The sequence below is a fragment of the Juglans microcarpa x Juglans regia genome, chromosome 3S (assembly GCF_004785595.1).
Source record: "Juglans microcarpa x Juglans regia isolate MS1-56 chromosome 3S, Jm3101_v1.0, whole genome shotgun sequence".
NCBI lineage: Eukaryota > Viridiplantae > Streptophyta > Magnoliopsida > Fagales > Juglandaceae > Juglans > Juglans microcarpa x Juglans regia.
Window position 1 is genome coordinate 25,042,118 of NC_054599.1, and position 121,896 is coordinate 25,164,013.

The following is a 121,896-nucleotide window of genomic DNA, read 5'->3' on the forward strand; positions in this document are numbered from 1 at the left end:
GGAGCCAAATTTGATTTCGTATAATGTGATTATCAATGGGCTGTGTCGAGAGGGGAGGATGAAGGAGACCAGTCAGGTTCTGCAGGACATGAGCAGAAAGGGTTTTGTTTGTGATGAAGTGACGTATAATACGCTCGTGAATGGGTATTGTAAGTTGGGCGATTTTCACCAAGCACTTGTTTTGCATGCGGAGATGGTTATGAATGGATTGTCTCCTAATGTTGTTACTTACACAGCGTTAATTAATAGCATGTGTAAGGCTAAGAATTTAAATCGGGCGATGGAGTTTTTTGATCAGATGCGTGTTCGAGGACTTAGACCAAATGAGAGGACGTATACGACATTGATCGATGGGTTCTCGCAAAAAGGATTCTTGGGTGAAGCGTACAGGGTTCTGAATGAAATGACTGAGAGAGGATTCTCACCTTCCATTGTGACATACAATGCCCTGATTAATGGGCACTGCATTTTGGGGAAGATGGAAGAGGCCCAAGGAGTGATAAGAGAGATGATAGACAAAGGGTTGGCTCCAGATGTGGTAAGTTATAGTACAATTATATCTGGGTTTTGCCGTAATGGGGAGGTAGAAAAGGCATTTGAAACGAAGTTGGAGATGGTTGAGAAGGGCCTTCGACCTGATGCCATTACCTACTCAACACTTATTCATGGTCTCTGCCAGCAAAGAAAACTGATAAAAGCCTGCGATCTATATCAAGAGATGTTGAATATAGGTCTGCGCCCTGATGAATTTACTTATACAACTCTGATAAATGCCTATTGTGTAGAAGGGGACTTAAATAAGGCACTTAATTTGCACAGCGAGATGATAGAAAAGGGCTTTCTACCTGATGTTGTGACCTACAGTGTGCTTATTAACGGACTTAACAAACAGGCTCAGACAAGGGAAGCAAAAAGGATTATGCTCAAGTTGTTCTACGATGAGTCCATCCCAAATGATGTCACATACAATACTCTGATAGAAAACTGTAGTAACATTGAATTTAAAAGTGTGGTAGCTCTTGTCAAGGGATTTTGTATGAAGGGTTTGATGAATGAAGCAGATGAAGTTTTTCAGTCAATGCTTCAGAGAAACCACAAGCCTGATGAAGCAGCTTATAATGTTATCATCCACGGGCATTGTAGAGGTGGAAATGTTCAGAAGGCATATAGTCTGTACAAGGACATGTTGAATTCCGGTTTTGTTCCTCATACTGTGACTATCATTGCTCTAGTTAAAGCGCTTTTCATTGGAGGGATGAATGAGGAGTTGAGTGAGGTCATAGGGAACGTATTGAGAAGTTGTAGGCTCACTGACGCTGAACTTGCAAAAGTACTTATTGAAATTAACCAAAAAGAAGGGAACATGGATGCAGTATTTAATGTGCTTACCGAGATGGCTAAGGATGGCCTCCTTCCGAATAGTGGCAGAACCAGTTATGCTGGGTGTTAAAATGCTTGATTGGATATTTGAATATGTTGTCCATGTAGACGATGGAGCACACTTTTTCAAGTTAAGTAGACAACATGATAAAAGCAGGCTGAAGCGCACAGGTTCCTAACTTAAAGTTTAATCTTCAACGAGATAGGAAGAGCTACGTGAAGGGAACGTTATCTCTTTCATCTCATTCTTCCTTGGTATGCTGCCAGTTTTGCTTCAAGTGCGATTCACATTACTAATTTGTGACTGCACTTCCATTTTCCTGCCAGATACCGACACCTAAAAGTAAGTGATCATATGAACTTGCTTTAGCAGTACAGTACAAAACTTTATATGGGGCTAACTGGCTTTAGCGAAATTTATTTTTTGCTCCTACCTAGCGATTATCTCAGTATGTATTCGATTATTGGTGCTTGGATGCGTGCACTCTATTCTTGAACTGTGCTATTTGTGTTGGTCACTCGGTTTGTATCTACTTATTTCCTCTTCTATATTTGATCTTCTAATTCCTCTATTCTTAGAAACTGACCTCCTGGAGCCGTAATCTATTCTTGGTGGTTTTATTTTATTATGTTTTTGGTGGAAATAGAATATAGATACAATGAAGAATGATCCTTGGAGTAGGAGCACTCCTTGGTACAAATTGCACTTCACCAGAAGGACCAAAATCATCAATTCTTATCCTTCCCTTAAAAATCTACTACAAGATGGCTGATAGAGTTCTAGGATGGATGACCTCCCCGAAAGTCCTCCTATTACACCCCTCCTATAAAAAAAATAAAAGTCTCCAGCAATGGGGGCACACCTCAAGTATTATGACCTCGGCAAAACTGTTTTTTTTTTACTTTTTTTCTTTTTTGTTTTCCTAGCTATTTATCTTTTTTATTTCCTCTCCCTCTTTGCTGCTTGTATAATTATACTTTATTGTTTTCTCATCGGTTTGTTGATTATGTCTGATGCAAAACTAATAATCTTTGTAGGTATCACTGTTCAGCAATTCACATGTCTTCATTGTTCTACTTGAGTTGGAGATTGACTTTTTTTTTCTTTTTATGACGGGGAACCACCCCACGGTAGAGCCCTTAGGACTCACCCATGGAAGTTGGAGATTGACTTTACTAGACGGATTGATAATCGGGTAGCTTATTTGAGACTCGAGAACTCTCTTCCAGTTGCTTTGGTGTAGGTAGTCAACTGACTCCTGAAATATTGTTCTTGCTCAGCTCATAGGGTCTCAGAAAATGGCAAAAGGGATATTATCAAGTGTTCTGCAAGCTCTGCATGCGGAAGCCAAAACCGAAGTTCTCTAATTCATAATATCCTTCCTCACTTGCTCTACTTGGAAGCTGTTGTATTGTAAGTAGATAGGATGACATATAGGGCTGGCTACCCATAGAGCTGCTCTTGTGCCCATTAACTTGCATACGAGGAACAGATGGAGAGCAAGGGAAAGAGTTTAAGAGGCGTCACACTACTGATATATGAGTTATGGTGTATAACATCTCGAAAAGAAAAATGATTTAACTTGTAATTCTGTATTAAAGAAAGGGCAGTCTTGTAAAATTAAATTTTATTTTTAATTTAGTGATATGCTTTCATTAGTTGATTTTGAAATAAGTTGTAAATTTTTTTATTGGAAATAAATAAAATAATACCTCAAAACAATAAATTGAAAATTACTTCATTATCTCTAAATAAATACTTGCACCAAATCCAAATTTTCCATATTAATTAAAGAAAAGAAAACCCAATTATTGATATTTAAAATCAGATAAGGAAATTTTAATTTTTGGAGCAGCATGTAAATATTTGGACCTTCCATACATGCATCCATCATCCGGTGGGCACAAGGTTTGATTGCGGGCTGCCATGACTCTGGGAAATTGCTCGCGTGCATCTTCCGGTTCAATTTACTTTAATTATGTGGTCAAGAATCTCGGCCGACCCTCGTATTTAATCATGAGAATGACGTGATCTATGGTCTCCCGGCCTGCGGTTGACCACGCGGTCCACGGCCATAGGGCAATTTATTACGTAACAAAATCCAGTGACAGATATATTTATCTAATATTAATTTATTTAATTCTTTAGTCGTCTCGCAGTCGCAACGAGTAATATCCAGACAAAAACTTGCCAACCCATTGGACAAAGAGATAGAGATGCTCTTGATTGCCAATTTCCATGAAGCTAAAGCTTGAAGACTAAAACCAATTACAATTGCCGACCCATTGGACAAGAGATAGAGAGAGACGCTTATGTCTTCACCTTTTTCTTTGTGTTGTTTCTTGTATGACCACTTTTGACTTGTCTTATTACTTTCAAAATCATGTCCTTTGTAACAAAATACTTTACTCTGAAGCACATCAATCCATTATTATCTGAAGAAAGCCTCCAAAGCAAGCAGTCAAAGGCCTGCATTCCAAGCTAATCAAGGAAATTGAGTAGAAATGATTGGGTAAAGTTGTTGGTAAAGTATAAGCTATAGTATCGTGGCTTTCTTTTTCAAGCATCAAGGTGGCATGGTTCCTTTATTTTTCGTCAAATACTTCTTTTTGTTGATAAGAATTGAAGATCACTCTGTCTCTATGAAAAAAAAAATGAGTGGTTCAAATGGTGGGGGGAGAATCCATAAATGGTGCATGCAGTATGTGGGATCAATCAAACATCAATGGCTTCTTCTATCAAACTTAGACATGCACTCATGAAGAACTACCCTCATTAATTATCACCGAAAACCACGCAAGACTACTTCGTAATAGCATGTCACTATAGCATCATGCATCATGATCATCATTTTCGACATGATCATTATCATCTATCGTCATAAATGAGAACCTATTTTGTGTTGGTTAAAAATCATCATCATCATCATGGCCATGGTTAGATCATGCATGCATGGTTATCTTCTTCTCATACATCCTTTACCTTTCCCCTCTTTAACAAATATAACAACTCCAAAGAGTAAAGGGCAAAGGTGCTGCCTGAGATGAAATAATTACTAGCTTCACGTGGGTCTCCTCTATCATGGACGTGTGTAATCTTCCCCTTTACATAAAGCTAGTTTTCCATGCATGCATGGCTTCTCGATCGTCCCTTCCCTTTTCCTTACATAATATTAACCCATGAGATTAATGTATTTTCTACTTGTTTATTATTATTATTTTTTGGTTGTAATTGTAACCCCATTTTTGGAATTCAGACCTTCATCAAGGTAATTTATTTTAGCTTTTGAATGGATTTATAGCTAGTAAACACCAAGATAATTACTAAAATGAGTATAAAGGGTCTCAGCGATTTAACATTTAAATTTTATATCATATTTTCTTTTATAATAATAAATTATAAGATATATGTACAATTTTTTTTATAACCGTATTTTAAAATGAAAGTATTTATATAATGTTATGTTATTTTTAGAAATTTCTTTATAAAAATATCTTTCATTTAAAATATAATTAATTATATAAAATATTATAAAAAGAGTTGGATGTCTACCATTTTCATTTCTTTCGTATTAACTATTAGGGGCATTCACTTATAAAAAAAAACTATTAGGGCATTCAACTTTAGTCTTATTTTAGAATGATTTTTATTTGAACTTTTGTTACCCACTTTTACACTTTTCTTTTTCTTTTTGAGTTTTATTTGGTATGAAATTTTAAAAAATTATAGTTGTAATCGTGAGTACATAAATATTACATAATTATTTTAAAAAAATTAAATAAACAAGAGATCCACATAAAATAAAAAGAAGTTTTTAAATAATAGATATTGCTATTTTTCAAATCAATTATATAATTTTTATACATTTTACAACTATATATAATATTACTTTACAACTTCAATAAATACAGTACCATGTTAAATTCCAGATGCTTTGGCCTTAAAACATTTGAAATTAGAGCTGTTGTTGTACTACTGTTACTCATTGCGATTTGTAGTGTCAGTGATACGGAGGAATCATGGCTACAAATGAAGGAAAAAGGTATATTTTGTTTGATCTTTCTTTAAATTTTAAATTCACTCCGTCCGTCCGCCTTCACTGGCTGGCTGTTCAACTTTACACTGTACAGCATCATTATCATTATTATTCCACAATCTAATGATTACTCTTATAGAGAATATCTTTTGGTACCAAGGATGCTAATTTTATTTTATTTTTTTATTTTTTTTCTCTTTTTCTCTCCTAAGCCAACTAGTGTGTATCATTTCCCAACATCTCAATGATGTTCAGGAGAACTACCTGGAGATGAACAAGAGAGTTTTTTTATAAGATTGGAGCAATGTCGAATACAAATTTCCCTATTTGAACAAATAAGCCTGCATTAAAAGTAAGGAAAATGCTGGTCATTCTGCTGTAGCTCTCAACGTTTTTTTATTTTTTTAATGATTAAATAAGAATTTTTTAATAATATTATAAACTTTTTAAAAAATATATATTTAACAATGAAAAAACAAAATCAACTGACGAGCCGTGGGAGTAGAACCACTCTTAAAAGTTTATGAAAAAGTTTATTATGCCGTCCTACTTTAATTATCTATTTGATTGTTGGTCAAAATTTTTTTTTATTTAATAATTAAAAAAGTGATTTTAAATATATTAATATATTTTTTTATTTTTTAAAAATATTTAAATACATTAAAAAAATATTAAAAAATAAAACCACTGAGCGGCATGTAAAAATGAGGCAGCATAATAACCCCACTCAAAGTTTGTACAATCCCAAATGCATATATATAGGCAAAGAGATTCACTTAGATTTAGAATTGAATTGAGTTAATTGAAATTAAAATTAAAAATAAAATAAAATATTATTAAAATATTATTTTGTTAATATTATTATTATTTTAAAATTTAAATTATTTATTATATTTTAGATTAAAATTTAAAAAAATTATAATAATTAAATAAAATTATTAAAGATAGGATACAAACGTCCCCGAGCCGGTTTGGATTGAGAAATGAGGGTGTTATAATTTGTGGAGAGGGAGGAAAATGCGCCTTCCATATCAACTTGCATATATCAGAACTCTTGTATACGTAAAAAGTAAAACTTCATTCCATTTGAAATCTTCTATACCTTGAATCCAACCAAAAACAACCAATTGCTAGATCTCTTGTAAGTCCTTTTATAATCGAAACAAACAATTTCGATACGATTTCAGTCCCTTATATCGATAGAGACGCGAATCAAAGAACAAATATAAGAAGCTACCCATATAACGAGAATATATGTATATATATAAATAGGACCCAGAAGAGAGATCTGGATCATCATCAACGTCTAAGATCCAAAACCCCTGTTGAACTCATGCACACCAGGGTTGAACCCCAAGCATCCCAGCAGCCCCTGCTTGTAAGGCAAGAATGTCTTCTTCCTCATCTCCTCTGAAACTGCCCGGTTCACCGTGTAATGCAACTCGTGGGCAGAAAGCCGTTCTCTTCTCCTCGAGCTTGACACCGATCCAGCACTGTCCGTTGACCGGAAGCTCAAGTTTTTCACGTCTTCAGTCAGCTTGGTCTTGGACAGAGCCTCGTACTTTTTCAATAATGGAGCTTTCCCCGCTGCCCGACCCTCCGACGCGCTCCGAAACAACAGAAAATCTTTCAGCCTCCATTTTCGGTATCCTTTGGAGAAGGAAAAGGATGACAAAAATGAATAATGTGCTGCAGAATGAGAGGAAGTAGAAGGTTTGGGGTTGCTTTCTGTTGAAGAAAAGATTTCTTCTGGTAAGTTCTCTTCGCCTTCAAAAACAGTGTCGTCAGAGACTCTCAGAGGAGACAGAGATCTCGTTCCTCTACGTAAAGAACTTGGTGAAGATGACCCTCCAGAGAATCTCTCTCTCCCTCGTTTTTGTTCATGTTCTCGTCCCTGTCGCTTGTTAGGCTCTCCTTTTTTTCGGGGTTCCTCTGTCGCCGCAGCGAATGGATCAAAATCGTTCTTTTGACTCGGTGATTGTGCTTCTTGGACCATCCTCTTTCCCTGTGAAATTCTTGATCTTGGAGACCTTGGAGATAAAACATTGGACACCGAATCATTCGATTCAGTGCCGACTTGTAATCGAGCCGGCAGTGGCTTTAGAGGCTTAATCTTACCGCCAACGAAGAGCTCGTCCGCCGACAAAGAAGTTCGCTCTAACTGCCCACTAAAATTGAACTCAAAATCTTCACCACCATCGTTGCCGTTATTGATTTCGCCATTGTCGGTAGCTTTGGATTTGAGAATTCCGGGCCTTTCTTCCGAGTTGAAGGGGACTGAAGAGGCCGAGTTTCGGGGGATCATGTCTTGGAGAGAGATGCTATTAAGGTCGCCGTAAAAGGCGGAGGCGGCACTGGAAGGACTGGTGGGGGCGCTGAAGAAGAAGTTACCGAAGCGTTGAGGGCTGGAGGGAGCTGTCATATATGGAGAGGAGCAGCCGCTGTCGAAGTTGAAGTCTGCAGGAGGGAGTGGCACCACCACTTCCATCTCCATTATTGGATTGACTTCGATCGCGTGCTTGAGGTTGAGGTCTAATGAGAAGGTGGGGAACGGTTGGACGGTGAGGATTACTAATACTGTGCGAGAGAGAGAGAGAGAGAGAGAGAGAGAGAGAGAGAGAGAAGGGAGGTCGGGTTGGGAGGAAGGAATGAAAGAAGAAGAAGGGGCGGAGTATTTTGACTCGAAAGAGAGATGGTAATACTTATATGTATAAAGTATTACTGACTCGTACATCATATATTATTATTATTTTTCTTCGATGGGTTCGGCTTTTCATTTTTTGTTGGGCAGTGCTATAAAATACGTATAATATTATAAAATATTGAATGATAATTTTATTTTTAAATTTTTATCATTTTTAAAAATTTATATATGATTATACAAACAAAATTTAAAATATAGATAGTATTTTATTTTTTTGGGAGTTGGTGGTTTGGTTTTGAACAAGTCTGATTTTTTATTTTGTATATTTTTTTAATGACATAAATTTGTTTACCGAAATATATACTATATTTTTAGGCTTCTTTTATTTATACAGATAATATGAAATGAGATAAAAAATCTGTTAATAATATTAAGATAATTTATAAATAATAATAAAATAATTTGAATTAAAAATCTTAGAAAATTTAAAAAATTAAATTATTTATTATATTTTATATTAAAATTTAAAAAAATTATAATAATAAATTGAGTTGAATTTAATTTACCAACGCACCGTGTTTCTATTCTTCAGTCCCATACTACATATTTATTAAAATAAAAAAATAAAAAGTAAATATGCAGTAGAATGGCAGCCAGCCGGCGCACACGATGTTTCCGCAACCTTCCTTGGAAAATATAAAAACGTGGTAAGCGGCGAAACATCAAATAAATTTGGTGTTTTGTGTTGTGAACAGACAAAATCTGCTGTACAGCCAAACTGAAGATTCGCACTGTCAATTCGCCCTTCTCTGTCTTTCACCGTCATGTCCCTGCCCATCAAATCTCCCAGCCTCCCTACCGCTCGCTTTTCTTTTTGGGTTTTGTTTTTTTAATTTTGTAATTAAATAAGTATTTTTTAATAATATTCTAATTTTTTTAAAAAAAATTTAAAAGTATTAAAAATATATATTTTAAAAAAATAAAAATAAAACTAAAATAACTAGTGATAGCTTTTAAGAAATTATCAGCGGTGGCTGTAGTGTCTATTTTTTTTTATAAGATTTTAAGAAAAATAACACTCACATCACTCATTTTACCGTTAGGTGTTATTGTTAGAATATTTTTTTTATTTTTTTTATTTTTCTTTTATTTAATAATTAAAGAAATATTTTTAAATAATATTATAATTTTTTTATTTTTTAAAAAATATTAAAAAATACATTAAAAGAAGAGACTAATTATTCCCAACGTTAGCTCCCAGCTCGTTGAGTTACATTTTTTACTGTTTATGTATTATTATTTTTATTTAATAATTAAGAAAATAACTTTTAATATATTGATATATTTTTTTAAAAAAATATATTTAAAAATATTAAAAATATATGGAAATAAAAAAATAAAAATAAAAATTTATTCTTGGTGGCACATCCAGGAGTGATAACTTTCTATTTGAATTTAGAGATGAGTTGAGATAGTTTTATATAAGTTGAATAAAATATTTTTAGAATATTATTTTTAATATTATTCTTATTTTGAGATTTTAAAGAAATGAATTATTTATTATATTTTATATGAAAATTTTAAAAAATTATAATTATGAGATAAAATAAGTAGATTTTGAATCCAAACAGGACCATATTTTGCCAAAGAAAAATGCTAATGTATTTAAAAAAAAGAATTATAAAAAATTTATGATTGGTTTGATTACACAAAATTAAATTATTACATCTCATATCATATAATTATTATAATTTTTTTAAACTCTCATATAAAATATAATAAATAATTTAATTTTTTAAAATTTTAAAATAAAAATAATATTAAAAAATAATAGTTTAATAATATATTATTTAATTTTAATAAAATTATCTTATTTTACCTCCTCTGAACTGTGTAATAGAACGGGACCTTAATTTCACGTGTAAATTAATGATAAGTATGAAAATTATAAAATTTAAAAATTACATTGGGATAAAAAGTACTCATTCATATCGTGGCATTTATTCTTCACAAATGATATATTTTCTGTTTTTCGTAAACATAAAAACTGTCTTTATTCTTAAAAAAGGCACTCCGATGGGTCCAGCCTGGGAGCCGACAAATTATAAAAATATTTTGTCGGATATTAAACAACGTAAAGCATTACATGTGAAAAAAGGATTTTGCTTCAACTTTCCACATGATTCATCCTAGGAAATATATTGACTTCGGGTGTAATATCTATAATTTTAAATTTGAAATTCTCTCTACTTTTTATTATTGAATAATAGAATGAACAACATTATACGACCAATATCCCTCTCTAGATTTAAAAAACTGAATTTGATACTAACACAGGTAGCTGTCTTCCACCTTAACTCTATTTTTGGTAGCTATCTATTTTAGCACCAACAGATAATGCAATTATCATGTCGGTCTTAGCGCTAGATGTGATCACACATCAAAAAGTGCTTATAATTGTTTTCACAACTATACCATGTCTTATTTCATTCGATTATTACAATTTTTTAAAATTATTATATAAAATAAAATAAATAATTTAATCTTTTTAAATTTTAAAATAAAAATAATATTAAAAAATATATTTTAATAATATCTTATTTTATTTTTAACTTTTATCTTAATTTACCGATCTATTTACGAAAACAATATATATTGGGAGAGTTGCCGTTTGAGATTGAACAATACTTATCAAAGTCAATTATGCTTGTTCACTATATGTATACTTTAGAAAGAGAAATTGTCGCGAATTCGCTCTCGTTTGAAGCGGGCATTTTCAGTGAAGTGAGAGAGTTAACTTCTACTCTCTTGAGGTAGGAAGGTGGTGGTTTTTTTGCTACTCTGGTTTTTTCGAGATGTCAAGCTTCAAAGCCATACTGCCCACTTTCCCTCTCAACCTCGAATTCATCGAATGCAATGTCTCATATGCATCTATAATTTTATCTGAAATCAGTCTACCCGGAATAAAGGCACTTTGGTTCTTAAAAATAATATCTTGCAATACCTTCTTCAACCTATTTACCAAGGTCTTAGAAATCAGCTTATACGTCACATTACATAGACTTATTGGCCGAAAATCTCCTACCTTCTTTGGGTCAGCAACCTTTGGAATTAAGGCCACATAAGTGAAATTCACAGATTTTTCTAAAACGCCCCCATTTAAGAAGCTGAGGGCTGCGTTACTGACATCATCTCCAATAATACTTCAGAAATTTTGGTAGAAACAAGCATTATATTCATCTGGTCCAGGAGATTTATAAGGCCCCATTTGTTTTAAAGCTACCTCCACTTCATCCCTTGTAAATCTTCTCTCCAATTCCTCATTCATCCTACTAGTGACCCGCCCCTCCAAAGCTTGCACACACTCCTCCATAACCTCCCTAGAAGGAGTTTCAGATCTGTATACTTCAGAGAAATAATGTCTAAATGCCTTAACTATCTCCTCATCACCTTCTTTTAATTCTGATTGAGAATCAACCACTGATAAGATTTGATTTTTCCTCTTTCTTTGATTAGCACATGCATGAAAAAATTTAATATTTTTATCCCTCATACTATACCAATTTCTCTTTGCTCTTTGCCTCCACCTTATATCTTCTTGTTCCAACAGCTTCCCCACTTCTTATTGCAACTCATGAATTTCCACTGTATTTTCTGGCCCTTCCACTTCTTGCAACTCTTTTATTCTTGCTGAAATCTGATCTATACTGCTGTTTCTTTTCCTGTCTTTCTTCCTGAAACCTCTCACCAAAGTTTCACTGCACACCTTTAATAAATTCTGAATTTGCTTCATAGGTTCATGAGATTGCTTTCTACCAGTCCACACTCCCTTAATTAACTTCTCACATTCCTCCTCCTTTAACCAACATGTCTCAACTCTAAACAAATACTGTCTCCTCCTCCTTTTAGTCCATTCTCCCATGACAGTGAGTATAATTGGCTTATGATCTGAGCATCTAGCCACAGTCCCTTCCACTATTACTTCTTTGAAAAGAATTTTCCAGCCATTATTCATTACAAATCTGTCAAGTCTCTCCTTTGTAAAAGTCTCATCCGTGTGACCATTACTCCAAGTAAAAGGATTCCATATAAATCCTGCATCAAACAATCCATTCCTCTCCAAAACTTCCCAAAACTGTACCATCTGGCTTTCAGCTCTCAACCTCTCTCCCACCTTCTCATGCTGAGTCAAAATTTCATTAAAATCTCCTGCTACACACCAAGCTGAATCATCAACTGGTCTTAGCCTTGACAGGAGCTCCCATGATTTATTTCTTTTTGTGGTATCTGGATGCCCATAAAAACCGGTAAACACCCAGCTTTTCTCATCTTTTTCGTAGACTCTGGCACTCACATGCCACTGTGAGTAAGTCAGAACCTCAACCACTTCCTTTTCTTTCCAGAACAATCCCAATCCCCCTCTCCTCCCTATTGGGTCAACAGCAAAACACCCCTCCATTCTCAATCTATATTTCATACTCTCCAATCTACTACTCTTTATCATGGTCTTAATTAGAAACACAATATTGGGAGAATTTTCCTTAACCAAATTGCTAAGGTCCTGAATTGTCTGAGGGTTCCCAAGCCTTCGGTAGTTTCAACTTAGTAGTTTCATAATGACTGGTGGAGCTGCTTCACAGCCTCTGCCATTAACTCAACTACCATTAATTCATCAACAACAGATTCCATCCTAGGCCTTTTTTCCCTTCCCTCACCTTCCTCCTCACCCCCATCAACTACATCCACTAAACCTCTTTTTAAAGAAGCCACAGAGTTTTGAGATTCACCTGAAACCCGCCTCCCTCGAGCTCTTTGTTTCTATACACTTCCCTTCTGTTTTTCTATTTGCATTTGGATCTTCAGATTTACTTCATCAGCATTCTTTGGATTTTTACAAATTGTGTCCTTCATTATGTCCACCTCTACAAATCTGATTTTCGAGGAGGCTTGATCAACAGGTATTGCTATCAACGCCCCTTCAATATTGCCCTGTCCCTCACATTCCCTTCCTTCTTCCCTAACACCTCCCTTCTCTTCCTTCCTCCCCTCTCACATTTTCTTGAACTTTTTCATTTTTTTCATCCACCCTTGCAGCCATTTCCACACCAGATTCTTCTCTAGATAGATTACTACGATCATATTCCTCATCTTGCTTATTAACATCCCTCATTCTCTCAGTCTTTCTCCGATTATCAATAGGAGCTCTCAACCAAGCCCCAAATTGAGCTGACCCTCCAGATGTATCTCCCCCATTACAACCTTGTTTGTTATGTAGAATACAATCACATCTGAAACAAATTTTTGGTAACTTCTCGTATTTAAAAGGGATCCACATTCTCTGACTTTCAAACATGATTGTTCTTCCTCTTGCCAACGTTTTCGTTAAATCACATTCAACCTTGACTCTAAGACATCGGCCCCAAGCCATTTGGTCATCTCGCACATCCACTTCCTATACTCTGCCAATCGATTTCCCAATCAACTCTCCCATGCTACGATTCATCCCTCTAAGTGGCAAATTGTACATCTGAATCCAGAAATTTTCTCTGGAGAAATCAAACAAATGTGGATGAGTACTTCCATCAAACACCTTAAGTGTAAAAAGACAGTTATCAAAAAGCCAAGGGCAGCCGTTCAAAACTCTATTTCTATCTCCCTGCTTCCCGAACGTGATGACAAAACAATTTGCGCCAATCTCATGAAACTCCAGTTTCTCTCTTACACGCCAGATCCTTTCCATCATTGATCTTAGAGTGTCTCTTCCAATAGTTCTGTCCACGCATACTTTCCCCACCAAGCTCCTATCCCCCTTCTTCTTCAACTCCTCTAAATCACATAGGTTCGTCTCAATCGGATTTGATTCTTCCTCGTTGAGATTCAGTCGGTCACAAATCTCCTTAATGTCATCCATCCTCCTCCACACTCGCCACCAGAGTAGCGAAAAAACCACCACCTTCCTACCCCAAGGGAGTAGAAGTTAACTCTCTTACTTCATCGAAAACGCCCGCTTCAGACGAGAGCGAGAAGACTTTGATCGACAATTTCAGCGAGAAGTTGGGTTTTGGTGAAAGGTGGGTCAAGCTGATTATGGAGTGTGTTACTTCAGTTTCATATGTAGTGTTAGTTAATAGGGAGCCAAGGAAAGTGATCAATCCAACAAGAAGACTAAGGCAGTGGGATCCATTATCTCCATATCTTTTCCTTCTATGTGCTGAAGGCCTAAGTTTGTTAATAAATGGGGCAGCAAATAAAGGTGATTTAAAATGGGTGGTTATGGCAAGAGGAGGTGTAAAACTTACACATCTCATTTTTGCTAATGACTGCATAATTTTTGGGAGAGCATGTTGGGGAGAATGGCAGAAAATAAATGACATTTTGAAGTTGTATGAATAGGCATCAGGCCAATGCCTAAATAAACAGAAAACTTCCATCATGTTTAGCTCAAATGGAAGTAAGGAGGACAGGGACAAAATTGTGAAAGATTTAGGAGTTAGGGTGTAGAATAATTGTGAGAAATATCTTGGACTACCTATTATGGTGGGTAAATCTAAGTATAATTCCTTTAGAGGTATTAAAGATAAAGTTTGGCTCAAGATTAGTAATTGGAAAAATCAATTCTTGTCAGCTGCGGGTAAGGAGATCTTGTTAAAGGCAGTTATCGAGTCAATTCTCACTTACTACATGAGTATTTTTTGTTTACCAAAGAGATTGTGTAAGGAACTTGCGGGCTTAATGTCAAAATTTTGGTGGGGCCATAAAGAAAATGATAAGAAGATAAAATGGATGAGTTGGGGGAAGATGGGGGCTTCAAAACATAATGGGGGTTTGGGGTTTAGAGAGCTTGAAAATTTCAACAAAACCTTATTAACAAAATAATGTTGGAGGGTTCTTATTAATCCTAATTCTATTACTGCAAGAGTCTTAAAAGACAAGTATTTTAGGCAGACCAGTGTGCTTGAAACAAAAATGGGAAACAATCCTTCTCTAATTTGGAGGAGTTTATGGGGGTTCATGGAGCTCTTGAAGGAAGGGTTAGTTTGGAGGGTGGGAAACGGGAAGAGTATCAAGATATGGAAAGATAGGTGGATTCCGAGATTGTCTTCTTTCAAAGTTCAATCTCCAATGAAGTTGCTAGGGGAAGATGCAAGAGTGGAGCAACTAATAGATGAAGGGTCGAGAAGGTGGAGGGTTGATTTAGTGAAGGAAATCTTTAATGCAGCTGAGGCTGAGTTAATATGCAGTATCCCTATAAGCCTTCTGAATATGGCTGACAAGCAAATCTGGGTGCCTTAAAAAAAAAAGGTCAATTTAGTGCAAAAACTGCTTATCATTTTCAATTGAGTAGGAAGAGAAGAGTTGATGGGGAGTCTTCTTATAGTGATAATTCAATTGAGGGGTGGAAAAGGCTCTGGAGGATGAATGTGGCGGGGGTGATTAAAATGTTTGTTTGGAAAGCTATTAACAATTGCCTACTAACAAAAGGGAACTTGTTTAAGAGGAAAGTTATTGAGAATCCGTTATGTCCTATATGTGAGAGAGCTGAGGAAACATGTGCCCATGTTTTGTGGAGCTGTCCTACAGCGAGGGATGTTTGGGCAGAAAGGGGCAGTCCAGTACATAAATGGCCTTCGGGGGATGAGGAAGTGGGGTTGGTATGGAGGAAGCTGGTTGAGAGACTAAATGAGGATGAAGTTGTTTTAACAGCTACTGTTATGAGAAATATTTGGATAAGGAGGAATAAATTTATTTTTGAGAAGGTTTTCTCGAGTCCAGATACTATATTTACCCAAGCTAGACTCAACATTAAAGAATATCAGCAAGCTCAATGCAATAAAGGTAGAAATGTGAAACAAACTCGAGTATGCCGAGAAAGGGTTAAATGGATAACCCCGATGGAAGGCGCGGTAAAAATCAACTGGGATGTGGCTTATGACAGGAAAACAAGGAAAATGGGTGCAGGGTGGTCATGCGTGATTCAGAGGGGGAAGTGCAGGAACCACTGCTCTTTGAAGAGCTTTAATGCTTTGTGTGGAGCTCAATATAGGTGAAGCAATTTTTGAAGGGGATGCTTTGGGGATTATTAAAGAAGTCTGCAGTGAAGATGATCATTGTGAATGGAATGGCCAATTGATTGATGATATTAGGAGGGAGTTAGCAAATAGACCCTTGTGGACAGTTAAACACACGTATAGAGAAGGAAATAATGTAACTAACTTTTTAGCAAAATTTGCTTATACTGTAAATGGAGAGAAAGTGTGGATAGAAGATGGCCCTATGGGCTATGATAGTTATATTTTACAGGACAAGTCATGTATTGAAAACAGATTATGAATATGAATACTGAAGGTTTTGATTTCAAAGAAAAAAAGAAAGAGAAATTGTCAGTCATGTTATTGCAGTCGCCACGCACTAATTTGACAATACCAATAAATCTGATATCTTTTACGTACTTGGATTCTCCTTTTATATAGAGTTTATGAACCATTCTATTGCTTAAGTAATAGTAGACATATCTATTATTCAAAATCAAACTTGGGGATGAGAGTTCTAACTCTAATAGATTGTTATAATAACTGTCATTCTTTTATTGCCGCTGGGTAGTTACTTAGTTGGCAATGAGAAGTGAGTTGGGCCATTCTCGACTTTAATTGACCTTTGTGATATTGAGACTTAAATCATGAGTAGGTAAAGGCCCAGGCCCGCACTATATGTGTGAGAGGAATGTACTCTCCATAAACTCTATGAGAATCGAGATATGTCTTTGGGAAGCATACTGCTTCTTCTTCTTCTTGTTTTTTGTGCTTTTTTTTTTTTTTTTTACTAAAGCTGACGGCGCCGCGCCACATTAGATTAGTGCGCCTTGCCTCCCCAAACTCGATTGTACGTAGTGGAACTCATTTAAAAGTAATAACAACCTTAAATTTGATACTATGTCTAGAGAAGTGGAGAGAATAATGATAAAAAAAAATTATAAATAAAAGTTGTCCTGTTTATTGTTTATAGCAGCTAGAGTTAACTAGTAAGAATAATGAAACATGCATAACTTTTTCAACAACCACATTAATTTTATAATTTATTTTATAAAAATATACCAAACTTAATATGAAAGATTATTTATTTATGATACTCCTAAAATCTACCGTAATTACGAACAGGAAGGTTGGTTAGCTGCACAGATACTTCCGGTGGGAAGTAGTTGCAAAGAATTTAGCTGTATGCTGAATCATCATTTACGTCTGATTTGGGAAAAAAATATTGAGCCTGATTGTAAATGAAAATGATTATATATTATAGTTATTTGTTTTATTTACTTTAGGAATATTTAACTTGAAACCATCATAGCTCGTGGGGAAAGGCACAGAAATCGAATACCAAAAAAACAGGGGCATCAAAGAAGAGTGAAAGCACTGCTACACTGCTAAAGGCCCAACAATCGAATGTATCATCGTAACCAAAAATGCTTCAGGCACGACGTTGTGCATGAATTGACATGGCTTGGTCAACATGTCATTGTTGACTGCTTATGTGGCATGCCATGGCATATCATTTACTATTACAGTTTAGATAGTTAAATAAAATGATATAATTTTAAATAAAAATTAAAAATTAAATAAAATATTATTTTTATTTTAAAATTTGTAAAAATTAAATTATTTATTATATTTTATATAAAAATTTATAAAAATTATAATAATAATATGAAAATTATCCAAACATAACCTAAATCACTAATATTTAGTTTACCACCTTGTGTGCTCTCTCAAGCTGATATCTTAAAAGAATGATCAATATAAACTTTACGATTTTTTTTATACATTTATTTTTGGGGGGGGGGGGGGGGGACACATTTTGGAGACGTAGGTCTTGTGCCATCAGGTCGGTCTTTGGCTATAAACTTTACGATTTTAAGAGCATTCTCATTGGCTTGGCCAAATAAGAAAGTTGACTAAAATTTATATAATTAATGTAAAAAACATCTCACATTGAATTGAGAAAATCTAAAATAATTTATATTTTTGCAATAGTGGTTGGTCAAAGACGGAGAATTGCAATTGATTCACCAAACATTAAAATACTAATTTCTTACTTCAAGCAAATGTTAAAATATTAGTTTCTCACTCTAAGTAAAAATACTATTTGACTTGTAATTAAGAAATTTAGATGAGTTTAATCAAATATTTTTTGTTATTAACATTAAATGACTTTTGAAAATATGATTTTTTTAATATTAATTTAATTAGAATATAATTATTATTATTTAATTGGTAGAGCTACAAAATGTGATAAAAATAAATTAAATAAATTAGATAAAAAATTATAAAATTAATAATATTGTATTATTATATAGAGAGTGAATGGATAATCTAATGTGTGGATTAAATTTAAATGAAGTAAGCAAATTTAAAAAAGTGTGAAATTGACTAAATTTTGAAGCCAATGTCCATTGGCATTGGCTTGGCCAAATGTCTTTTCATATTCAAATTAAGCTAATATTATATACATTTGGCTCACATTAAATTATTCAAACTGATTTCATCTAAAATATGAACTACATTAATTCTATCATTATTTTCAAATGTGAAATATACTGTGGCAAGTTTAAGTATATTTTTTTAATATATTTTGTTATATTTTGAGATTATTATATTATAGATATTGGATTTTTATGGATTGTACATATGAGATTTTTATTTACATGAGATTTTACCATCTATGTACATATGAGATTATTATATTATAGATTGTTGGATTGTGAAAATAAAAATGAATATGATTGTTGGAAGTTATTGAAGATTATGAAAAATAAAATAAAAGCCATTTAAAAATAAAAAGTAATTAAAGAAACATAAATAATAAAAAATAATAATATTTTTTTATTATAGAGAATGTGATGGCTAATCTAATATAGAATTTAAGTGTTAAGCGATTAGTTAAAAGTTAAAAAATTACATATTCTTCAAATTTTGAAGATTGGGATAACCAATCCAATGCCAATGCTAGTGAGTTTAATTTTGAAATAACCCCCCGCCAAAATAATAATAATAATAATAATAATCACCCAACGACATAACCTTCCACCACGATCGAAGTTGTAAATGAAGTATTAATACAATCTTAAAAGATAAAAAAAAAACATGGCCAAGATATCAAAATTTAATCCAGCTACAGGAGGTGCAGCTACCTAAAGCCATCCTACTTCAATCATGTCCTTGGTAACTAAATTAATACAGCAAACTCTCATAAATTCAGAATACTTGCGATTTTGTGATAGCTTCACCCTCATTAGGACTAGGAGGCTCCATGAATTGCAGCTGTAGCATATATCCCCAGACCCTGAGTCTGTGGCGCAACATATCCATAGCCACCATAGCCTTGCCCTCTGCTGTGACCCCCATTCCACTGGTTACTGGGATCTGCTCTCCACTGCCAGTTCCATTTAAATAATAAATCAGATGTGCAAGATAAACTGGTCAGAGGAGAGATATTGTGGAGGGGGAGGAGGGGGTCAGGGGTTTACGCTTACTGTTAACTGTTAACCATCTGCTAATTACGATCTTACCTGCTTGCTTGCTGGACTGCGGCCCCAAGAAAGACGAACCGTTTGCTTGCCAATGACTGTTCCACTCAAACTTTGCATGGCATCCTCAGCATTCTTTCTACGGCCACAGACAACAGAAGGGGGTAAGTACACAGTAACTTCAATGAAAACTCAAATATAACGACTCTGTTGTCATCCAGAAGCAAGGACCTTCATGACCTTTAGCATCTCCTTTGCTCTAGTGCTTGTGAATATGTTAAACCTTACCATTCCCAAAAGAACATAACGCACTATAATCAATTCAGATAATTTATTTGATACTTTAATGCTAGTTATTTATAATTTATGTCCAAAGACAAAAAAACTCTCAAGACAATAGAGTACCTATTGGAAAACTGCACAAATCCACATCCCTTTCCAACTGGTATTTTCACAGAGACAATCTCGCCAAACTGGGAAAATGGCTGCCGAAGATCTTCGTCACTGACATCAGAGTCTAGCCCTCCAACAAAGATCTACAAGAACACTTAATTATACACATATGGTATATAAAGTTTGAGATAGGTCACATAAAAGGGTTTCAAATGGACTTACAGTTGTGTTATTTGACTCGCCATCAGATTGAGAACCTTGTGTGACACCATTTGATGCTTGCCCACCAGCTAACACCAAGGCTATATATGGAAAATCAGAATACGATTTTCAAATCAAAGCCCAATTTCAGAGAGTAAGACATAAAGTACACTGCATTTAGAAGATAATCTCTATAAAGTACACAGCATGTAGATAATAATCTTTTTGTTGATACGTTGTAGATAATAATCTTGAGAAAGTTATAGTTAAATAAATCAGCACCTAGTGTCAACAAGCAAAAAATGCAAATAACACAGTTTCATCCGGTGAATGATCCATTGACATATAACACAAAAATACTACATATATATAGAGAGAGAGAGAGAGAGAGAGAGAAGGGGGGGGGCAGCTGCAATATATTCCAATAAACATGAAGATAATATTATTTAGGATTCCAGGTAAGAAACATGAAATGAATTTTATTGACCACCTTTGCAAGATCAATTTGAACATTATTCATCTCCTCGGGCCAAACAATAACATGTGGCAATCAACATGTTTCATAGAGCAGGAGTTCCCAATAGACATTGTACCAGTAGTAGATACTAGAATGGCCATACCACCATAGCTAATTTGTTCAAGAATGAGTAATTGTTAGCATATGTTAGCATAAAGGAATTAATTCCCAAAGAATAGGTCAACTAAACAGAAAACAAGGAGATGATGGCTTAAAAAGTTAAAGTACAAGCAAACGAGCTCTAACTCAAACGCTACCTTCTTCCTCATAGAAATAGAGCCGAGGAAGGTTGATAGGTTCAAAACTCATCGGATGCCTAAGTTACCTATCAGAAATAGAATATTAAATCTATAGAAGAAATGATGGCAGCTGAATCAATTGAGTAGAGGCAATTTCTGGAAAGGAACTAACTTCTTGTACAAAATGGAGAACACTAGAGCTGCATTTTTCACCATAAAGTAACAGAGCAAGTGGTAGTATTTGCTGTTGTTGTTGCAATGGATGAATGAGGAAGGGAAGAGAAGAGAAGAGAAGAGAAGATATAGCTCATTAAGGATGTTATGAGTACCAAAAGATGAACTAGCAACATTTCGAGACTTATCACCGGTGATATCAACAGGATTTCAAAGAAAACAATCAGCGACGCACAAATGACATTAATAAAACTTCCAACCATTTGGGATGAGGCCCACTTCCATTAGTTTGGGAGAAGGATTTGTGTAGCTGAGGCTAATCAGGTATCAAAGCTCAGTTGAGTGAGGGCGTTGAGTTTTAGAGGGGAAACGAAGCTAAGTTGGCAGCCACCAATTCTACATAAGATATTCTAATGATTGTTATGATGATAACACTTCCAATCCTTGTGCTCACCACAAGTAACAGAGAAACAGCAAACATTTATTGAACAGAGGACTGACTAGCATGTAATTTCCTCAAGAAAATTCAAAAACAGATAGTAATGAAGAGTATATATGTCATTTCTCTCCTTTTTTTTTTTTTTTTTTGTTACTGCTTTAACTGTTTCCTTTTTGGGTAGAGGGTTACAATGATGCAACAATATGTTGACGGTGAGATGTTGACAGTAAGATGACTAGGTCAAGCAGAAATGACTATATTAAGAAACACTGAAGCCACAGTCCTACATAGAAGATTAACACCGTATATCTTACAAGCGTTAAAAAGAAGAAGATGAAAGGTCTAAAAGATACCTTGTGAGGAGTACTGTTGTTGATGTCCAGCTGATTTTTTGGGGGTTGCAACACCTAAGCGCATGGGCCTACTTGAACAATACATGCCGTTCATTTCAGTAATAGCCCTTGACCTCTCATTTTCATCACCAAACCTAACAAATCCATAACCTTTTGAACGACCAGTATTTGAATCAATTACCACCTTCGCTCCTTTAACAGATGGATATCTAGTAGCAAAGGTTTCCTGCAACATGGCATCTGTTACATCTGCTGCCAAATCCCCAACAAATAGGGAAAGATCAGAACCAGCATCTGATCGTTTATCTCCTGCACTAAAGGTCGCCCAATTTAGACGGAATGGCTGCTCTGTATTTGGCATCATTGCACCATTATAGGTCTGCAAAAATTTCTCGGCAGTAGCATGAGAATAGAACTCAACAAAGCCATACCCCTCTGATTGACCAGTCTGCTTATTGCGTATGACCTTTACTGAGAATACCTGCAAATTTTGTGGCATCGAAAGTCAGAAAGCAGGGGCATGAAAGGTGGTATAAAGTCATTCATAGAAGTTAGATATAGAAGTCAAAAGGTGCAGTCCTCAGCGTACAATTACTACAACTGCAAGCCAGAAGCGGCATTAGAGGCAATTAAATCAATAGTACCCACATCTATAGAATGGGTCAAGGAATTTGATAAAGAAGCCAATTCAGTTGTGAAATATTTTCAGCATAATAAAACCTGAACTAGTGCCAATTCGTATAATTAAGGACACTGCTACATTTCCCCCTCTCTCTACATTCGTAAAATTAGCAGTGCCAGTACTATTGTTGTAATTCCAAATATCCATAGTGCAACATGCTGTACATAGCAGAATAATAATGGGTATGGGATATCCCGACTTATAATTTGTGTACACATCGGCACATCGCAATCTTCCGCATTAGATTTGACTATCATATGACTTGTAACGACAGGTTATGATACGATTTGATCTTATGTAATTTCAAATATTCATTGTCAATTTCCACATAAACCCATAAGAGGCTCATTGTAACACACCTCTTCCCCAACTTATTATCATTAAACACACTAGAACTTCCCCTTCACTTTAGATTAAAAAGGGTCAATTACCATCATCGTGCCAAATACTTAAAATTTTTCAATTTTCCAGTAAGCCTGTAAAATTCCCAACATGTATCAGAACCCAAAGACTTGACTACAACTCAATTGGATTCAATCACTATCCACAGATTCTTCAAACGTTCATACAAAACACAGTTGCATACGTTTGAGTGCGTATATATATATATATATATATAATAAATATATAAACAGAGAGAGAGAGAAAGAGATGCAGACCTCGCCAGTGTGACCAAAGCAGTTGTGGACGTAAGCTTCGTCCATCCAATGGTGGAGGTCACCGATCCAAATTGTCTTGACCTCGTCCGGGGAACCCAGATGCTTCTGATGTTGATGCTGCATCTGAGCTTGCTGCTGCTGATAATGATGAGGAGGAGGAGAGGCATAAGGCAAGTAATTGTACATCATCATCTGCTGCTGCTGCTGCTGCTGCATAAGCGCCATGGCCGCCGCCGGGTATTGCATGGCCATCCACTGCTGCTGCTGTTGCTGCTGCGATTGCATCCATTGCTGCTGTTGCTGCTGCGTGTTCAAATCACCGCCGTTCGTTGACTGCGCCATGCTCTCTTGTCTTGCTTCTCTCTCCTTCTTTTTCTCTGTCCTGAGGTTTATGATGCGCGTGTAAGAGAGAGAGAGATGGTTTGAGAACGAGCAAGACCAGGGGAGAAGCTAGAGAGAGAGGGTTGAAAACGGTTTAAGGAAGGTTTAAAAGGAGGCGGCGGATCTGGGTCCTCCCTAGTGCTGAGTGGTAGACAGTAGAGGAATTGAGAACCCTCCCCACCCCCTCGTTTACACCGTCAGCAACACGGCTGACGCGCGGGACCCCTTATCGGCGAGGCCCACCATAATATTTGACGGTGCAGATTCAATCATCCTGCCTCTACCGTCCACTTCAAGACTTCTATATTCAACATTTTAGAGCATTAGCATTAGCTTTTTCAAAAGTTTAATCAAATACAAAATTTGATAAATTTCATCAAAATAGAGATATATTAGATTAGTCAAAAAGATAAATGTGAAACTTTGAGCTACAGTAAATGAATAGGTTTCTTCAAATTTGAAGGGCTACTATTCACTCATCAAATTTATTTTTTATTTATTTTTAATCTTCAAATGTCTTTTTTATTCACGTTTAATCTCTAATTGTCTTATAATAATAATGTAAAAATCATTAAATTAGTAATTAACATATAATTAGTGTAATTGTAAAATATAAAAAAAATAAAAATATTTTTATTGAAAAAATAATATTATATTATTATTTTGATGAATTTAATGGCTAATTCAATGTGGAGTTATGGCTAAGAAATTTTTAGATTTATAAAAATTATGTACTTGTTATCAAATTTTAAAAATAATTTTGATGAAATCAATATCAATGCTCTTATAGCTAGTAAAACTGGTTATCCTCTATTTTTTTTCGAAAATTAATAATAAGAATGTTTGATGTTAAAGTCGTAATTTTCCTTTTTTATTTTAAATACATTTTATTTTTTACGTATGAACTAGTAAGTGATATTGCTAATTTATTCAATACATGATACATAAACCTCGTAAGGATATCTCTTTTAATTAATAAAATTTTATTTATAAATAAGAATGGATACCACATCTAACAAGACGTATATATGATATAGTTTAATTTAAAATAAAATTTTTTAAATTTAAATGTTACAAATCAAAATTTATCATATCAATAACGTGAATAATATGTTTTACACACTGGCTTAATTTATAAATAAAATAACTTAAGATTATGTAACTCAAGATTAATAATTGAATTAAAGAAGGAATCAGTCAACTAAAAATGTTTCTATCAGGTAGTTTATATAATTCATTGACGAAGGAGATACAATTTGGTAATTTTATAATATAGCGCCGGAGATATAGAGACAGTCAGAGGCGTCCTCCAAAGAATTAGAAACTCTTTGGCCGTTTGACAAGCTCATGGATTCATCTTCATCTCCACCAACAAAAAGTTGTTTTTTTGTTTTTTTTTTTGAAAACGGCTCGTGGTTTGGTCAAAAAATGGCTGTTTAGACCCTACATGTCGCGTTTACCAGTCAAACGTGGCCATCTGGAACAACCTTTGAACGCATGTTGACTGTTCATGTAACCAAATGATCACGTGTCAAACTTCTTAGCTTGGTAGATGTTATGGAATTCAAATTACATTGCTTTGCCTTCAAGGATGCTCTTATCTGTTTTTAATTTGCAACCAACTCACTCCACTGCAAATAACAATTATGGCCTGCATTACTTCCAACAAAAAAAAAAAAACATTAGTTATAGAGTAGAACTTCTATTCTAATATCATGTTAACTCACGGTCTGATTTCAAAATTTAAGCCGATAAAAAGACATAGCTTTAACTATTTTAATTACATTCTAATAACACGACCAAATTACATACAACTTTCCCTCGAAATCAGATTCTCCTATATTACACAACATTCAAATCCTTAGGGACACAAAATTTCCTCAGTGAACTAGCACTTCTCTTTCTTGATCAGCTCATATACCAACCCAGTTCATCCAGAACGAGAGAGGGAAGAAAAAAAGAATCAATAGAATATTATTAGCTGGGATCACAAAGAACAAAGAAGCTGAAAGCAAAATGCAAGTGAGGTGTCCTGTTGGAAAAAATTCCCAAGGATAAAAAGAAAATGGTTAGAGATGGGTGCATGGTATATACATCACCCGCACAACCGCAAATACTTTACTTTCGATAATCTGCATGCAGGAAACTCTCGTAATGAGTCCCCTTGAGCGTCTTTTGGACATCATCCCAATTCGTAATCTGACTAGATATGGATCCTTTGTGTATCTTCACCTGACGACTCTTTAATTGCCTACGTGGAACCTTCAGGAAATCTTGAATATCTATCAACTTCTGCAAACATGTAAACCTTTAGAGGGTATTTTCGAATCTTCATTTTCACTTTTGAGTGCAAATGTTGAACCTCAATTTAGAGGTATAAATAGATTGATAATGCGTACACTATCTATCATAAACAGTTAAGTTAAAGCAGCTATGTGCTGATTAGTTAGACTTACAGTATCGTTTTTTACTACGTCCTCATAGTATACAATGATGTGCCGGGTGCTCTTGAAGTACTCCAAAGCTTTGGCAGTTGTTTCTTCTACTTGCTTCAGATTGGGTATCAGCAACGTTGCATTGATCATAGGCTTGTAGTTTGCAAGTATCTCTGCCTGAAATCATTTCTCTTAATAGGTTGAAAATATTATATATGAAACCACAATAAAAAAATTCCAAAAAAAGGAAGTTGAAAGCCTTGCGCGTGTGAGAGTGAGAGAGAGCGAGAGAGAGACCTCATGGGGTGAATGCACATGAGATTTGTGAGTTCCATTTAAAAGCTTAGCATCACGATCATACAAATTTGCCAAAACTGAAATCATTCTACGCAAAAGATTCCTTCGAAAGAGAAATATAACGGAAACTCCCCATGCATTGAAGTACTCTACTATTTCTGCATGATGCTGCATCAAACCCTACAATAATACACCAATATAAAGTAAATCTATCATAAAACAGACCAGTATAACATGCATACCGTTTTGTGTGTCTAACTACAAAATGCTACCAGACCAAATGTAAGTAGCAAAGTACACAGAAACTCATCTGCACAACATGTCTTATACAAACACATAATTTAACACCCCCAAAAGAAAAGCTCACACATTGGGAACTTTATTCTCGGTAATAATTCGGAATTAGTTCCCAACTACTGAGACCCCACAAGATCTGGAGGATTGCCTACTTGTTGCCAAGGTTTTCATTCACCAACACCAGTCAGAAGCTAGTCCAATCATGAAAACTTATTTCTTTCTTCCTGGTACGCTACAAAATGAACTCAAATGTATTTTGAACCCATAACCTTACTCTCCATCCTTTACTCACAAGGAATGAAATATCATTTGAACTAAAGCTCGTTGGCTCAGATTTTCTAAATTTCACCCCGTTGTCTTCTGCCTACCAGGAGTAAGGAAAGAAGGAATATTCAAAAGCAAAGCAAAGGCCTTTTCATTTGGTATTTATAAGAAAGTCACAAAAAGGATAAGTCCATAACTTGCCAGATAAAGCGAGAAAATGTAATAGAACACATTCTTTGACTTTTTCAGGAAAAAAGTTATCCCATTTCCAAAGAAAAACCGGGTAAGTTTGAATTTAAATCTCTTTGGCAGCATTAACACTAACCAGCTCTGTTGTGTTAGTATTACTTCATGATGCACAGATACTGCACCACTATGACAGATCCAAGTGTACATCTTTTTTATCCAAGAAACAAACAAAAAAGGGATCAGAATGTCATCATCATATTGAATTGTTTGTCCATAAAAACAACTTCTAACTACGAGGATTTAGAATGGACAATGAAGCATTATATTTATGTACATACATACATAGATACATATATATATATATATATATATAATTTAGCATATCTTAAGTAGAACAGTATGGATTAGGCTCTTGAGTTTAACCAGAAAACTGAGCTTGTTTTGTAGTTTACAACCATAGCAAATGCATTGAACAAGAGAAATCTGAAAATTCAGCTACCCTGAAAACATTGTATTTGAAGACCTATTGGGTTGAGAATGAATTTGATTGCCAATACAGAGAAGAGGGGAGGGGAGGGAGCCTGACCTTTGGTTGACTTGGGTAGGATGCAGGATCATGGACTTTTGGTTTGAAGAAACAGAAATGTCCATGGTTAAAGTGGGTGGATAGAGTTCACTTTCTTGTTACCATAATCATGCACATAAAAAATAAAACTATATTCTAGGGACATTAGAACCTATATGGAAATTTCAATAGCTGTTATATACGTGTAAGCATAAAGGGGGATGAATCCATTTTGTTGTGATTATTCGGCTACTAAGTTAATAACTTAATATTAATCCAAAAACTTAAGACATCATGAAAGAGAAGAAGATGAGTATCTAAGGAGACATAAAGCATCTGCTCCACACAAGGAAATGTACATCAATAGATGCACGCTATGTCCCCTCAGCCAAAAAAATAACATATCTAATTTGCAGAGAGTATAGATTGAATAATAGAGAGACGTCACTCACCTGATTAAGCATCCACTTTAGGCCAACTGCAGCTGTGCACTCGTTCTTTGAGGCACTACTGAGCCAGTCAAGATTATAAATTTTATCCAAAGTTTCAACGATAGTTGAAATATTACTTCTCCTAACTTTAACAGAGAAAATCTCCCCATTGGAGCTTATGTTAGTATGATTGTTTAACAATGTCTCAAACCATCCACTTCCGGATCTCTGAATTGATAAAATGGCGAAATATCGAACAGGATTACGTGCACATTCAGCCCTAATTAGGCACCAAAAAAGTAAGTTCATATCAGTGAAATGTAACTAGTACCCGAAGACAAGATTAAACAGGTAGCAATTACCTGCTATAGGTTTTAGGTATAGGGTAGTGAACATAAGGAATTTCCCATGGTTCGATTTGAGGTTCTGGACATGGCTTTTGAATCACTGGGACATCAAGAAATCCGGCCCTGCCGTGAGTACTAATTTGCTTTAGACAAATTGAGCATATATACACGCCACACACCATTGCAAAGACGAAGACGATCATCCTAAGCACCAATGTAGATTTCTTGGGGGTCTTTATTGCAATAATATCCTGTAATTTACGAACTGACTGATGTTAAAAAGCTTATCCACGTAGCAAGAGAGAAAGTACGAGAATCGACCAAATTTGATCAACAAAAGCCTGAAATTGACAACCCCGCCTGACTGAGTACCCAGACGTTAAATCATCACAGGAATATATGATATGGGTCTAAATGCCTTGCTTCTAGGAACAACAATTCAAACAAGATTGAGCTAAAAATAGGGCAAATTGATTCCGTACAAATAAGAAAACAAAATACCTATGAAGGCTTAGTTTGTTGCAGAAGAGAAGAAAATATATCATAAAAATTCAGCTTGCTTCAGCTTGAAATTCATTGATAAAAGCAAAAGCCAAAAACATAGGGAAAAAAAAGTTTGACTACCCAACACATGGATCGGACAGTTCACATGTTTCCCATTAAAAAACAACCAGAACACAAGGAATCTTATGCCGAGTATTCTATTATCACCAAATTAAGCAAAACAAAGAGACATGCAATTCACTACAAAAATATAAATGTAAAAGACAATATTACCATAATGAAAATACTGACCTTGATGAAGGAAAATGGATTGCCAGCCATTGTATTAAAGCTCAAAAAGGAAGCAGAAGAAAAGGCATTTGGCAGCTCCTTTCTTAGTTTCTCAACTTTGTTATTCTACGGCTTTATCTCTCATTTTTGCCCATAAAATGAAAGCCTGAAAAAACAAGAAAAAGAAAATACGAGAGAGAGAGAGAGAGAGAAAGGGGGGTTTGATATGAGTATCTTCTCGTGAGCAAAACAAAATGATTAGATGCTTCGACCGTTGCACGTCCTCTCTCCCCCTCTCTCTCATCTATTCTCTCAGAATTCACACCGACTGCGCGCAATCTAAGCATCGGTAATTGTTTTTTACCCTAAGCGTCGGTAATTTGGCATGAGAAATGATAAACACTCCGATGAATACGTATTTTTATAAACAAAATTTCTACTCAATATCCTCACACTAACTAACTGTCACACATTATATTTATTTTACAAAATAAATACATTTTTATAAAATAAATAATAAAACTCTTTTATAAAATAACTTATTATTTTATAAAAATATTCTCATTTTACAATACAATATATATGCGTTAAGAAATTAGAAATGTGCAGTGAAGTATATTGTGCGCCTGTCGTTAGTAATTTGGTATACGGTTCGAACCAACACGCACGGAGAGGAAAGAGAAAAGGAAATGAGATCATTGAACGGCGTCGTTCTGAATGGGCTGCCCTACATTTCCCCACTGAAACGGTACGGCGTTGACTGATTATTTTGAAGTTAATCGCTTCGGGCATAAAGCTCTTTAATCATTGTTTAGTTACAACCCCAACCCTATGTTCCCTTGACCTTTTGGTTTTGCTTCCTATACAATTTTCCCATCATCCCTATGTTTCTTTCAATAATTGAATCCTTCGTCGTTTCAAAAAAAAAAAATTGAATCCTTCGTATGGGCCATGGGTCAACGGCCCATTATCCATTCTAGAGTTTCTTTAGATTCCTAAGGTTGTTTTTTCTTCATCCATTACTCTATTTATGGTTCACTTTTTTGAATATTGTACTCGGGCTGACTCTCTTATCCATTTGATATGGGCCCTTTCCGGGCCATTGGCCCAAACAAAATTTTAAAGGCATTTGACAAAACTCGATGCATCTTTTAAGGCTGCATTTGGTTGCAAGACTCAGCTAAATTCAGTTTAATTTTAAGCTAAATCTAACATTTAAACATCAAACTCTCAAATTATTAAACTCATCTCAATTTAATACTTCCTTACACGTGAAATTCATAATTTTTTCAACTTAACACATCTTTATACGTGAGACTCACAACTTTTTTTAATTTTCTATAAAAAGTACTAAACTCATTTTAACATCTAAACACACTTTAAACTCAGTTTAAATAACCTTTACATAACTTCCTTAACTACTATTCATAAAAAATTGAGCTCAATTGAAGTCAGCTAAACATCTAAATGCAGCTTAAGAGTGGCTAAAACATAAACCGTTTACGTCACAATTTATAAGGACTTCCTAAATTTTATTACTTTTTTGAGTCACGTGATGATTGCTCATGTTTTTTTCTTAGATCTCAAGCGAAGTTCAACTTTAGATCAACTACTTATGGTTATATTCTATTTATCAAGGATGTTGGTTATTGATAAAAGACTTGCTTCTGTATAATTTGACAGATAAGAAGTCGTGAATTTAAATTTTAATAATTACAATTATGAAAATATGATGTTCGCCCTTAGAGCTAAAATTTTTCTTTAGTTGGGCGTACGACTCCCCGTATATATATAAAAGAAGAAGAAGAAGAACTTTCTTGGGATGAATTTCCCTATTTTTTAGAGGCGGCATAAAACTTGTGTACTCTAAGCTTATTATTTAGCATTATCAAGAGAAATAATAGAAACACGTGTCTTTAGTGTTTTGTCTTATCAATGAGCAACCCTTTCCATCTCTCACTCTGCTCCTGCCAAATGTATTAAATATTAAAAAAATGTTATATATACTTGAAAAAAAAATGCGATGTGAAATACGTGCCGACGTGGCATGGTTAAACAACAGAAAATTAGAAATTTATTTCGTTTGAATTTTACACAAGTCCCTTCTGCTTGTGTAGTGTGTACTCTTCGTCCCCGACCATGTTCTCTTTGTTATTCCCATCTTCAAACTGTCCTATGAAAATGCTAGTGTCCCAAAAGCTGTATCTTCTTCCTACGAAAGACCCAAACCCGAGTTCCGACTTCCACCATTCCAATGTTAGATCTTGAAATTCCTGCTTTGCAATCTCATCTTTGACTTCGTATCTACACGAGTTCCTTCAATTTTTGGCTTTTTTTCATTCCATCCATGTCCATCTAAAGCACCAGACATATATGAAATCCACCATTAATATTTAGGTGATTAAACTCTATACCCAAGTCACTTATTTAGAACACCTACTTCTTTTTGGCTTGAACTGTCCATTTTCAGAAATTGAATCGAGTTGTGCAGTTTTATGGTTTCAAACCAGAAGTGGAGCTCTAAAACGGAAGATAAATGGAAAATTTTATTTTATTTTATTCTATTTTTGTAATTTGTAGGTTACCACCTTACCCAGTGTAGACTGCTTCTCACATGTACAGTAAGACTTCAAACCAAAATGAACTCAAAATTAGAGCTTGAATGGATCTGTTAGCTGAATTTAGACGCAGAACGAAAAATGCAGTAACCAAAATGGCGGTTTGGAGGTTTTAGGGGAAAATGAAAGATTTTTCCTTCCCTAACCATGGAGATTAAACAAGAGTCACTCTCTTCAAAACACTTGAAGAAATAAATAGGTGTAGGGTGAATCAAGAATTTCTATAATGTTTCGGACCATACCCTGTCCTTCCTCTTTTACGCTGTTGGATTTGTGGTGTTCTGAACACTACATCATCTTCGCTTTCCACCCTGTATAATGGGGAAAAGAAACAGGGACAGCAAAAACAGAGACGACAAAATGGCAGAAAGTTATTGCTATTACGAATAACACCAAACAGTTTCTAACAAATTTTCATTGCAACAAGAGATTACACCAAACAATAAATTTACTTGATCGTTGGCCATGCGGATCGACCCCTTAAAATCATTTTTATTGACTTGGTCAAAGTTTAAAATAGTTAAAATTTAGATAATTTATCTAAAAAGACTCCGCATTAGATTGTTTATTTTTAAAACAATTTGAATTTAAGCTATCATGCTTCATCAAATATAGCTAACTACAATTACTTCATCAAATATTAAAATACTAGTTTCTCACTTCAAGCAAATAAACTAAATTAATTAGAATATAATTAATATTTATCATTTAATTGGTAGAATTACAAAATGTGATAAAAATAAAATAAATTATTAAATTATTATTATATAGAGAGTAATAGAATAATCTAATATAAAAATTAAATTTAAATATAATAACTAAATATAAATTTACGTGATTGTTGATGTCGTTTTTTGCGGGTCTGGGCAAATCCACATCCCCGGTGCAGCGATGTGAATTATTTGGAGCTCCCGGCAGTGTTCCCATGCAGCTATACAGTAGTGTTTCGTACGTCCATGACGGTGAATGAAAAATAAATGTAGTGAAAGTAAAAAGAGATGACACAAGATTTACGTGGTTCGGCAATATACCTACGTCCACGGGGTTTTTTGGAAGGGAAGTCTCCAATATAATATATATATCTGTTTACAATCACTCATGGATCCTCACATCTCATTGTATGGAGAATATCTGTTGATTGTATTCTTGATCTCTCAATCTGTTTTTTCGCCTCGATGTCCCTCTTTCATTAGTCTTCGATTTTACTAAAAATCTCCCTCTTTATGTTGTCTGGGTCTCTCCTCTTATAGGCTTGCCTGACCTCCCTACTGTACATGACAGCTTGTCATGAGTTGGCAGATCTTCTTTGCATGAACACTCTTCTTTCTTCTTTTGAGCCTCTGCCTTCTCCCCCTAATCCTCTGACACTATACAGCCCTAATGTCTCTCTCATGTCCTTTCTTATCTCTTCATGGTTCTCCTTTTTGTCCTTAGTAATATCTTGATGGACTGGACCCAATTTATGGGCTAGTGTATTTTTTCCCTCCACAGTGATATTAGCTAAAATTTAAATATGCATTTGGCGAATGATAATGCTCTTATAAGGGCATTAGCATTGGTTTATGTATATGCATATGTAAAGTCATATTTGCGTAATAACCCTAAAATCCTCCATATTGGCTTAAACATATCCAAATATTTAGCTACCTATGAACAATGCTTATCCAATTTTGGATAACTACTATTCACTATACAAATCATATTTTAATTATTATTTCTCTCTCCTCTCACTCTCTTTCTCACAATCCTTTTATTTTTTCCATCCTTCAACAACACAACAAATCTTTACTTGCACATTCATTTTATTATTATAATATATTATATATATATTTTTTCATTTTATTATATTTTTAATATAATATATAAAAAAATTATATTTTTTATTATTGCATTTGTATTATTAATGTCAAATGTATGTAGTAGATGCTAATTACAAAAAATATATAAAAAAATTGATTTTAGCAAAAAATTAATAATAATATTTTATTATTATTTTGTCTCAAATATGCATAAGCCAATATGAAAATTTTGCTTGAACGGCAAAGTGGATATGCAAAAGAGGTGATTTTACATATGCATATGCATAGATCAATGCTAATGCTTGAGCATCCTCATTGGCTTGGCCAAACTCCCATGATAGCTAAATTTTAGCCAATATGTGCCAAAAAACCACTATATTGGATTGTGCATCTCTATAAAATTTTAGACTTCTATTGCAGTGATTCTCTAAATTTGTAGATGAACATTAGATTATCTAAATATTAGAATATTTAATTCTCACTTCTCTCACAAAATATGTAGGTATTTTTTGTAATTAAGAAATTTGGTTCGATTTATTATTATTAAATATAAAATGTGATAAAAATAAATTAATTAGTTAATATTTATTAGTTAATATTAATTATTAAGTTAATTATAATGATAAGTTAATTATAATATAATTATTATTAATATTAAAATTTAATAAATTTGATAAATATTAATATTAATTTAATTAGAATATAATAATAATGATTAATAATATTTAATGTTAATTTAATATTTAATAAATTTGAATATTAAATTTAAATTGACAGATCTACAATCTTACTGCTATTACAATCTTACTGCTATTTTCACAGAATGGCAAAATATATTGACAGATCTACCAATCTTATCTAGCCCTCCCATTTTGCAATGCAGACTGACGGGTATGAAGTGTAGTTAGGCGTCGATGCGATTCCACGTCAAAAGAAAACGGCAAAAAAATGGAAGTAGCTCAAACACGACCATATTATATATGTACCTAATCCCATTGCTAACTTCTTATTGGAAACCCAAAATATCGTCGAGTTTGTTGTTCCGATCAACACCTCGTACCAACTACATACTTACACGAATGGAATCATCAAGAAACGATGAGATAACCCACGAGTTCTTCCCCTTCTTCAAAGTTTTCAAAGATGGTCGTGTGGAAAGATTCATGCATTCTGATACCCAGAAAGTCCCCCCTTCTGATGACCCACGCACTGGCGTTCGATCCAAAGATGTAGTCATCTCGTCCGAACCCCCAGTCTCTGCGCGTATTTTCTTGCCCCAGATACCCGAACCGAACAAGAAGCTACCTCTCCTTGTTTACATCCATGGAGGAGGGTTTTCCATTGAATCTGCTTTCAATCCTGGTTACCACAAGTTTGTCAGCGCTCTCGCGGCCAAAGCCTCAGCCATAGCCGTCTCGGTGGAGTATAGGCTAGCCCCCGAGCACCCGATACCGGCATGTTACGAGGATTCGTGGGCCGCGCTTCAGTGGGTGGCATCCCATGCAAATGGAGATGGCCCCGATCCGTGGTTGAATAACCATGCGGACTTCCGGCGGGTTTTTTTGGCGGGCGACAGTGCCGGGGCAAACATTTCGCATCACCTGGTTGTTCGTCTCGGGTCATGCGGTTTGCCCGGTGTAAAACTGTCTGGGCTGGCTTTGGTGCACCCGTATTTTGGAGGTACGGGGATGATAAGATGTGGCTGTACATGTGTCCGGAGAATAGAGGTCTGGAGGATCCTAGGCTGAAACCAGCCGCAGAGGATCTGACCGGGCTAGGATGTGAGAGGGTGCTGATTTTTGTGGCTGCAGAGGACCATTTAAGAGAGAGGGGGACCGCTTACTATGAAGACTTGAAGAAAAGTGGGTGGAAAGGAACGGTGGAGATTGTGGAACATGAGGAGGAGGACCACGTGTTCCATCTGAGAAAGCCCAAATGCGAGAAAGCTTTAGATCTCGTGGACAGGTTGGCTTCCTTCGTCAAGCAAGGCTAAGAGCATGTAAAATCTTCTTGGAAAAAAACTTGATGGATTTTATGAGATTTGTAAAATTGTGGGACTTATTATAAGTATCTATAAATCAGAAGTATGTCTATATTTAGAGAGTTTGTTAGAGGTGTTTTTATTGAAGGAGAGTATAAAATCTTACTATTGCTTTGGCCTCTTGTAATTTTTTACAAGGACTTTGTTGTGTTTTTTTCATTTTAGGATGTCTTAAGTCATCTTGATATCTGGGTTTGGCCTTTTTTATTTATTATATTACTGTAGCCTCTAGGTGTCTTGATGTAACTACGGTTTTTCTCTGTCACAAGTGAGGGTTTATCAATAAAATTGTAGTACCGTCATCTTTTTTTAAAAAAAAAAAAAAGAGTATGAATTCTCTTTTTGTTAATTATAGACTGTCGGCTAAAAATCTAGTGGTTTTGATGGATGATTGTAATGGCTGAATGTATGCTTTGTTTTGAGAGGGGGTTGGGTATGTATTAAGAAAAAATATATAAATTCTTCTGCTTGAATTTAAGAGTCTCAAAGTGTGAGAAAAATAGATATATATGATCTATATAAAACAAGCAATACTTATAGTTTCTCATGTCAATTTTTCGATCCCAATATTTATCTCTCACCTAAAGATATTAAGATTGTGTTTTGAGCATAATATATCAATTACTAACTTCAACTTATACGAGCACTCACAATAGATTTTGTAAAACTCATTTTTATGTAAAATTTGAAGAAAAGTAACTTGAAACTGCCTCCAACGGATTCTTTATTTTTAAATGTATTTTACATTTTACTACAGTGTTCAGCTAAATGTAGAGTGAATTATTCACAATGTAAAATATTTTATTTATTTATTGTCTTTTCATGTATTTTATCTCTCACAATAATTTCTCTCTCTTTGTACTTTTTTTCCAACAAACTATTAAATAATATAATATAAAGAAAAAATAGATAAATTGATGTATGGTATATTATAAAAGTTATTATGTAAAATAAAAAAATTGAATTTTAATAATATATTTTAAAGGATAAAATACATAAACTATTGAGAGTGCTCTTTGACATCTCATTGAATGGATCGGATATATTAATTATAATTTATATCACTAAACAGAGAGTTGAAACACCTTTTGAACTTGAAAAATGTGAGAATTGGTGGCTTTTATTTATTGCATGTGATCAAGCTACTATTATTTTTCATCTCATTTTATTTGGAACCAAAAGAGACCTTAAACAGGCTGTAATGTCGAGACACACGTTCTATTCAATGTCCAATGTTATAAACGTGTAAATATATATAATTCCTCACCAAACGTGAAAGTCCGCTAGCATCCAAAGGAAGGCACTTTAATGATTTAATCTATTTATTTGTCGGAAAATGCTAGGTACAGGCGCTTTAGCGCACCCATCCCGCGGACTAAGCACACATGACGTCAGTTTTAATATTTTTATATTAAAAATAAATACAAAAGAAGATCAAGAAGAATCACTGGTTGTGCTTTACTGGCAATCGGTGAAGTCAAATTTACAGTTTTAAAAAATAAAAAATAAAAAAGTCAAAAGAACATATGGGTTTTGGGATAAAAAAATTGAATCGGTACATAATGGAGAAGGTGAAGCTGAATCTCCTGTTTTGGAAAAAAATTAAAATAGGGTGTAAGTTAATCCTATAAGTTCTCAGCTTGAAATCTCAGGTATATAGTTCACGTTTTGTTTTGTTCGCTTTCAAGGATTAGTAAGTTATTACTGTAAAGATCATTTCAATTTCTATAATTTTTACAAGTGTGAGCATCTTGTTGTCTGAACTTAATATTTAAAGAATATTTTTATAAAAGCATTCGTGATTCTAAAATCTAAATTTTGTTGTCACTAGAGACTCAAATCGAACAACCAATGAATTAACACTTAAAAAATTCTCTAACATTTGGTCATTTTCTTTTGTTTTTATGGGAGAGATTTTGTAGGAGTTTCGTCTTCCTCTTTAATGGAGAGATTTTGCTGGAGAAATTTGTGGTTTTGGCAAGAGCTTCATCTTCCTCTTTAATGGGGAAGAAAATGACTTTCTAGTTTACAACATCTACGGGGAGGGGTAAATGAGGAAGAATAAAAATGGTGAACATGAACTCTCATTAATTATTAAATCCAGCCCCATTCCACGTCATCGTCGGTGCGCATGGGTGCGCCATTTTGCCTTCAACGAGAGTTTTCCTTATTTGCCTATCATCTCAGAAGTCTTGTTAGAAGAAAATTCGAAGGGTGGAAAATGAATCAGCCCCTCTCTTTATCTCTCTCTTCCTCCCTCTCTCTGTCTCTGATTCCCTCCAAGTTTTGTATACCCCGGAGGAGACCCGGCGTTCTCCACTCGAATGCGCATGCTTCGTCTGCTCTATCTGATCTATCCAACCCTGTCCTTTTCAGATCTTCCATAAACCAGAGAAAAGCAAGTCTCATCGTAGTTTCTTCTCCTTCTTCTCCTCCTCCTCGTTCTTCTTCCCTTGATATCGATGCAAGCAGCAGTGACATTGCAGTTGACTACTCTCCCTTTATTAAAATCTACAAAGATGGTCGAGTAGAGCGAATGGTAGGCACGGAGGTCGTTCCTCCATCCCTTGATCGCCAAACAGGGGTTGAATCCAAAGACGTCGTTATCTCCCCAGAAACAGGCGTGTCTGCCAGGCTTTACAGACCCAATACCACCAGCCAGACCCTGGAAAAACTTCCTCTCCTTGTTTATTTTCATGGTGGAGGCTTTTGCGTCGACACTGCTTTCTCTCCCCGATACCATCGGTACCTTAACTCCCTCGTTGCCGAAGCCAAAGTTGTTGCTGTCTCTGTCGACTATAGGAGGGCCCCAGAACACCCTGTTCCTGTTGCTTATGACGATTCATGGGATGTGCTTAAATGGGTTGCGTCCCATGTTGGTGGTAAGGGTCCAGATGAATGGCTAAAAAACCAGCTTGTAGATTTTGGAAGAGTGGTTTTTGCTGGGGACAGCGCTGGGGCTACTATTGCGCACCACATGGGCTTGAGAGTAGGCGCAGAAGGATTGAGTGGTGTCAAGCTCCAAGGGATTGTGTTAGTTCATCCATATTTCTGGGGCAAAGAACCAATTGGTGGCGAAGTGGCCGAGGCTGAGAAGAAAGCAAAAATCGATGCTTTGTGGCGTTTTACTTTCCCAGCGACAAGTGGGTGCGATGACCCGAACATAAACCCAGCTACGGATCCGAAACTGGGGAGCTTGGGGTGTGGGAAAGTGCTGGTTTGTGTTGCAGAGGAGGATTTGTTGAGGGATAGAGGGTTGTATTACCGTGATTTACTGGAGAATAGTGGGTGGGGAGGGGTTGTTGAGGTCATGGAGACATCGGGGGAGGGCCATGTGTTCCATTTGGACAACCCAGATGGTGAAAATGCTGTGGCTATGCTCGACCGGATTGTTTCTTTCATCAATTGGCGCGAGCCCTGAGAGACACGCAAACAATTGGTTGCAACTCAATCCGTATTCTGCAGTGCTAGAAAATTGGGTCCATTTGGGTTTGGGCCACGTGCACCCATATGCATGCAAGGGTCGTTGTTTGGTATTTGATTGATATTGAAAGTATATGGTATCTATTCAGCCTGATTGAATGTATGGTTCCTACAAGTCATTCTCCTATAAAGAAATTATCACGCGGTCCTAATAGCATGCTATTTCAACCACTCATTGATAAATTTATGTAGTTTAATGTGATACATTAAATTTAGTTACAATAATAATAATTTTAAAATTAACATATCATTTATGATATTATTTTTATAAAATATATTTAGGATTAAAGTATTTCTTTATTCACATTGAGATGAGCATGCATTGGCTAAGTACCCAATATAATGTCACAAAACTACAAAACCCTTTTCGCATTTAATATTATATTAGATTAATTGAATGGACCAAGGGACGTAATTACGTTGAATCCTTTTATTCGCTCGAATCTTTTTTGTTCGATCTCAAGCTAGTTTGCGCACTCTTTTGCTTGATCTCTTCTCCTCCCATTTTGATTTTTTTTTTTAAATTTTATAAACTATGTGGCACAATATGATGATGCCACGTCAAGGAGGTCATGTATATAGGGATATCAAATCGTGTTAATGGGTCGTGTTCATATTGTGTCAATACATGTATATTATACTATATGGATCAATCCTAACCTGACCTGTTAATCTTATCGTGTCAAAATCTCAAATCTTAATACGACCTATTAATATAATGGGTTATGTTGTATCAGCCCATTTTGACTAATTTATATAAATAGGTTAAAAAAATTTGAAATTAATCTGTTTGACCTAGTTAGTTTAGTATAATTTTATATAAATGTTAAAATCACAATATCTATAATAAAAATAAAAAACTAACTACAAATTCAAAATTATAATTCAAACAATAAAAATATCAAAAATAAAATCTCAACAATTTTATTTTTAGATATAAGGGTATAATTGTAACTTTAACTTTTTTAACGGGTCAACTCGTTTTGACTCGAATCTGTTAAAGCTAAATCCTAATCTACTTTTATCGTGTGTCGTGTTCGTATTGAGTTAACGGGTCGTGTCACATTTTGCCACTCCTACGTGCATATAAGCGATAAATTTCATATGGCTCAATAGTAGTCCTCTTTTCCTTATCCTCTGCCCCTATCTTTTCTCAGCGATGAACAAAAGTATTCCTATCTTTTTTCAACGATCAACAAAAGTATTGTATTAGACCTTAATTCTCGGAATCTCAACCCAAAAAGAGATAGTACTCATAACAGATCACAAAATTTATATTCATGTAAATTCATTTATTGATACATCAAATAGAACATTAATTGATTCGAAATTCGGAAGTAATAGCACTGAATGCATGGTTGGTTAAGTAGCCTTGTCCTGGTTTATGAAAGAAGCCAAGCTCTTCAACAAGGCAAGAGCTTTCTCGCAATTTGGATTGAACAAATGAAACACGTGCTTCTCTCCTTCCGTCTCTACAATCTCTATCTCACCTTCCCACCCACTCCTCTTCAACGTCTCATAATAGAGCAAACCCCTCTCTCTCATATCGTCGTTCTCCGCAAGAAAAATTAGCACCATAGAGCATCCTAGCCTCGACACCCTCGAATCCTCGGCCGGGTTCACCCTCGGATCATCGAACCCGCTTGTTGTTGGACACGAAAAAAGCCACGATCTGTCCTCCACGCCAGTACCGGCGCTTTCTTTCATTGCGAAATAGGGCTGAACCAGACAAGCTCCTGCAATTCTTACACCTGCGGCCAAACCTTCAACCCCAGCCCGCGCAGCCATGTTGTGCACAATATTGCCACCTATGCTGTCCCCAACAAGAAAAACTCTCTGAAAATCTGCATATTCTCTCAGCCAGGCTTCAGGACCATCACCATTAAAATGGGAAATCACCCACTGAAGTGCAACCCAAGAGTCTTCATAAGCAAGCGGCACCGGGTGTTCTGGGGCCAATCTGTAATCAACAGATACCGCAACGATGGATGCCTCGGCTACGAGAGAGGCAACGTGGTTGTGATACGTTGCGCAGAATGGTGAGCCCATGAAGAAGCCTCCGCCATGATAATACACCATAACTGGAAGCTGCTTCTGGCCTGGGCTGATGGTGCTTGGGATGTAAACGCGTGCTGTGAGGCCTGCAACTTGAAAAATTTGAACATCTTTGGTGGAAATCCCATTGTGGGAATTGAGTGATGGAGGGACTATATCGGTACCGAAGTGCCTCTCTACTCGTCCATCTTTGTATGCGCGGAAATATGGGAGGAATTCGTGTGCAACTTCAGAAGTACTACTTCTCACGGAATCCATTGTTGAAGTTGTAAGGAGGAGTACACAATTTACTAGTCTTAATATAGGAGGGGTTACCCATTAATTAATCGTGTACGCTTTGTTTGCAGAATATTTTTCACGTGAATCACAACCAGTCTATGATCATATGAGGGATGGAGGGCGGTGGGATAAGTAAGAGGAAATTAATAACATTTTTTAGGGACTAGATAAGCAATGAAGAATAGGCTCCAAGAAAAACAATGTGATTTGTGGCAACTTTTCAACTTTCAAGTGACCTTTTGAATGAAAGATGATATGATCGTAGGTCCATGGATGAATTCGTGTCTAAATTTGGTCTCATTATTACAATTTTTTTAAATTTTCACACAAAATATAATAAACAATTTAATTTTTTTAAATCTTAAAATAATAATAATATTAAAAAATAATATTATAATAATATTTTATTTCACTAATCTAAAATCATCTCATCTTATCTCACTAATCAATAACATATATTTTTAAAATATGACCCAACTTGCACAAATTTTAATAACGGAGGAATACCTTTTTACATGCTGTCCTTATCTGGGAGTAACAGTACTGTACTGTAACATACCCTCTAATCTCCTCAGGAAGCTGAAATCGATCTCTATAGTGTAAAGGATTTTTTATTCGTTGAGATGCAGAGATTAAACGTTTTTTGGGTGTATCGTTAATGTTTTTCATGCGGAGGCCTGCCTGCCTGCGCACTTCCAAAACTACATACGATTGTTTTTTAGCCGATGCTTTCGCTTTTTCTGATTGAAACGTTTCCTTTTGACAAAAGTACTCTTTCGTGAGATATGTAGAACTTGTTTAATTGTTGATCTTATCTAACAAGTAGGACACGAAGCTAAATTTATCAGAAGCTGAGTGCAACTTTTTCTTTGGATCTAATGTCTTTGGGTTTTGATACTAAAAAGAGAAATATTGTTCTTTGTTTTAAGAGTAATTCTAGATGTATTTTTATTTTTATTTGTAATTTATTTATTAGACTCATTTTGTTAGTTTTTTTTTTTAATTTAAATTTTAAATTTTAAATAACTGATACGTTGAGAATTAAATTTTTTATAAGTTTTTCTTAAATATATTTAACATTTTCCTTGTTTTAAATTTTATCTTTTCAATCATGTTAGCCTATCTATAGCACTTTAATTAGATTTCTTTTGAGTGCGATTGACTGACTTGTAAAACTACTTAAAAATGCCGAAATGGTAAAATTTGAGATGAAAATTACCATCCTTGGTCCTAACTACGTGCATGTTGATGAGTAGATACAGAGACTGGAAACTGTGGTAAAGCAATGTATTGAACTTGATCCAGAGAGGCCTATACGTTTGAGGCCCGTAGAACGGAAGAAGGCCCCTCGTGCTCTGCCCTTCTGGGCTCGGCCTCAGCCTCGCAAGAGAAACGGCCCATCTTGTTCGGTTAACAAACCTCAAAACAAACAACTCAATTGGATCTATTAGTGCTAGCCCAGCTTCAGCACTGATGAATACCGGATAAAGATAAAAACATGAGAGAGGTCTTGCAAGAACACAACGATACAATCAACATTTTTTTTAAAAAAAGTAATGCTACGGAATGAATAAGTGTTATACAGTTATTTTGAAAAAAAATTAAACTTATTATTTTTTTTTGTAGATCTCGTATTTATTTATTTTTTTTAAAATAATTGTGCAATACTTGCATACTCACAATTACAACTATCAATTCTCTTCAAAAAATTAGAAAATTTGAAATTCTGAGTTGCCATTTCTTTAGGCCAAAATGACTACTTTGGGCTTGGCATGTGACGAGCGACGTATTTTAGTCGAAAAGTGCAATATCTTATTAAAAATCAGCTACCATTACATGTATTAATCCACAATAGGACATATGAGTACCAACATATGTACTCATATCTTATTATAAGATGTCACTTATTTAAATCAATACTCATATTATAAGAATATGAGTATCACATCTTTCGTATTTTGAGAGTACTTCATATTTTCCCTCAAAATTTTGTTTGAACTCAAGAGTTATACTCTTTAGTAAAAAACCGATAAGCATATGAAATGGGTCCTATGTCATTTATTGTTATACTTATTGTTACACGTATAAATATTCTTATATAGTATTAAATTATCAGTAAATATTATAGAGTCTACTTCATATATCTTTCTCTTTTCCACTTTAGACTCTCAAAAGTTATTTTTGAACACGAGGGATTTTTTTTCAAAGGCATAGCATGTGAACACTATTAGATTGAATAATAAAATCTACATTACTCATAGGCAAAACATAATACAATGCTTGGTTGCAAATTGCAATTCTAGAAATTTATCATTGAGATATAATCAGTATATTATTACTTAAGTATTTTTATCACTATATTTTTTCATGTGTATGGTGCTATACATAATACACAAAATATATGATAAAAACATATATACAGTAATATATTTATCGAGTTAAGAAGAGGTTTGATGTACAATAAATATCGTATATTAACACATCACTTACAGTGAGATTTATATAATTTTTTAGCATAATTGATGTGAAAAGATTTTGTATCAACAATATGTTGAGTGTTAAAAAAAAAAAAAAAAAGACTTATAAATAGATTTTATCTATTAAGAATATAGACATATATTTATCTGATAACAAAAAAATAGGCAAAATTTTATAGACTCAAAAAAGAAGAAGAAGACGAGGGGGAAATTAGAAAATTTTTAAAAAAATTAACCAAGAATAAATAAAGGTTACACCTTATTATGTATTAATTGCTTCCATTAAATTCAGTATTTATTTAATTTTTTAGAAAATTATTTTTTATAAGATCTGAAATGTTGCTATAATAATATATATATATATATATATATATATGTATGTATGTATATATAGGGTGTGAATTCATGGGATCCCTTAACCGCCCAGATCGGTCGGTGACAGCAGCACTACTATTCGCGCCGTCTTGTCACCGTTTACGGAGTCAGACTCTGGACCACACCCCCACCCGAAGATACAGTAACAGATTCCTATTTTTCTTATATGAAATTTTACAGTAACAGAATAGCAAACCGCAAAACCTCACTTTTTGCATCGAATCTCAACCGTCCATCTAATTCAATCGCCACTCCCTCCTCTCGGATCTCCCACCTTCACACACACACACACACGCATTCTCTTTCCCATCAAAGCCAAAGGAAAACATGCATTTACAACAGAAAGCAAGGAAAAAGAACAGTTGTAGTGAAGGAGAGTGAGAGAAATGGGGGACCGTACGAGGAATTGCAAGCGAAATGCACCATTGGAGGGCTCAAGCACCAGCGCCACGGCTGTGTTGAAGAGGAGGAGAATCGTTGGTTTGCCTGACGATAATGTTGAGCTCGAGAGCTACCCAGCTCGTTCCAGCTTCGTGGACTTGCCTGAGAATGCGGCTGCTCCAGCTAATTCAGAAGACTCCGGAGCGGCAAACGCCGGTGTTTTATGCTCGAGCTTTTGTACGGACCAGCTCACGGCGTCTTGTTGCTCTAGCAATGATCAGTCGAACGAGGTCGTGAGAGACAACTTGAGGCTCATGGATCTGGAGGTGAATTTCAAATTTGAATTTCTCAATTTAGTGCACGCGGTCACGTAGGTCAATTTGGTTTCCACTTTCTCGGCTAGTTCCCGTAAGGTTGATGAGAAAGCGGTGGAAAAATCTGTGAAAACAAAGTTTTGAGCTCTGATCTTGTTTTTTTGTTGCTTTTTCTGTCCCAAGAATTTTGAAAAATCTCCACACAAGCAATGGAAACGTTATATTTAGGCTTACTTGAGCTGAAGTTCTTGTTTACATTCTTTTTGCTTTTTCCTCTCAGTAACCAAACGAAGTTTCACCGGCCTGCGTTTGATTTTTCGGTTCCCCGACTTTAATTTCTTGTATTAATTGGTTATATATTTGTATTATATATTTACTCATGCTTCTTGAATGTGCAATTGCAGGCCAAGATCAGTTTCGAAACCGTAGACTCTACGTACATCAACAACAAACTCAGGTTTATTTAAATGCCTCTCTCTCACGCACACAAATTGTTCGAATTTGAAACGAAATCTTTCGTGACGGTTCGTTTCTTTCAATAATATTGTTCTATTCAGCCGAGAGACGACGCCGTCGAGCGACCTCTGCGGAGACTCGGACGAAATGGACTCGCTGGCGAGGAAGCCTTCGGCAGAGAATCATCGGCCGAGCATCCTGGTGGCGAAGACTCCACCGAAGGAGGAGATCGAGGAGTTCTTTGCAACGGCCGACAAGTACGAGCAAAAGCGGTTCGCGGAGAAGTGAGTGGTTTCTCCTCTGTGTGCGCCTGAGAGAAGTGAGACCGAGAGTGCGAACGGAATATGCGGTTGCACACTAGAAGCGCATTTTAGCAGAGGGAGAATCGATTATCGAACCCTAACTAACTAACAACTTTCCCCACTTTTTCTTTTCTTGCAGGTACAACTATGACATTGTGAAGGATGTGCCCTTGGAGGGTCGGTACCAGTGGGTTCGTTTGAAGCCATGAAAAAAGGAGAAAGACTAGCTAAACTGACACTGGGTAGCATAGAAGGGTTGCATGCGACTTCATTTCTCTGATTTGGGCTGGCTGAGCCTGAGGAGGAGGTAGAACTAGAAGGCGGTTTTTTGGTTTATTATTGTACAGCATTCTGTCATCTACCTACTAGTAGTAGTACTATTACTATTTAAGAAGGAACGAAGCTCTGCCTTCCTTTGTACTACAACTTCTAAAAGAAGCTTCAGTTTCTGCAAACATCCCTTTCTGAATGAAGCATAATTTCAAAAACAAATATTAAAAAAAAAAAAAAAAAAACCTCTTTCTCTGAGTTTCACCGATACCGTACAGTGACATTCATCCTTTTTTTCTTTTTTTGTTTTTTTTTTTTTTGAATTTTTGTCTTCTGTTTTTGAAAGAGTGTCATTGATGAATTGTGTATAATTGGGATGTGGAAAGTGTACGTTTTTTCGTCTTGGCATTTGTTGTGGCTGTTTTTCTTTACATTAAAATTTGTTTAAGCTACTTTTTTTTTTTTAAAAAAAAGGAGAAATATTCTTTGCCTTGTTGATTGAATTAATTAAGGATAAGAGGAAGAATGGCATTATTTTTAATTTTTTTTTCGGTTTGGTGTGAGAATAATTTGAGCCAATTTATGGAATATTCTCTTGGGTTGAGGATGATAGATGGGACCAGGCCACTGTGGAGTGGAGTCCGCGCGTAGTACCATTCGGGCTCCAAATAAAACAAGATGTGCATAGAGCTATCGATTTCTTTTTTCTTTTTTTTTTTGAGCTTAAGCTATCGATTTCTTGAGTCTGCAAATAATGCCGACACTGCATGCACTCTACTACTGAAGTTTCAAGCATTACAACCAAAATGGAAGGGCATTGGGCGGAGGGATTTCCAAATTCATGATGTAACTTATCTTATAAAAACGGTTTAATAAGAAATAATTATTTATTTTTAATAAATATGTCTAAGACATTATCTACAGATAATGTAAAATTATTCCTCAACACTCTCATTTACGTGCAAGTTAGTATTTTTTTCTATTATTTATCACGAGATAAATAGTGTGGATCTCCATTCGTCCTATGACATGCTCTAATATCGTGAAAAAATTTATAAATTTAATTTATCTCATAAAATCGATTCAACAAGAAAAAATTATTATTTTTTATAAATATGTTCAAAATTTTATCTATAGGCAATATAAAATTATTTCAAATGAAGCAGGTAAAGAGAAAGCAGTCTTGTCCCATGTGGTGGGGGGTTTTTTCCATATTCAGCTTTTAGTTTCTACCCTTCAAAGTACAAAAAATAAAGTTTTACAAAGGCGAAAAAAGCTTCATAAACAGAGATATACATGAGGGAAATTTGGGAAAAAGGAGATAGAAAATACATGGAAAAGGGGTAGCCAGCACGTGCAGTGGTGGAGTTGTGGTCTGTTGGTCTCCTGTACTTGGCTTGCTTTGGATCTGACGCCCCTTATATTAATTGCACGGAGATAGAGAGTGAGAGTGATAGATAGATATATAGTTAGGGAATAGAATGTTGCGCAGATTTATTAACCAAAGCATATTGGTTTCGATATTGCCGTCTCTCACCCATTTCTCTCTTTACGAGACTGATATTAATTGTGCTTACTTAGGAGCGTTTCTACGGGAAAAATAATAATTAAGGGCTCGTTAATTTTCAGAAAAGAGATAAAGATGAAATATGATGAATTGAGATTAAAATTAAAAAATTAAATAAAATATTATTAGAATATATTTTTTAATATTATTTTTGTTTTAAAATTTAAAATTTTTGAATTATTTATTTTATTTTATGTGAAGATTTAAAAAAGTTATAATGATGAAGTGAGATGAGATAAGATGAGATATTTTCTGAAAACAAACGAGGCCAATTGTTGGGAAAGGAAAAGTGTACTTCTACATTGTTGACAGGTGAGATTAATGTGCCTACTCCACGTAAACTTTTAGGTATAGAAATTTCTATTAACAATGTGTTTTGTTGCTCCAAGATTGTTGATTTCCATTCAGATTAACTTGGATCGAGAGAGTCACAAGTGAAACCAAACTAATAAGTGTTTCTTTGTTAAAACTAGGTCTTTTAGGAGATGTTTGGACGCAAATATGAGATATGAAATTAACACAATTTTTCATAATTTCATATCTAAATATCACAAAAATTAAAGTTAAAAAAACCCCGAGGACCACTTAATAAGAGTAGCCCGCCACCATAGCGCTGGGGTTGTGACATCCACCTCCTTTTTTTAATAAGAGTAGCCTGCCGAGAAGTTGTACCGATAGTGTAATTTTTTTCCTTTTTTAAATCATTTTTGTTATGTATTAAAAAAATACAAAAAAATAAAAACACAAATCCTAAAAATTAAACCTAATCAGTACAAATGATAGGTTCAATTTGTAATACATTTTCCTAAATATAATACCTATCATGCACTTTATAGCTAGGTACGCTTATAACTATAATATAAATGATAGGTACACTTTATAGGTACAAATGATCGGTGTATCATTTTCTTAAATAGAATACATTAAACTCTCTTCATGATAAAATGATGTATCATAAGACCTAATATTATTTTATAAAGTTACATTTATTAAATTTATTTTACAGCACCTTATGATTATCCTATCCAACTTGAAAGGATTTGGGAAAATGATCTCAGATTTTTCACAAAAATTGTTGAGACGGCAAAGTTGAAAATGAGCCTACAAGATAGAGATGGAAGAGAGTAATGCTAAATATAATCTTAGAATATACAAATTTTGCATATTTTTATTGAAAAAGTGAGGTTCACTATTAAAAAAATATAGATTTCAAGTTGAGTAATGTTAGATGGATGATGTTACATCCATCGAGGATCGATACCTAAAAGGGTACAGAACAATGTTATATATATTTTTCTTTGTTTTTTTAAAAAACATTTTTGTGTATATTTAAAAAAAATACTAAAAAATAAACACATACAAATGCTTTAAGAAAATAATAATAATAATTGGACTTAGTTTGTAGGAGTATCATTTTTCATGTTAGATATCGTCCTAAGATGTGTGAACCCCATGCAACTTATTTAAAAAAGAGAAATGTGATAAAAAAAATTTACACCATACACTTCTACCTAATCAATAATCAATATGTTGATTAGGTGATTAGGTAAATCATATGTTGATTTATGATTTACCTAATCAACATAGAAGAACAAAAATGACAAATCATATATTGATTAGGTAGATGTGTGTGGTGTAAAACTTACATGTAGAATTTCTCTTTAAAAAGAATTGAGTCTATTATTAAAAAATAAAATTTTCATATAAATTTTAAATTTTTTTTTTTTTCAAAAGAAATGGAAGATACTTAAAAACTCAATCAAATATATTCAATTTCTTAAAAAATATACGTGCTTGCCCACCCTAAATACAAAGAAAAAGTATTGCCATCAGTCCACTGTTTGGGATCATTCAAAACACACCATAGTAAAATGACCAAAAACACCGACAACAAAACCCACTTTCCTCTTATTTCAAATTTCATTTTTACTTCCTCTCCCCACCACCCGTGTCACCCAAGGCCTCCCCCCCTCGCCCAAGGCCTTCCACCCCTTACCCATCCTCTGGCATCGACTGTCGAGGTAGCAGTAGGCAGTCGGTGGTCCGGTGGTGGATTTGGCCGTGAGGGAGAGAGGACCCGTAAGAGAGAGGGCATGTGAGGGAGAGAGAAATGGTTGGTGTGGGCTGGGGAAGGAAGGTATAGCCGAGGGGTGGACGTCCAGCGTGCTTGTGGGCGGCGACACGCGGCTGTAGGTGGCGGAATGTGAGCCGCGATGTGGGTGAGTGGGATTGGGCTACAAGCATGCGTGTGGAGAAGCTATGGGCCTCGGGCTGGGGGAGGAGGACGTGCTCCGTGGTGGTGGTCGGTGGCTGCGGTGGGAGGCCGAATCGGAGGCGACAGATCTGGGTTGTGACGGGAACACAAGTGAGAAGAGAGAAACGGGAAGGAGAGGGGGAAACGGGTGAGAAGAGAGAAATGGGTTTTCAAGGAAAAAAAAATCCGTAACACGTAAGGTATGTTACGGATCAGCAGTGAACAGGGATTGATTTGTAGCATTACTCAAATACAAATTACTTTCCGATAGAAGAATTAGAGCACTCACAATAGATTTTTTATTTTATCCTTTAAAATACATAATCAAAACTCAATTTTTTTATTTTACATACTGACTTTTACAATATGTCATCCATCAGCTTATCTATTTTTTCTCTATATCATTTAAATATTCTTTTTTATTCTTTTTAAATATTTCATTTCTACCAATAAATTTACAATATCCATATATTTTTTTATATTTGCAATTTATTTTTATATACAATGTAAAATAATTCAGTCCTATACACGTAAAATAAAAATATATAAGTCAAATAAAAATTAAAAATAAAATCAAATATGAAAAAATTGGTTTAAAAATAATTTCAAGATATTTTTTAGAAGAAAATGAAATATGTGTTTTAAATGATGAACAGTAAAAAGAATTTGCTTATATGATAAAAATCAAAGTAAATAAAAATAAAGGAGTAAATGAAATATCAATAATAAAAAATTTTTTATAGGATAAACAGTACCTACTACATATAGCGAGGTACTGTAACTAAATATATTTGACAATTCATTTTACATAATCCGATAAAACTTATTTTTAGAACAATTTTTTAAATTATTTATATTTTTTATATAATAGAAAAATCGTTGAGAGTGCTCTTAGGAGCTAACCTTATCCTAAAAGGCGCGTGGTGAGTAAGATCCGACGTGGCTCCCCTTCGGGATTCCATTCGGCCAAACTCAACTCACGACCACCGCGACCACCACGACCATCAAATCACCCTCTAGTGGCTCAAACCAGCCCCACCTCCATCCATCCCAAAACCCTAATTCCCCCAATACTTGAATATTTTCACAGCTGAATTTTTTTACCTGTAATCCTTTTCATTTTCCACTTTGTTCTTGATTTTTTATTTTCGTGTTCTTTCTTTCTTTTAATATTCTAAAACTACCATGTGGGGTGGACCGGCTGGTGGTGGAGTTGGGGGTGATATCTATTGGGGAAGAAAGGATGAAACTGAGTCTAGAGGAATCACCGTGATCTTCGCTTGGGCTTCGATTCAAGAGCGGCACTTGAAGAGCTACATCGATTTGTACGCATCCCTCGGATGGAATTGCCTCATCTGTCATGCCGATTTTCTCAACGCGTAACTTCTCCATTTCCTTTTCCTTTTTGTTTTGTGGTTTAATTTGGTGTTGGGATACTTGTTGCATTACTTCGGAGTTCTATTGAATTGGTAATCTCAGGATGTGTGTTTGGCGCATTTTGAATGAGAATGCCTCTTCTTTTCCTAATGGTTGATATTTTTGCAGATTTTATCCTGAGAGGGCCATGTCGTTGGCATTTCTTGTTATCAATGAGCTTGTTGAGGTCAGTTTAACTAATATTTTACCGAATTCAGATGCATTTACATATCTCAGTTGAAATTTCAACGAAAGATAGTAGATCGTTAATCTAATGCAGAATTTATGATTTGGGGTGAATTCCCTTTTTGGTTTTGGGCGTGTAGGAGCTAAGGATTAGGCCATGTCCTATAGTCTTCGTAGCGCTTTCTGGTAGTCCTAAAGCTTGCATGTACAAGATTTTTCAGGTAAATTTCAGTTGACATGATTGATATTAAATTTTGGAAGTTGGTTCATGCAAGTGTAAGTCAAGCATTTATTATACGAGCTTAAATTGTAAATTACCTTTTGAGTTCCGCAGTCGTAATATATCTGCCTCTCATCATCCACAGGTTATTGATGGAACATGTGGAGAAAGGTATCCGGTAGGATTGTTTCTTTGCTGTGGATATCATTCTCTGAGCATATACATCGCGTTTTGTGTGGACAATGACTACTTAATCAAATTAACTTTATTCCTTAAAATCTTTTTGTTTCTCCTTTTTTTCTTTTTTGGTCGTTGAAGGGAGAATATCAGTTGATCAGAAATTGCGTTTCTGGCCACATCTATGATTCTAGTCCAGTAGATCTTACAAGTGATTTGGGTGCACGATTCACACTACACCCCTCTCTTAGGAGAATGCCTGGATCATCGAAAATATTTTCTTGGTTGGCGAAGGGCATTGCTTCTGGTTTGGATGCATTATATCTTACTAGATTTGAATCCCAATGCATTGAGTATTGGCGGGCTTTGTACTCCTCTGTTGTAAGTTTTTATCATACCTTTTGCCACTAAACTTGTCGTTTCTTCATTTTCATCAGTTAATATAACATTTCCTTCTCTTTTCTGTAGAACTTTAGCGCTCCTTTTCTCATTATATGCTCAGAAAAGGATGACCTTGCACCTTACCAAATGATCTGCAATTTTGCTCAACATTTACAAGATCTTGGGGGTGATGTTAAGCTTGTTAAATTGAATGGCTCCCCTCACATGGGTTTGTCTCAACAATTCTTTCTTTTTCAGTACCTTCATGGAGTAGTTTTGGGTATTATTATTGGAACCTACATCACAAGGGCTTGTGAATATTTGTCTTTGCTTATAAGATCTTGAATCCAAGCACCATAACTTTAGACACCCAAAAAATATTTGAATAAAAAGGGTGGGTGGCAGGTGCAATCTAAGCAATGTACATGGTAGAAATTAGGATGAATTTAGTTTTGACCTTTTGGATATACCTTCTTACTCTGAACGAACAGCAGCAATTTTTTACATGAAATGTTTTAGAATTTCAGATTTAATGGTCCTAATCTTCAAAAGTTCATCAACTCTTTTTCTTGTTTATTTTTCTTGAGCTCAAAAGCTCATTTGATCAATAAAATTCTAATCCTCTCACTCATAATAGATGGTGGGATGTCGGAAAGTGCATGAAAGTTTTACAAATGAAAGTAATTATCTATTTAACTCCCCTTATCACCCTTAAGTTTGAATCTACCCAAAGCAGATATCATTAAGTTTACTGGTTGTTTTTTACTTACAAAAAAATAGGTTTACTGGTTATTTTTGTGCTCTTTCTATGTGCTAAAAACTCAGGATTTTCCTATATTGGATTTGTAATAAAGAATGGCTTTTTATCTTTACATTGTTTTAGGTCATTACAAGCATAATCCAATCCAGTATAGGGCTGCTGTGTCCAGTATGCTTGACCAGGCAGCTTCGGTTTATTCCCAAAAGATTCGACTACTGGGAGAAAGAACTAGCATGGAAGGTATGCATGATGAGATATCTGAGCTAATCTGTGACCTTCAGAATGCAGCTGTTACCTCAAACCAGAGCCTCACAAGAGTTGCACTAGGGCCGAGTGACCACTTCTTTTTGCCAAGTTCAGCAGAACATCACTATGGTAGAGATTCTCCATCTCTACAAGATGAACAAAAAGAAAGATCAATTTCTTTGCCTAACCCGTCAAGCATCAATGCACATAGTGTGCTTGGCCAAATCCTCTTTGATGTTTGTGTTCCCAAGAACGTTGAAGGTTGGGATATAAAATTTGGTGGCTCTCTGAACGGGCAGCCATTTGCTTCTGTTCGTAGACCGTCCCCTTTCCAGGGTATTAAATGCATTCGTCGGTCAAGACTCTAATATCTCCTACATCATGTGAAACTCTGGTACATGTTTGTATGAATTGACTCTTGTGAATAGAAGTAGGGTTCCTTTGGACATCTTGGGGAAAGACTGGAATAGTTTCTGCACTTAGGCAAATTCACAAAGTTCACGGCCAAATTAGGATAAGAACATATGTACATCATAGGTACATGGAGTTGTGTGCTTGAATGTGATCTCCTGCCCACCTGTTCGGTAAGCTATGCAAGTTTACAGAAAAATGGAAAAGATCCCACGTACAGAGTTAGGTGTATGCTTTCATGGCTCAGAGGTGAGGGCTCCTATGGTTAGTGAGGGCTCGTATGTTTGCAGATTCAGAAGTGACTCAGATAGTGTATGTTATTCTCTTCAAATATTCCGCTTGTCGTTCAAGCATCAATACTTAGTGCACGAGCTTCAAATGATCAAGCATGAGGCTGGAGACCTGTACTATGTAAATAAGAGGAAAATTTAGTGGTAAGGTCCTTTTTTTTCTTGCTCCCTTTTTTAATATGGAAAAGAACGTTACTTCAGATTGTATAGTGGAATGTTAGATGTAGTTTTGTGCCTCCATTTTTGTAAACAGAAGTTAGAAATTTAGACATTTATCTGAAAAATAAGTGGGCCATGGTTCTTAATAATTATAATGATATTTTATTACTTATCTGTAGTTCGACATGAGAAAATCCGTCCAAGGTTGGAATTTGTGAAGCTTGAAGATGCATTGTGCTGTAGGGGTGATTGGATGCGTCCATGGGAATTACTAATTAGTGTTGATTCACATGAGCTCCGAGATTTCCACGTCAAAGACCTTCAAATTACCATGGGAGCTGAAGCTTTGACCTTCAAATTCCCATGGGAGCTCCTTAAGCTGGTCATGTGTAAATCCAGAGAGTGGTTCATTATTTCAACATGTCTGCACGAAAATAGAGAAACATTTCATCCACAGAAAGTTTAATAAAACGAATTTATATTCTGACATACCTTGAAAGACGTGATTATAAAGTTTTATACCATAAATAAATCTTAAATATCGTTTATTGTACTGTGTTATGAGATTTATTATAATTTTATAAAATGATGGTTGTCAATTTCCCAACTTATAAATATGGTTTTTTTTTTTCTTTTTCTAATTCTCTCTGCCAAATCCCAATTTGGAAGGCCTAATCCAATTTGGCTGGCTGGCTTTAGCGTTAAAGGTTTAAATGAATATTTTAAATAAATTAATATTCAGCCGTTTTAGAACTTTTGAATTAATGGTTAGGTATTTAATAATTGATATCAAAGCAAGGATTACCTCACGATTTCAAATCGTGGAGTGAGAGATCTATGTGCTGGATTAAAGTACATTGGTATTATATATGAGCATAATATTAAGTCATTGAATGCTGATAGATGAGTGAAGCAGCCAAAAAGGAAATGACTACCACGGCGTTAGTGTCGATAAAGGAAAACTCTTCTTTTAGGCGTTTTTGCGCATCGAAGCTGACATGGAATGTGATTTAATGAAACGGTGAGCACGAGTGAGACAGACGAGACGAAATTTGAAGTGCTTTGTAGGAAGAGGCCGAAACGGCGCGTTTTGATTTTTTTACGATGGCTCTTTGCCGTGCTTTATCCAGCTCCTTCAACAAGCTCAACCTCCATCTCAATCTTGTCCATCCTACAATCAGCCACTCTCTCTACAACAATGTTGCACGTCGAAGTCTCTCCTCCGGTACTTTTCTTTTTCACAACTTTCGCATTGTTCTTTCTTTGACCACTCACTAATTGGTTCCGAGGATACCACTGATATTGACGGATTTTTTATAAAAAAAGGTGTTTGATTGCTGAGAAAACAGTATAGAAATCGAAAGCTTTGATCTTTCTCGTAAAAATGATTTAAGTTTTGATTAGGCAGCTTCTTATAAAAAGAACGAAGTTTGGTTTTACGAGGCAAAATTGTTGTATTAATCTCACTTTGGAGCTTGAAATCCGAATTGCTGCTACTTTTATTTAAGAAAGTTGCTTGATTAGGCGCATCTTTCTGAGCCTACCGCTAATGAGTGCATTCATGCATATACGTACTCAAAGTCAACTGCTTAATTGAATCAATGCTTTTAGTTTGCTTTACTTGTTTTGGAAGCATGGATTGTGATACCAACTATGTACCAAGACCCCATCCATGACCCAAACTCTAGGGTCAGTCAATGCCCTGTCCATTTTCACGCCCATTAATTAGAAGCCCCTTTCTGAATTAATCCACCAAGTTATAAAATAAAATATAAGCACTCATTTGGTTTTTTGTCATATATACCTTCAATAAGCACTCATTTGTGAAGCGACTTGAAAATAAAATATACATGCATCTAGTTGCACGTTGAAGTTTCAGCTTGATAGTTATTTAATTGTTATCTTCACTAATAAATGCATTATTTTGATGTTGATTAGAATCTCTGAACGGTCAATTCATATATACTTGTTTGGAGCTGCAAAAAGGAATCTTTTCTTTAATTTTCTATATGCTGAAGGCAGTAGCTCAATGTCTCAATGTTGCAGTTATGATGAGGATGCGCATCATAGATCAATGGATGCACCAATAATAAGTGATTTGATTCAATTTTGAAGCACTATATGGACAAGGGAAGGTAAATCAAAAGCCTATGATAAAACGCAAGCTGAGCTCATAGCAGTAAAAGAAAGTCTAACCAAAATCTTGACATCAAAGGATTAAAAGCAACTGTATGTGTGACTTTTTTGCTCTTCAAGCCTCTTGGTTTGTTACAATTTTTTTTTATCATATATTGCTTAAATGGGTTAACTTTTACTATGCAGTTATTGGAGATGGTTGAGCGGAATGAACTCAATAGATCCTTACTGGCCCTTCTTGATGAAAATATAGCAAATGCACACAAGGGTAACCAGGTAATAGCCATTAGGGAACCCCCGGGCAGTCTAGTTTAAGTAGAATTTTTTGTTGAGTTGTTTTGAAATGTATAGAATGGGGAGGAGAACCCAGGATCCTTCACAAGTATACACATTACTTTTCTATGACAATAAGTTGCACCAAGTTCATGCAATTAAGAAATTTGTAGTAAAGTCTCTTGTGAAGTTACAGCCGCAAGCCAAAATGGGAGATGATGTATGAGACCACTCTCTCTCATTGAACTGTTTGAAATAAATTACAATGGCCCTCAATTCTTTGTTCTCTTGTCACACCTCAGCATTTGGTCAGAGTTTGCTCAAGCTGAAAGAGCCTGTTGTTTTGCTTCGTTGCCGTGAAGATGATCTTCACTTGGTGCAGTCTATGTTGGATTCAGCCGCATAGGAATATTCTGAGAAAGCAAATATTCATCCACCTCAGATCATAGTCGACAAAATTGTCTATCTCAAGTGTATGGAGTAGATCATTTTTGAATGTATCAACTGTAATGGTACTTCTCAAGTGTTTTGGTTATAATGTACAAAAGGGGTATTTGTAGGTTCATTAAATTAACATTTGTAATGAAAAGTTGTGTAATGAAAATAGCTTGTGCACATGGTTTTGGAGAGATTCCATTGAAATGAGAAACAATAGTTCTTGAATTGAGTTCATAACTGGCAAATATTATAGCAAATGAAACACAAAGTAAACAAATATTACAACAAATATTACAGGTCTCAAAAAGCCTAGTATAACTTTTTCTCTAAGAAAAAAAAAAAAAAAAAAAAAAAAAAGCTTCCTTCCTTCTGACCCCAAGATTGTGGATTTGGGTGACTGTTGACGAGGTTGAACTTACTCAAAAATAAAATGTCCAATACGCATCATGTTCAACCTTGTCTAAGGAAAAGCCAGCCGTACCAATAACTGCATGCAATGGGGCACTATAATTGTTGTGATAATATGTATCACTCCCATTTCTATCCCTTTTTGGCATGGCCATGCATTTATTTTAGTAAACTGAGTAGGTTCTCTCGTAATTATGAACATGGCAAAAGAGAACCAGATCAACCTATTTAAAAGCAACCAAAAGTGGCCAAGTTCATACTTTTGTAAAGCTAGAGAAGAATATATTTCATATCAAAGATGGGATAACCAGTTAGTTCAAAAGCAACTTACTTTGTTTTGTAACAGTAATGGTTCTACCTTTTTGATAAATTCTGGATCGACGCTAAGTATAAAGTTTGAGGAGTATAAAGTTTGAGGAAAAATACATGGGTCTATGCCTGCAATTTACAGATCTTACAATTTATTGTAATTTAAAAAATTTGGAGCATATGCATATAAACACAGATATTATGTACATACATATTAACAAGATCCGAAAACATATTAATGGTATATACATATTTCAAGTAAAGAATGCAACAACTAGAGTATAAACTACATATATTAAACAAGCACATGCCTGAACAAAACATGCAGACAACCATAATCTATTAATCTGAAGGAACTCAGAACTCTTATATGTAAGATTCAGTACTTTCATCATTTATTCACAAAGTTTAGTTTCTCGTAATATATGAAGTTATGCTATATACTATACAATAAGCCAACTTCCGCTTGAAAATCATCTCTCTTGTACCATATCATGTACTTCTTTTAGGGCTTCTTCTTCGCATTCGTATTTCAGACTGAAAAGGTTTTTTTGGTTCCTATGGTTAGTTTCTCTCTCTCTCTGGAGCCAATCTCAGCTCTTAAATCATTAGCTCCTTTCCTTCTGGCTCATAGCAATTTGAATCTTTCTGATTGTCTCAAATCTCAAACTATAAATGGCAGGGCGTGGATTACTACTGGTTGCAGGCTCACTCCCAAACGTAGCCAATTCGATTTACCTTAATTCATCATAATTAAGTGTAGCTTTAATATCCCCACCCCCACGCGACACAATAAAATTGAAAGGCCATGAAAATAACTAAACCAGAAAAGTGAAACGTTGAAGATACATGTGTTTAACTTACCGTTGGCGGATCCATTAGAGAGGCAGAGAGGTGCAGAGCGATGACTATGAGATAGAGGCTTATCCGGTTGGAGAGGGAGACGCCGTGAAGGGGGTGGTGTGAATATGAGAGACTGAAATCTAGAGAACGATAGACAACTGGTTGACACAGGCTTGCGAGAAAGGGGGACCGACGGAAACGACCATGTGAGGCTTGCTTAGGAGGTGGGTCGTGGAGAAGATCGGCCAATCTGCAGCGGAGATGAAAATGGCGAAAATAGGGTGGAATTTGGGGAAGGGGAGACGGAGGGAAGGCAGCTGAGTTCTTTCTTCTTCATCTTATGTTCGTATTTCATTTTTTCTTTTTCTTTTGAAAATTACACAAATGCCCCTGCCATGCCACTTTCGGTGCGCAATCAGTATGCATAATTGCCTATACCTAGAAGAACTGGTCGATAAAAGTGCCATATACGACAGATTTAAAAGTATGGTGGAATGTTATAATCTTAAGGATTAAATATTTAACTAAATTAGTTAGGACTTTTAGATCAATAGTTGAGTTTTTGATATCAATCATTGAGAAACAATATTTGTAATCCTAAGATGTGCATATCCCCTTCACATTTTTTAAAAAAGGTAGATAAATTTGAGATCCATATAAAAAAATTATTTTTTAATGTTGGACCTTAGGACTAGGTGGTGGGGCACTGCCCCCCGCCACTTGATCCTAGCCTCAATGACTCGATCTTGCCTGGGCTACCTCGCCCGCACCATGCAGGGGAGGGCCTCGCTTGCAGCATTTGAAGCAGTGGGGCCGGGGGCCCAACCACCCTGCCCTGGCTCAACCTAATTAATATATATATATATATATAAACTAATTCTTAAATATAAAATGACGTCGTTTTGGGCCAAACACCAAAACAACATTATTTTATACTTTAGAACTAGTGTATGTATGTATGTATGTATATATATATATATATTTATATATATGTAAACCATAGCTCACAGCCCATTTCTCCTCTCTCCAGTTTTTACTCATCTCCAGTCTCCTCTCCTCTCTTTTTTCTCTCCCTTTGCAAGTCTGTCGTTTTCTCTCTCTCTCCTCCTCCTATTCATCTTCTCCCCCTCCTTTTGCTCTCCATCCCAAAAAATCAATGATTCATGCCCTATTTTCAGTGTTCCTGAAGCGTGGTCGTAGTTCCTTTGCTCAAACTGTGGTCTTGTCATGTGTCGTGGAGGTGATTTTATTTTTCCGTGTGTCACTATTTGTACTTTGTTGTTAGATGTTAGATTTGTGGATTTAAGGGATGGATATGTAGATTTGTTATTTCTTAGTTGTTTTAATTTTTAATTTTTGGTGTCTTTTTTCTAGTTATTTTTCGCCGTGGGTGGGCGTTGAATAGCAGGGGACATACAGACGAACTACGGGGCCAATCTACCCCCGGCATGCGGATGGGGCACCCCCCATGGGGTGCAAGGGATGCGGGTAAGAGTATAACCGATTTGATTTTGGACAAAATTCAGAACCGAACCAGTATGCACCGGGTTTGTATTTTTAAAAACTGATTACGCAACGATTACCCTCCTAAACCAGTACCTCCGGTTTTACCCGTTCTGGTCCGATTTTTTGATTTTAATAATATTAGTATTAGGACATAAAATGTAATTAATATACTAATATATATTAGTATACTAATGTATACTAATTAATTAAAGTGAAATGTAATTAATATACTAATGTATATTAGTATTACTAATATATTATGTAATTATTAAAATAAATATGTTGAGAATTTATTAGATCATAAAATGTTATTAATATAGATATTTTATGTTTAAAGCATATGATCAAATTTTCATGTTTAAGATTAAAATTTTATGTTATAAATTATAATAACATTATCTTATATATAATTATAATTTATATTATTATACATATTATATAATATAAAAAATATTATATATAATATTAAAAAAATTAATTTAAATATATAATATAATGAACCGGCCTGATCCTAAAAAGTATCGAATCAGAACCAGTTGGTTTTGGAATTACATAAATTGGTTTCGAACCGGTTCCAGCGATTGAGGGCGGGCCGGTTTGATTTTTCGATTAAATTTTACACCCTTAGGTGCGGGTAGGGGCACCCCCACCCCGAGAGTGTGGCTAACACCCTTAATAGACCTCACTTTCTAAAAAAAACAAAATGTACAAAATTTAAATACCCTAGAATCACATCTAGCATTACTAAGCTCAATATCTATCAACTAGAAAAACTCTAGACTCAGTCGACCTAGGTAAATGCCACGTAAGCGACTGCTGACATGGTAAAATGAAAACGAACCTTTATTCCAGTTGCTGTTTTTTCTTGTGTATGTTTCAGTCATTTCCATGATTCAAAAGTTGCTACTTTCTATGTACTGGCAAAGAGGTTGGAGGAGTTTTTGCTGGAGAGAGTTTTTTGTGTAGTTAGTTGCGGAATTTGTTTTTATTCTAAAGAGTTTATTTTTATTTTGTTTTCCTTTCGATCGAAGATAGTGTAAGAGAACGGCAATTGTGGGCGTGTGTATGCAAGTGCTGGGGCAGATCTTGCTCATTTGAAGCTACAAAACAAAGACTGTGGACGATTATTTGCTTCGAGACTCGGTGAATTGGAAGTAGAGTGTGAGAAAAAAAAAATCACTCAGTTTATTTGTCTTCGAGTGCACAACGTTAATTTCTAGCCGATTGAGAGAGCAACAACATAGGGGTTTCGATTTCTGCAAAGCTAGATTTTCGAAGCTCATCAAGTTTGCTGACAAAAACAATAAAAGGGGAGTGAAGCTACTCACAACTGAATTCATGGAAAAGAAAGCTTCTGCAATGTTGGGATTCCGTGGAATTGCAGCGTTTGGTTTCGTATTCCGTTAGAATCCTCGCTTTGCTTCTTAGGGGGTTTTGGAAAGGAGATTCTGGAACTCCTATCTGGGTTCATTGTTTTCAAGTAGCACCAGTTGATACCAAATTTTCAGTTTTTCGATTTGATCATATATTTTCTAGAAGGTAACAGAGTGAATATTTCGGGGGTTAAATCTCTAGCAAGATCAGGAGTGGAAATTCTCGAGAGACATTCGAGGGCGAGGCTTACCTCGAACTCGTAGGTGCTGGCGAGATCCTTACGGAGATGGTTGGTGATGAGGAGGAGGACGGGGGTGTCATCGTGGAAGGATAGAGAGGCGGCATGGTAGTCGATCCTCTTGTGGGAGAAGCGGGAGGAAGACATGACCTCTACTACATGGAAGGCGGCCTAGGACATGTCGTGGAAGTGAAGGGAGGCGAGGTAGGAGGGCTTTTGGAAGGCGGTGGACTTGGTGTGGGGATCGGTGGACTTGACCTCGCAGTGGATCTCATCGATGGCCTCGGAGACGAAGGCCGACTCGCCGATGAGTTGGAGGCGGAGGCTTTTGATCAGGTCCTCCAGAGTGCGTTGGAAGAGAGTCTCCATGATGGAATAAGAAGAATAATAAGAAGAAAAAACTCCCCACACCATTTTCTTCGGTCAACCAAAGAAACCCTCTTACTCTCTTTGTGCACTGAATCGATTTTGATCTATAAATTCACCCTTTATTCTTGCCTTTTGAGTTTATCCCAATACAAAAGGAAAAAGAACGAAGATTGGAGTATTAGAAATTCTGCACTCTTATCGTTTTTTTCTTTTTCAATTAATAGCATCTGTCACGTCAGCAGTCTACATCAACCTGTTGGGCGATGACTTTAGCTGGCGACTGTTTATAGCAGAATTGTATAATCGAAGTTGGACACTTGACGTGGCAACATTTTTGAATTTGAAGTTTCAAACCTGGACCGGTAGGCCCATGCATATTTGTTGCTCCCAACACGGTCGTATTGTCAAGAATGGTATAGATCATCGAACTACGGACATTCCAACGGTCATCTTGCTGTTTTCGTTTCGTACTCCCCCCTTAACTTGTAAGAACGAGAGAGCATCGTTATGGTGGTCGACGCGAAGCGAAGCTATGAGGAATGCCGCCGACAGAGGCTGGAAGAGAACAGGAAGCGAATGGAAGAGCTCAATCTGGGCAGGCTCGCCCAAGCTCTCAAGGCCTCCGGCCCTAAACCCTCTCCGGTGGGTTTGGATAACTCCTTATCTCTCTTATTTACTCCCTCTGCATTTTGGATTCTGGAGTTTGATGGTTTTGGTGGATTCTTTTCCTCCTACGGGCAGATGAAGCAGGCGAAGCGACCTACGCAGCCTGTGGACCCCTCTTCTGTGCGGGTGAGAAGATCGAGCCGCGTCGCTAGCAAGACCCCTCCCAACTACAAGGAAGTCAGCTCCCTCTCGCTCTCTCTTCATTTTACAAGCTGCATCGCTAGTTAGCCCCCTCCTTTTTTGTTCCTTTTGTGCTGAACATATACAATTACTCTGTACGTGATAAATCGATCGCGTTGTTTTAGAAGATTTAAGGTGCTCACTAGGTTGATGTAGAAGATTTAAGGCGTTTACTATGTTGATTCCTGATAATTCTTTTTTATTTTTGACAATTTGTCTTCAAGTCCCAAGTATCAAGTATTAATTTGATGCATTTTGTAGTTTAAACTTGTTCTATAATTAAATTTATATAGAAGAACTTTTGCTGCTGTCTACATATAGCGCTAGGTTTGAGTTTGATTATATCTTGCATTTAATAAAGCTGTTATTCCCTGCCTTTTCGTTTTCTGAAGTCCATGTTGCCTTATTTATATGACGGAGGGCCATTAAGATCATAGGACTAGATTATGGTGTCCATCTTAAATGATGTCGGTTTAACTTGGAGTTTTAGATACATTAAAATTATTATTCTTTTTTATTGCACTGGGTGTCGAGGAACAACATCTAGTCCAATTTGGGGGAGCACAAGCCCTTGGCAAGGAGTTTTTGACAAGTGCACCTTGGATCATTTAAGGGAAAAATCTCCAGTCCGATGGCCTCTAGAGATTGTTTGCACCCAATGAGATTCGAACCTTGTACCTTTAAGGGAGCATACCATCAAGACCAAGGCCTTTACCACTTGAGCCAACCCCTAGGGGTTGATACGTTACAATTATAAACTACATTATTTTCTTGAATAGTTTGGTAACGTTTGGAGTAGTTATGGATACCTAAATAGTTTTATGCTGTTGAAATGATTAATTGATGCTTTATTGGTTCACCAACTTCTTGATTCTTGGCAGGTCCCAATTGAACCTTTGGGAGGCCCAGAAGGTTAGTATAGCTCAGTGTTGAAAAATTGTTCCTGTACTCAACAAAAGACTTGAGTATTCCATAGGTTGCTTATCCTATACTAATGTGGGGTTGACTTGTAGGAGCTACCAACGAAGAGATCTGTTGAATAGATTTTATGCTTCAGATGAAGCACGGCAAAATGCAATTGAGAGAGCAGAACAAATTGAATCGGGCTTGGGATCTGACTTCCCCACTTTTCTGAAACCCATGCTCCAGTCACATGTCACTGGTGGATTTTGGCTGGTAAGTCTATGATCTGTACAAATAGTACAGATGATACTATGGGTGCATTTGGAGGGAAAGGAATGAACAGAATTTTGAAGATAGAGAATGCTCCCCGGAAGAAACGTAGAAGTCTCTTCTTTGATACTATGTTTCTATGGGCGATTGGAGTGGGTTAAGTTTCTCTTAACTTGTTTTTCTTGTATACTTGGGCTTTGCCTATTTTTCTTAACATGATTTTCTTGTATCTCTCAACTTGTTTTTTTATGTGTATCTCTTGTATACTTGGGCTTTGCCTATTTTTCTTAGCATGGATAAAATCTCTTCTTATAGAAAAGAAAAGAAAAGAAAAGATGATTCTATGAACAAAGACTGTTCTTTCTGTAATATATGTTAGCAAGTGTTGTTGAATCACTGGTTGTTCTTAAATTCTCGTAGACTGATATTGTTTATGAATATGGGACAATAAATATTGCTTGAACTCACGCCCAAAAACTGAAACTTGGACATTTGTTTGACAGTTCTGTGGTTGCTTTTCCTTTTAAATTGTTGGACATGATTTCTTGTTCTTTATGTTGAATGAAATAACAACATCAATCCTAGGTAAAATTTTGATTTCTCATATAGAGTATAGAATTGGTGTAACTTCTAATTTTATCCCCATTTTTTGCTATAAAATAGGGCCTGCCTGTCCAGTTCTGCAAGATGCATCTTCCCCACAAGGATGAAATGATTACTTTAGTAGATGAGGATGGCAATGAGTTCCCAACAAAATATCTTGCTAAAAAAACTGGTCTTAGCGGTGGTTGGAGAGGTTTTGCTATTGATCATCAGCTAGTTGATGGGGATGCATTGGTATTCCAGTTAATTAAGCCTACCACGTTCAAGGTGAGAAGCTGAACTCAGACGGATGCCTATTTGGTACACTCAGCTTTAAACATCTATGTATGTTGTTAATATACGAGTGTGTTTCAAGAGAAATGCTGTGAAGTTTATTTCTGAGGTAACAGAGGTATTTATGAGTTGAAAGGCAGGCCATGATTAGACAGCATTAATTTTGTTGGTGTTTTCCCATTTCTCGTGTCTGCTTGAATTACATGCGTTATGTTTTTTCCAGTGTGTTTCAAGTTTATTTTTCATTTCAGAGATGGTTTTGTTCTATAGAATTCTCGTTTTTAAAGTAAAAAATTTCGATCATATAGGTGGTCTGTTTAATGGTACTTTCCTGTTTTATTCTTCCTAGGTGTTCATTATTAGGGTATCTGAGTTGACAGATAATGAAGAAAATGACACGAATTCAGATGTCTCACCCTTGGAGAGGAGTACCAAAAGAATCAAACCCAGTAATTGCTTTCCACTCTGAAACTCGGTTTTTGTATAGCAACTGATATAACATGGTTCACAGTTCTCACTTTCATCTATTGCTATTTTCTTGGCAGGCAGAAAGTAGTATTTACACTTGATGTCTTACTGGATTCTTCCTTATTTTGCTCAAAGAAAAAGCTGCGGTACGATTAGGATTCACCACTTCTTCTAATGTAACTAACGTAGGGTTCATCATTGTCGAGGTTTTTCTCTAACTCTGTTTAGAGTATAGTTGTTGTCCTCTGAAAAATATTCTCTTGTGGTTAGCCTGGCTTGTTAATGGAATGTAATGAACCATAATAACGACATTGATGGCCGTGGGATTGAAGCTTACTACGTTATTTCTTATGAACTTGTAGTTTAAATCTGTGTTGTATTTCTTTCTTTTTAGATAAAATCTGCTTGCTTATTCAAGACATCATTTATGTTTTTGTCTGGCACTTGTGGGAAGACTGCTTGCATTATGCAACAAATTTCCTGAATGTTTATAAAGAACTTGTACAGTAGTCTGGGGACAACGTTTGAATTGTAGTTAATTGCAAAAGTTATATAGATGACTTCTTTGCAACATCTGGTTCGTTCTACATATTACACTAGTCATTTACCAGAAGAAGAAAATGATGCAACACCTTTAGTTTACAAGACTGACGATCTACCACTGAGCTTAGCAAGAAGGTGACACCTTCTGAAGAATGATGAATAAGAAAAATGATATTTGTAGTCGTGGAGTGTGTAAGTACCGAACAATCTCTTTGTAAATATGATACCCACATGAAAAAAAACTAAAACCCTAAACCCTAAACCCTTGACCCTAAAAATGAAACCCCAAAACCCTAAACTGAAACCCTAAAACCTAAAACACCCTCAACTCTAAAACCCTAAACCATAAACCATAAACCCTAAACTATAAACCCTAAAACCCTAAACCTCCAAACCTAAACCTCAAACCCTAAACCCTCAAAACCTAAACCTCAAACCCTAAACCCTAAAACACTAAACCCAATACCCTACCTCGGTTCGTTGCATTATTTCTATCGCATCTTGAAAAAAAAAGCTTGGCCTCTTTACTAACTCGATGTGTAAGAATGCATTTATAGTAGTGATCTTTAGAAAAAAAGGGTGGCTCTACCTCCTGGTTTCACTTGTGAAGGAAAATGGCATGTAATCCATGAATCCTTCCTGGTGTTTCCCAGATTCTACTCCCTTGTTGTCGATTGGACCAGGTAAAAGCTAAACTTTGTAATTCCAATTATATTATATTGAGCAGAAGAAGAGATGCCAAAGGGGCTTGTAATTCCAATTCTTTGTAGATGCACAGATGCCAAAGAGGCTTCTTACTTCCCAAACAGATCTTCCTACATCTATATAAAAATGATGGTTTTTCAAGAATATGCAAGAAAAGCACTTCTTCAAATTGTTGATTTATCACTAGAGATGGCTTAGAACCAATAGTTTATTATCTAATGGATTTTTCCGTTCTAATACTCACTCTGAGAGTTATCAATATTTATCAAATATGTTTCTATCTAAAGGAATACTATTGGATCAAATGACAAAGATATTGTTGAAAAAAATGGCTTTTATTGGATGAAACGAAAACTGGATTCATGTAACAAGATAAACGTTTCCCATTCCTTAGTCGAAATATATGTGGCCATGAAATAGGGATTAAGTGGAACAGAATTGACTGGGTGGTAAAGTTGTGGAAGCACCTCTTTCTTCCATATTTGGTACCTTAGCTCCGTAGAATAATATGCTACTACTAAAACACAGAATAATTGAATTCTTAGATCAAAACATTATGTATGGATGATATGAACTACCTAAACATGAAGTCCTGAACAACAAATAACAAGAGATATTACTCACTACATCAAAAGATTTCCATTAATAAAAAATGTAAATCCATTGAAAAATAAGAAAATATGAATGTTGAATGAAGTGGTTGTTGCTATCTGTTACAATAACAAATCATTGGTTTAACTGAATAATTAAATAAAATAGATAGACATTTCTCTTTGTCTCTTAGGTCGACGAATCTTCTCAATTGAAAGATTCCCTATATGGATAATATGCATTCCATATGGATAATACACATTCCAGTTGATCCCGAGCCTAATTCTAATTGTTTATGCTGAGCAAGCTAGATAAAATCCATGTTGTCCTTAAGCCCTTCTGTGATCCGATGAAGCAGATCTTAACTCGCTTCTCAAATAGGAATAGTGTTTCTATAGTAACCGTAGTAGCCATGTCAAAGTGCTCCCCTCACTATAAAAAGAGTAAAAAGAATTTATTCCTCTCTCTCAATGGAGGTTAGGCCGATTCAAATAGGAGGTAGGCTTTGAAGCAACCATCATTTGAAGAAAGTGTAATAGCTCACAAGTCTAGCTCCATGGCATTGAAAATGTATCAGGGCTAAAGTGAATCACCAAAGCGACGAGACCTTAAAAGCTGCTTTTTTAAGTATCAGTAATAGGACGTTCTGTCAATTGGTGAAGGATTTTGGTGACAACACCTAAAGATATCATAAGCGATAATACTAACATGAGTAACGAGAAATCATGTGAAAAACACGTTGATGTACAGTTTCCTCTTTTTCTTACATTTATGTTGATTTTTCTATTGTCACTTTCTAGTATTGTGACTTCTGGAAGCCCTCCTTCAGATGAAGCGGCTAAAGCATAAGGCTCTACTGCTCCGAAAACTAAGGATCCAGAGAGGTAGACAGGAAATTGGGTCTCACAAAGTCCTCTAGTTCTGATCCAACTTCCTACTTAGTGCCTACGAACATTGGAAACATTGACAATCTTTCTTCCTTTCATGACTACTACTTATCTATGCTTGAATAGTCCTCGCATGACTATTCTTCACACTGATTTCAATCCGATTTGTCGACTCTATTTGCCTGATATCATGGAAGCTAGTGTGACCAATGCATTAACAAATTGATTCTTCGTCCTTGAAAGATAATTGAAGGTAATCTATCTGAACTTTAGGCTAATATTTACAGATACTGATGGTAGGGAGTGAGCTTCTGATCTTTGGTTTTTCCAATCACCAGTGGTCTAAAAGATGATAAGTGATTAATGTCCATATACATCAATCTTCTTTATTCTCAAGTCAAGGGCACTTCTTTGATGCACCTGTGATACACGTAGAATATTTTGCGATATTGTTTGTGCAAAAGAACCTCAACTTAACAGCTATGAGAATATGGGCTCCTTTTGGCGAGCTTTAAGATAGCATGTAGAAAGGCAACTCAATTTTCGTTCTGATATACTGTACCGTCAAAGAACATTTGTCAATCATGAGGAGTTACGTCTTCTTCTTCGCCTACTACAAATAGAATAGCTTCGTCCAAGAAATTCATCCCCTTAAAAAAAAAAATTAAAGCTCATAGTCAGGCATAGGATGATCCGTAGGTGGTCTGCTATTGCCTGCCCTTTGCCTTACTCATTTAGGGCTTCTGGGTGACATACACAATATCAAACTCTGAGAGTCACATCTGTCACCTTGTTGTACTACTTGTAAGGGTTGGCTTTCCAAAAAGAGACTTTTGTAGGTCCATCCTCGCAATAAACATGGTAATATAGTTCAACATGGAGTAGCGCAGGCGTTACGAGTAAAGTTTTGAATTCCATTATGGTGAGCATTCCGGTTGAGATACAAAAAAGAAATATTTCGGTGCCAGTCTGTTTCGGTATACTGTTTTACGATTGTTATATAGTTAAATTATATGCGTGCGCGTACACACATATATATATATATATATATATATATATAAGCAATTGTATTCCAAAACAATTATATAAACAATTATATATAAAATATAATAAATAATTCAATCTTTTTAAATCTCAAAACAATAATAATATTAAAAAATAATATTATAACAATATTTTATTTAACTCATCTAAAATTATCCCATTTCACTATACAAACAAACTCTTAATAATATTTCTCAATACAAGTATTAAAAAAAATACATATTAAAAAACTCAATTAACTTTTAATTCATCTAGTGACTTATAAAAAAAAAATCATCTAATCGGTGAAGGCAGTGATATTTTATATATGATTGGACTTGAAAGAAGTTTCATGCATCACGTGAATGCTTACTTTTCTTAGTTTATTATTATTATTATTATGGGAGTTTTCTTACTTTCTGGTTTGAGTTATAGTGCAACTACGAATCCTAAACAGGTATTAAATTTCATCTATAAAGAGAGGTAAAATAAATAAATAAATAAATAAAAGATTAGATGAGTACCCTATCTCTTGTCATGTCAAAACCATACTCTCTTTAAGGACAAGTAAATTGACAATTTATCATTCCAAAAATAAAAACTCGTACGAAAGTGAACTAAAAATAAAAACAAAAATTATACAAGAACCCAAAACAGTAGAACAGAAATTGTCGGTGGGTATTATTAAACTTTGAATTTAATGGAGAAGGTGATGGAGGCCTGCTTGGGAGTTGGTCCAGGTGAAACACAGAGAGGGAGATGCTTGTCTTTCCCCAATATGTTTTGGTTCATTTCGGTATTTCGTTGAGCTTCTTATTGATCACGACATATCTACCATTCTTTGACGAAATACTTCCTATGAGTAACGAGTTTATCAGTTTTATTTTTGCTTCTTTTGCTGTTATAATTTTTATTATTATCTTGTAACGTGTAACCATCTTCATTTTCAAGCCATCAGAGAGAGAGAGAGAGAGAGAGATGTGGCAGGGTTGAAGAAAAAGAGATGTCATTTTTACAAATTTGTCCCCTTTTTCTGATTATTTACCAAATCGAAATATGTGTTCCAGCCGAAACACCGGAATCCAGCCAAAACAGATCGGAACGGCCGAAATTTGATTCGAAACAGATCTCCCCATCAAACCGTGCAGAATATTGTTCCAACACGAAAAATTTTGGCCATTCCAACCGAAAGGGAACGAAATTAAAAACTGGTTGCGAGGCCTATGTAAGAGCACAACAGGTCTTTTCTAAAACCTTACACCTTGTCTCATAATCAGTGAACTTCTTGCTAAGATAGTATATGGCTCTTTCCTTTCTACCCGTTTCATCGTGTTAACCATGGACACAACTCATGGATGCTTACATTACTGACAGATAAATCGGGAGAGGTCAACCAGGCATTAGGGGCACCAGGATGGGAGGATCGAGTAGATATTTTTTCACTTTGTCAAACGCCTTTTGGCAATTCTCGTTCCTTCTATCTATCTTTTCTAAAAAAGAAGGCGGGCTTTTCTTTCTGAGCAGTTTAAAGATCGGCTCATAGATGGGTGTAAGTTGGGCGATGAACTTGTTGATGTATTGTAGCTTGCTCAAAAAGCCTTGATTTCTTTCTCTGTCCTTTATACCGACATGTCAATAATTGCTTTAACTTTTTCGGGTCGACTTCAATTTTTATTTATCTAAGAGCATCAGTTATTGGCTCAATAAAACTAAACTATAGCTAAATTATAGCTAAAGTATAAGATAATGTGTTACAATTAGCTCAATAAATTAATAATGATTTTAACTTCAAGTTAAATTATTAGCCAAATTTGTTGAGTCAAATGAGCTAACTAAATAATTTTTTTAGATGAAAATATTCACTTGAATTGAAGTGAATAAAATTGTTGAGAAAATATTATGTTTTATAGTGAAATAATATAACCGTTAGAGAAATATATCTATTGGAAAAATATATCCGTTGAAGAAATATAACTATTGGAATAATATGAATGTTAGAAAATTAATAAGTAATTTTTTAATAACGAATAAATATTTAAATTATAATTATAACTAAAATAAATAAAAAGTTCAAAATCAATATTTTATTAAAATAATGAAAGATTTGTTGAACTTGTTATTTGATAATGTTAAAAAATGACTAGCTAAATTTGTAAAATTAAATTTCTTAATCAAATTTTGACTAAAATTTATTGAGCCCATAACTAGTGCTCTAACAAAGTAGCAAACCTCCTCCCAGCTTTATATGCTTACGCGTCAGAGAGAGAGGTAGCCCTCATCGGGAGAGGGAGCTAATAAGAAAACCAATATAAGAAAACTCTTTACTAAAGCAAGCAATTAAAGTCAAAATCAAATATTGCAATCAAGAACTCCAGGAAGATGCAGTTAATTATTCCTATACTAATTAAGGAAAGGATTAAACACGGAACTCATAGATTCATTGAATTACAGGCTTTACTTGAACTCTTAGATTACAGTTTAAACAGAGATTACAAATTAGATAGGATTGTTTCCCCCTCTTCGCTATGCTCGTCTCACCTCAAAGAAAATACAACAACAAACAACTACTACTTTCAGTTTCGGTTGCATGTGTTGCAAACCTGCCTTTTTTTTTTTTTTTTTTCTATGAGAACGTCGGTATCTCTGACACCGGAGACAACTCCCAGATTTATATCCATCTGCTGCATATACCATTTTGGTATATCAGAAATTCTGGATGTGGAACATTTTGCTACCACTTATTAAATCTTTTTAATGTTTTTGCTTCTTTTTCCTTTGAAGGCGAAACAAACCTGGAAACTGTTTGCTTCATAAAAGAATTTTCAATCGTTTACGGCTTTCTACATCATGCCGTGCGTGTGATTAATAGCCCTAAATGAACAACGTACATGCCACCTTTTATTCCTGTATCATTTCGTGAGAGAAGATAACATAACAATTGAGTCGCCCCCACAGGATTATACGGACAAAACCTTTTCTTACTATTGTCTTACTTTCCATTTGATTCGGGTAAAAAAAAAAAAAAAAAAAAAAGGACACTTTCAAGTTCTTGTTCGAATTTAAAAGTTTTAAGTGAGAGAAAAACACAGTGTACTCTACAATATTTATATCTATTTCTCTCTTACTTGAATCCCTCAAATTCTAACTCAAGTTCTTGTCCCAATTTAAAAGTTTTAAGTGAAAGAAAAACACATAAATAGACTCTATAATATTTATATATATATTTCTCTCTTACTTGAATCCCTCAAATTCTAACAAGAACTTGAGATTGCATAAAATGAAATCAATAAAAGCTAAGACCGGGGGGGGGGGGGGGGGGGGGGGGGGGGGGGGGGGGGGTGGGGGGGTGTTATCGGCAGTGCTTCCTTACATCCTCCCTTTGGGTAACAGCTGTATGAACTGTTGGCCAGCGATATTATTTTCTTTTATTCAGACTGACATTTATTTTGTTAAAAAAATGAAACAAAGATAGGGACATAATTTGACATTTGCTCATAGTTTTGCCGTCGGTTGACTGAAGGATGGATCGATGCAAACGACAACCTGTAAAAGTATTCTGGTGTAAGATACAAACGTTTCGGGGCAAGTTGGGCCGTAAAGAAACATCTCATTTTTGCAGAAGTTCATACCTTGCCAACACTTTTACCGGAATGTAGATATTCAACAGCATCTGCAACAGCATTGAGGCCCAAAAATCTTTTTGGGTCTATGACAACCTAATATACGATGGAATCAGGAAAAATTAGAAATTCCGAACACCCTGAAAGAGAAAGCTAAAACAATGACATGGCTTTTAGAGAATGATTGGATGGCTTAGAATGCAAGAAAGAAACACTTCATGATAAACATCTATGTTTAGGGAGGGACTTCCAATTTAACTTTCTTTTCTAATATTTCTACGTAGCATTATTCGAAACAAAATGATAGATTACGTGTAATTTAGCCTTTTAATTTCAACTTACTGGCTAACATAACGAGCAATGACATTAAAATAATGCTACTCTATATTCTTCATCGACCTTGGCATAAGCATCCAGATAAAAAAGAACGAGTACGCACTAAGGTTGTATTCTCTCTCTACGTACCCTTTCTCTCTTCTGAAAACCTAAACACACCACCACCCTCATCTACCCTAGAACGGAGAGTGACTTCTCACCGCCAGCACAAAGAGTTTCGATAGGCTCCGGCGACTTCGCCGAGGGCTGTCCGGCGTAGACTCTCTCCGGCAACCTGGTTTCTTCGCAAAATTTGTTTTTGTCGTGTTTAAAGAGGCAAACTCGACCGGCGTTCCTGGGCTCCTGCCACAGAAAGCTTCGACGGGCTCCTGGAGCCCATTCAGGGACCTCTAACATCGGTCCCCCTCTGGTGACCCTTTTTTTGGCTGCCTTCAGACATCTTCAATTTTCTCTACGTACATCCTTAGTTTTCTCCGTACATTTCCATTCAACGATGGTAAACACCCTCTTGGGTGGTACGTGACGGGTTTTCACAACTGTTTTTGGGGCTTTGTGCTCAGTATGGGTTCTTCTATGGAGTTGGTCATATAATCCTTTACACTGGTGAAAGAGGGGAGCATGTTGGCCATTACTAAAAGGAGTTGAAGGCTGATATCTAAGTTGGTTTTGGGTTCAACAATGGTACAGTGGCTGGCTAAGGCCATGGATGCGTGCACAAAGGATGAGAAACAAGATTTTTTCTCCACTGTCCGGGAAGGTAGTAGCAATTTCACGGCGCATCGCTGCTCGAATGCTCAAGGACGTTATATGGAGGTGGAGTATGGTAGTGGTGGTGGGAGGAGGAATTTTATTTTTATTCCTGAGGAGGGGGCAATGGCTGGAGAAAGATGGGGGAGTTGCTGCGTGATTTTTCCTTCGGCAAGAGAATAGCTCACAGGGAGGCATTGCTAGTGGATCAGTCCAGTGGGTGTCGTTTTGGGAGTGAGAACTTGGAGGTAAATCATAAAGACCTAAGTTCATCCTCGGTGGTGGGGCGTTCTTATGCGACAGCTACGAAGAGGGGTCATGCTTCGGGGGTTCAAAGTGAGGGGGTCTGCAAATCACACCTCAGAATCAGCTTGTTTCTTACAACCCTGAAAGCAGGGCTATTTTTGTAGACAAGAAAGCTATCCCTGCCTTCAACTTGTCGAGATGGAGGCAACAGGGTTGTAAGAAACAAGATAGGCCGAATCCTTTAAACTCTAATAAAGGAAAACGGAAAATTGGATTTGGCTCTGTCCCTATAACCAGATCCAAAAGAGTATGGTGGGTCAAAAGGAAATCTGGGTTATTTGAAGCGGGGTTTACATCGGGTATCGGCGTAGAGACATTAGTAATGGAATGTCATTCAACTCGTGTAACACAGGATAAACCGATAGTCGGTATTACACCCTTGGACCCCGAAGAAACTATGGCTCCCTCGTTGGAGTTGAAGGAAAATGGTGTACTGCTGAGGTCTGAAGGAGATGTAGGATCCGCTATCACCCTAGAGGTGAAGGGACTTGCTGTTACCCCAGAATCTTCAATGGGAACCCTGATACTATTGGAGAGAACCAATGGAGTTGCTGGAGAACTAATGGGTTTGGCGGTGGTGCCTTGTGTAGAGGAATGTCTAGAATCAGGAGTGCAGTCAAATACTATATCTGGGGATAATGTTGCTCCTCTGGTCTCTCTTCCTCCAATAGTGGATTGGATTTTGTCTAAAGTTAACGAGATTCAGCAGTTCGTGAGAATTTCATATGGCGGATGCGAAGACCAATTTAAACTAATCACTGCGATTGATGCAAGCCACGCGCTTGAAACCAAATCAAGTTTCAAGAAAAGCAGGGAGTTACAGCGTCTTTCTTAGGCAATCAACTATGACGCTAAGGGTGGTAGCTCAACTAGAGAGAAGTCTAAAGAGAGGGCATTGTGAAGACGGGAAACAAGGGGTTGGAGTTGGGTTTTCAGGTAGAGTTTTAGTTCTACAGGAAACAAGGGGTTGGGGTCGGGCTTGTTGTATTTTAGGTTGTTTTTTCACGGGCTTTTTGGGTCATTAGGGGCTTCTAATATGGGTAACGTGTTTTCTTGTATACATTTAGTGTACTTGGTTATTCTTTTTGATATATATAATATTTTTACTTATCAAAAAAAAAAAAAAAAAAGCTAGTACTTGCAAAGAAAAAAAAAAAAGGCTAATTCAAGTAACAGATAAAACATATTCTAGGGTACATGCATTACCTTCAGCTTTCCCTCAGAAAAAATATTAAACAGCCTGTCCAAATGCTGTTGCCATGAGTGACTATGTTGTACCAAGAAAAAGCCAGACTGAAAAAAAACAAAAACAAAAACAAAAATTGGGATGGTTAGACTACAAAATATTTAGGAAACAAGAAAATAAAATATTTAACTGATCATCATAAGAAAACTTGACAGGCTTATTTTCATAGTGTTTGCTTAATGGCCAAATAATAAAAAATGCAACAGTCGAAATTTTTTCATTTTTCCTTTTCAAGCAAGATTTATGGAACTGTCGCTTCTCTTTGATGGTATGCACATTACTTTAGTGCATAATACTGAGACATGGTGTTAGAATCTCAAAATGGTGACAGGCATAAGCCAAATATGGAATAATCAATCTTCATTGATTTTAATGCCTTAATTTTTTTTTGATAAGTTTAAGACATTGATTACTGATGATATCATTGATAAGACCTCAGGAAAAGTTATATTCTCTGAACTAGACACACTAAGCAAGAACAAAAATTTATGTCCTGCGTAGCACTTGTCTGCATTAGATCTGATGGGGGTCAAGGATAGGAATTTCTACCAACAATCGGATATTAGTATTTAAAAAGTTAAATGAGAGAACATCTGGACGAAATATACTAATGAAAATATAGTAATAGATCCAACTAATTCACTTGAATTTTTAATATCTATCTGTTTCGTATGAATTTATCTGACTAAAATAAAAATAAATGTCGTCGTTATTAATGACAATATACCACAATAGCAGTTTTAGCCTTCAGCAGCTACATACCACAGTTTGGCTTTTAGCCAAAATCTTTTCACATAGGCCAGTATAATTTGATGGCTTCCATCCGTGCTCCCCTTGATACTGACACCAGAATAAATCAGTTTATCAAGTATAAATCTAATCGATGATCCATGCCAAAGAACAGTCATCAAACATAGACAAAAGGCTAACAGGAGATAGTGCTAAATCTACTTTGCTATAATTGTTAACTCAATGAAATAATGAAATTAGTGTTTATGGGGTAGTTTATAAGGATAGCTACATTCCATACATGAGAGCTCTCCAAAGCTGCAGGTCAATCATTAGATATGTGGAACAAGACTTTGTCATCAAGAACTTGAAAAGGAGCACCAGAGGTAACTTATTGTTAGATATTGAAGTAGGAATATAAAGACATTGATACATATTGCTAACAGGAATCTGTGTTTTTTTTTTTTTTAAATGATGAGGATCCTGGAGATAGAGTAGATGCAACATGTCTTTTATCCGGTTAAACTCCGGGCCTGTGTAATGCATCCCCATCACATATATCAGGTGAATCATCGGCTTTTCGCAAATGGGACGTGACCCCTAGATATTGTTTGCACCTAAGGTTTGAACCTTAGACTTGGAGGGAGCATGCCATCAAGACCAAGGCCCTTACCACTTAACCCAAACTCTAGAGGTTGCCGACAGGAATCCATGTAATATTGTTCATCCATCATACCCTAAAGTTAAGTAAGCTTACAATTCAACATCCTGATCTATGATTAATTTTACAGGATACAAAATGCGATTATAAACACATCTATTCACAATTAAGTGAAGTGGTAAGGCTTTATTGACTTCTTAAGATCTGTATGCTAACGGGTAAATTCAATATGCTAAAAAATTTCAACAATGAGCATGACACTTTGGAGTCTAAAGCTTATTTCCTTCATATTTCCAACTTCATTGGGCAATAACCAGTGATATGCCTTAAAAAATTATAAACCATTAGTGCTATAGCTTTGTTTTATAATGCTGCTAAAGTTTCACTGAAGCAATTGTTATACAGAATCCTTACTACTTAAAACCAATTATCTATGAACCTTTCCTTCTCAGAAAAATAAAAGGAAACATCCACAGAAAAACACTTATCACAATAAAATACTTTCAGTGAAATATTACTTTTTTATATACGTAAATAAGGTATATTACTCCAAGAATAGGCCTAGCCCAGTATATACAAAAAACAACCCCGACTAGGAGGGTGCAAGGGAAAAAGAAAATCATGAAGGGCCATGCCATTGAAATCAACAGCATAGGACCAAGTATGTAAAGTAGTATAAAATAAAGCTATAAGTTCCTCTAGCAATCTCTCCTTGTCCTCAAACATCCGCGCATTACGTTCCTGCCATAGACACCACATGACACACATAGGAATCATTTTCCAGACTGCTGAAATCTGATGTACCCCTCCCATACTTGGCCAACTAGCCAAGGCTGCCACCACCGTCTCTGGCATAACCCAACCCTACTCTACTCTACCCAGCACCCCATCCCATAAAGCCCGTGCTATGTCACAGTGTAACAAGAGATGATCCACCGACTCGCCCCCTCCCCTACACATACAACACCAATCTGCTATAATACTTCTCCACTTCCTCAAATTATCAGTTGCGAGAATCTTGTCCAAAGATGTTGTCCACACGAAAAAAGCTACTTTGGGAGGCGCCATATTATATGAACTATGTGAAATATTACTTCTCACCCATATTAAGAGAACTATATGAACTAGACTCGTATCAAATCCAGTTATGTTTAGATTTAATAAGAAATTATCCATGCATATATGTGTCTCTGTGTAAAATTGTTTTCAAGAATATCATGGAAAACTAAGATTCATATAGAATTCACTAACAGATCTCCATATCTAAACATGGAAATATTTAAGATGAAGTTCAAATCATACTCCAATGAACTGACAAGCCCGACTAATAGACAGTTTCTAACAGCATTTAAGTAATAAATTAAGCAGAATCAATGTCAATGAAACACCAGCCATCTGAGAAGCTTGATAAAAAACGATGACTAGATAAATAATGAAAATAAAGAAAAAGAATAAAAAGAACCTGTGATATCATTCCAATCACAATAAGTCGTCCATGGATTGCCAAAGCATTCAAGCACAGGTTAAACATGCCACCGCCCACAGACTCATAGACGATATCAACACCTTTGGGAAACTCTTTCTTAAGAACCTGGAAAAGTCAGATGATGTCAACATCAACCAAAAACTCAGATGTAAATATTCCCTGCATATGAACTTAGATGACCAAACATAGCAATACTCCATGGTTTGGGATGAGCAAGATGGAAAGCATATATAACACAGGCAACTAACGTCCAAGTGCATGTCACAAAGCTTCTGAACCCACCAAGTACAACTACAAACAAAAGATAAAAAGGGAAAACAGAAAGAAAACTGAGTAAAGAGACGTACAGTTTTTATGTCTTCAGCTCTGTAGTCTATGACCCGATCAACTCCCAACTTTTTCAAGAGCACGGCCTTTTCCTCACCTCCACAAGTTGCAACCACTGTATTTCCGGCTAATTTTGCAAGCTGCAGACACATGAATTCCTAATCACCTTTCAATATAAGAAATATAATCTTAATAATAGAAAAATGAGTAAAAATAAGAACCAATAACATTGAAAACTGATGCTATTATTCCCAGCATTCATTGCTTCTGTCAAATAAATAATTGTATTATGAATATCATAACATATGAAAAGCAGATTTCAATAGGACAATCAGAGCAAAATGGAGTACAGGTACCAGTTGTCTACTTTTCCATATTGATCTTTTTTTTCCTTATGTTCCATATTGCACATTTAAACTTTCTATGTCACTATCTGGTATGTGGACAAGAATTCATTATTGCACAAACAATGAAATCTTCAACAACAAAATAGCAAAGATATGTCATAGAGAAGTATCACAATAGTCAAAAGAAAACCTGGACAGCAAATTGGCCCGTCCCTCCCGCAGCTGCAGTAACAAGAACTACTTTTCCAGATTCCATTTGTCCAACCTAAAAGTTCCGCATGAGAAAAATATTGTTAAATGAAGGTAAAGGTGGGGTCCCTGAATAAACCATATTGAAAACAATGGGGAATTCAGAACAAATAATATTGTGAATAAACGGTAAAGATATGCAAGGAATTGAACAGGAAGCTATAATGGCCGATATGATGATAAGGGTCCATCTAAAAGGATAAAAAAATAAAGTTTGTGTGTAGAGTAACCTTTTCTAGTGCAATGGATGCTGTCAATCCTGAAGTAAGCATGGCAACCACTTCTGGATCTGGTCTTGCCACAGGGAGGGCGTGTTTCGAAGGAACCTAACCCAGGTACAATATACAACATTAAGTGGAATTTCTCAATTATATCTGAAATAGATATGAACACAAATTTTACTAAACATCAAAACAGTTTCTTCTGAGATAGTTTACCATTATGAATTCAGCATAACTTCCAAAAGTCATGACTGCAGCAGGGGTGCCAATTGTCAAGTCAGTCACAGAGTCCCCAACTGCTGCAATTATTCCCACAGCCTGCGAAATCAAAGTGAAATGAATATCAACTAGCCACCCTAGGTAGGCGTGCTAGCACTAAAGAATAACTATTCAACCACATGATGGAGTATCGACAAATAGCATCATTTATTCCTAACCTCAAAACCAGCATCAAATGGAAGACTGGAGCCTTGGTCTTTATTTTGGCCACTGAAATAACGCCCTGAGCTGAAATTTACCTATCAAACAAATAACGCCCTGATCAGAACAGAGAGGACAGCCTGCTGTGGCTGCAAACAAATAACTCCAGATTTACTGTAAAATCTTTTTATAAGGAATTAATTAGTCAGGGAGTTAAAGACTATCCCTGGAAATGTATTTGGAGGGCAAAGGTGCCTAGTAAGGTTGCTTTTCTCTGTTGGTTGGTGTCCTTGGGAAAATATTAACCACGGAAAATTTGAGGAAGAGGTTTTTTTGTGGTTGATTGGTCTTTTATGTGTAAGAAGGAAGGTGAATCTGTTAACCATCTTTTTCTTCACTGTGAGGTGGCGTCAATTTTGTGGAATGATATTTTAGCAAGGGTAGGCATTGCTTGGGTGATGCCTATGCATGTGGCAGATTTTTTTGGCTTGCTGGCAAGGTTCAGTGGGATGTAGAGGCAGTGCAGCAGTGTGGAGGATGATTCCCTTATGTTTGTTTTGGTGCTTATGGCTTGAAAGAAATGGGAGGGTTTTGAAGATTGTGAACATTCTATGGGGAGTTTCAGGACTTTTTCTTTAGAACTTCAAGTTTTTGGGTGAAGAATCTTGTAAGGGATGGGAACATTTGTCATGTTTTATTTTAGTACTGTTTTCGCTTTAGCTTGTATTTAGGTGTACTCACTTGTATACATCCTGTGTACTTGGGCTATTCGTATTTACTTGGAATAAAATCTCTTATTAACTATAAAAAAAAAAATAGTCTTCGGCAGAATACATTAACAAACAACAGATTGTGCACACATGAGAGAGAAAGAGAGACTAATGTTATTGTACAAAATGGGGACATAAGAACTCAACATCATGATACTTGGTAACAAACACTTCACGATACTTCTGTTTCAGAGATTCCCATCGCCAGTGGGGATCATAATCCTTCTCTCACCACAGCAAAGAAGACAGACTAATGCTTTTACTTACCTACCAAGGTCTCTCGGTGAAATAACTAGATGATGAGAAAGGGTCGCCAAATCATATGAACTTTACATTACAACAAGAAAACTGGTATAAACTCTAACAAGCTTTATGCTTAATTCGATATCTCAGCAAGTCCTCAAAACCATGCATTAGTCCGATGACTACACATGTACTAAATAGAAAAAAACTACCAGAGACAAAAATAATGTCTTTCATGTAGTCAAGGTACCATACCAAAAAAAAAACAATAAAATACGCCTTCTCCCACCAAGTATCACCTAGTGTGCCTAAGATCACTGCATGAGAAACAATGTTTTGACAACTCACATTATTAACTATGTTTTGCAGTCAAATATTAACATTAACAGCAATATCCACATTCCACAGTGATACTACAAAAGACAGCTGCTAATTTAGTTGAATCACCAGAACCAGAAAAACAGAATGGAGGATGGAGTTTAGACATATCCAGAGAGATGGAGAGAAAGTCGTATGCATAAAAGTAATTTTGATAACAGAAAAATCATAAACTCAAAATGATCCTTTCAAGGAAAGTACTACTTACATCACTAGCATTTACACCAGCATAAATGATTTTCACAAGAACATGATTTCGCTTGATGGGCAATCTCAATGGCGTGCTCACAATGCGGGTAGCATTACGAAAATTGTGACTTAAGGTGTGAACAACTCTGAAGAGCAAGAATAAAAAAAAATCAGTAACTTACAGAATGCAACAACCAAACCCCTTTTTTGTAACAAAAGAAATGAACGAACAAACCACTTGCCTATCAAGAAATTCAAGAGTAAATAAACAATAAGCACTTGAATTTAATTATATGAAGTTATGAAGTGCCAACAAAATCAATAAAAATATATGAAGATATGAAGTGGCAACAAAATGTGAAGATATAAGAAGATTAAAACAACCCCGCCTCATGAGAGTTTTACAGCTTGTTGCAACAAACAAAGTGTATGAGCACTGTAAATGTGCTAGCATAGGTGCCACTATTACTTATAAAAATAAAAATAAAGCATAGGTGCCACTATTAATAGCTGCTTTTTATTTTTTCAAACTTCTCCATTCAATTTTGCTAGAGTTCATCTAATGTGGTCTCTAACCCTACCTGATCACCCCTTATTTTTTCCCCAAAATTTTTTTTGTTCATTTATTTTCTTTACATGTTCCTCTACTTAAAAGAGGAAAAGTTCTTCACAAAACAGATAGGAGCAATCACAAGAATATCTCGGGTATACTGAAGGAGTTTATTAGTTGAACTGAATGGCTGTCCTTGGCATATAAGAGGACTGTGGTACACAGAGTTTCCTAAATGGAAGGTCAGGTTGGCCATCTGATTGAAGGGGGAGTTTCAAGTTCAAATCACACCAATAAAAGTAGTCAAGTTGGACCTGAAATCTAACAAATAAATGCTGTAGCAACTATTACATAATAAATAAAAAATTGCTTGTACATATGCTCGCTGGAGCTCAATAGGTTCACATAAAGCAACAATATAACACAAAAGGGATGAGCCAAGAATTATACTTCATTTCTTTTACAGCTTAAAAGATAAAAGTTTGGCAAACTAACATTTTCTCAAAACTCTTGGGAAGTTGAAAATTTGATGAGACCTTGAGCGGAAACCTTTTCTTGGAACTTGAAGAACGCACCAAGTACTTTTTTTCCTCCACAGGAGTGGGCCAATATTCCATGCCTCTACGATTGGTAATCCAGAGGCATGAACCAGCTTTACTCTCATCGGTGATAAGTTCAAAAGCACCTAAAAGGCATAATATCTTGAAACATCATAAATTGCTTTTAGAGAAGTTAGGTTAAAAAATCACTGGCCTTAAAAATTGGGTAAGATTTTTATTCAGCATGGATATTATTAACTTCAAGAGTAAACACATGGTGGCATTAATAATATACCTAAAGTACCAACCTAGCACATTCGAAGATATATATACACAAGATATTTGAAGCAGGTGGCAAAGCCTACCCACTGGCCTTTCTCAAAGTTTTCAAATTCTTAACTTAGAACAATGTAAGGTTGACATTATGCAAAACACTAAGTTTCCTAGCCACTGCTGCTAGACATATATACTCTCTGATTTTGGCTTTTACATTTAACAAATATCATGGGGCCCAAGCATTTGAAAAGTTAGCATACCATATATCCAAAACAAATGTATTCTAACCTCCCCCCCGAAAAAAAATGCAGATCCATCCCGCCCCAACCCCCACATATACCACCAAAAAGAGGTGAGACTAGGTAATATAGACATTTCAGTGCGTCAGTATCAAAATGCTACAAAAAATAAAACCTTGCATCTTATAAGAAAAGAAAATATACGAGGGGCTTGAAAAAGTTTCCAACCACTAGAAATACAAAAGAGCAACTTGTTAGTAGAAATCTACTTGACAAATAAGCACTGGAATAAAATTTCATTGAAGGAAAGATTATACGTTGGGCTTACCTTTTACCACCATTTCCATAGGCACAAAGCCCCCATTAAATCAACAAATTTAGTATCAATTTTTAAGCCCATCTCTGTTTGAACAAACTGCAAGCAAAATCCATAGGTCCATTACCGCTATTTGCAATATAAAATTTACCAGACAAATCCTGATGTTATCAAATCAGACAGAGAGAAACAAAATTACTCTCCTTGTCATCCCATAACGAAATAATAATAGTAATAACCAAAAAAAAAAAAAAATTCTATGGAAATTCTTGAGTTCCATAGTTCAACCAGTTCTTTTTCTAGTCCTTTAATTAGACTTTAGGGGTGCTACCCGCATGGTGAAACCGCACCCCGCCCCACGTTCAACCCATTGTCTAAAAATTTTTTTTAGACCCAAATTATAATATAATTTAAAGTATAAATTAAAATTTATACATTAAAAAAAATATAAACTCATTAGAGTTATATTTACATTGCTTAACTATCACTATTGTATTGCCTTGGCCTCCTATATAATGGTTGGCCTAGGAGGGCAAGGCAATCCATTAATTTGAAATTGAATTTAAGTTTTTAACAAATTGTATATATCTATATACAATATATTTATATAAATTATTTATATAAATATTAAAAATTATAATTTTTTATGCTAAAAATGGGAGGAGTGCAGAGCGGGAGCAGGGGCCCTGTAACACCCCGACCCCAAAAGTGTGATTTTATTATTATTATTATTATTATTACTACTATTTTATTGTTATCTTTATTGTTATTATTTTATTAGATATGTTGGGGATAGTAATTTGTTTTGAATAGAATTTCTCTACTATACGCCTTTTTTATCTTTCTGTTTGGTCTGAGAGTTTCCTGATTTGAAATTATCCCTAACTCAAACACTTCAAAACTCTAATATCCTCTCAAGTGTTCCTTTCCTTGTGGGAGTAGTTTTCTAAAGTTTAGTCAAACTCAAACCCCTCCTCGATCACTCACGATAGCTTCCTACCCCTCATCTATAAAACCCACGAGACCCTTAGCAAAAACCATGAAACTTGCACACACTAGCCACCATAGCAGCCTCGGCAGACAGAGAAAACCACTTCCCAACAGCCACCCTAGCACTACTCTTCATACCAAGTCAGCCACCTCGCCGGAAACTACCACAGAGCACGCCGACGGTAAGCTCTCCTTCCTCCATGACGTGCGTAACCCATAAGTCCTCTGGGTCTTTGTTTTCTCCCCACCGAGAATAAAAAACAGCCCCTGCATTTGTTCCCAGCCACCGTCAACCAACAGCCACCTCGTCGGACCACCTCCCACACCACCACAGAAATCGCCGACCAGCCCAACCCCGTTGAGCCCACTCCCTTCCAATAAGCCCATTGCCGTCGGCTACCATTTTCCTCCCTAGTGCTTATCGGCTAAACAAAACCTCTCTCTAACTCTCTCACCCCTTTTTCTCTCTTGTGTCGCACCACTGCCTAGAGACACCAACCGCGTTGCCGGTCACTCCCAGCCACCCAGAGCCGCCTTTGCACTCAGCCCCCTCTCGGTGAGTTATCGCACAACCTCCTCTCCCGTAAGCAAGTCTCCTTCCTTTTATTATTTTGTTTCAGCGTCCCTAAAATACCCATGCATTACTATAAGTTTTACACAAATACCCCTCAACCTAGTCTTACCGTAAGATGTGTCCCCTTTCATGTGTTTTTTTTTCAGCCTTTCCCAAAAAGCCCCTCCACTAATTCTGTAATTACCTAGATGCCCTTTTAACCCTTGTTGTGTAACCTCCTGAGCCTCTATTTTCCTTGGGCCTTAAGCCCAATTGGCTAGTGTTTCTTTAAAAGGTCACCAATTACGACATGAGATAGTGGAAGCAACGCTAAGAGGTAAATAGTATGATCATATAAATGCATGTGTATTGTGAATATTATTGTTATGAATGAAAGTATGATGTGCTTATGATGGTTAACTACGCTGTGCTAAGAGGCAAGTCAAGGTTAGATTCCTTTTACGATCTTTAATGAAATATGAGATTATGCTTGAATGAATGAATTTGTTATTCGATTGATTAAATGTTTACTATAATCATATGAAAGCCATGAGATGCCGACGTAGTAATTCAAGTCAAGTATGCCATATAATGGAGTAGCCATGTCCATGTAATACTTAGATTATGTATGCCATATTCATGTAGTACTTAGATCATGTATGCCATGGAATGTCATAAAACGTTCAGAGCATGTTATGTCATGTCATGTCATGTTATGTCATGTTATGCCATGTTATGCTATGTCATGCTATACCATGTACAAGAATATGTCATGCTATGCTATGTCATGTACAAGAATATGCCATATTATGTCATGTTATGCTATGCCACGTACAAGAATATGCCATGTTAGAAATGTTCATGAAGCCCAATAAATTCTCATGCATTAAGAAACATAAAAAATGTTACGATGCCACGGACTCAAATGTGGTTAACTACAAGTTAAGGGAAACATGGACCCAAGCGTGTTTCACTCCATGTTATGCAAGTTAAGTGAAACACGGACCCAAGCCTGTTTCCCTCCATGTTATGCAAGTTAAGCGTGGTTAACTACAAGTTAAGTGAAACACGGACCCAAGCGTGTTTCACTCCATGTTATGCAAGTTAGGTGAAATACGGACTCAAGCGTGTTTCACTCTATGTTAAGACAAGATAAACAAGATATTATGCATTCACGTTACATGTTTGCCATGATTATATATGCTTCCGCTCATGTTAATGATAAATACGTATGCTATATGAATCTGTGACGATATATGTATGTAAAGTCTTTCAGAAAGTCATGTTACGTGTATGATTGTAAATCTATGTTGTTATAAAGAGTCTTCAGAAATTAAGTCCATGTTAGGCCAAATTATATTTTACTGTGTGATGTGCTACTTACTGAGTATTCGACTCATTTTTGTTTGTCTTCTTGTTTTCTTCCATGTTTAATTCTTATAGATGGTGATTATGATGACGCAAAGCTAGATGGCCAGGAATAGATCTAGTACAAAGACTTAGGAAGGAATAAGTGATATGCACACCAAAATTAGATTTCTTTTATATCATTCATAGGATTAGTTTATGTTCTTTTATTTTACGTTCATTTTTCGAAACAATCATGTTCAATTCAGTTTTAATATTTTGATGCTTTTCAATAAATGAGGTATTTCAGGATATGAATCTCTTTATAGGGCATTATGTTATGAATGTTCGTAACATCTCTATCCTACGAGAACGGGGTGTTACAGCCCCGTTGGGTCAATCAGCCCCTACCCTGCATGGGGTGTTCCATGCGGGGTGGGGCGAACGAGGGCGGGGTAGTGAGGGCATGGCCCCGCTGCCCACCCCTAAGACTTTATTGATAACTCTGTCTTCAGCTATCTTTAAACAGTTAAGTGGCCACAGGTCCAAAGGGAAATGTGGTATGTTTAGATATGTTTGACTCATTTGAAATTGCTCAAAGATTTTCTGAAGGCATTCTCTGGGCAGAACAAACAAGTGACTACTTCCAGTTAGAAGGACAAGCTTATATTGCAAGGCAGTTGTTATGACTATACCGGATCAAATTTGCATTATTTTAAAAATCAGAAGGAAAATATGATAGGGAAAAGAGCTTCACTACAAGAAATATGACTCAAGAGGTACATTGGTGTCATCGAAAGGAACATATCAATTGGTGTTACCCCTAAAAAAAAACATTTAAGATTAATTACAGGTCAGCTAGGGTCCAAATGCATTGTGGGTTTAAAGTGTATGTGTTGAACACGTGTCACAATTTCCATCATACATACTGAGTGATTTAAAAGGTGGGGCGGGGGCACATTGCTGCAATCCTTAAACATGACAATTTAGGGAGATCTATTATGCAAATCAATAGTTTAAAAGATGCATTACAAAAGGGGTGTTAATTTACAGAGATCTGCCCAAAAACACTGTAGTTGTTTATCACATGCCTATTCAATTTACAGGTCAACCAGGATCAGCCATAATCAATAAAATGGTGATCATATCTCATAAGACTGAAATTTCCAAAAAATTGGAGTTAACATGTAACTGAAAACATTAAGAATCTTACCTCAGGACAAAGCACATTGATTCGAATCCCTTTACGTTTGTAGGGTGCAAGTGATCTAGTAAACATGACAACACCACCTGCAACAACATAACCACCGAGTATTAACGAATATGTAAAGAAGCCAAAAATCAAATATTAAAATACATTTTAGGATTATGGGAATATATAAAAATTCTCTGGATCTTAGAAATTCTCTCTCCTAGAAATTCTCTCCGTACACAATATATTTTTCTTCAAGCTCTGTTGAGGATGGTGGTTGTGGGAGGTTGAAGGTGGTTGGTTGGAGTGCTATTGGAAGGAAAATGTTTCCTGTGAGAAGTCTAGCAATTGAGTCCAAGGTGTTCGAGGTACGGGCACTTGGGAGTAGAGTGCTTATCACTGAGAGGGGGTGGAAAGGAGTGCAAACCTTGAGGCTGGGTTTGGAAACTGCACATTGGGTTTCAAGAACGTTGGAGGTTTGTCAAAAACACAGCAGTAAGGGATATTACTCTGCTTATAGAGAAGGAAACAGAGTGTTTGTTGCGCAGCAAGGTTCTAACTCCCGCGGCAGCTATTTGTCTCTGGTGGTATATAGTGGAGGTGGAAGTCGGAGCTTTATCATCATACTTGGGGACAGAGATGGAATGGGATGGAGAAAACTTGCGGCGGCGTTGAGGGAGGTTGGCAGTGAAGGTGGGAAGAGGAGAGTTCTTCCGTCTTCGTCGACAGTAGCTTTCACGTATAAGGAGGCTTTGCAGTCAACTAGAGATGTGCAAAGGTCAGATATGGCAGGCCTACTATGGGCAGGTGATCTTCCTGTTTTGGGAGAAAATCAAAGACAAGATGGAAGTGGCAGGTGGTCTGGGCAAGTAGAGGCAAAGATTTTGCAGGAATTACGGGATATGGAGGCTATGCTGGAGGAGATGAATCTTAAAGTTAAGGGACTCATACGGTGCGTTTTAGGTAAAGAAGAATTGGGGCTGGGCTTGGGGAGTGGGCTGGAAACAGGGATAAAGAATGCAGGTGCTGGGCCAAAAGGGAAGGCCCAGGATGCAGGTGCTGGGCCAGCTCAAAGGCCCGAGCCCACTCCACCTTTATGGAGGAAGAAACCAACGCATGCAGCAGGCCCATCAGGGGGTGGGTCAGTGACATCGACGCCGGCGATGACGAAGCCGAAGGACGGAGTGGTTTCGCCGGAAGCATCGTCGTCGGCAGTGATGCAGCTTCCGAAACCCACAGCTCCTATTGTTTCGGGTTCTCTGGAGGGGCCCGATATATGTACACCAAGACCGAGTCTTGGGCAGGGACTGGCACAAAACAGTGCGATGGCGTATGGCGACTCAGACGGGGGCTCGGCGGTGGCTATACAGCCGTCGGTGGCGGAGGTGGGGGATTTTGTTGAAGGGAATGGTCGAGAACTGTGTATTTTCGATGATGGGCTGCCACATAACCTTTCGGCGAGTCAAGGGATGCCTGTGGAGTTGCTGTTCTAGGGACAGATCCAGCTGGATAGGCCTTTGGGTTTGGTCCATGGTAAGCTTTCGAAGGGAGCTCGATCAGAGGCTATTGTTGCTGTGGAGTGTGGAAGTACATCAGAGATAGAAGGGGATGGCCAGTTGATGAAGCTTGATAGAAGTAAATGCTCTACAGAGGGGGAGGAGTCTGCAAGAGTGGATCCTACCCCAATAAGTATGATTCTTCCTACTGTTTCAGATGATTGGGTATTGAAAAAGGTAGAGGAACTTCAAAGTTGCCTGGGAATTTCGTGCAAGGGTTATGAAAATCAGTTTAAGGCTTTGATTATAGCCATTGAGGCACGTCAACATAGTGCAGGGTCAAAAAGAGATAGGGAGTTGAAGAGGCTGACGTGGTCCATTAATTATGATGGAAAGGAGGGGAGTGCAAATCGTGGACGAAACAAGGGGAGGGCTGGTATAGTTGATAAATGAAGCACAGAATTTTGTGTTGGAATGTTAGGGGGTTGAACGAGTTTAATAAACGGTTGCAAATAAGAGCTTTATTAAGGCAATGGAAAGTGGATATCATTTGCCTGCAGGAAACAAAATTGAAACTTATCACTAGAAGAATTATTAGAAGCTTATGGAGTTGTCAATATGTAGGCTGGAAATATTTACCTTCGAAAGGGGCTTCGGGTGGAATTGTGATTATGTGGGATAAGAGGGTGGTGGAGAATAGTGATGAGTTTGTGGGAGAATATTCGGTGGGATGTTCTTTTAAAAATGTTGAAGATGATTTTTTATGGGCATTCATTGGGGTTTATGGTCCTAATTTGGATATTGAGAGGAGGTTACTTTGGGATGAGCTTGCTGGCCTATGTTCTTGGTGGGAGGTCCCATAAAACCAAGCCATGGTGGATTTTTCGGATTTTATTTTTGAGGTAGGACTTATGGATTTACCGTTAATGGGAGGTGATTACACTTGGTCTAATAATCAAACCTGGTCAAGATTGGACAGATTTCTCATTTCTCCCTCGTGGGAGACACAATATCCAGATGTAAGTCAGACTGGGCTTCCAAGGATATGCTCTGATCATTTCCCTGTAATGTTAGATTGCGGTGGTATCCAAGGGGGTAGAAGGCCGTTCAAGTTTGAGAATATGTGGTTAAAGATGGATGGCTTTGTGGATTTGGTCAGGCAATGGTGGAATTCTTACCTTATTGAGGGCAACCCCAAGTTATGTATTGGCGGGAAAGTTGAAAGCTTTGAAGAAGGATTTGAAGACTTGGAATGAACAGGTAGTTGGTGATGTAACCTTACAGAAGAAGAGTTTGTTTCAAGAGTTACAAGGCTTGGAGGGTGTAGGGGAAGAAACAACAGAAAAGGTCAAGTAGTTTCTGAACTAGAAAGATTAACCCTAATGGAAAAGATTTCGTGGAGACAAAAGTCAAGGGCTTTGTGGCTTCGGGAGGGGGATAAAAGCACAAAGTTTTTTCATCGCATTGCCAATGCACATAGGAGGTTCAACTCCATTGAGTCCTTGAACATAGATGGAGAAGTATCTTCAGACCAGGTTGAGATAAAGGAGCATGTGGCAGGGCATTTTGAGCATTTGTTATCGGAACCTCATTCATGGAGGCCTACGGTAGATGGCCTAGCTTTTGAGGTCATAGATCAAAATAGTATGGCTTGGGTGGAGAGACCTTTTGAAGAGGAAGAGGTACAACAAGTAATCAGGAAAATGAATAAAGATAAAGCTCCAGGCCGGAATGGATTCACTATGGCTTTTTTTTTAGACTTGTTGGGAGGTGGTGCGAGAGGAAGTAATGCTGGTTTTTCAGGAATTCTTCACTTATGGCAGATTTGAGAAAAGCTTAAATGCTACTTTTATTGCATTAGTCCCTAAAAAGGTTGGTGCAAGAGAGGTACAAGATTTCAAGCCGATTAGTCTTGTGGGCAGTGTGTATAAGATACTTGCCAAAGTTCTAGCTAATAGGATGAGCACTGTCATGGAGAAGATTATCTCTAAGTCTCAAAATGCTTTTGTGAGGGGGAGGCAAATTTTGGACTCAGTTCTTATAGCTAATGAATGTTTGGATAGCAGGTTCAAGTCAAGGGTTCCAGGTATTTGATGCAAACTCGATATGGAGAAGGCATACGATCATGTTAACTGGGATTTTCTGATGTATATGCTGAGGAGATGTGGGTTCGGGGAAAAATGGAGGAAGTGGATAAGGCATTGTGTGTCAACGGTTCGCTTCTCGGTTCTAGTAAATGGTGATCCCATGGGCTTCTTTAATAGCTCACGGGGTCTACGTACTATCACCCCTTTTATTTGTCCTAGTAATGGAGGCCTTAAGTCGAATGGTGTCGGCGGCAATAGAAGGAGGATTTTTTTCAGGTTTCTCGGTGGGAGATATTCACGGCTCCACCATTATTTCTCACCTTTTGTTTGCAGATGACACTTTGCTTTTTTGTGAAGCAAATGCAGGACATATTCAATCTTTGAAGGCCATTTTACTTTGTTTTGAAGCGGTATCCGAGTTGAAGGTTAATCTTGCCAAGACGGAGATGGTTACGGTTGGTAGGGTTTGCAATATTAGAGGGTTGGCGAATACTTTGGGATGTGGGGTCTCTTCGTTGCCATTGAAGTACCTTGGTCTTCCGTTGGAGGCTTCTTTCAAAGCTAAGACAATTTGGGAGGGGGTGTTGGAAAAATTTGAGCGTAGGTTGGCCAGGTGGAAAAGATTGCATCTTTCTAAAGGGGGCAAATCACACTTATTAAGAGTACCTTATCCAATCTCCCCACATATTATTTATCTTTATTTCCCCTCCCTGCTAGTATTGCTTCTAAAATAGAGAAGTTTCAACGTGATTTTTTGTGGAGTGGGCTAGGAGAGGAGTTTAAATTTCATTTAGTAGGGTGGGAAAATGAATGTTCTCCCTTGAGAGATGGTGGATTGGGGATCCGGAACGTGAGGGCGTTTTATAAGGCATTATTAGGAAAATGGTTGTGACGTTATAACCACGCGAGGAGAGCATTATGGAAAGGGGTAGTTGATATGAAGTATGGAAGTGAAAGGGGGGGTTGGTGTTCTAAAGAGGGTAGGGGGACATATGGAGTGGGGCTATGGAAGTATATACGAAAAGGTTGGTGCTCTTTTGCTAGTAATATCCGGTTGCGTTTGGGGGATGGTAGTAGGATCAGCTTTTGGCACGATGTGTGGTTTGGAGACACAACATTGAAGGATGCTTATCCCATAGTTTTCAGAATTGCACGGGAAAAAGAAGCTATGGTGGCTGACTTGCGGGTTATTAATCAAGGTTCACAGGAGTGGAACATCAACCTTACTCGGGATGCACATGATTGGGAAGTGACTGAGCTGGTGGGATTTCTGAACATGCTGTACAACATTTCTACTGCTGCCACTATGGAAGACATGATGGAATGGCGTCCTTCTAAGAAAGGGAAATTTTCGGTATGCTCTTTTTATGATTCCATTACTATGCAACAAAGGCACAATTTCCCTTGGAAGAACATATGGAAGACTAAAGCACCTACAAAGGCTGCATTTTTCGTGTGGACGGCGGCTCTAGGGAAGATTATGACCATTGCTAATCTTAGAAGACGTGGAATTATTATTATGGATTGGTGCTGTTTGTGCAGAAAAAAGTGGGGAAACGGTGGACCATCTACTTTTACATTGCGAGTTTGCTCGAGATATCTGGACTTATTTTCTCAGTAGAATGGGTATAGCATGGGTGATGCTGGGTAGGGTGGTCGATTTGTTAGCAAGTTGGAGAGGGATCACAGGGACACCACAGATTGTAACAGTATGGAAGATGGTACCTATATGTATTCATTCTATGGTGTGTTTGGAACGAACGTAATGAGAGACTTTTTGAGGATCATGAACGCTCCTTGGAAGAGTTTAGGAGTTTTTTCTGGAAGACCTTGTTTGTGTGGGCCATTGCTCTTGATTTGAATGGTCTTAGCTTTCATGATTTCCTTGTAACTGTTTCTAGTCCCTAACTAGGTGTATTCACATGTATACTTTTAGTGTACCTGGGCTATGCCTTCCTTTATATCAATAAAATATCTTATTACTTATCAAAAAAAATATATAATATATTTATCATAAAATGCATAAATTTACTGAAACAAGTGTAGAAAGGAAATCGGTAACACAATGAACAAACCTTTTGAGCTAGAGTAGATAGGATCAACGTACATCGGATAAAGACCAGAAGCAGATCCCATATTTATAATTACACCAGGCTTTTGCATAGCTTCCATGTTCTTAATCTGATTTTAGAACTGTATATGATTACTGATGCTTACAATTCAATGAGTCAATAAAATGATAACATTGATATAAATCCTTTCCTCATGAATCCATAACATCCCCAACTTATCAATACATTTTCTTTTCTTGAATAAAATTTATCAATCAGAAATCAGAAATACAACTTAGAAAAGTCTTTTTTATTGTATATCTCGCCTCCAGGCAGCTACTCTTTCTAAGAATTTGTTAGATGACCCAGAGATGGGCTTGTGGAAGTTCGTTTTATTGGTGAAGAATTGGCAAAAATGATAACAAATTTTGCACGGTAATAAGGTCAAGGAAAAACTTTTGGGATTTTAATGATAAATCCCTAGTATAATTCTACAACTTGGCATCTCAAAGAATTTAAAGTGGCCTCAACATCGTCAAAACTATTTCTGGCAGCATAGAGTAAAAACATTATATTACAAGATTACATACCGCAAGCTGGGTGCAACTAATAACTGCAATCAGGTTTACATTAATGGCGTGTCTCCATGTTCGAGTGCCATCAGTTTGGTCCTTATGGAATGGTATTGAAGTGCCAATTCCAGCGCCATTAATACAGATGTCCAATCCTTGATAAGTCGCTAAATGCTTCTCAAAAGCACCATTTAAATCCCCTGTTCATCCCATGAAGATTACATTTTTACTTAAAGGCATTGCTAAGTGTACATATGGAAGAAAAAAAATCTACACATTGAAGAAACTATCTATCTACTTCACAGGTTTAAAAAGAGACAAAACCAAAAGAATATAAACCCAAACGCGTCCGTATTTGTGTGTGCATACACAAACGCATGCTAGATTTTCAATTTATTATTGACAGCAACCTTGTTAACCCTTTGATATACATTAGTCTCTCAGTACAATGTTGTTGAGACATTGCATAGAGTACATATGCTAATCTTGTGCTCTTTTTACACAATAAAAATAGAGCGAAGAGGTGCAAACCAACAACATTAAGTTGATAATGACAATCACAATTGACCCAAATAACAACTGCACTACTTTTGGATGGAAATACCAGAAAAATAAAAGGGTCCCTCTCTAGCTCTTCAGTACTGAGCTTGAAGCAGATACATATTTCCAGTATAATAAGTTTTCATTTGTGTGTGTGTGTGAAAAATTGCACTTTCTCACCCCAAACAGTTGTGCCAATTTGGATATCCTAATGAATTTTATACTTGAGCAATCAAACCACCTGAACTAGTGATTAGTTGCAATGTTTTCCGATTTTTAAAACTCTTCAATGCTCATCATATTTATCTTAATTCACATTGTTGTTAAGTTATCACAGAACATCTAAAAGAAAGATAAGCACGTAAATGTTATGGTTAAGTATGGTGGAAGTTTTGTGAAACTTTAATGTTAGGTAATATTGCGACTGACCGATAATTAACAGTGGTATATATGTGCGTATGTGTGTGTATTTATCTTGTTAAAACATAAAACTCAGGGCCCTAAAAGCAGTGTCATAATTTAAAATGATACATATATATATATATATATATATTTCTTAAATATAAAACTCAGTGAGAGAAGTACTGAGACAAGAATATCTGTTAGAGACAGATATTATTTCTCTTACTTGTGTTGGTCACGTCGCATTTTATAAACATAGCAGCAGGAGATTCTAAGTTGGAGTGAAACTTTGCATTCTCCTTTTCAACTAGGGATGCCACTTCCGCTCCCTTTTCAGAGAAATCAACAATTGTCACAAATATTCCCTTCTTTCCAAGAGCCAAGCAAAGTGCCTTACCTACATATCAATTGCCACGAGATGACCAAATTTTATGACATGCTACATCAATGATATATCTAGAGCATGCACAAGTTATATGACATGCTGCATCTTTTGGATAAATTCCATTTTTAGTATCCAAGATATAAAAAATTATACTCTCAGCACTGCTGACATGATAGAATTTGATTTTCAAGAGAGTACAATATGCAAGCAAATAAAATTTATTTTCTCTTACAAACCAAATTCTATCATGTCGGTGGCATGGAGGATATGTGTTCTTTAGACCAGGTTGCAAGTAGAAGAACTCCCAAGATGTTTATGATGGATATTAGTTTTTGCGTATGATAAAACGCCAGATATTCACCATTTTGAATCGGTGCTATGAGCAGTTTTTGAATTGACAAGCTGCCAATATATTTATTATTACCGATTTTCCATTGTGAACCAATCAGTTTGTAGTAAGTTAGTAGCATATTTATACATGCTTAAATATTATTGGCTAGAAAGTAAAAACTATAGACGCTCTAGGCTGTGCTTGATTACATGAAATTGATACTTCGAAATTGGACCATAAGCTCCCATCCTAAAGCCACAGTCCGGTTGCTACTTCTTCCAGTGGAGTTCAAATTGGACACAAAACCTATGAACCTCAAGTAAGAAATAATAATAAAATAAAACACAAGCACGGAAACCAAGACTACAGAATTCAAACTCCGTATCAAGTCCAAATCCTCACAGCCGATCGAACACAACCCTCAACTGCAAGATCAACGCGAGCGATGGACAGAGAAAGAAGTGCAGGCTCATCGGTAGCCTATATTACTCATTTTGGTACGTCAACTCGGCTACGTTAATAGGAAGTTCTAGATTCCCTAAGAAAGAGATAGAAAATCAAAGAATACTCCGAATAAACTTTTTCATTTTACCGATTCCAGAGGCTCCACCAGTGACCAGAGCTGATAGGCCAGGTTTGAGCTCCATTTCGTTTGGAATGTGATCGCCACTCCGATGCTTGGTGACTAACGATAGAGAGAAACAGAGTCAGAGTCTCGGACTCTCGGCTCCCTTTTGTTCTTTAAAAATTAACAGGTTACGCTCTAAATTTGTAAAAGCTTTTCGCGTAGGCGACTCTTTTGTGAAGACAAAGGAGTTGAATAATTTTTTCCGTTTACGGGCAGCAAGATCCAACTTGGAAAGTTCCGTCCTATCCTCGCTGCTCGGTTTCTTCGTTATCCGATTATGGGCCGTCTGGATTGAGAAATGTTGACTATTTATAATCGAAAAATGATAATTATATTTGTGAGTGCGTAAATATTATATAATTATTTTTAAAAATTATATAAATATAAAATTTATAAAAAAAATTAAATTTTTAATAATAAATTTTATTTTTTTTTAAGTGAATGTACAACACTTATATACTTTATTATATATAACATTAATCTCGGCCGGCTGTCAGTACACTTGTCGTATTGGTATCATCTGCAAATAACCTTATCTCCTTTCTTTGGACAATAAAACGCAAAGTTGATATTGTATTTTGTACCTCTTTTCTGCGTGGATACGTTATTTAAATCGATAGGAATATTTTTTCAAAGAAATCGATAAGAAATATTAAGAATAGCAGTGTATGGTGTTGAAACTAGAGTTTTGAATAATATAGTTTTTGTTTAAATATTTAATGTCGTGTCCTTGTTTTCAGTAATAAATATAATACGTAGTCATAACTCTAATGCTGTAAATGGTGAAAGGTTTTATTCAAAAATGATAAACGCAAACGTTTTGCACGCCCTTTACCTGAATAAGCTAGAAAAACGTACATAAATGTGAAGTAAACAAGGAAGCTTGATTTGGTCCTTCTTTCTTCGTTTCTCTCTCCACCAAAACGCTCTCTATCTAGGGTTTAAAAATCTTACTTACCCCGTCCAGATCTGATTCACTCACCCTTTCTCCCCGTCTGTATCGTTCCAACACTGTCCTACCATGTCATTTTTTGATTTTTTTTTTTTTTTTTTTGTTTTCCCAGTGTAACATAGAGAAGTGTCGATCTACTACTTTCCGGCCATCCACAATCACTACGCACCGCAATGTAAGACTCCCCAACTGCCGATCATTCGGACTGCTTAAGCAAATAATTGAAAAAAGTGGCGTGTGCATCTCACGCACGGCCCAAACCGAGTGTGGATCTCACACTCCGTTGCACCAAGGAGAGTACGTCACCGCCACACGCGGCAATGTTGGGGTTAGTAGTCTCGAATTTCTTAGATCTAACCAACCTCCACTCTCCTAGTGAGACACGTGGTCTTCACACGTCTCTGCAGTTCTTGGTGAATGTCTGTCGGTGATTCGATGCTTATTTTGCTTGCTATTTTCCTATATTATTGCTCATCCTAACTAAGGATCGTAGGGAAAAAGTAGTGAAAGTCTTAATCAATCAATCCAGACCAACAACATGCAACACAAATCCATTTACTATGACTTTCAGTAATAGTATTATAGTTTATTTATCAGACTGTATCAAAATTGATTCAGATGATTTACCATTGTGAGAAATGGGTGGGGGTCAAGTCATTGACCCCAGATCCCTCTTTTTTTTTTTTTTTTTTTCTTTTTCTCGTGTTGTACTATTTAATTTGGGATGAATATCAAGACCTCCCACCCTATTATCTCTTGTATCTTATAACTATAATAAAATCATTATAATTTTAAAATTTGAATAGTGATTGAAAAACAACTACTTTTTAATTATGTTTAAAAATAATAATTTCTCTATCATCTACTACAAAATCATGGAGAGATTGTGGTCTCACATCTTCTCACACACATGTCTAAAATAAAAGAAATATTTTAACTAAAAAAAAATCTTTGGAAATATATTACCCACGGCGGTAAGAGCATTGGTAATAGTTTCATCAAATGAGTGTTATATTCAAAATTCGACGGATTTTTATTTAAAATCACTGCATTAGATTCAACATATACTAAAATCTTTAACTTTTAGCTACAATACATTTAAGTTAATCTCTAAATTTAAAAACTAATCGTTCACACTCTATAATCATTATTTTATTTGTTTAAATTATTATTTCTCAATTTTGAGCCACAATATATTTAAGTTGGAAAATAATAATTTTAGTGTCAAACTAAATTATTAATTAACAAATAGTTAGTGTAATTATAAAATATAAAAAAAAATAAATTAAAAATATTATTATTAAAAAAATAATATTATATTATTATTTTGACTAATCTAATAGTTAATCCAATGTGGGGTTATGACTAGAGAGATTTTGGATTTATGAAAAATGTATATTTTTTATCAAATTTTAGAGATAAATTTAATAAAACCAATATCAATGTTATAAGAGCCATATTTGATTGTCTAAGCATTTTAATTTTTCTCACACCAAAAGCTATATTTACGATTAGAAGTGTTGAAATTTTACGTGCACATGTCAACACATACAACCTATGCATCATTACAAAAAAAATTCTCAAGCGGAATATTTCTCTCTCTCTCTGCTCAAACTAGTATTCTGATTACGAAAAAATATATATTTTGTGCTTTTAATTAGTAGAAATTTTATATTTTATATCTTTGATTATAGTTTTGAATTATCAAAGAAATATAATATGTATTATTCATTAAAGCCCGATCGTGGTAATCTGTTTTTCAAGTGGTAAGGACCGTAAGGTTTTTGTAAGGAAAATATCACACAATATATCGTATAACACTTTATATAATTATATTTTAAATAAAAAATATTTTTAAAAAATATTTTATAAAATAATATTATTTTATAAAAATATTTTATTATATAACATTATTACTAATATATCTTACAATGTATCGCGGGTATATTACTACACTGATGGAATCTACCTTTTCCTTCTAGTATATTCTCACCAACGCACAACACCTGAACTGGCCAGCCGCCAGAGATTGGAACTGTACATGACGCGTCACCGTTCAAATTATTCCGTTATTTTAAGTTCTTTCCGTCACTTTTCCTTGTTTCAAAGAATTTAAAACGTAAAATTAAAGCCCTAATAGATCAAAACTCGATTTCGATTACATATAAACAATTTAATCGGATTCCTATGCAGACAGAAAAATCCATCTTCTCATGCTCGATGGAAGGGAGACCTCCATCACGAGCTACTACACCGACGACGACGAAGGGGACAGTCTTAATTTCCTAATCCCTCAAAACCCTAATTTCCACGCAAAGTAGGGGATCCCCCAGTTTGAGAATTCCAGAATTTGTATAGAAAAAGATTAAAAATGTTTTCGTGGAATTTTGCGAAGTCGGCCGAGGCAATGTTCTCGCGTTGGGCCGTGAAGAGGGTTTGCAAGTTCGTGTTGAAGAAGAAATTGGGGCATTTCATATTAGGGGATATCGACCTAGATCAGCTTGACGTGCAACTTCGCGAGGGTACGATTCAGCTTAGCGATCTCGCGCTTAATGTCGATTGTCTCAATGAGAAGGTGTGATTGGTTTTTTAAAAAATATAAAGATAATTGTTAGCTTAGGCATTGTATACATGTTTTCCTTTTGGAAGTTTCTTTATGTTTATTAAAAAAAAGAACGGGAGATTTCCGCTGGTTAAGCAAGTTACATGCATTGGGCACGCAGGCTTTGTAGGCCCTTTTTTGTATAGGGGGGCGGGGGCTCGGTAGCACTTGGTCTAGTGAAATATTTCTTGGATTGGAATGGAGAAAGCTCTGCCTGTTTCATATGGAGGTATTGAATGTGACATCGTATGAGCAAGTTAGTAAATGAATATCAGTAATCTTTATATTCACACTTGCGCATACATCTAATAATAAAATTTCCAACACTTATTAAAAAAGAAGAAGTTCGAATTAATTATTTATTTTATAGGTAAAAAAAAAATAATAATAATTATTAACCGACTTTGGGGTCATATTTTATTCTGTAGACGTATAGGATATCACTATATCAGTATATTAGAACTGCAACTACCGTTAACTGAAGTTTCATATAATTTCGAGTGTAGAAGGTTGCCAAGTCATTTTGTTCATTGCTTTCTTAATTTGACCCTCAAATTGATATGCTTGTCATTCTTTTGTTTTCTTATGGCCATGTTCTTCCCATCCCTCCCTCCCCGCCCTAAGCAGTTGGGTGCAGCAACATCAGTTATTATAAGAGAAGGATCCATTGGCTCTTTACTTGTTAAAATGCCTTGGAAGGGTGAAGATTGTCTGGTGGAGATAGATGAACTTGAACTTGTGCTTGCTCCTTGTTTGAAGAATGATTCACCAGCTGGAAGTGAAACTTGGAGTTCAGTTCAGGATGGCAACAATGGCCTCCATTCTGACTCAAAAAAGCTTGCGCATGACTCGTTGGATGACACTACCAAACCTATATCTGGGGATGTTCATGAAGGTGTCAAGACAATTGCAAAGCTGGTCAAACGGTTGCTTACAAGTTTCCATGTCAGGATAAAGAAGTTAATAGTTGCATTTGATCCATATTTGGAGGGTGAAAAGAATATGGGTATTCGCACAACCCTAGTGCTTCGAATATTAGAAACAGAATGCGGAACTTGTGTTTCTGAAGATGCCAATTCTAATGGTGGTACAATAGTTGAGAGCTTTCTTGGAATAAGTCAATTGACAAACTTTGTGAAATTTCAAGAAGCGGTACTTGAGCTTCTTCGAATTGATGGTGACAATAATAAAGAAAGCTCTCCATGTGTATCAGGAACAAGCTTTGGTGACTATTTTTCAGGGGGCAGTCCCTTAAATACTACCACTCCTGTTGTGACAGGGAAAAAGGGTGGATTTTCTGGGAATGTAAAATTAAGTATTCCTTGGAAGAATGGGTCCTTAGACATTCACAAAGTGGATGCAGATGTTCATATTGATCCTGTGGAATTGAGACTTCAGCCCAGTACAATAAAATGGCTCTTGCTTTCATGGGAAACTTTAAAGAAACTGGACAAAGATTGTGAGGGTCATATGCATCATAATCCAACGAATTCTTTTAACATCAATGCTGCATCCTACTGCAACTCATCAACAGCAGTTTCTACTGGACATGTTACTGACAAGGCAATGCTAAGTTGTGGTGCCTCTTCAATGGACACCTCTACTTTGCCCCTGCAGGATTCAGTCTCTGAGAATTTTCTACCCGGGTCACATGTCATATCAGATTGGGTGCCATTTTCCATCCCTAAAATTCAGAAAGATGGAATTGAAGAAGAAATTGACTTTGGGGCAAGGTTAGTGATCATCCTGTTGACATCAATGCTTTTCTTACAGCTGCAGTGGAGGGAAATTAGTGTTTACACTCTCACCAGAGGCACTTAATGTTGATTATTTGTTATATTTCTTGCAAATGATTATATCAAGCTAAACTGATTGCCCACTTCCTACCAAAAAAGAAAGAAAAAGTAACAAATTTGGAATTGCATTAGAAACTTATAGATGCTCTTGTACAAAACATTAAGAGTTTCTTTTAATCTTCTAGTCAGAGTTTTTCAACTTATACATTTTCTTCAATGATTAAAAAAAGAATCTTGGAAAATTTCTCACATGTAAATTCAGTACTTGTTACCCATTCTTTAAAAAAAAAACAAAAAAGATTTCATACTTGTTAAAGGCATATCAATTTTGCTGGTATGAGCCAGCCTTTTGTTATACTTGCATATTCAAATATTATCTCTCCCGGTTATGCCAAGTAGTGGACGCATGTAAACGACAACTTAATGTTACAAACTCTATAGTTTGTTGCATGACTGTTTTCCTAGTTCTTGCCTTGGTTGGTGGTCAACCATCACAGTTTCAAATAATGCAGATGCCTTTAGTATGCCATTATGTTTCCTGTGTACAGTGTGGATCAATTCTTTGAATGTTTTGATGGGATGAGAAGTTCCCGATCGACTTTGGCTAGCAGTGGGATGTGGAACTGGACATCTTCTGTTCTCAGTGCAATTACTGCTGCATCCAGCCTTGCTTCTGGATCTTTGCATATTCCCTCTGGTATTTGCTTATCTCCCCATTATATAGCTTGAGCATTGACCATGTCAGGTTAGCTTCTGTGTTGTGTATTAATCATTCACATGAAGCCAAGTCTTTTTTAATGTTGACCGTCGTGTTATATCTAAAAGATTTGGTGTCACATTAAATCCCGATTGCATTTTCAAGTTGCATATAAGTTGTGTTGCATTTTGGCCTATCATATTGTATTGTACTTTTCCTGTAAATGGTCTTTGGTGCGTGGGTGACACCTGGGTGAGGCCATGGTCCATTCAGCTTGTGCAAAATCTAATTATACCTACGACATTTGATTATACATGTTAGTCCTTAAATGTTGATTTTCTTATGTTATATTTTTAGTTATGTAGCCTTTCTTGAAATATGGTATCAGATAAAATGGTCTTTGTCTAAACGGTCTTGCGTTCAAATCTTTGGAACCACCATTTTTCAGTTTCTATCTTGGTTTTTTTTTTCATTTCTGTTTTGTGGTTCAGCAGCAATTTCCAGCCTTCAGATAGAGACAGTTTGGGACTGAAGGCTTCTAATAGGGTCTCATTCAAAAGTCTATTCATAACTATGATTTCAGACTCTATATAAATTACTTGTAGATATCGTGAGTAAAACTTTGATTTTCCCCCTTTTACTGTTTGGTTACAGAACAGCAGCATGTTAAAACCACTGTGAGAGCAGCTCTTGCGGAAATTTCTTTCATGCTTTCATTTCATGATGAAGACCAAAGGCATTTGTGTGATCCTCCAGGTGATCAGGCTAATGTTCATCATTTAGGTTCAGAATGGAGAGACATTGTTCTTCAATTGCAGGTAATAAATGTGCTTTCAGTTCAAGTCATTTTATGCATTCTACACTGGTTGTTTGGCATGATGTTCCTCTACACTTACTTGAAACATTTGATAAGGTAAACAGGTATGCCCTCAAGAAATGAAGTTTGAAGGAATGGTGAATTGTATTGTGGTTGCTCATTACTACAGCAGTATAAATACTGCCACGAACTTTGGTTGGAAGACGTGTACCGATAATAATGCCAGTCAAAAGCATTTGATTCATCAACTGCAAGCTGAAGTTCAAGGTGCTCTTCCTCCGTTTGCCTATCCTGCCGAAGATTCTTATTCAAATGAAGTAAACAGTTCAGTTGCTGCAGATTTTCCTTTTGGAAGTAGGGGTGGCATAGTCAAAGTGACATTGCTTAAAACTTCAGGGGTCACTCATTGCCAATTTTCTGCATGTTCCAGTTCATCAGATGGCAGTTTTACCGGGCCAACATTATTTTCATTGAACTTAGCACCTTTTGTTTTCTGGGTGAACTTCCCTCTAATAAATACACTGATGAATCTATCTGTGGAATTGATAAAATCTGTTGAGATGAACAGCAAGAGGAATGAGTTTCCACCCCGGGTCTTCAATGAGAAGCAAGGATCATCTCCGGATGGTATCAGAAGAGGTTCTACTCTTTACATGACAAGCTTGTCTTCAACAGAAAGGTTGTGTGTCAATATACTTATGCCCAACGCTCGTGTAATTCTGTGTTTCCATTTTGAGAGCAGCGAAGATACTAGAGGCTACTCTTCCTGGGATCAGTTTCTTGTTCTTGATTTTTCATCACAGTCAGCATTGAACAAGGGAATAGATAAAGACAGCAATTCAAATTCAGATGCAAGTTTACAGAAAAAAAATTCTTTGACGGCTACGAGGTCTTTGCATTTGCATGTTGGTGATCTTAAAATTTACTTGGTTTCTCCTGCAAGTGAGGCTGAGGTTGGAATAGACTCCTGTAATGTAAAGAATCAGAAATTTTCTTCTGAGAACATTCTCTCAATGGCAAACAAAAAAGGTGGTCTTGCTGTCATTAGTATGCTTTGGCAGGAGGGTCATGCGACTGGTCCTTGGATAGCAAGGAGGGCAAAGTTCTTAGCCACTTTAGAAGAATCAAGGAATAGACATAAATTTGTGGGGAAGGGTTTTGAGTTTGCATCTGTGTCTACTGTTAAAGATCTTGAAGGGTTAAAGTCTCAAACTCGACAAGAGATGATTCTGAGCTCCGTATTATGCCTGCATGTTCATCTATGTCCTGTTACAATTAATCTTGGTAGTTCTCAATACAAAGTCTTACATGGTTTTTTAAATGAGGTGATAAGTGGATTCTCTTGTGTGGATTCTGATGCTGCCAATTCTAGGAAAGGATCTTCCGTGTCTCAAACATCATTTTTTGTGGAGTGTGATACAGTAGAAATTTTAATGAGCCCAGACGTGAAAGAGATTAATGTGGGCTCGATGCAGCGTGAACTTCCTGGATCATGGTGTTGTCTGAAACTTAAAATTCAGAAGTTTGAATTGCTGTCTGTCTCAAATGTTGGAGGTATTAAGGATGCCAGCTTTTTTTGGCTAGCCCATGGAGAAGGCAAATTGTGGGGTTCCATCAATGGGATTCCTGATCGAGAGTTTCTTCTGATATCATGTAGTGATTCTACCATGAAACGTGGTGATGGAGGAGGTTCCAATGCCTTGTCGTTTAGAAGGGCTGGTTCTGATATTGTATACCTATGGGAGCCCAATAGTTTTCACGGTTTTACATCTATAAATGTCAGATGTAGTACAATTGTTGCAACAGGTGGTCGCTTGGATTGGTTGGATGCAATATCCTCCTTTTTCAGTTTGCCTTCTCCTGAGACTGAACAAGCAGGTAACAATAGTATGCAGAAGGGGGATTTGAATGCATCATGTGGATCTACTTTTCTCCTTAACTTGGTTGATGTTGGATTGAGTTATGAGCCCTACTTAAAGAATTTGGTGCACGGGATTGAAGTTCCAGATCCTAAGTGTTATTCTTCAAGTGCCAAAGAAAAAGAATGTTTCGGTGAGCAAGTTGCTTGTCTGTTAGCTGCATCTTCCTTCAATGTATCAAATTCAACTATGGCAAACTCAATTGGTAATGAGTGCAAAATCAGAGTGCAAGATCTTGGGCTTCTTCTTTGTACAGTGTCAGAGCCCAATAATCTTGATGGCACTTACAGTGTTGAACATCTTCACAAGGTTGGCTATGTTAGAGTTGCTCGGGAGGCACTCATCGAAGTTATCTTGAGAAATAATTGTAAGAATGGGCTCCTCTGGGAGGTGGAATGTTCTAAATCTCACATTTACGTGGAAACTTGCCATGACACCACTTCTGGTCTGATCCATTTGGCTTCTCAACTTCAGCAGCTATTTGCTCCTGATTTGGAGGAATCGGTTGTGCATTTGCAGGCTAGGTGGGACAACGTCCAGAAGGCACAAGAGAGGAACAATTACAATGGTGAAACTAGAACCTTCAATGGTGAATCTGGGCCATCAACTTCTGGAGTTCATACTGCAAGTGAAGATGCAACAAGTGAACCCAGGTTGGTTGGCTTGATGGATGAGATATGTGAGGATGCATTTCAGTTTGATAACTGTCATACCTACCAATTTGATTCTTCTGAATCCCACATTTGTGTTTCACTTGATGAAAGTCTTCTTAGAGATGCATGTAGCTTAAATGTTGAAACTCCTGAAAGATTATCCCATGATTTGTCCTTCAATCGGTCGGTGCCTGTATTGGGACTGGAAAGCAGTCAAAACTCATTTTTAGAAGAAGGAAACTTTCCAGAATTTATAGAAGGCTATTGTTTATCTGAGTTGCGCCCTCTGTCTGAATTATCCATAGGCAGACAATCTATGCCTGAGTTACCTAAATGCAGATCCATGAATGCGGAGCATGAAGGTCTTGGAAAAGGAAATAGTGGATGGTATGGGGACACCTATTTAAGCATTGTAGAAAACCACATTGCAGAGTCAAGTGAGCAAAGTGGTGTGAGACAATTTGTGGAAGCAAAACTCCCTTTTATTGACAATACAAAACATGATGATATCGGAAAGGTTACAGGACGTGTACTTTTGAAGAACATTGATGTCAGATGGAGAATGTATGCTGGTTCTGACTGGCATGATTCTAGAGACGATGGCGAGCATTATGCTAAGTATCATGGAAGGGACAAAACTGTGTGTCTGGAGCTTTCTTTATCAGGGATGGAATTTCAATATGACATTTTCCCAATTGGTGGAGTACACGTGTCTAAACTTTCCCTTTCAATTCAAGATTTTCATCTCTACGATAGGAGCAGGGATGCACCATGGAAACTGGTAATGTTGAAATAATTGTACTTTCACATGTCCTTAACCTTTATTCCTTTTTGAACAGAGTCTGAAAACTTCTTTATTTATTGGATTCGAAGGTGCTAGGCTATAATTATTCAAAAGATCATCCTAGAGAATCTTCATCAAAAGCATTGAAACTGGACTTAGAAGCTGTCAGACCAGATCCTCTAATTCCTCTCGAGGAGTACCGGTAAGTCTTCTGTTTTATATGGATTCTCTTTAGTAAAGGCAATATTAACCTTTTAGGCTTTCTGTAGAGTGCTATTATATTGTGTTATTCTATATCAGAACTTTCATTTTTAAGCTGAAGTTATCTACGAGGTTTACATTAGTTGTTTGATAATTTTCATGACTGCATGCAAGAAATGCCTCTGACATGTATGTTAGGTTTTTTTTTTTCTTTTTAAATCGATATCAATTCATGGGGTTAAATCTTAATGACAACAATATATTTGCTTCTCCCTTGTTCATATTAAGATTATGTCTTTGACCATGTGTTAGGCTGCTAAGTGGTATTGAAGTCTTGTAAATAATTATGTACAGATTTCATGATTTCCTTGTAACCATTTCTAGTTCCTAACTAGGTGTAATCACATCTATACTTCTTATGTACTCGGGCTATGCCTATTTCAATATCAATAAAATATCTTCTGACTTGTCAAAAAAATAATTATGTACAGATTGTTCCCCCTTTCTAATGTTTGATTGTAAATGTGGAGGGAGGTATTGTGGTTACCAATGTGCTTGTAAGTGCTGGTTCTTATCATTTTCCTTTCAGGTTACGCATTGCTTTCCTTCCCATTCTATTGCATCTTCATCAGTCCCAACTTGATTTTCTCGTCAACTTTTTTGGGGCAAAGAACTCATCAGTTGACCAATCTCCTGATTGTCACGAAGAGCCAGATAGTTCAAAATTGTTGCATGGCCATACAATTGCCAATGAGGCATTCCTTCCTTACTTTCAGGCAAGTGGTTTTAATTATATCTTGTTTATGCTGCTCTAAAGGTTTTCTATGTTGTCCTTTTTTTGGCAGAAAGCCTTTGGTTTTTGTGAATTTTAAGTTTTGTGGTCAATCTTTATATGTTATATACTCTTGGTAGATAAAAGATTTAATGGGAAGTGTTGCAGAAGCTGGCAAATAGAATTAAATTTGTCATGGCAATCTCCTCTTCTTTTGGAACTTGAGTGAACCTGCAACTCATTAGTTTGCCGTATAATTCATGTTGCAATTCTTCATTGAGTGCATTTGTTTTTTATAGCAGTAAAAACTTATATACTGATTGTATCCAACTTTATCTCAGAAATTTGATATATGGCCTGTTCTTGTTCGGGTTGACTATAGTCCCCACCATGTTGATCTTGCGGCACTAAGAAGTGGGAAGTATGTAGAACTTGTAAATCTTGTTCCCTGGAAGGTAAGACTTTACTTCTTTTTATAATTGGGATTCGAGTCCTCTTGGATTCGCAAGTAAATTTATGAATAAAAAAAGAGAAAAGAGGAGCTGAAGATTAGGAATAAGAGATCTATTTTGAGATGTGTGAATGTGGGATAATACTTAACTGAACTGATACAGGGTGTTGAGCTTCAACTGAAGCATGTCCATGCTGTTGGTATCTATGGCTGGGGCAGTGTTTGTGACACAATTATAGGGGAGTGGTTGGAAGATATTTCACAAAACCAGGTTAGCAGCATTCATTTTATTTAATTAGAATATAACAGTTATGCTTTCCATTTCTGAACTATTGTGTATCAAAAGTAAATTATTATATCTACCGATAGAAAAAAGAGTAAATTATTATGCCTCTATTATGTAGGTTCATAAAATATTGCAAGGCCTTCCTACTATCCGATCATTAGTTGCTGTTGGTTCTGGTGCTGTGAAGCTGGTTTCTTTACCTGTTGAGAACTACAAGAGGGATCGGAGAGTGCTCAAGGGAATGCAAAGAGGTAAATCAATGAACTAATTGCATCCTACCAGAAAAATCCAGGCTCCTTCATCATGGTAGCCCAAAAGCACCTAATGCTTTTTTGGAGTTTTAAGAATTTGATTGTAGTAAGTGAGAGAACTTATTAGTTGAGGTATTTGAAACTTATTTACCACTGGAGGTAGAAATAAAAACAGATGTTTTTTTTTTTTTTTTAATAAGTGAAAAAAAAAAACAGATGTTTCTTGAATTAATGACCATAACTTTTTGTTGTGGGGTGCAAAATTGTTTTTAAAGTGGAGGCCCGGTTGTGATTAATAGCTGATGTTGGTCACTTTGATTTTTCCCCTGATGGGAGAAACTTGTTATTCGATTTGGTCAGACTTGGTTTTCTGTCAAACTTTGTACCAAGTCAACGAAGCCTTTTCCCAAGACTTGTTGATGAGAGAATCCTCTGCTGCCATTCAGCTTTATCTGGGGTGCTGTTTCGGCTGAATTGTTAGAGACTATTCTGTGTGTGTGTGTGTGTGTGAGGGAGAGAGAGAGAGAGAGAGAGAGAGAGAGAGAGAGAGAGAGAGCCTCAAGTGTAATTCACCATTTCCAACCGATTGATCTTATCTGCAATGATCCCATGAGTGTGCAGTTATGCTTTGGATGCTTCAAAGGGTGTAGTTAGTGGTGAAATGCTTTGGGTAGTTGAGACTTGAGAGTAAGTGTAGATGCATAGAGGTGGGAGGGATTTTGGTCAAATCAATTCGTATTACTATCTGTGATGTTATCTTCTCTGTTGTGTCTCACATGATATCTGATGGGTAATAATAAATAATTCTCCACAATGACAACTGGGTAATCTGTTTTTCGCAGGCACTGCTGCATTTCTTAAAAGCATTTCACTTGAAGCGTTTGGACTTGGAGTACATTTGGCTGCTGGGGCTCATGACCTTTTGCACCAAGCGGAATATATTCTTACTAGCATTCCTCCTTCTGTACCATGGGCTGGAGGAAGTAAAATGAAGACAAATGTACGATCTGATCAGCCTAAAGATGCCCAGCAAGGACTTCAAAGGGTAAAAATCCCTTCATGTTTTGACTGTACATCAGTACTTGGGGGGCTTGCAATATTAAATTGTTGGATGAACTTGTGTGCTTGTAAAGTTGAAAAGATATGGTAAGCCTTAGGCCCCGTTTGGATTGAGAAGTGATCTCAACTCATCTCATCATTACAACTTTCCCAAATTTCCACACAAAATATAATAAACAATTCAACATTTTTAAATCCCAAAACAATAATAATATTAAAAAAATAATATTTTAACAATATTTTATTCAACTTATCTAAAATCATCTCATCTCATCTCTCAATCCAAACGGGGCCTTAGTGTTTATGCCCAAGTGTTCACTTAAACACGTGGAAACTCATGTGAACTTGTCCTTTCAAACCCTTATCAACCCTCTGTACATTCCGGCATTAAATAGAAGGAATTGATTTCAAGGTTGAGACTCCTAATTGCAGCAATTAGCATTAAGATCACATCCTGTATCCAGGGATCTTAGCAGTCAAGAAATATATACAATGGCTTCTCTTTGCCAAGAGCTGCCTAGAGGTGTGTTACATTAGATGTCAACTTCGGTTTTGGTGTCTTTATATAAAGCTTATTATTTTAGCATTGCATGTATGGAGTTCTAGATTGTACAGTCTTCTATATTTTTCCCTTTTTTGTTTTGTTTTGGATGTGACCTTATTTCTTACTTATTGTATGTGTTGCATATACACTATACATAATTTTCCTTAGTTCCAAGTCTTTCCTGGTCAACTTAACCTCAAGTTGCTTGTTTAGTAGGCTTGGGTTGAATACATATGCTGTCCCTGTCTAATTTTTCTGGATCGATTTTGAGAAGTATCTTGATTTTGAGTGCTACAGCTTTCAATATAATATCGAGGTACTTCATGTTCATGCAATCCTCTCCTCTTGCCACAAAAAATTCTCTCCTCTTGTCACAAAACTTAGCCTCGGATGCATCAAGGTTACATAGACAGATGTGGATTGATGATACACTAGGGTCTCACAAATGCTTTTTAAGGGAAATTTCTCCTTTCTTATCTTGAGAGATTCTTCATTTATGATATGCATTTTGGCATGTTGGATGTTGAAATCATGTCACTGATGATGATGGCAATTGACTACTGTTCTTGGGAAACAATGTGTGCTGTTATTTTCAGTGAAGGTTTTAATGTTCTCAAAATGACAGGCTTATGAAAACGTTAGTGATGGCTTGGGAAAATCTGCATCTGCCTTAGTCCGGACTCCCTTGAAAAAGTATCAGAGTGGAGCTGGTGCCGTATCTGCTTTGGCATCTGCCATTCAAGCTGTTCCTGCTGCTGCTATAGCTCCAGCTTCTGCATGTGCAAGTGCTGTCCATTGTACACTTCTTGGCTTCAGAAATAGGTCGGTTATTATTTTGAGGTTATGTTAGTTGCTCTGGCATTGTGTTATTGTTTATCCACATTTAAATTTCTAGAGCCTAAAATTAACTGCTGTGTTCACACTTTCAGCCTGGATCCCGAGCGTAAGAAAGAGTCCATGGAGAAATATTTGGGTCCCACTCAGTCATTGGAACAAGATCAATGGTGCGGTTTATTTTATCTATCATCGGATTTCAATCTATATATCTGTAATTTATTTCTTGGTTATAATATCCACTGTATTTCTTCTTTAAACGAAATGATCTGCAGAGGGTACCCTTGACCAATTTAGTAAAGACCTGCTGCTTTTGCATCCATAAAAGGTTATCGATGAAGAGCTTTTTTTGATGCTTTGGAGGGGGCCATGTATCATGTAAGATTGCTTTTTTATTTTATTCGATTTTTTTTTGTTTACCAGAATTCACTCACTCTTTATAAGGACTGGGTTGAAGGGTGTGAAATTATAGTCTTTTCATTGTTATTTGTTAAAGATTTGTTTGCGGACCCAACAGATAAGTTTCTACAATACATGAAACGTTCTTCTTGCCTGTCAACTGATTTGCTTGCTTTACTGCCGGCATGGTATACCATTTTCTTCCCGATTCCTCAAAGCTGTTATGCTGGTTTTATTGGATGCAGATGTAAGGTTAATGAAACTGCCGATTGATTCTTTCCCGTCAGGACGAGACAAGACGGTAATTTTGTACAAACAAACTGTAAATATCCAATTATTCTTTTAAGTTTCAACCCACACAGAAAATTCCCTTGTAATTATCGTGGTATAATATATGCGTAGTTAGATTACATGATGTTATTCTTTCAAGGCCTCAATTATAGTGGAAATTGATTCTGTTGTACATAGTTCAGCAAATCTTGTTTTACCAAATAACTTGTGAAAATAGCATTAATAGTGTGCTGCGGTAGTAAACAGGCCCACCCCCTTCCCCTCCTTTTTGGTTTTAAGAATTTATTTAAAGTGTTTCTGGACACAATAATTATCAAATAAACTGCTTTCTTTATTCCATACAATTTGTTTGAATCTGCAATGTAATGGTGCGTGATAATCTATCTAAAAATGTTCCATTTTTCTGAGTTTTTACCGTGATGTTTTTCTGCAAGAAGGCGTTCTGTTGGATACGTTAGAATTAGGGAAAAAAAGATGCAAATTTCAATCTATTTTGGTGTTATTTCTATAAAATTTTAGCATTTCTGTTCTTCTGAACGAGCTGATGGAAGTAGAGATTTGGTTTACTCTTAATTATCAATTTCAGTTTGTGTGTGTGTGTGTGTTGGGTGGTGGGGGTGGTCTGATTACTTGGAACGTGTGCTAAATGCAACATATATCAATGCAATCCACGGTATTTATAATTTGGTAGTGTGATGGGAAATGCGATGATTTATGTATGATTTGCCAATAAACGCTAAAAGATATTGGGCTGTTGGCAATTCTTTTCATGTAAATGGAAAGAAATAGAATTCCATTCAAAATGCAGTCACGACATTTTCAAAAAGAAGAATTAACCAATAAAGAGTAATGATAATTTTACAACTATTTTTTTTACGACATTTTTATAACCATATTTAAAAATGAGGATATTTATATAAAATGATGTTATTTTTATAAGATGAAATGATGCATCTCATAAATAGATCACTGAAACAATGGTTAAGAAATGAATAGATAGTTTGGATTAATCAAATAATCCTTCATTTTCCTATGGGAAAAAGGTAGGAGGGGGGGTTTATTTGAGTCAAACGGGGTGATAAAACCAAAAGAATTAGCAAATAAAGCAGTTAAATCAAACCTCAACATACACCATGGATCCCACTCTCCATACCATACCTTTCACAATTAGCAAACATGAAATACCAATTATTAGCAAGACATAAGACAATCAGTCCCTTTCCCATCATGATTACCGCTGCTATTTCTTTACAACTTCCTTTACTTCTATCTGTTATTGATCACATCATATTCCATTTGCTCCTGCAACTTAACCTTCCTTCAAGGCCTCAAAGAGTAGTTCCTGCAACATAAAAACTAATGAGAAATATTGTTTTTCATTCTGAATTTTTCATTTAAATGATTGATCTCTGAAACCGCTTAAAACGTGACATATCAACCTGTGCCGTTGAAATGATAAAATTTAAAGATAAAAGTACTATAATTAACTAATCTCAATAGTCTATTAAATACTGTTTGTATGTGTATACAGTAGGCATTTGCCAAACTGTAATCTGAATCTAGATCTGCAAGTTTCAGTTCAACGATCTATTAAAACAAAAGAGTTTCATCTTACCTGCGTTTTCTTGCTAAAGAAAGCATTCTCATGAACAAACACAGGCCTCTTCTCTTCGACTACAGTTTCCATCACTTCATCACTCCCATCATATTTTTTAGACGAGGAGAGACCCTTTTTGAAGCCCAGCCGCTCCCTCCACCGGTTGCCATTCTTCGGTATCCTCGGAGACACATCTTCATAATCATCATCGACAGAGAGTTCATCTCTTAAAGTCATCTTTCGTTGCTGATTGATGCAGCTATTCTTCACAGGCAACAGCATGCCCTTGAAGAACAACTCATCTGCAGACATCATGGTGTAGTTTTTCACACAGAAATCGAATTCCGAGGAAACGGGTGCTTCTCTGTAGGTGTTTTCATGCTTGGTAGCAGATTGTTGAATCTCCAAGGAGTCGTTGGAGAAGGAGATTCTCGGGTCCACGGTGGGAGTGCAGAGGCTTTGCTGCTCAGTGTTGAACATGTCTGGGCAGGAAATTGACACTCTGACCACAACCACTTTACTTCTAGACTAGTTCCTTGTACTTGCAGTGTTAACCACATGCACATGTCTGCATTTATCTCTCCATGGGGATTGTTTTATGTGATTGCTTAGTAGACATCTTATATTACTTAGATTTGTCAGTTTGCTATTATGTATAAGGGTAATAATACCTTATTCTTTTTCCCCAAGATTCATTTTTTATGGGAGAAGTTTAATATTTAAGTGACATAGTGAATGCACTATCTTAATTAACACTCATGCCAGTAAGAAAGTTTTCTGCCTATCATTTTGACTAACAGGTTCCCTTTTGATCACTTCTATATAAAAGAAGATTTGGTTTGAAAGTTTCCATGTTCATGCCAACTGGATTGGGGAGCCAGGCACTTAAAAACAAAGAAGTGGATTTCCTGCCAAACGGAAAGGTCTTCTCCAGGCCCTCCCTCTCCATCTGAGCATGTGGTGCGGAAAAAGCTCTCCGAAACTTTACTTTGTGGGGATTTCTTGCCAATTGGGGTGGATTTCCCACATGGACTGGACATTGCATCCTCATCTAGGTGGATACCATCGAGGTGACTCTGTTATTTGCACGAGGGAACGATGGGGCGATGAAACGCTTTGATCCACCGCTATTTGGCAATTTCATCAGATGCCGTTCGATGATAGATTAAAAGAGAGAGAGAAGAAAGAAAAATAAAAAGAAAAAGAAAAAAAAGAAGAAGTTCAACCCGGAACTGGAATTCGGGTTTTAAAAAATCCGATTCATTAGGATTCTGATTTGGGTATACTTGAGTTTTCCGGGCAGAAAATCGGATGAACAGTCCTATAGACAAGTGACTGATTTTCATTAGGAAAAATATAATTTTAAGTGATTATGCGTACTAATACACGCACTCATTCAATATGATTGGTCAGAAATTAGATTTTATTGAAAACAGTGTTAACTTGAATTTAGAATACGAAGACAACAACATTAATACACAGATTGATACGCAAATTTGCTTGTACATAACAAAACTCTTCCCATTATGCCTTACTGAATTTGTGGAAATTTTGGAAGATGCCTAAAGACATTGTACCAATTCCATGTTCCCATGGCCTCAAAACTTGGCCCAAGGGCACCTTCTCCCTTTTGGTCCCCCACCTAGTTATTGCAACTCGTCTTTTAATACACTAATAATGAGCTTCTTCAACCATATGTAAAGAAGAATTAAGGTTTATTTTACTATGTTATGCAACCCATAAAAACTCTTCATCACCACAAATCCAAATCATGATCTACAGTTGATGAATCCAAAATAAAGAGCATTGAAAATGGGAAAATATTGGGGAAGAAAGTGATCCCAGACAATTTAATGAATGCTGAGCTCAGTACTCACTCAGCCAATTCTTCTTCACTTGATCTTACTCCTCATGTTTAACGACGAAGTATCAAGTATGTGAACAACAGAAACAGGAGGAAAATAGAGACCAAACAACCTCAGAGCATAAGTATTCGCAACCTCCAACACCTTTGTTGTCCACAGCTTGTTCTAACATCTTAATTAAGTTCTTAATTAGTATTGGACCAATTTATCAATATATTTAGTGAGCAATATATTTATCTCTCCATGGCTTTAGATTTTGGTTGAGATCTGAGTATGTGACTATGCTTTAATGATAATAATATCTTACCATTGGCATTTATTAAGTTGAGATGTCCATAGTTTAAGCTTTATTTTAATATAAATACGGTAAATAATAATGATGAACCTAATGCATACCCTTATAATTTTTATTTTAATAAATAAAACCAATAAAAATGGATCATAAATCCTATAAATTTTTTTTATGTTAATTGATATGACATGTTTTTACCTTAAAATAAAATATATCTATTATAAATCAAATTTATTTTTATTTTTTATCAAGTTCATAAATCCAATAGAAGGCTTTTATATATATTATATATTTGTTTGTTTGTTTGTTTGTTTTTTTTTTTTTTTTTTTGCGAAGAAAAATAGAGAAATAAAACGGAAAGAAAGGAGTTAAAAAGGAAAGAAAGAAGACGATGGGGATACGGAGGCAGCAGTCATCGACCCGAAGTCGGAGTGGAGTCCTTTTTGTTTGGTAACACCGAATCACCCCCAAAATCTCTCTCTCTCACTTCGATCCAAGAAACCTAACTCACAGCTGTGGCCAGGCCAGCGACTGCTCCAAGCAAAGCGGCGACAAGATCCTTCTCTTAATTATTAATCAATAACTACATCTCGGGATCTAACTCACTGTTCTAACTCCCGTATCCGGGTGATCAGATCAGTGAGTCACATAAGCAGCAAATTTTATTTCATGGTCCTCCCTGGGGTAGGGTTCTACCGATAGAGTCGCCGGTGGCTAGGGTTTTTGTTCTGCTCTCTATCCATGGCTTCGGCGGCGACTCAGACTCCGCCGACGAGTTGGCGCGAGGGCATGTCCTCTGACAACATCAAGGGCCTCGTTCTCGCTCTCTCCTCCAGCTTCTTCATCGGCGCCAGCTTCATTGTCAAGAAGAAGGGCTTGAAAAAGGCTGCCGCTTCTGGAATCAGGGCAGGTATTGAATTCTTTAAATAACTTTCGAGGCCATTTTGTTTAATTTCCCTTTTTTTTTTTGGGGGGGGGGGGGGGGGTTGCGCTCTATAATTTTGGACTTTGTTGCTTGTCTTCATATTTTACTTTGAATGAATGCGAAGACGGGATTGGTTGACCAGTGAATGAGATAAAATGTCGGTCTTATTGCTCGTTTTGAAAAATAATCCCCTCAATATGAAAAGAAGTTCAATCGCCGCTGCCTGCTGTGTGTTCCGTAGACTAGAATCGTCAATGTATAGGAAATTACTTGACCTATGAATTTGGTTAAAGTAGAAGTGAAGAATCCATGGTTCATTCCCTCTTTGTTTTTGTTTTCTTTTTCTTTTTCTTTTTTTTTTTTTTTGGGGGGGGGGTGACGTCCAGTTGTATGTTCAGTAGATCGAGTGGCAAATTGTGTTTAACGTTTAAACAGATGCTTCTTAATGTTATAACAATGTTGGATGGACCAGTAACCAAATTCGGTGTCACTATTGATATTTGATCGCTGTGCTGATGTGCACGCAAATGTGTAGTAGAGCAGTATTGAGGATCAGGGAGTCTACTCATTTTGAGAAATTTGATTCCCTTCTTTTCTCCTGTGTATATGGACATGTATACATCTTGCATGTTGTCTTTGAATAAGTTTCTGCGACATTTCTGGTGCAGCTTCCATGCACTCTCATCATCCGTCTTTAATATCCACTGGTGCTAGTGGGAGTTGTGTTACTTATTTTGAGTGTGCTTTATTATTGGATAATTTGAATATAGTTTTATGTTAATGCCATGTGTAATTCTTGAAATTAAGTCCATTGATGTCTTCCACAGGTGTTGGAGGCTATTCTTACTTATATGAGCCACTTTGGTGGGTGGGCATGATAACAAGTGAGTATTCTATGGCTCGCTTTGGTCATTGATCAATGACTGGATTTACTGCTCTACTTTCCCTTTAATTCACTTCTGTTTCTGGTCCGCACTATTAGAATCAGATTGTTACCTATTATAAAAAGTGATGCGTCGTGTGTTTTATCAGTTTGCTCTACTATCTGTATCCTTGGAAATAAAATATTGTGTACCGGACGGCTTTATTTTATAAGTACCAACTCAAAATGATACAAACTTCTACAACATGACACATCTAAATTCAGTAATTCCTTTTAGCTGCAAGAGCAATGGAGACAGTTATGAGAATGAAATTATGTGAAGAAAAGAAGCAACTTCCTCGTGCTTAGCGTATTTCAGCCACTGCTAAGGAAACTCCTTACAAACAATGAAAATGAACTCAAATTTTCCATTTATAATCAGTGACATAAGGACCATATATGGATGTCTCCTTTCTCATTTTTCTTTTCCCCCGATATATATTGTGAATCACTTGATCCTATTAGAATACAAACAAAAGAGAAGCTTCAAAAGTGTCTCTCTCTATTCCATCACTCTTGGTTACACTAAAAGTACAAGTTTTCTAAACAATTCTGAAATTCAATGGCTTGTTTTTCTTGTACTTATCAAAAAAGAAAAAAAGAATCTGAAATTCAATGGCTTGTTTGCATGGTCTTTTCTGGCTTACATAATCTTCAAAACAACATTGAGGGATGTTATTTAAAGTTGAAGTAAAATCATTATGTGGTTATCCTTTATTTTCTTGCAATATGATTAATAGGTGGCCTCTGTAGCCTTGTCTTCTACCCATGATAACAACTAAACTGTTCTAAATCTCAATCAAAAGACACCTCAGATTCGAAAGGGTTGATTAATAAAGTTCTGATAACTGCTTTCTTCAGATGACACCTGCATGTTCATTCCTAAAAGCCAGCCACAAAAGAAAGCTTTTTATATCTTAGATTATTTGTCATTAAAGTTGCTTAACCCATCTTTGGTTATAAGAAATTTTGAGAATTGCTGGAACAATTTTTGAGGTATTTTTTTATTGGGTTTTGTGAATGTGGATAGGAAAAATGAGAAATTGTTTTAAAGATTTCTTTAGATGTTTTGTATTGGAGTTTGTGAAAGTGGCAAAGTTGTTTGGATAAAATTGTTGTGAGAGTTGTTTTTTGGGTTTTCTTGAAGAGAAATACTTTAGCCACTAATGAATTACATAAAAGTAAGTCTACAAAATGACGTGACTTGATGTGGTACGTCAGATTGTGAAGTTACTTTTATTATAAAGTAGATCTAACAGATCACATGAAGTCACTTCAGTTTGTGGATTTACTTTTGTATAATCCATTTGTATCTATAACACTTCTCTTTTGTGAAAGTTGTTTTGGTTTTTAGTCAAGAATGAGAATACTCATGGGTGATTGCCATTCAACAGTGATCGTTGGGGAAATTGCTAATTTTGCGGCTTATGCATTTGCACCAGCTATACTGGTCACTCCTCTTGGGGCTCTCAGCATTATCATCAGGCATGATATAAAATCTTCTTTATAAATAACTGTAATTCCCCCGTGCTACGTGCTAACTATTACGCTGTCTGCAGTGCTGCACTTGCACACGTTATTTTGCGTGAGAAGCTACATATTTTTGGAATTCTTGGTTGTGTTCTATGTGTTGTGGGATCTGTTACAATTGTTCTGCATGCTCCTCAAGAACGCGAGATTGAATCTGTGTCAGAAGTTTGGGATCTTGCCATGGAGCCAGGTAAGTGCAATGTTACCCAGAATTGCTTGTGTTAATTGATTAAAACATTTTTGGCTTTTCATGTTCAGATATTGTTTATATATTTTTATCCTTTTTGTTTCTCTTGCAGCTTTTCTCCTGTATGCGGCTTTGGTCATAACAGCTGCATTTATTCTTATATTCTACTTTATCCCACAGTACGGCCAGACACACATAATGGTTTACATTGGAGTTTGTTCCCTTGTAGGTTCTTTGTCGGTATGTGTCAGTATTTAATTGAAAATTTGCTGATGTCTTTGGGTTATAACTTCTATCTTCTTAGCGTTTTTATAAGGGTGCTCTTTGACAGGTCATGAGCGTCAAAGCACTTGGAATTGCTCTGAAGTTGACATTTTCGGGAATGAATCAATTAATCTATCCCCAAACTTGGGCATTCACTTTAGTTGTAATTACTTGTATTCTTACGCAAATGAATTATTTAAACAAGGTAACAACTATGTATTTTCTGTCTGTGCCTTTCGTCTTCTTTTAATTTTATTTTATTTTGGTAGTTTTGTTTTCCCTATTTTCAATTATTTTAATATCAAATTTCACATGGAAATGGCGTATTTAAACTTATTCTTCCATTATGACTGATGTATGGAATATATAATCAAATGAGCCCTCTCAAAGTTGTCTGCTGTGGAAGTAAGGAAATGAAGTGAAAATGTTAACTGAAATTCTAACTCATTCTCAAGCATGCATGCAACTATATTTCTTCAGTCATAAGTACTTCGAAATGTCAAGTATTTTGCTTAACCTTTTGGGCCTCTGTTGTTTGATATTTACTGTTTGCAACGGTTCCTTTGATTTTTTTTTCCCTATTTTCTCCAATACAGGCACTCGATACTTTTAACACGGCTGTCGTATCTCCCATATACTATGTTATGTTCACATCACTGACTATTTTGGCTAGTGTGATCATGTTTAAGGTATATTCTTCCTCTGAAAAGTATTATTGAATCACTTTCTTTCCTCTTCCTCTGCATTACATGGGCATCTGTTGCTATTGATCCTTGTTCAAAATCTTAAAAATTATCGAACATCATAAATTTGGTGATCAGATACATCAACTTAGTTTGTGTTCAATAAAAAAAACTCAAAAGTTTTGGTGAGCTTGTGAAGTAGGATGTTGAGAATTGAGAATGTTGTAGTTAACCAAAACTTCTCTCTTGCTAATAACTTTTAGAATTAATTAAAACTAGGTAGTAAGGTCCTACAAAGAAAGTTCATATGGCTTTTTTCTGCATAACATGCCACTGGGCTTTGTTTCATGTCCTTTTTCTAATAGGCCTGTTATAGATCGCTGTTATTTCCTATAAATCATTTGGGATTTTCATGTTATGATATTGAATTGATGACATTGTGGAATTTGAATTTACTTTCAGGACTGGGATAGGCAGAGTCCAACCCAGGTAGTCACAGAAATGTGTGGCTTTGTGACCATCCTTTCGGGAACATTTCTTCTTCACAAAACAAAAGATATGGTGGATGGTATGTTCCCTGTGTCATTTTTGTGAACCCATTTAGGCCCCGTTTGGATAGTGAAAGTGTTTCATCTCATCATTATAACTTTTTCAAATTTCTACACAAAATATAATAAGCAATTTAATGTTTTCAAATCTCAAAACAATAATAATATTAAAAAATGATATTATAACAATATTTTATTCAACTTTCATCTCAATTCATCTCATCTCATCTCAACTCACTATCCAAACGGCACCTTAATCAAGAGTAATGCTAGATGAGAAATGCTACAAGGAAGTTTTACACCACACCTCCACTTAACCAACATGTGATTTGTTATTTTTGTCATTTTATGTAAATACATATTTAAGCATTAAGATAGAATGACAACAATGACAAATCACATGTTGATTAGGTGGAGGTGTGTGGTGTAAGGCTAGCTTCCATGTAGAATTTCTGAATGTTAGATATTCTTAGGGTGTGTAAACCCCATGCACCCCCTTTGAAAAAAAAGTAGGATCTATTATTAAAAAAATAATTTTTTCATGTGGATCCTAGATTTATTCACTTTTTTCAAAGGGAGTGCACAAGACTTGCACACCCTAAGACTGTAAATATCACTTCTCTTTAATCAAATGGTGATAGTTAATTTTTTTGATCCATAAACAAAATTTGATTGAGCATCAAATAGACAAAAGGCCCGAGTATATGCAACGCATACAAGAGTGGCCTATGTGAGCTAGTTTAACGATATAAGGAAGTCATGAAAGACATGCCGTTAAAGTCAATTACAGTCGGCCAATGAATTAAAGTAGTGAAAAATAAATTTCTAACTCATCCTGTGAGAGCTTTCGATCTTCAAAGCTTCGTGTAGCCTTGGTGATAGTCAATTGACAAGGGATCCAATGTCTTCCCTGCACACTAGGAAATTGTAGGCTTGGTTGATGATTTTTTTAACTGTTGAACTCATGTTTGGCATTCTGAAGAATTTATCACGTAGTCAAACCATGTACAGGTTTGTCAACGTCTTTGTCCATGCGACATTCTAATTCTAAGCACTCAGAAGAGGATGGTCAAATTGATGTTGAAGGCATCCCTCTTAGGCGGCAGGAATCCTTAAGATAACCATGAAGTCTGCATTTCTGCAAGTCGGACACAAAAAAAGAAAAAGAAAGCACGCTTTTTCTGGGGAGGGATGTATCGCTGATGCAAGGTGTATTTTATGCAGCTATGCATCTATCCGATAATATTCTTGGAGAGAAAGAGAGAGAAGGGTGAGGTTTTAATTGTTTTTTCTTTCTTTTTTTCTCGTTGGCTTCATAGTGACTTTGCTTTCAGCTGTTGCACTGTATTCACTCCACTCCATACAAAAGGCACTGTCCAACATAATTTTGTGCACATTTGTTTGTATAGTGTATCCTAGTTAAATTTTTCCACCCGACCCAATCATGATGATAATGCTTACAATTGAAAATTGTTATTTACTATTATTAAAATCCCTAGAGTTGCAATCATTGACTTTCTTTTATTATTATGCATACAAGAATTCCACCTTAGGTATGTATCAAGAAGGAAACAATTTTGAAAGTTAGAACTAGAGAGGGTGGTAATCGGGTGTTAAGAACGAAAGACCTGAATTTTCATACCAATTTTTGGCAATCCTCAAAATACCTGATTGAAAACAAGAGAATCTAGAAATAATTGAGTTGTCAAATGTAACTTTCCAAGGCTACTGATTATAATCCCTATTTCAAACTTCTCTATCAGTGTTAATAACTTGAAAGGAAAAACCTGGGGTCTTGTTTGGATGTTGAGATGGTTGCATCCCATTTCATTATCTCATCTCAACATTCAAATACTATTTAATAAAA

At 36.2% G+C, this 121,896-nt stretch overlaps 13 protein-coding genes and 3 long non-coding RNA genes across 30 annotated transcripts in view; 10 read left to right on the forward strand and 6 right to left on the reverse strand.

The window, feature by feature from the left end:
• The window catches only part of LOC121258322 (pentatricopeptide repeat-containing protein At5g39710), a 4,185-nt gene extending 1,133 nt beyond the window's left edge, over positions 1-3,052 (forward strand). The window contains exons 1-3 of one of the 3 annotated variants that reach the window (XM_041159798.1): positions 1-1,723; positions 2,516-2,576; positions 2,669-3,052. The exon at positions 1-1,723 is cut by the window's left edge and continues 1,133 nt beyond it. In XM_041159798.1, coding sequence (XP_041015732.1) covers positions 1-1,450 — 1,450 coding nt within the window. In that variant the 3' untranslated portion in view covers positions 1,451-1,723; positions 2,516-2,576; positions 2,669-3,052. Of the gene's footprint in view, positions 1,724-2,418; positions 2,476-2,515 lie in introns of those variants that run through there. The other 2 variants (XM_041159800.1, XM_041159799.1) reach the window with 2 other exon arrangements.
• A 3,424-nt stretch (positions 3,053-6,476) lies between these two features.
• LOC121258357 lies at positions 6,477-8,099 on the reverse strand. The gene has a single exon (XM_041159861.1). The coding sequence runs from the start codon at positions 7,909-7,911 to the stop codon at positions 6,724-6,726; it is 1,188 nt and encodes a 395-aa protein (XP_041015795.1). The 5' UTR covers positions 7,912-8,099; the 3' UTR covers positions 6,477-6,723.
• Positions 8,100-19,116: 11,017 nt separating this feature from the next.
• LOC121258324 (polyadenylate-binding protein RBP47-like) lies at positions 19,117-29,465 on the reverse strand. Of its 10 annotated transcripts, none has more exons than XM_041159804.1 (10): positions 29,238-29,386; positions 28,458-28,693; positions 28,117-28,375; positions 26,339-26,529; positions 23,237-23,654; positions 21,896-22,376; positions 20,195-20,262; positions 19,985-20,115; positions 19,622-19,718; positions 19,117-19,485 (listed from the first exon to the last, which is right to left on the reverse strand). In XM_041159804.1, exons 1-10 carry the CDS (start codon positions 29,265-29,267, stop codon positions 19,351-19,353), a joined length of 2,046 nt encoding a protein of 681 aa, XP_041015738.1. In that variant the 5' UTR covers positions 29,268-29,386; the 3' UTR covers positions 19,117-19,350. The 10 variants fall into 10 exon arrangements, with proteins under 10 accessions (XP_041015738.1, XP_041015737.1, XP_041015739.1 ...); XM_041159803.1 differs by having other exon boundaries at positions 20,195-20,274; positions 29,238-29,383; XM_041159805.1 differs by lacking the exons at positions 26,339-26,529; positions 28,117-28,375; positions 28,458-28,693; positions 29,238-29,386 and adding an exon at positions 29,409-29,427 and having other exon boundaries at positions 20,195-20,274.
• A 4,968-nt stretch (positions 29,466-34,433) lies between these two features.
• LOC121258364 (probable carboxylesterase 1) lies at positions 34,434-35,836 on the forward strand. Its single transcript, XM_041159869.1, is given in 2 exon segments — positions 34,434-35,313; positions 35,316-35,836. Coding segments are annotated over 2 exon segments (1,077 nt in total). The 5' UTR covers positions 34,434-34,547; the 3' UTR covers positions 35,627-35,836.
• Positions 35,837-36,836: 1,000 nt separating this feature from the next.
• Positions 36,837-39,244, forward strand: LOC121258355 (probable carboxylesterase 7). Its single transcript, XM_041159860.1, has 2 exons — positions 36,837-37,004; positions 37,850-39,244. The coding sequence occupies exon 2, from the start codon at positions 37,896-37,898 to the stop codon at positions 39,093-39,095; it is 1,200 nt and encodes a 399-aa protein (XP_041015794.1). The 5' UTR covers positions 36,837-37,004; positions 37,850-37,895; the 3' UTR covers positions 39,096-39,244.
• A 1,184-nt stretch (positions 39,245-40,428) lies between these two features.
• LOC121258375 (probable carboxylesterase 2) lies at positions 40,429-41,576 on the reverse strand. Its single transcript, XM_041159882.1, has one exon. It carries the CDS (start codon positions 41,468-41,470, stop codon positions 40,520-40,522), a length of 951 nt encoding a protein of 316 aa, XP_041015816.1. The 5' UTR covers positions 41,471-41,576; the 3' UTR covers positions 40,429-40,519.
• Positions 41,577-44,544: 2,968 nt separating this feature from the next.
• LOC121258388 (cyclin-dependent kinase inhibitor 7) lies at positions 44,545-46,369 on the forward strand. Its single transcript, XM_041159898.1, has 4 exons — positions 44,545-45,050; positions 45,443-45,495; positions 45,596-45,778; positions 45,936-46,369. The coding sequence occupies exons 1-4, from the start codon at positions 44,730-44,732 to the stop codon at positions 46,003-46,005; spliced, it is 627 nt and encodes a 208-aa protein (XP_041015832.1). The 5' UTR covers positions 44,545-44,729; the 3' UTR covers positions 46,006-46,369.
• A 4,485-nt stretch (positions 46,370-50,854) lies between these two features.
• On the forward strand, positions 50,855-54,301 carry LOC121258354. Its single transcript, XM_041159859.1, has 7 exons — positions 50,855-51,266; positions 51,433-51,490; positions 51,630-51,710; positions 51,855-51,887; positions 52,028-52,267; positions 52,355-52,496; positions 53,151-54,301. The coding sequence occupies exons 1-7, from the start codon at positions 51,073-51,075 to the stop codon at positions 53,639-53,641; spliced, it is 1,239 nt and encodes a 412-aa protein (XP_041015793.1). The 5' UTR covers positions 50,855-51,072; the 3' UTR covers positions 53,642-54,301.
• Positions 54,302-55,117: 816 nt separating this feature from the next.
• Positions 55,118-56,828, forward strand: LOC121258414. Its single transcript, XR_005939396.1, has 3 exons — positions 55,118-55,358; positions 56,180-56,362; positions 56,456-56,828. It is a non-coding gene; the product is annotated as an uncharacterized LOC121258414 (long non-coding RNA).
• A 492-nt stretch (positions 56,829-57,320) lies between these two features.
• Positions 57,321-58,984, reverse strand: LOC121258406. 2 transcript variants are annotated; one of them, XR_005939383.1, is made up of 3 exons: positions 58,562-58,984; positions 57,720-57,826; positions 57,321-57,612 (listed from the first exon to the last, which is right to left on the reverse strand). It is a non-coding gene; the product is annotated as an uncharacterized LOC121258406 (long non-coding RNA). The 2 variants fall into 2 exon arrangements; XR_005939382.1 differs by having other exon boundaries at positions 57,321-57,826.
• A 1,898-nt stretch (positions 58,985-60,882) lies between these two features.
• On the forward strand, positions 60,883-61,350 carry LOC121258410. 2 transcript variants are annotated; one of them, XR_005939391.1, is made up of 2 exons: positions 60,883-60,974; positions 61,078-61,350. It is a non-coding gene; the product is annotated as an uncharacterized LOC121258410 (long non-coding RNA). The 2 variants fall into 2 exon arrangements; XR_005939392.1 differs by having other exon boundaries at positions 61,082-61,350.
• Positions 61,351-62,283: 933 nt separating this feature from the next.
• Positions 62,284-65,811, forward strand: LOC121258405 (B3 domain-containing protein At3g19184-like). Its single transcript, XM_041159922.1, has 7 exons — positions 62,284-62,669; positions 62,769-62,870; positions 63,755-63,789; positions 63,890-64,049; positions 64,710-64,916; positions 65,272-65,371; positions 65,468-65,811. The coding sequence occupies exons 1-7, from the start codon at positions 62,535-62,537 to the stop codon at positions 65,476-65,478; spliced, it is 750 nt and encodes a 249-aa protein (XP_041015856.1). The 5' UTR covers positions 62,284-62,534; the 3' UTR covers positions 65,479-65,811.
• Positions 65,812-72,336: 6,525 nt separating this feature from the next.
• LOC121258330 (prostaglandin reductase-3) lies at positions 72,337-96,162 on the reverse strand. The gene is given in 20 exon segments (XM_041159818.1): positions 72,337-72,682; positions 72,769-72,855; positions 75,355-75,441; positions 76,157-76,234; positions 78,247-78,375; positions 78,618-78,737; positions 79,135-79,209; positions 79,424-79,519; positions 79,631-79,732; positions 79,852-79,932; positions 81,434-81,560; positions 82,460-82,649; positions 83,347-83,382; positions 83,385-83,433; positions 87,438-87,514; positions 93,075-93,180; positions 93,641-93,822; positions 94,791-94,961; positions 95,873-95,954; positions 96,013-96,162. Coding segments are annotated over 19 exon segments (1,899 nt in total). The 5' UTR covers positions 95,928-95,954; positions 96,013-96,162; the 3' UTR covers positions 72,337-72,631.
• Positions 96,163-98,965: 2,803 nt separating this feature from the next.
• Positions 98,966-111,392, forward strand: LOC121258313 (autophagy-related protein 2-like). Its single transcript, XM_041159788.1, has 15 exons — positions 98,966-99,435; positions 100,090-101,195; positions 101,807-101,955; positions 102,610-102,773; positions 102,877-106,125; positions 106,218-106,330; positions 106,919-107,105; positions 107,443-107,556; positions 107,716-107,823; positions 107,957-108,089; positions 108,932-109,134; positions 110,318-110,514; positions 110,622-110,696; positions 110,802-110,904; positions 111,171-111,392. Coding segments are annotated over exons 1-14 (6,003 nt in total). The 5' UTR covers positions 98,966-99,231; the 3' UTR covers positions 110,803-110,904; positions 111,171-111,392.
• A 901-nt stretch (positions 111,393-112,293) lies between these two features.
• LOC121258395 lies at positions 112,294-113,406 on the reverse strand. The gene is made up of 2 exons (XM_041159907.1): positions 112,832-113,406; positions 112,294-112,558 (listed from the first exon to the last, which is right to left on the reverse strand). The coding sequence occupies exons 1-2, from the start codon at positions 113,291-113,293 to the stop codon at positions 112,526-112,528; spliced, it is 495 nt and encodes a 164-aa protein (XP_041015841.1). The 5' UTR covers positions 113,294-113,406; the 3' UTR covers positions 112,294-112,525.
• Positions 113,407-115,300: 1,894 nt separating this feature from the next.
• LOC121258370 (probable magnesium transporter NIPA4) lies at positions 115,301-121,461 on the forward strand. 2 transcript variants are annotated; one of them, XM_041159878.1, is made up of 10 exons: positions 115,301-115,420; positions 115,494-115,880; positions 116,723-116,779; positions 118,212-118,302; positions 118,377-118,537; positions 118,647-118,774; positions 118,866-119,003; positions 119,395-119,487; positions 119,944-120,049; positions 121,041-121,461. In XM_041159878.1, the coding sequence occupies exons 2-10, from the start codon at positions 115,712-115,714 to the stop codon at positions 121,148-121,150; spliced, it is 1,053 nt and encodes a 350-aa protein (XP_041015812.1). In that variant the 5' UTR covers positions 115,301-115,420; positions 115,494-115,711; the 3' UTR covers positions 121,151-121,461. The 2 variants fall into 2 exon arrangements, with proteins under 2 accessions (XP_041015812.1, XP_041015811.1); XM_041159877.1 differs by having other exon boundaries at positions 115,313-115,880.
• Positions 121,462-121,896: the final 435 nt, after the last annotated feature.

Excerpts from the sequence above, each read along its gene's own strand:
- LOC121258395 (XM_041159907.1), bottom strand. The coding sequence starts at position 113,293 with ATGTTCAACACTGAGCAGCAAAGCCTCTGCACTCCCACCGTGGACCCG. Across the intron at positions 112,559-112,831 it reads TCTTTAGCAAGAAAACGCAG|GAACTACTCTTTGAGGCCTT; the intron begins GTAAGATGAAAC and ends TTTATGTTGCAG.
- LOC121258375 (XM_041159882.1), bottom strand. The coding sequence starts at position 41,470 with ATGGATTCCGTGAGAAGTAGTACTTCTGAAGTTGCACACGAATTCCTC.
- LOC121258324 (XM_041159803.1), bottom strand. The coding sequence starts at position 29,267 with ATGGCTGGCAATCCATTTTCCTTCATCAAG. Across the intron at positions 28,694-29,237 it reads ATCCATTTTCCTTCATCAAG|GATATTATTGCAATAAAGAC; the intron begins GTCAGTATTTTC and ends CGTAAATTACAG. Across the intron at positions 19,719-19,984 it reads TTTGTGCAGTTTTCCAATAG|AAAGAATGCTGAGGATGCCA; the intron begins GTACTCTATTGT and ends CTGTGGCCGTAG.
- LOC121258354 (XM_041159859.1), top strand. The coding sequence starts at position 51,073 with ATGTGGGGTGGACCGGCTGGTGGTGGAGTTGGGGGTGATATCTATTGG. Across the intron at positions 51,267-51,432 it reads CATGCCGATTTTCTCAACGC|ATTTTATCCTGAGAGGGCCA; the intron begins GTAACTTCTCCA and ends ATATTTTTGCAG. Across the intron at positions 52,268-52,354 it reads GGGCTTTGTACTCCTCTGTT|AACTTTAGCGCTCCTTTTCT; the intron begins GTAAGTTTTTAT and ends TCTTTTCTGTAG.
- LOC121258355 (XM_041159860.1), top strand. The coding sequence starts at position 37,896 with ATGAATCAGCCCCTCTCTTTATCTCTCTCTTCCTCCCTCTCTCTGTCT.
- LOC121258313 (XM_041159788.1), top strand. The coding sequence starts at position 99,232 with ATGTTTTCGTGGAATTTTGCGAAGTCGGCCGAGGCAATGTTCTCGCGT. Across the intron at positions 107,557-107,715 it reads TAAATCTTGTTCCCTGGAAG|GGTGTTGAGCTTCAACTGAA; the intron begins GTAAGACTTTAC and ends GAACTGATACAG. Across the intron at positions 108,090-108,931 it reads GCTCAAGGGAATGCAAAGAG|GCACTGCTGCATTTCTTAAA; the intron begins GTAAATCAATGA and ends TGTTTTTCGCAG.
- LOC121258388 (XM_041159898.1), top strand. The coding sequence starts at position 44,730 with ATGGGGGACCGTACGAGGAATTGCAAGCGAAATGCACCATTGGAGGGC. Across the intron at positions 45,051-45,442 it reads TGAGGCTCATGGATCTGGAG|GCCAAGATCAGTTTCGAAAC; the intron begins GTGAATTTCAAA and ends GTGCAATTGCAG. Across the intron at positions 45,496-45,595 it reads TACATCAACAACAAACTCAG|CCGAGAGACGACGCCGTCGA; the intron begins GTTTATTTAAAT and ends TGTTCTATTCAG.
- LOC121258370 (XM_041159878.1), top strand. The coding sequence starts at position 115,712 with ATGGCTTCGGCGGCGACTCAGACTCCGCCGACGAGTTGGCGCGAGGGC. Across the intron at positions 116,780-118,211 it reads GTGGGTGGGCATGATAACAA|TGATCGTTGGGGAAATTGCT; the intron begins GTGAGTATTCTA and ends GCCATTCAACAG. Across the intron at positions 118,775-118,865 it reads CCCTTGTAGGTTCTTTGTCG|GTCATGAGCGTCAAAGCACT; the intron begins GTATGTGTCAGT and ends GCTCTTTGACAG.
- LOC121258357 (XM_041159861.1), bottom strand. The coding sequence starts at position 7,911 with ATGGAGATGGAAGTGGTGGTGCCACTCCCTCCTGCAGACTTCAACTTC.
- LOC121258405 (XM_041159922.1), top strand. The coding sequence starts at position 62,535 with ATGGTGGTCGACGCGAAGCGAAGCTATGAGGAATGCCGCCGACAGAGG. Across the intron at positions 62,871-63,754 it reads CCCCTCCCAACTACAAGGAA|GTCCCAATTGAACCTTTGGG; the intron begins GTCAGCTCCCTC and ends GATTCTTGGCAG. Across the intron at positions 63,790-63,889 it reads TTGGGAGGCCCAGAAGGTTA|CTACCAACGAAGAGATCTGT; the intron begins GTATAGCTCAGT and ends GACTTGTAGGAG.